Source organism: Phyllobates terribilis, unplaced genomic scaffold (assembly GCF_046119375.1).
Source record: "Phyllobates terribilis strain yellow unplaced genomic scaffold, ASM4611937v1 Scaffold_3__8_contigs__length_932513732, whole genome shotgun sequence".
Classification (NCBI taxonomy): domain Eukaryota; kingdom Metazoa; phylum Chordata; class Amphibia; order Anura; family Dendrobatidae; genus Phyllobates; species Phyllobates terribilis.
This window is the reverse complement of record NW_027362763.1, coordinates 462771828-462916006: the sequence shown is the minus strand read 5'-3', so window position 1 is coordinate 462916006 and position 144179 is coordinate 462771828. Positions and strand designations below refer to the sequence as shown.

Below are 144179 nucleotides of genomic sequence, written 5' to 3'. Positions count from 1 at the left end.
CACGTTTAGCTCCTACTTTCCAGAAACCCGTCATTCCCTCCATCTCTCCCCAGGTACACTCTCCTGAGCCTATGCAGGTCGACCAGACCAAGATGGTCAAAACCCGTCTGGACTCACGCCGTGCCGAGGGGAGCTGCTTCTACTGTGGCAGTAAGGAGCACCGGATCCGTGCCTGCCCGGAGAGGTCGGGAAACGCCTGTGTCTAGGTTCGCTCAGAGAGGTCCACCTAGACAAGAATAAATCCTCTCCATCCCTGCTGTTGTCAGTTTCGATCATCTACGGGGAGAACCGTTATTTCGAACTAGCCCAACTTGACTCTGGAGCAGCCGGGAACCTTATTTCACAGTCCCTGGTTGAGAAATACCGCATCCCTACCAAACCTCTGGCTGTACCCTTGTCTGTCGCTGCCGTGGATGGGGGCCTCTTACCTCGCCCCATTCAACTCATCACCGAATCCATTACCCTGCAGGTGGGAATGCTGCATTCTGAAAGTATCTCCTTTCATGTTCTGCCTGGACTCTCTCACGCCCTCTTGCTAGGTCTGCCCTGGCTCCAGAGACATGCACCCGTGCTAGACTGGCAAACCGGAGAGGTCCTTCGCTGGGGACAAGACTGTCATAAAACCTGCCTGGTTCCCGTCCATCCCGTCCGTCCCTCTCCTACCCCAGCTAATCTACCTGGACTTCCGATTCCTTATTGGTCTTATGCAGATGTCTTTAATAAAAAGGAGGCAGAGACATTACCACCACATAGACCATACGACTGTCCCATCGATCTGCTACCCGGTACTACTCCTCCCCGTGGGCGTATCTATCCTTTATCCGCTGCTGAGACCCGGTCAATGTCCGAATATATTGAGGAGAATCTGGCCAGAGGATTCATCCGGAAATCTACCTCCCCGGCGGGAGCAGGCTTCTTTTTCGTCAAAAAGAAGGACGGCTCTCTCCGTCCCTGTATAGACTATAGAGGCCTAAACCTGATCACGGTGAAGAATAAGTACCCCCTTCCGCTCATTCCAGAATTATTTGATCGCCTGAGGGGGGCTAGGATCTTCACCAAACTGGACCTTCGTGGGGCGTACAACCTGGTTCGTATTCGTCAGGGGGATGAATGGAAGACGGCATTCAACACCCGGGACGGCCACTATGAATACCTGGTAATGCCCTTTGGTCTCTGTAACGCTCCTGCCGTCTTTCAAGAGTTGGTCAATGACATCTTCCGGGACCTTCTCTACTCCTGCGTAGTGGTGTACCTGGACGACATCTTGGTCTTCTCTCCGGATCTCCAGACTCACCGGAGGGACGTTCGTCAGGTCCTGCTCAGGCTAAGGCAGAACCATCTCTACGCTAAATTTGAGAAGTGCCTCTTTGAGCAGACCTCGCTTCCGTTTCTGGGCTACATTATCTCTCAGACCGGCCTACAAATGGATCCTGAGAAACTGTCTGCCATCGAGAAATGGCCCCGACCGGAGGGGTTGAAGGCCATTCAGCGATTCCTGGGCTTCGCCAACTACTACCGCCTCTTCATACCACACTTCTCTTCCCGGACGGCCCCAATTTCTGCGCTCACCCGTAAAGGTACTAATCCCAAAGAGTGGCCACCCGAAGCAGAGGAGGCCTTTCTTTCCCTTAAACAGGCCTTCTCTTCCGCCCCGGTGCTGCATCGCCCAGATGGCAACAAACAGTTCTTCCTGGAAGTTGACGCCTCCTCCTCTGGAGCCGGAGCGGTACTTACTCAAAAATCATCTTCCGGGAGGATGGTAACTTGTGGCTTCTTCTCTAAACTCTTCTCCTCCTCTGAGCGCAACTATTCCATAGGAGACCGAGAGTTATTGGCCATCAAACTGGCATTGGAGGAGTGGCGTTACCTGCTCGAGGGGGCTCTTCACCCGGTAATAATTTACACTGACCACAAGAACTTGGCTTACCTCCAGCATGCCCAGAGACTTAACCCGCGCCAAGCCCGGTGGTCCTTGTTTTTTGCTCGTTTTGATTTTGTCCTTCATTTTCGCCCGGCTGACAAAAACGTCAAGGCGGACGCCTTGTCTCGGTCCTTTCTGGTGTCTGATCTCGAGGAGGATCCGAAACATATCATCGATCCCGCCAGAGTAATGCAGGTGGCTCCCGTGAGTCTAAATCGTCTTCCTCCTGGTAAGACGTTCGTACCAGTACCTGATCGGGAGAAGATCCTACACTGGGGTCATTCGTCTAAACTAGCTGGCCACGCCGGTCAGAAAAAGACCCTCCAGCTTATTACCCGGCACTACTGGTGGCCTAACCTGCACAAGGATGTAATAGACTTTGTTTCTGCCTGTGTGTCCTGCGCCCGCAACAAAGTTCCGAGACACCTGCCGGCCGGCCGCCTCCTACCTCTGCCAGTACCTGCTGCCCCCTGGCAGCATATAGCGATGGACTTCATTACTGATCTACCCGTCTCTGCCGGTTGTACGGTCATTTGGGTGGTCGCTGACCGCTTCTCCAAGATGGCTCACTTCATTCCACTGCCAGGTCTTCCGTCTGCACCCGAGCTGGCTAAAGACTTTATCCACCACATCTTCCGTCTTCATGGCCTGCCCCGTCACATCGTGTCGGATCGTGGGGTACAGTTCACTTCCCGTTTCTGGAGAGCCACTTGTAAATTGCTGGACGTCACCCTGGACTTCTCCTCCGCTTACCACCCACAGTCTAATGGTCAAGTGGAGCGGATCAATCAGAACCTGACCAGTTACCTTCGGCACTTCGTTAATGCCCACCATTCTGACTGGGTGGATCTCCTGCCATGGGCCGAATTCTCGTACAACAATCACGAGAGCGAGTCTTCCTCCAAATCCCCGTTTTTTATAGTCTACGGTCAGCATCCTCGGATCCCGTTTCCCGTCTCCACCTCGGCGGACAATCCGGCTGCGGAATCTCTTGTTAACAAATTTTCCTCCATATGGGAGAGTACCCGGTCCGCACTCCTTCTGTCATCCGAGCGTATGAAAAGACACGCTGACAAAAAACGTCTGGACCCTCCTCAATTCCGCCCTGGGGATAAAGTCTGGCTCTCGTCCAAATATGTCCGGCTCAAGATCCCTTCCTATAAGTTAGGGCCTCGGTTCATCGGCCCACTGGAGGTCATCAGTCAGATCAACCCGGTGGCCTATAAATTGAAACTCCCGGCCAACTTACGGATCCCTAACTCCTTCCATGTGTCTCTCCTCAAACCTGTAGTGCTTAACTCTTTTTCCAAGTCTACAGGTACGCCTCCTGCTCCGGTTTCTGCTGAGGACGAGTTTGAGGTAGAGAACATTCTTGCCACCAAAAGGGTAAGAGGAAAGACCTTTTTTCTGGTAGATTGGAAGGGGTTTGGTCCTGAGGAGAGAACGTGGGAGCCCCGGGAGAACATCCATGCCCCTCTCATCCTAGCTAAATTTCTGTCTGGCCTAAAAAAAGGGGGGCCTAAAGGGGGGGGTACTGTAGCGCTGGCGTCCCTGCCCTCTGCTAGGCAGGGACGCTGCTCCCCTCACCGCTCTGCTCCGTGCCCGGCGTCCTCTCCCCGCTCTGCTGTCAGCGCGCGCTCCGTCCCGGCGTCCTCCTCCTGCTCTGCTGTCAGCGCGCGCTCCTTCCCGGCGTCCTCCTCCCGCTCTGCTCTCAGCGCGCGCTCCTTCCCGGCCCCTGTGCTTAGGGCGCGCGCGCGCGCGCTCCCCTCCTCTTAAAGGGACCGCGCGCGCCGTCCTAAGGAGTCCCCGGCCAATGGCCGGAGGACTTCATCATATATAAGGCACCTCCTCCAAGATGGAGGTGCCCGAGCAATGTTGTTTGCACCTGTGTCTCACCTGTGCTTCAGCCCTCAGGTCCCGTTGCCAGTTACCTGCCAGTTACCTGCCAGTTTCCTGCCAGTTTCCTGCTAGTTACCTGCCTGATTCCTGCCTGAATACTTGTTACCTGTCTGCCAGTCTGAGGTCCGACGGTCTGCCTTACTACTCCTGTCAGTCTGTCTAAAGGACCAGCCTGCCCGCTCACCTGGGAGCGCATATCAGCTACCTGCCTGCTTGCCTGAGGTCCGACGGTCTGCCTTACTACTCCGGTCAGTCTGTCTATGGACCAGCTTGCCCGCTCACCTGGGAGCGCTTCTCCGTTATCTGCCTGCTTGCCAGCCCGGAGGCTCCGTTGTCACGTGCTGTGACCACCAGCTATCTCAGAGACTCTTGCCCGCTCACCTGGGAGCGCATCTCCGTTACCTGCCTACTTGCCAGCCCGGAGGTCCCGTTGTCACGTGCGGTGACCACCAGCTATTCCAGAGACTCTTGCCCGCTCACCTGGGAGCGCTTCTCCGTTACCTACCTGCCTGCCAGCCCGGAGGTTCCGCCGTCACGTGCCGTGACCACCTGCTATTCCAGAGACTCTCGCTTGCTCACCTGGGAGCACACATCTACCATCTGCCTGCTAGCCTACCCGGAGGCTCTGCCATCACAGGTCGTACCTACCCCTTACCCAGAGACTGCCCTGATCACTTGCCGTAACTCCCTGTCCGTTCACCCAGAGACTGCCACCCGCTCCCTTACAAGGGCCGCCCCCTTGTATAATAGCTCAGAGGTTCCGCCTCCCGGACCCGTTACACAAGAGATGAGTGTCAAACCGGCTAAGCCCAGAGCTGCCACGAGATTTTACACATTATCACACACCACCAGGTTTGAGGTTTAACGGTACCATCCGCACCTGTCTGTTCTTTGATCCCCATCCACAACTCCTGCACGGTGTGGGATTTTTCCCACAAACAGATGAGCTTCAGAACAGCCTGCTGTAGTTTACTCCTGGCTGTGTTGAAGTTGGTCGCGCAGGAGTTACCCTGAGCGGATGAGGAAGCCGAGTAGGAGGAGGAGTAGGCACCATGGACAGGGAAATATACAAAAACATCAAACAATCCTCTGTTGTGGTAGGACATGCACCAAAACGCTTTGTGCCTCAACCCCAGCTGCCACAACATTTACCCAGTGGGCAGTTAGAGATATATAATGTCCCTGCCCCTGCTTACTGGTACATGTATCGGTGAGGTGGTTATGTAGACCTTTACACTGATGGCTTTGCACAATGCACACTGGATTTTGGCCGCATCATGTTCGTGCAGGGCAAGGATGGCCCGCCTGAAAAAGTAGTGGTGGCTGGGGACCACGTACTGTGGTTCTCATGATCCCAACGTATTGTTAGCCATTTAGAAATAACTTGTGCGGCCACATGTAGAATATGGGATCCAGTGTTTTTGGGATGTACAGCTAAACGCTTTAATGGTATCGTGTGGAGATGCTCGGTGACACTGCTGGTGGTGGTGCTGTCACATCCTCTCTTTGCGGGGAGCCAGGTGGTCCTGTTGCTTGGGAGGGGGAGGAAGAGGCCGAGACCACAGCAAATGAGGGAGCAGGAGGAGGCTCAGATCTTTCCTGGTATTTCAGATGTGTACTCCATTGCAGCTCGTGCTTTGAATTCAGATGCTTCGTTATGCAGGAGCTGCACAGGTTAAGAACATTTATGCCTCTCTTCAGTCTGAATCAAGTCACCCGTGTATTCTCAGGGAGCTCCTTTGAGCAGGCTTTGGTGTGGTCAGTTTGTCAGTGCGGTGGCCAGAAGCAGCTGACGTACTGGCTTTTGCACCCTGCTCTCTCTTTTGCTGTGCAGCTGGGGCATCATTACCACCACCTCTTCGTCCGAACTGCCCATGTCACTCGGAATGGCCATGTCTCCATATGGGGTCCAGGACCTCATCATCCCTCATCAAATCATTGCACCTCTGCAGTATGCTCCTAATTCTGCTGCCCTACTCATCCACTTCTGTTCTCGCTACCCCTCCGCTTCTACCCTCTGCAAATCCTTTCATTGTCTCCTAATTCCACAACATATCCACTTCAAGCTACTAACACTGCCGACTAACAAAGCCGACTAACACTGCCGACTAACAAAGCCGACCATGATCTGTCTCCCCCATACATCTCTGAACTAATCTTCCTCATCCTCCTCTTCCTCCTATACCCCCACCTGACCCATCATCGCCTGAAGTGTTTTTTCAATGAAGCATAGAAGTGAGATAATAATGCTGATGATGGTGTCATCAGTGCTGGCCATGTTCGTGGAGTACTCGAAGCAGCTCAACATGGCACACACGTCCTGCATTGAGGCCCAGTCATTGGTCAGGAAGTGGTGTTCCGCAAAGTGGCTCACCCATGCGTGCTACAGCTGAAACTCCACTATCGTGTGCTGCTTGCACAGTGTCTCCGGCATATGCAAAATGGAGTTCCACCTTGTGGGTACGTCGCATATGAGGTGGGGAGCAGGAAGGCAGAAGTGACGCTGCACCAAAGACAGGCAAGCAGTAGGCTGAGAACGGCAAAAGTGTGCACAGACGACCTGCACTTTCTGACTGGATCAGACGACGGTTGAGGAAGCAGAGTAGGAGCAACATGGACAGAGAAAAGACTAGGGGCTGGCCGTGGTGTGCAGTAACAGCCAACTTAATGACTAGGGGTCTGCCTCGGCGCTTTTACACTGTGCTCCCTCTTTTGCTCACTGAGATGGCCTTGACTCCATATGGGGTCTATGACCTCATCACCCCACATCGCATCATCACACCTCTCCAGTCTGTTCGTAACTCTGCTGTCCTACAAATCCACTTCTGTCCTTGCTACTCCTCTGCTTCTCCCCTCCGCAAATCCCTTCATTGTCTCCCAATTCCACAACGTATCCACTTCAATCTCCTAACACTGACCTACAAAATCGTCCATAATCTGTCTCCCTCATATATCTCTGAACTAATCTCTCGATATCTCCCACCACGTAATCTCTGGTCCTCCCAAGACCTCCTTTTCTCCTCCACAATCGTAACTTCCTCATCCAATTGCCTGCAAGAATACTCCCAAGTATCCCCCATCCTATAGAATTTTGTGGCCCAACACATCCAATTATCCACTACATTCGGAACTTTCAAGCAGAACTTGAAAAGCATATCTTCAGAACAGCTTACAGCCTGCAATAACCCCGCTGCAACCTCACAAATGCCAGAGCTGCTGCAACACCTGAACCGACTGTCTCCTTCTCCATCATCCTGTAGAATGTAAGGCCTGTAGGGTCCTCTCCCCTCTGTACCAGCTTGTCACTATTAGTTTGTTCATTGTAATTTCTTTGTTTTGTATGTAACCCCTCCTCATGTACAGCACCATTGAATGAATGGTGCTCTAAAAAAAAATAAATAATACTAATAATCCTCTGCATGATGTTCCACCCAGTCCTCACCCCTGCCCGCCTTGCTGGACTATACTCAACAGAATGCTGCAGCAGTAGGCTTCTGTGTTTCACCAACATCAGAGCTGTGTTGTGGTAGTCCACTGACCGTTTGCATTACCCCTGCCATGTACTCCTCCTCAAACAGAACAAGTGGTTGGGCATGAGTGCATTCAATCTCTACTTCTGGGCCAGGGCCAAAAGGATGGCCCACGAAACCACAGCCAGCAGAGTCATGAAAAAACAGAAGTGACTGCTGCATGATTTGGGGCTTAGACTGCTTGCCTAATTTGCAAGGGGGTGACATGGAAGACAGATGACTATGGTCCGCAGGTGCAAAATCTGCGCTTTCAGCAGGGACCGGGTGGAAGACAAAGCAAAGGAACTGAAGGCACTCTCAGCCTCCAATCTAAAACTGCCTCTACTTGTTCTGGCCTCACCATGCCTGCATGCACCAGAGGAAGGTGTTTCATTTAGATGCGTAGCAGACACAGATCGACCACAGCCTCTATACAGAGAGAGGGTTATAGGAAGGTTCACCCCCAGCAATTTGCCCCCATCTGTTCGCCCCCAGGTACATTTCGCCCCTATCATTTCGACCCCAGGAAGATTTTCCCCCAGTGTTTCAACCCCAGCGTTTCACCCCCGCACGTTTCACACCCGCACTTTTCGCCCCTGGATGTTTCGCCCCCGTATGTTTCCCTCCCGCACGTTTCACCCTGTACTTTTCGCCCCGGATGTTTCGCCCCCTGGCATTTCGTCCCCACACGTTTCGGATGTTTCGCCCCCGGATGTTTCACCTACAGCATTTTGTCCCTGGATGCGTCGCCATCTGATGTTTCGCCCCTAGCATTTTGACCCCAGATGTTTCACCCTAAGCTTTTGGGGTCAACATGCATGGAACAAAACATCTAGGGCTGAACATACCTGGGGGCAAAATATACAGGACCACAATTGCTGGGTAAGAAACTTTCTAAAACCTGGGCTCGGTGAATAGCAGTGGCAGGCTGTAGAATTGTGCTCCAGTGGAACCTGTGGCTGCCTTTTCAGCAGCTCACCCAGTGTCTCTTCTGGCTGGCCTTAAAGGAGTATTATCACCCTAGAAGACAAAAAAACTGACATACTTACCTGTCGCAGCTGCAGCTCCTTGGGTCCCGGAGTGTGGTTCCCCGTGACGTCTTCTCCTGCTTCCGGCTGTCTTTTCATCTTGCCTGGATCACTGATCCATGAAGCATGATGAATGCCGCGGCAGTAAGGCCGAATGTCTCCCGGCCGCTCACTGACATGACGTCACTCCTGCCCCATTTATTAGTCAATCCCGGGGGCAGGATGCCTCTCCTCTCACCAAGACACTGCTGCGCATGCGCAATGCCGCGATGACATCTGGTGTTACATTTAATGGCTTCTTTTTGTCATCCATTACATATCATACTGTATCTAGTGATGAGCAAACCCGATCTGGAAAGTTCAGGTTTCGTATCAAACATTGTCTGCTCGGGTTGAACCACACCGACCCCAAACAGGCAATGTTCGGAGTTTGCTCATCAGAAAATAAAAATCTCTTCTCTCCCCTTCGCTGAGGTCCCGACCTGCGTGGAGAGTTTTCTTGACCAAGGGGATCCCTAGCTAGGAATCCTGAAAGGGATTCCCTCGGGTACGATGACATATTCACACAATGTGGAAGTGCATGGAAGAGGACCCTCTGCGTCTGCCGATACCTCAGCAAAGGGATAAGTAGCAATATATATATATTCTTTTTACTATCTGGTCAGTGATGAGGATGTGGTGGACAGATCCTCCACTCCTCTGAGTCTCCATATCCATTGAGTTCAATGGAGATGATAGTTTGGGGGTGCTGAACCCAAACCCGGATTTTCTTGTGTGTTTGGGACGGAACTGCCCGAACTGAACTTTAGCAGGTTCACTTCTCACTAATCATATTTTGGGTCTAAGATGTATAAATGTGGTCAAGTTACGTTTTTTTTTTAATTCCAAAACTTTAAATTTTCTAGATAAGTAACTTTACAGACAGAAAAATATTAACAATTGGTTAAACCAACCAACATTGCAGAACAATATATTTAAAGCGTAACTCCAAAAAATAACAAAAAAAAATTTTGATATGTTATAGTACCTGTGGCACTGATCTTTTCCAATGGAGATCCATTCCAGCTGCTTTTTTTTTAAATATAATTTTTTTCTAAATTTTATTTAGTTTTGTGTGAAAAGTCCCATCCAAGTTACAGCAGCAGGCTCTATGTGCTGCAGGATTTCAGTGGTTACTAAGGAAGTTGGGCCCCCTTGGTAGCAAGAATTGTGGATGGATTCAGGCTTTCTGTGATACATTCAGGGCTGCTCATTCACAGCCCTCTGGAAAGTTCCCCTCCCCCCTCCCCTCATGTGCTTCTTCATGGACAAGAGGAGGGCTCCCCCCCCTGTGTAAAGCCAGTAAAGGACTGAGGACATGGGGAGTTGGGGAGCTTTGCAGGGGGCTGTGAACCAGCAGCCTTGTATACATCATTGGGAGCACGTTGATGCCTCGTTCAGACTTGCTGTTTTCCTGGCGATTACCGCGACAGTTTAAAACCGCAGCGGTAATCGCCAGGAAGATAGAACATGTTTTAAAATGTAAAACTGCGCAGCTTTCTGCTGCACAGTTTTCCCGCGATTTGAGCCCATTGACTTGCATTGGGCAAATCAAGTCCTATCTAGTGGTTTTGCCGGCAATTACCGCTGCGGTTTTTAAACTGCTGCGATAATCGCCAGCAAAACTGTTAGTCTGAAAGAGGCCTGACAGCTGCACGCCCTGTGTAGCCACGCCCCCTAGAGTCCGTCCACAAGTTCTGCTACTAAGGCGAAACGACCTCCTTAGTAGCCACTGAAATCCTGCATCACATGGAGCCTGCTGCTGGAACTTGGATGCGACTTTTCTCACAGAAGTGAAGTTGCTGGAAGGGGGTCTCCATTGGAAAAGAAGATCAGTGCCGCAGGTACTATAACATAGCAAATTTTTTTTTTTTTTTTTTTTTTTAGAGTTACGCTTTATCTGTATAAATTAAAACTGTTAATCAAGAAACATAAAGGGTATAGAGGGGGAAGGGTTAGAGAAAAAGAGGAAAGAAAAGAAAAATTGCAGGTGTTAGTGTTTGAATTATTTTACAGCTAAATATGTGACCATGAACTAAAATTCAAAGCTGTAGGCAATGCCTCCCAGATAATCTATCAAGCTTCTATTGTTTAAATCTTGCACAATACATTTAACCCTTGCTGAAATTGCAGCATATTTTTTGTTTCTTGCAGTGGTGGGATTTCCTCCTATTATCTGAATAATTTCTAAACTGTGGAGCTCTTGCTGATGTTTCAGACAGTTAATGAACCGGTATATATTTGGCAAAAGAGTACCACATGTTTCTTGAAAGCTACGGTGCCATCCTTCAACATCATTATTTGTTCGTTGTTGATCATTCAATGTTCGATCATACATATTCCAAAGTTGAACTGGAAACAAAGGTGCCTGACGTCCTCTGCGAGTAATTCGACCAATATAAGTATCTTCAAAATAGTTGGCAATGGGTATTGCTTCTTGTGGAAAGTCAGGATTTTCCACTAACTCTTCAAATGAAGGCACAACATTCTGTGGTGGTAGAAAGGCAAGAGCAGGTATCATGCGTATCCAACGAGCAAATTCATGGTCACCTTGATATTGAACCTTGAGTCCTTCATTTTGAACTTTAAGCCAAACTGACTGTGATAGGTGGAAGAAGCAACCAGTCTTCTCAAGGTTGGGGAATTCACTCTCAAATGCCTGAATTGCAGCTAGTTCAAAATCCAACATCAGGTTGTGTGGCTGCAATCCAGGTTGCATGTTCTTCAGCTCTTTTAGCAACCTCTGGTACGTTGAACGGCTCTTGTCCGTCAGCAAGGCGTACACTACAGGAACAACAAGGCCGCTGTGGACTACATGGATTGTATAAAGTTGCTTGAACAGGGCTGGTGTACTGAAAAACATGGCATCAGCAAACCACTCTTTACTTTGTGCCAGTAGATAAAGATTGTCTCTTGTTCCAAATATCAAGATACGGCTGTATCCACTTCCTAATTAAAAGTGAAAGTATTAGTACAGGAAATAATGAGAGACAAAATAGAAAGTAACAAGTAGCAGACAGAGATTTCGGGATGAATTCACAAAAAAATTTCCTTATCAGAAGCATCTGTTGTTCATATCTCACATTAAAAACTCACATTTTGCTTCAGATTTTCTGATTTTATAACAAACTTAAAAAACTGAAGCAAAATCTGGTGTGAAGGGGCTAAACAATAGTTTTTTCTACGACATGTATTGTCCCAGTGGAAAATGATATATTCCTGTTCAAAAATGCTTCCAAGCTTCAAAAATGTCACATTTTCAAAGTTGTGAAAGAATTAACGGCACCAGAAACTAGCAAAATGCAGAATTCCATGATAATAAAAGGTTTACATCAGGAAAAACGAGCAAACATGTAAGAAGTATTTGTGAAAAAAAAGCATACTAATTCAATGGTTCATTAGCTCGGGGTCATATGCAGCGTAAATGTCTAAATCCCATCCACATGCTGATGAAAAAATGCACAGTTAAAAAAAATGACATACAGTGCAGCAGTGGCGTACCTACCATGTAGGCAGGGGACGCCACTGACCCCGCCAAGGGGTGTAATGCGCCCATGAACACCGGGCCCCCTGGATCTACCATGCTCTGGTAGGTGCCTGTCACCTACTGGAGCATGGCAAAGATAAATTAATACTCACCGCCTGCTACTGCGCTGCTTTCCTCACTCTGCTTTGAAGCAGATCCTGAGACGTGAGCGATCACATGATTGCATACATCATTCCAGGTCCTGTATCAAAGCAGAGGAACGGAGCGTGTAGCAGCAGGTGGTGAATATTAATTAACCCCCTGCCATGTTCCGGTAGGTGACAGGCACCTACCGGAGCATGGTGTACCCTCTTCCCAGCACTAATTCAGCATTGGAACTTCATTTCAGGCTGTTGGCAGGGGGTGTGGCTAAAGGGGGCAGGGCATCGCAGAGGAAGGGGGGCCCAGGACCCTTCAAAACTTTGCTATGGGGTTAGGACCAAGCTACTTATGACCCTGCATGTGAATGTATGCTGCCATTATGCAAAGAAGATTCCAGCCATTCAGACAAGGGGCTAAAATTCTGCACTAAAACCTGCACCTAAATCCATAGAGCTAAATGGAGATTTTAGTGTAGAATTATCTACACCAGAATAGCTGTATATCTACAGTTGTGGATAATCCACAGAGGTTAGGAGTCATGTTAATGAATCCTTAAGGTACATTCATATGCACTAAGTAGTTGCAGCAGACAATCTGTAGCTATTTTATAGCAGAAAATTCTACACTAAAATTGATATCTAGTGATGCGGGTTTGATGCGACAACCTTGTCCTCTGGCTGTGATTGACAATGGCTGGATACCTGCAAATCATGGTTGGTGGACAAGTGTGGCGCCCCTGAGGGTTCGGTCGCCACAGAGGTATTGCATCTCACCCAGAGGTGTGGTATCTCACTCTCAGGTATGGAAGGAGTATGGCTCAGGATCCTAACATCTGCATTCACTACACCACATTTCCGGGGGACAGGGCGACAATGCTCCTAAGGGAGAGCACAACTGTCCCTGATCCCTGTCTGGAGTGGAGGGAACCACCTAGAGAGGGGGAACCATGTAGTGGAAGGGTGGAGGAAGTAGTTAAGGGGAGCCCATAGTGAGAGATATAAAACAGAGTAACCATCTTAAGTCAGTCAGTCAGTTCCAGTCAGACAGACTGAGGAGGAGTCAGGGAGCAGAGGCTCTGTATGAGCTCAGCTCCAGAGGCGGGCCTAGTCAGGAGGCCTGAGCCTGGAAGGAGAAGAGAGGAGTGGGAGCAGGACGGCTCCAGGAAAAGGCGAGAAGGGACCCTAGGGGTGCGGGCCGTGCAGCAGGCCACCCATACGCCCGCCGCTGCCAGGAGGTAGGGGGGTCAGGCCAGAAGAGGGGAACCGGGTCCCCCAGCCAGCAGAGACTACAGGGCTCAACTGGGAACCGGAGGCTGCAGCACTTCAAGTATAGCAAGCCGTCCACACCAGCCACTAGAAAGGTAGCCACATAGGGCCAGGGGACGGAACACACGTCACACGCCAAGGCCCGAGGACACTGGACAGGGGTGCCGCTAGGTGTGAGGTACAAGGAGAGAGGCCAGAGAGGACACACAGAAGGGGGTCCTGCTAAATGCTCTGGAGATACCTGAGGGTGGACCGAGCCCCTCACTGAGTACGCACAGCACGACTTGAGAAGTTATGATCTGCAGTATAACTTGGAAATTGACAACCGTGAGTAAAGACCCTGGGACTGCACCATCTTGTCTCCGTGTTTCTTACCGCGCCAGCACTAACTGTACTGGGACACCCTGCACAACCACCATCATTCACACGCGCTGCCCTGAAGCTACACTCTTCCTGTGGGGAGTCATATTACACTTGCTGCACATTCCACCAGCTTCAGCGGACTGCTCCGCAGCGGCGGTTAACAATAACCGCAATCCACAGGTGGCGTAGTTGGACATTAACACTTATCTATATAAATTACGCCTTGGATTGACCGCCCTGGGTCACGGACCGGGTCACCGCCACGGTGACTACAACCCCCCAGCATCCACAAGGCCCGGCTCCGGGTATCCCCACGGCCCAGGGGGCGCGTCACAAGGTTACCACTCTGCTTATGAATATGGCAGACCACTGTATCTCAAAGGCAGGACTTCTACTTTGAAGCTGAGCAGAGAATCAGACAGCAACTAAACAAGTGAGGCATAGTTGGAATCAGTAGGCCTCACCCTACATTATACTATCCTCAAAGTTTCCCTTTAAGGCAAAAAAATCACATAGTATTCTATATCAGCACTTTGTAATATAGAATTTTTCACATTTGTGCAACATAAACTTTGCAATAATTCTGCATAATGGAAATGTTAAATGCTTACCAGAGTCATGCAGAAGGAACTGCTGCTGGATACCATCAATATTGATCTCCTGGAGCTCCTGGGGAATAACAAGTAGATCAAGGGTTTGGGGCAACCTTGGAATATTGACAAGTTGCCTTGATAATCGTATTGTTCTCTTCAGTTATGCTTTCCTTGGAAGAAGTGCTACAACATTAGAATGGGCTCCTGAAATTACTTCTGTGAGAATCTGTTGTGGTGTCTCCTGTGTTGTCCTTGCCCTGGTGACCGCCTCATTGACAAGTCGGATTGCTTCAGGTCTTGCTGCTTGTGCTGCGTGGTTGTGGGGATTGGTTACTTTCACCACTTCACCAGATGCTTCATTGGTCCAAACACGTCCCTTGCAAGTCGACTGTTTTTCACACACCCAGATGGAATGGACATCGTCAGATGTTAGTTTGGAAAATACGTAAATGTGATTCTCGTAGACCAACTTCTTCCTACGTTTGGATAGAACTGAATTCATACTTGTAGACAGTGAATTGCTGTGAAAGCTGACTGATTTTTTTGTGCTCGTACACCTCTCTCTTTGTAGAGATTTTAGACACTGCTATATTCTGATGTAAAGATGGAATAAAAGTTAGTCTAATGCAACTTGCAGGACACCTGACATGCAAATTGTTACACCTGCAACAAAACTTGCAAAAAAGCAGGTCAGTGCTGGGTCAGGTAAAAGTTCACAAAATGTTTAGATTTTAGAGTGGTTTACATTCCCCACATAAATCAGGCCTCATTCACACTACATTTTTTGAATCCGTTTATTTTTTTTACATTCCCCACCTAAATCAGGCCTCACTCACACTACATTTTTTGAATACGTTTATTTGTTTCGTGTTATGTTTTTGTAACACAAAAGAGTTTTAGAAACGTTTTGGAAAATGTCTTGTTAAAATTGCAGGCAAAATGCTCTGACACTATAATGCAATCAGTTGTGAGGTTTACAGATGGAAACAGTTGATTTAACATGTCACAAAAGTGCAGCACTCTGTACAGTACTTTGGTGACATGTGGATTAATGACGGACAGGAATTTATGAACCACAAGGACAAACTGGCGAAACATCCAAACACAAAATTCTGGGGGCAAAACAGGGTGCGAACTGCTGGGGGCGAATCATCAGGGGTCGAACTGCTGGGGGCAAAATATCCGGGGGTGAACTGGGGGCGATATGTGCGGGGGTGAGATGTGCGGGGGCAAAACATCCTGGGGGCCAAATGCTGGGGACGAAATGTACCTGGGGGCGAAATGTACCCGGGGGCGAATTGCTGGGGGCGAAACATCCAATTCCCCAGAGAGAAAGACAAGCAGATAATTACACTACCTGTTTTCTGAGCCCCTCCCCAAAAAAAAATCTATAAAAAACAAAACACAAAAAGAGTGTTGGATACCTCCTTCTCCTATGCCTCTTCAATCTACACCACCACCTCCACCTCCTCCTTAACTTCCTCCTCCACTTGGACCTCTGCCTCCTGGTTCAAGATTATAATTTTTTCTTTTTTTTTTATTCTATGAACTTTAAAGTCATTTCCCTATCCACATTTGTTTGCAGGGCAATTGTCCTGCTAATACCCCCATTTAGCTTCTTTTTTGCAGCCCCCTAGCCCTTACTATGACCATTTTAGAGCCATTGCAAAGCACAGAAGTTTGGGTTGCAATTGTCTTCTATCAGGTTCGGGGTCAAGTTCGGATACCAAACCGAACTTTGAACTACAGTTCAGCCTTATCCGACAAACCTGATCATCCATAGTAGGATTTCAGGCATGAATATAGATATTTGTCAGTGGTATTGTGTAAACAGTCTACAAACTGAGTAATTCCTATATCTAACTGTAAAATTGTACCGCCTATTAAGCCACACCCCTAAAGTACACCCATTTTTACTCTGGCTGGTATTTTTTGGTGAAAAATTCGACAATCCTAGTGGAAGTGGTCTTCAGAGCTTGTTAACTGGCCATTTGGGGTAATGCAATAGAGGTCCTATTACCTTACTCACTGACTCTTAATTTACTGGGTGGAGAAGGGGGTGTCATTGGCATCATCTGCTTAGGACATGAAAATATCTTTTCCTGGCCCTGACGATTTCAATTGCAGATTTCACACTTCGTGATAAAAAGGGTAAAAAAACATGACAAATTACTAACATGATCTAGATTCTTGATTATCATTGACTAAACAAGGTCATGGAAAAGATTATTACTATTCTTGATCTCAAAATTGTTTGAGCACATCAAAGAATCCATTGGCTCTGCATGAAGTCTATAATTTGATGCAGATCAAGGAGGTTTATCAGTGGAAAGGCTCCTTCAATATACGTAATGGGCAGTATGAATATTTGAGGATGCAATACTATGTTTTTAATGTACTAAATATACACAAAGTGTTAGATTTGTGATAAATATGCAATAAAAATGTCTTGTGAAAACCAAGTGTAAGGCTGGATTCAGACGAAGCTTTTCATCCAGAAAACTCAGATAATTTTCATATGTATTGACATTCATATTCCATCTGTGTGACATCTGTATTTCTATATCAAAAGCTTAAAATGGACATGATGAAATACAGTTTCCTTTGTTAATAATCATGATCTATCTGTAAAAATTGGATGCAATACTGTAGAATAGAATAGTGCATGTTACAATTTTTTTTTTACAAGGACACTTGGACCATGATATAAAACTGACATTTCAGCATTCCTATTGGATAACATTGGTCAGCACGGTATCCGTGTGCTATCCGATTTTAACTCGGACATCGCACTTCCATATAATATGCTCGTCTGAATGAGCCCTTAGGCTGATGGATGATATAAAACTAGTCTGCTTCATCAGTAAAGAATAGACGACTTACCCTCCAAGTTGTATCAGTTCTTTGTCCAGGGCCTTTCCCTTTTTCATGGACCCTTTGAGGGAGACTTGTCTGAGAATAAGACCAAAGAAGTGCTTAACCTACAATTTTTTTTGTCAATCTTTGCAGAAAATTACAAGTGAATTGGCCCATTGACATTAATAGATGTGTGCTTAGGCCATGTGCCATCTGATCTAGACTTAGTCAGCAATAACAGGTGAACATCGTCCATGAGCACCGGCCCTAAGCCATCGCTGAACTGGAGCAACAGCACAGGGGTGAGCGACGAAGACAGAACAACACAGAAAAAGGTGTATAAAAAAATCACCTCATCTCCCCAAATGAAGCAAAAAAAGTGGTAAAGTTGTATGCACTGCAAAAAAACTACAACTACAACGCCCTCACACAGCTCTATTGACGGAAAACGAAAAAAAAAAATGTACGGGTCTGGGAACATGCCCATCCAAACCAATATTTTTTTAAGTATTTTTATTTTGTAAAAGTAATAGTAACAGTATTTTTATAATCATACTGATCTGCACAATAAAGATAGCGTCATTTTTACTACACAGTGAAAGCTGTAAAAATGAAATCTCCATTCCACACCACAAAGATTTTTTTTGTTTAATAGCACATTATGCAAGAATGACCATAGCCTACATATTCCTCAAAGTAACATACATTTTAAATAATACTGTAGTACCCATGTAGCTACAGTGCCATGGTCTTAGTATAGTGAGTGATAAGGTGATATGTGAGAGTCAATCTTGGAAGAGAATAGTGCATGTCGCGATTTTTTTTTACATGGACACTCGGTTCATGTGAAAAAAACTGTCATCTGAACAGCCCTGAATTACATTGGCCACTGCGCTGTCTGATTTTTACTCGGATGGCACACGTCCATAAAACACGCTCCTCTAAAAGAACCCTTAAAGAGATTGTCCACTACTATTAACAATGCCCCTTCGATTTAAATTGTGCAAACAACTATTTTTGTAAATACCTTGTGTGGTCTTTATTGCCTGTGAGCGGCGCTATTGCTGACCACTCACCAGGCATCATGTGACCCCGGCTGCACCCGGCTCTGACATCCGTTGATGTCACGTTAAGTTCCAGCTGCAGCTGGGCATGACCCAGTGTTGCGCACCCCCCTGATTGATGGGCTGTGGACGAGGTTTCCCAATGTGTCACAGCCCAGCATCCACCGCACGCTGTCCCAACGAAATCAGAGAGGGAAAGTGAGCGGTGGATGCTGGGCCGTCACATGCGGTGAAACCCCACCCACAGCCCATCAATCGGGGGGGGGGGCGCATCACTGGGTCATGCCCAGCTGCAGTCGGGAATTGATGTGACATCAGCGGATGTCGGGTCATGTGATGCCTTGTCAGCGGTCAGCAATAGTGCAGCTCACAGGCAATAATGACCACACAAGGTATTTACAAAAATAGTTGTTTCCACAACTTAAATCGATGGGGGCATTATTAATAGTAGTGGACAACCTCTTTAACTTGTGAGTGTCGGACACAGCATCAGCCAATAAACATCCTAAGACAAAGTTCACATAAATGTACAAAAAAAATCGCCCAATTTTCATCCAGAATAAAATACATGATTTGTCATTTGTATTGTCATCTGTGTTTCATCTATATGCTATCTGTATGTCTGTCGTTTACATCTCTATGGCATCATATTTTTATACATCAGCAGTGAATAAAGTTTACAAGACCAAATACAGTTTCCTAGGTTAATAATGGCAACGTAGCCATAAAAATCGTATTCTTTACGGATGATCTGTATTGGATCCAATTTTGGTTTTGCGCAGCCATAGATTTGAATAGGTGAGTCTTATCCAAAGTATGGAAGAGACTAGTGCAGGCTATGATTTTTTTTTACACGAACATTTGGTCCATGTCCTGTCCGTGTGAGGTCAGTTTTTTTCACGTACAGCACTTGGACCGAAAATACAGTCATGTGAACTTACCCTAACAGCAAGAAGAAGACATTGAAGACATGAACATAAAAAGAGTGCAGTAAGAGAATGCGGATGCCATCACTATAGGCCAAGTTCACCCAACTGAATTTTTTTGGTTCGAATGCTATCTGTGAAAAAACAGATAGATAAAAGACAACACTCAGACCAACGTTATTCAATGGGGAAGGTAAATAAGCAATTTTTTACCAATGAACCGAATCTGCATGTGAAACAAAAAAAATAAAAAGCAGCATGCACTAGTTTCTTCCATGTGTCGGATGTGACTTGCCAATTCAAGTCTATGAGTGCGCAAAAACAAAAAAATCAGATTCCATACGGAACAACCTTATACAATGTCATGTTTATGGATACATTGCAATTCTTTAACATGGGAAACTTATTTGGTTTTGTAAATTGTTAATAGCTGAAATACAAAAAAATAATCGCATACGGATGACGAGAAAAAATCATCTAAATTTTTTGGATGAAACTCGGACGATTTTTATACATCACCATCTTGTACCTCCTAGTTGTCAATGTGTTTGTACATTTCCATTAGGAATAACATAGGAACAGTATAACACAGAATACTAAAAAATGATGTTCCACAATTGTTATATTATAGGTATGGAACCTTAAAAACTTAAGTCACGACCTCCAGATAATAGATAAAAATAGCTCAACCGAGATGATGCCCAGGCAAAATATGCTTTGGGGCAGAGAGGTGTACATTCCTGCCATTGGTAAGGTGGCCTTTTTACATAATGTAACATATTGTCATGGTTATTATATAGTGCTATTGTTCTTGACATTTTTTAATTTTAGTGCTACTCCACACTTGTGGAATCTACATTTTTTTTGAACACATGCATTTTTCACCATTGGTTAATTGATTAATTCACCACAGTTAATTGATCATTAACTGTGTAGTGGTACACCTATTTACTGTTGATATCCATTTGTCCAGGTCTGTTCATCAATAAAGAGTATATTTGTATCTATTATCTGGAGGTTGTGACTTCTTAAGCCTTATAGGTTCTATATTTATTCTGGAGTCTTCTCCTTTTTTCTAATAATTCTAAATTATTATGCAAAGTATCAGAGCGGTAGTTGTGACCAGGCTGCTGTCCTGTTGCGCTCTCGCCCTTTACAAACAAGGGGCATCCCAGTCCCAGTGTACTGTAGGGTGCATCACACTCACCTGTAGGCCACAGGCCTCCGCTGCCTCCCGGCTTCCGACCTCAGGAGCCGCCGCACACAATGTATGGGACACCAAGTTCTTTGTAATAGTCAAACTTTTACTAAACAGTCCAAGTTCATCAGGTAGGCACAAGTGAAATAGGGCAGAGCAATTTGCACTTCCATCCTCCTTAGTGCAACTCCTCTTCTGTCTTGACAACCTGTTCGTTCTGTATTACCCCAAGCCCACTGATTCCACCAGTCTCGGAGATTTCTCATTGTCCACTCTGGCAGTGCAATCGGGACCAGCCACCTGTCCCCAGTGTAATTCAATGTCCACTGATGTCCTCATGATATCAGAAGGTCAAGATGGCTCCTTGCTACCTGGCCAGAGCCCTAGGCTCCAGACGCTGTGGGAATGTCCATCAGGGAACTCCATTTGGCCTCCTACTGCCTCGAACGATTGGCCCATGCTGTCCCTCACAACCCACCTCCCTACCGGAACTTGAACTCCACTATACACTTCACTAGCTGACACTGAACTGCTTCTAACCAGGAAGTGCCCCCCTTGGTATCAGCACTAGTGGCCACCCGCTGGGCTAATCCTATTCTTAGCCAATTCCTATCTTTCATGCTAAACCTACTTATCCCTATTCTATATCATATGCTGTCCTAAGCTTATCCTTCTGCTATATTCACATTATGCATTACCACCTTATATACTGTATATCACCATAATACATTACATTAGACACACGTTATTTTTACATATAAAACCACACAACGGTATTCACATGGCGCATCTGTTGTCTTCAGGGGCAGGAACAGGGTAAGACAGACCACATCCTAACAATTATTTGGATCCAGAATAGCTTGTTCTCTTATATTATAGGTAAAACAAGTAATTAGTAAAACATAGCTGTCAGTAATGGCAGGTCTTTAAACACTCCCCATATAAAGTACTCTTTCCAACATTGTTCGACTGGTTAGTAAAAGTGGATCTTGAGCAGGGGTTCTTTTTTATGATGTCTAGGGCATAGAAAATGAGTTGTCCTTGTCTTTGTGGGCATTTTGAGTTATTAGGAATTGAAAGGGGTTTTGAAATTTATATCATATTGGAAGTGACTTTGAGGGGTCTATATGACAAAATACTCAAAAGTGACACCATTCTAAAAACTGCACCCCTCAAGGTGCTAAAAACCACATTCAAGAAGTTTACTAACCCTTCAGATGTTTCACAGGAATTAATGGAATGTGGAAGGAAAAAATTAACATTTTACTTTTTAGTCACAAAAATGATCTTTTAGCCCTAAATTTTTTATGTTCACAAGGATAACGGGAGAAAATGGACCCCAAAAGTTGTTGTGCAATTTGTCTTGAGTACACTGATACCCCATTTGTGGGGCAAAACCACTGTTTGGGCGCACGGTAAGGCTTGGAAGGGAAAGAGCACTGTTTGACTATTTGAATGCAAAATTGGCTGGAATTGATAGTTGACGCCATGTCGTGTGGAGAACCCCTGATGTGCCTAAACAGTGGAAACCCCCCACAATTGACCCCATTTTGGAAACTAGACCCCCCCAAGGAATTTAACTAAATGTGTGGTGAGCACATTGAACCCCCAGGTGCTTCACAGAAAATTATAACGTAGAGCCGTGAAAATAAAAAAATCAAATTTTTTCCACAAAAATGATCTTTCTGCCCCAATTTTTTTTATTTTCACAAGGGTAACAAGAAAAAATGAACCACAAAGGTTGTTGTGCAATTTCTCCTGAGTACACTGATACCCCATATGTAAAAGAAAACTACTGTGTAGTGCCGGCGTCCCTGCCCTCTGCTAGGCAGGGACGCTGCTCCCCTCACCGCTCTGCTCCGTGCCCGGCATCCTCCCCCCGCTCTGCTGTCAGCGCGCGCTCCGTCCCGGCGTCCTCCTCCTGCTCTGCTCTCAGCGCGCGCTCCTTCCCGGCCCCCGTGTTTAGGGCGCGCGCGCGCGCGCTCCCCTCCTCTTAAAGGGGCCGCGCACGTCGCCCTAAAGAGTCCCCGGCCAATGGCCGGAGGACTTCATCATATATAAGGCACCTCCTCCAAAATGGAGGTGCCCGAGCAATGTTGTTTGCACCTGTGTCTCACCTGTGCTTCAGCCCTCAGGTCCCGTTGCCAGTTTCCTGCCAGTTTCCTGCCAGTTACCTGCCAGTTACCTGCCAGTTACCTGCCTGATTCCTGCCTGAATACTTGTTACCTGTCTGCCAGTCTGAGGTCCGACGGTCTGCCTTACTACTCCTGTCAGTCTGTCTATGGACCAGCTTGCCCGCTCACCTGGGAGCGCTTCTCCGTTATCTGCCTGCTTGCCAGCCCGGAGGCTCCGTTGTCACGTGCTGTGACCACCAGCTATCTCAGAGACTCTTGCCCGCTCACCTGGGAGCGCATCTCCGTTACCTGCCTGCTTGCCAGCCCGGAGGTCCCGTTGTCACGTGCGGTGACCACCAGCTATTCCAGAGACTCTTGCCCGCTCACCTGGGAGCGCTTCTCCGTTACCTACCTGCCTGCCAGCCCGGAGGTTCCGCCGTCACGTGCCGTGACCACCTGCTATTCCAGAGACTCTCGCTTGCTCACCTGGGAGCACACATCTACCATCTGCCTGCTAGCCTACCCGGAGGCTCTGCCATCACAGGTCGTACCTACCCCTTACCCAGAGACTGCCCTGATCACTTGCCGTAACTCCCTGTCCGTTCACCCAGAGACTGCCACCCGCTCCCTTACAAGGGCCGCCCCCTTGTATAGTAGCTCAGAGGTTCCGCCTCCCGGACCCGTTACAGTTTGCTCGGGCCATGGAACCCGGTGGCACCCAAGCTCCCTCGCTCACGGACCTGTGTCATGAACTGTCCCGTCAAAGGTCCCAACAGGAGTCCATCCTGGGTCACCTGCGGAATGTCAATACTCGCCTGGACACTCTGACTGCACCACCTGCAGCCACTGCCAGTACCATGACTCGCAACCCGGCAGCTCCGCTACCCACTAATACCATGGTAACCTATCCCGGTCCCCGGCTGTCTGCACCTCCTCGCTTCGGAGGCGACTCCGTCCAGGCTCGGGGCTTCATAAATCAGTGCACCCTGCACTTTGAACTTTTGTCCCATCAGTTTAATTCCGACCGGGCCAAAATTGCCTTTATCATGTCCCATCTCACCGGGGAGGCCCTGGCCTGGCTAAATCCTCTATGGGAGAGAGGAGACCCCCTGGTGTCCAACTTGCCTGCTTTTCTCTCGGCTTTCCGGAAAGTCTTCGACGAACCCGGACGGAAGACCTCATCCGCATCCTCTCTGCTACGCCTCCGTCAGGAGGGTCTCACCGTGGGCCAATATGCCATACGGTTCCGCACCCTTGCCTCGGAGCTGGCCTGGGATAACGACGCTCTGGTATCCGTCTTCTGGGAGGGTCTGTCCGGTCGTATTAAAGATGAACTTGCTGGTCGGGACATTCCTACCTCTCTCGATGATCTAATAACCCTTGCCACCCGGATTGACCTACGGTTCCAGGAGCGTGCCAAAGAGGTCACCCGTGAGAGAAGGATTCCACGTTTAGCTCCTACTTTCCAGAAACCCGTCATTCCCTCCATCTCTCCCCAGGTACACTCTCCTGAGCCTATGCAGGTCGACCAGACCAAGATGGTCAAAAACCGTCAGGACTCACGCCGTGCCGAGGGGAGCTGCTTCTACTGTGGCAGTAAGGAGCACCGGATCCGTGCCTGCCCGGAGAGGTCGGGAAACGCCTGTGTCTAGGTTCGCTCAGAGAGGTCCACCTAGACAAGAATAAATCCTCTCCATCCCTGCTGTTGTCAGTTTCGATCATCTACGGGGAGAACCGTTATTTCGAACTAGCCCAACTTGACTCTGGAGCAGCCGGGAACCTTATTTCACAGTCCCTGGTTGAGAAATACCGCATCCCCACCAAACCTCTGGCTGTACCCTTGTCTGTCGCTGCCGTGGATGGGGGCCTCTTACCTCGCCCCATTCAACTCATCACCGAATCCATTACCCTGCAGGTGGGAATGCTGCATTCTGAAAGTATCTCCTTTCATGTTCTGCCTGGACTCTCTCACGCCCTCTTGCTAGGTCTGCCCTGGCTCCAGAGACATGCACCCGTGCTAGACTGGCAAACCGGAGAGGTCCTTCGCTGGGGACAAGACTGTCATAAAACCTGCCTGGTTCCCGTCCATCCCGTCCGTCCCTCTCCTACCCCAGCTAATCTACCTGGACTTCCGATTCCTTATTGGTCTTATGCAGATGTCTTTAATAAAAAGGAGGCAGAGACATTACCACCACATAGACCATACGACTGTCCCATCGATCTGCTACCCGGTACTACTCCTCCCCGTGGGTGTATCTATCCTTTATCCGCTGCTGAGACCCGGTCAATGTCCGAATATATTGAGGAGAATCTGGCCAGAGGATTCATCCGGAAATCTACCTCCCCGGCGGGAGCAGGCTTCTTTTTCGTCAAAAAGAAGGACGGCTCTCTCCGTCCCTGTATAGACTATAGAGGCCTAAACCTGATCACGGTGAAGAATAAGTACCCCCTTCCGCTCATTCCAGAATTATTTGATCGTCTGAGGGGGGCTAGGATCTTCACCAAACTGGACCTTCGTGGGGCGTACAACCTGGTTCGTATTCGTCAGGGGGATGAATGGAAGACGGCATTCAACACCCGGGACGGCCACTATGAATACCTGGTAATGCCCTTTGGTCTCTGTAACGCTCCTGCCGTCTTTCAAGAGTTGGTCAATGACATCTTCCGGGACCTTCTCTACTCCTGCGTAGTGGTGTACCTGGACGACATCTTGGTCTTCTCTCCGGATCTCCAGACTCACCGGAGGGACGTTCGTCAGGTCCTGCTCAGGCTAAGGCAGAACCATCTCTACGCTAAATTTGAGAAGTGCCTCTTTGAGCAGACCTCGCTTCCGTTTCTGGGCTACATTATCTCTCAGACCGGCCTACAAATGGATCCTGAGAAACTGTCTGCCATCGAGAAATGGCCCCGACCGGAGGGGTTGAAGGCCATTCAGCGATTCCTGGGCTTCGCCAACTACTACCGCCTCTTCATACCACACTTCTCTTCCCGGACGGCCCCAATTTCTGCGCTCACCCGTAAAGGTACTAATCCCAAAGAGTGGCCACCCGAAGCAGAGGAGGCCTTTCTTTCCCTTAAACAGGCCTTCTCTTCCGCCCCGGTGCTGCATCGCCCAGATGGCAACAAGCAGTTCTTCCTGGAAGTTGACGCCTCCTCCTCTGGAGCCGGAGCGGTACTTACTCAAAAATCATCTTCCGGGAGGATGGTAACTTGTGGCTTCTTCTCTAAACTCTTCTCCTCCTCTGAGCGCAACTATTCCATAGGAGACCGAGAGTTATTGGCCATCAAACTGGCATTGGAGGAGTGGCGTTACCTGCTCGAGGGGGCTCTTCACCCGGTAATAATTTACACTGACCACAAGAACTTGGCTTACCTCCAGCATGCCCAGAGACTTAACCCGCGCCAAGCCCGGTGGTCCTTGTTTTTTGCTCGTTTTGATTTTGTCCTTCATTTTCGCCCGGCTGACAAAAACGTCAAGGCGGACGCCTTGTCTCGATCCTTTCTGGTGTCTGATCTCGAGGAGGATCCGAAACATATCATCGATCCCGCCAGAGTAATGCAGGTGGCTCCCGTGAGTCTAAATCGTCTTCCTCCTGGTAAGACGTTCGTACCAGTACCTGATCGGGAGAAGATCCTACACTGGGGTCATTCGTCTAAACTAGCTGGCCACGCCGGTCAGAAAAAGACCCTCCAGCTTATTACCCGGCACTACTGGTGGCCTAACCTGCACAAGGATGTAATAGACTTTGTTTCTGCCTGTGTGTCCTGCGCCCGCAACAAAGTTCCGAGACACCTGCCGGCCGGCCGCCTCCTACCTCTGCCAGTACCTGCTGCCCCCTGGCAGCATATAGCGATGGACTTCATTACTGATCTGCCCGTCTCTGCCGGTTGTACGGTCATTTGGGTGGTCGCTGACCGCTTCTCCAAGATGGCTCACTTCATTCCACTGCCAGGTCTTCCGTCTGCACCCGAGCTGGCTAAAGACTTTATCCGCCACATCTTCCGTCTTCATGGCCTGCCCCGTCACATCGTGTCGGATCGTGGGGTACAGTTCACTTCCCGTTTCTGGAGAGCCACTTGTAAATTGCTGGACGTCACCCTGGACTTCTCCTCCGCTTACCACCCACAGTCTAATGGTCAAGTGGAGCGGATCAATCAGAACCTGACCAGTTACCTTCGGCACTTCGTTAATGCCCACCATTCTGACTGGGTGGATCTCCTGCCATGGGCCGAATTCTCGTACAACAATCACGAGAGCGAGTCTTCCTCCAAATCCCCGTTTTTTGTAGTCTACGGTCAGCATCCTCGGATCCCGTTTCCCGTCTCCACCTCGGCGGACAATCCGGCTGCGGAATCTCTTGTTAACAAATTTTCCTCCATATGGGAGAGTACCCGGTCCGCACTCCTTCTGTCATCCGAGCGTATGAAAAGACACGCTGACAAAAAACGTCTGGACCCTCCTCAATTCCGCCCTGGGGATAAAGTCTGGCTCTCGTCCAAATATGTCCGGCTCAAGATACCTTCCTATAAGTTAGGGCCTCGGTTCATCGGCCCACTGGAGGTCATCAGTCAGATCAACCCGGTGGCCTATAAATTGAAACTCCCGGCCAACTTACGGATCCCTAACTCCTTCCATGTGTCTCTCCTCAAACCTGTGGTGCTTAACTCTTTTTCCAAGTCTACAGGTACGCCTCCTGCTCCGGTTTCTGCTGAGGACGAGTTTGAGGTAGAGAACATTCTTGCCACCAAAAGGGTAAGAGGAAAGACCTTTTTCCTGGTAGATTGGAAGGGGTTTGGTCCTGAGGAGAGAACGTGGGAGCCCCGGGAGAACATCCATGCCCCTCTCATCCTAGCTAAATTTCTGTCTGGCCTAAAAAAGGGGGGGCCTAAAGGGGGGGGTACTGTAGTGCCGGCGTCCCTGCCCTCTGCTAGGCAGGGACGCTGCTCCCCTCACCGCTCTGCTCCGTGCCCGGCATCCTCCCCCCGCTCTGCTGTCAGCGCGCGCTCCGTCCCGGCGTCCTCCTCCTGCTCTGCTCTCAGCGCGCGCTCCTTCCCGGCCCCCGTGCTTAGGGCGCGCGCGCGCGCGCTCCCCTCCTCTTAAAGGGGCCGCGCACGTCGCCCTAAAGAGTCCCCGGCCAATGGCCGGAGGACTTCATCATATATAAGGCACCTCCTCCAAAATGGAGGTGCCCGAGCAATGTTGTTTGCACCTGTGTCTCACCTGTGCTTCAGCCCTCAGGTCCCGTTGCCAGTTTCCTGCCAGTTTCCTGCCAGTTACCTGCCAGTTACCTGCCAGTTACCTGCCTGATTCCTGCCTGAATACTTGTTACCTGTCTGCCAGTCTGAGGTCCGACGGTCTGCCTTACTACTCCTGTCAGTCTGTCTATGGACCAGCTTGCCCGCTCACCTGGGAGCGCTTCTCCGTTATCTGCCTGCTTGCCAGCCCGGAGGCTCCGTTGTCACGTGCTGTGACCACCAGCTATCTCAGAGACTCTTGCCCGCTCACCTGGGAGCGCATCTCCGTTACCTGCCTGCTTGCCAGCCCGGAGGTCCCGTTGTCACGTGCGGTGACCACCAGCTATTCCAGAGACTCTTGCCCGCTCACCTGGGAGCGCTTCTCCGTTACCTACCTGCCTGCCAGCCCGGAGGTTCCGCCGTCACGTGCCGTGACCACCTGCTATTCCAGAGACTCTCGCTTGCTCACCTGGGAGCACACATCTACCATCTGCCTGCTAGCCTACCCGGAGGCTCTGCCATCACAGGTCGTACCTACCCCTTACCCAGAGACTGCCCTGATCACTTGCCGTAACTCCCTGTCCGTTCACCCAGAGACTGCCACCCGCTCCCTTACAAGGGCCGCCCCCTTGTATAGTAGCTCAGAGGTTCCGCCTCCCGGACCCGTTACATACTGTTTGGGCGGACGGCAGGGCTCGGAAGGGAAGGAGTGACGTTTTGGAATGCAGACTTTGACGGAATGGTCTGCGGGCGTCATGTCACGTTTGGAGAGCCCATGATGTGCCTAAACAGTGGAAATCCTCCTCATGTGATCATATTTTGGAAACTACACCCTTCAAGGAATTTATCTAGTGGCATAGTTTTATAGTAAGTATGTTGTGTCAACAGGGTAAAAACAAATGTTATTAATTTGTAGGCGTGTGGTACACTTTGAAGTAATTCTTAATTCAAAGGCCAGGTCTCTCAGGGCAGGCTTCACAATGGTAAATTGTGTATTTTCGTATTCCTCTCTTAGAGCATTTTCAGCACCGTTTTTGTGATTTTTTTCCGTTCTTCGCTGTTTGGGGAACCTCTCCTGGAAAACGTTGACCTGGGACAATATGGGCACTATCAGTTTCAGAAGTACTGGGATCCTCACCTTCCTGAGTGCCAAACATTAGGGCCTTGATGACTACCTCCTGAAACTGAAGGAAGGTGCCATCTGTACAATGTGCATGGCCAATTTTTTGTACCATACTTTAGCTTTTCGAATGGCACTGTATGGTTTAAGGACCTGATCTGAGAGATCTACACCCCCATGTGCTTATTATAATCCAAGACACAATCTGGCTTTGGAACTTGTGTTGTGGTACATCGGACAGTGAAAAGGGAGCTGTTGTCATGGTGTATGGTGGTCAAGATAAGGACATCCCTCTTGTCCTTATACTTGATGACCAGCATGTTGTCGCTGCATTGGGCTCTGCTTTCATCCTTTCTCAGCAGTTGCCTAATTAGTGGCTTAGGGAGGCCTCTATGATTTTTTCGCACAGTGCCGCATGCAACTGTACCTCTGACAGAGAGGGTCTTGAAGAGCGGGATGCTGGTGTAAAAGTTAGCAATGTAGAGAAGAACTCTTATCCAGCAGTGGGTGTAGCAATACCCACACAATTTTCCCACACACCCCCAGGACAGGAGGCCATTCAGGGGGGTCAAGCTGGGTGTCCTTCACTTCGTGGACCCTAAATCTGTGGGTGTACGCACAGCTTGTACAGTTTAATTCCGTACCTTGCCCTCCTACTGGGCAAGTATTTTTGGAATTTTAGCCTCACTTTGAAATGAACCAGAGAGTCATGTATAGTGATGTCCTTTGGGGGTTGTATGCCTCAGCAAATTTTCTGCTGAAGTGTTCAACTACTGCACAAATTTTGTATAAACGATCAAAGTTAGGATCGTCTGGAGGAGGACAATTTTTGCATTGCTTCAAATCGTGTCCTTTGCATGGCCATGCGGAATACCAGTGTGCTATAGAGAACATCAGTACTCCAGTATTGCCAAATCTCTGGTTTTCTTACTATGCCCATGTGGTGGGAAACTGTGGAGGCGCCAGATGTTGCAGAAGGGCCAGCTGGCGTGTGTAGTCTCACTGGCAGTAGATAATAATGTCACAGTAGCTGAAGTGGGTCACTGGACCCCTCAACACTTCCCTCGTGTCCACAACAATTTCAAAAGCGGGAGGTGGCACTTGTAGATGGTATAGGACCCCCCGGGGACACTCCTGTAGCGGTGGTGTCTGGGTGCAGGTTTTGGGAGTGCCCGTGATGTTTATGCAATCTCAAGCAGCCAGACACGCAGGTGAACTTGTAAACATAACAATTTTACTGAAGGAGGTAACGGGGTACAGGCAAAGTTCACAGTATATTGTGCATATGAAAGTAATGGTTCTCTCCTCATGAGACAAGCATTGTTATGGCCTCTCAGGGCAGATGGAGAAGAGTTCTCTTCACTTGCTAGTACAGGAAATGCTATGCACAGTCCAAGAAATATTAAACTGATGGAGGGACCTTCACAGATTGGCTCTCTGTGGAAACACACTAAAGTGTGGACGTACTCAGTTTTTATCCCACCGTTCCCTCTTGCAGGGGGTAGGTTTAAGCAAAGTCTGTGGCGTGGCAGCCACGTGGATCTGGTCCTGGCTAGAAGCGATCAGGATAACCAGAGAGCAGGAGGGCACATGAACAGCGTTCTCTCCTGACTGGAAGACACTTCACTCTTTTTGTGAAGGAGATTATGTGAGGAAAAATGTCCCCTCAGCATAGACTGGCATTGAAAACTCTTCTCTGAGAGAATAAAGTCTCTCCTCTATCTTCCTTAGGCAGCAGGAGCTGTCCACAACTGGTTTGTACCAGAGTTCAGAGTGTGCCCTGAGCTTAGAGGCTCCTCCCAGCCGTTGTTATGGCAGATTGTTGTGTGGAGAGTAATCATTACTTCATATACACACATTGGCCAGCAGATGGCAAGAAAGTACAATTTACAATGCAAGAAAGTACAATTTACAATGCAATGTATTATATCCCCTAACTCAGTACACACAATGGAACAAATCTACTACCACACTACAACTGTCTCATTTAACAGAAGTAGAACTGGTACCGGGATGCCACACCCATATTCAGCACAATGCCCCAAAATGTCATAATCTCTGCTGCATTTACAGGGGTCCATCTGGCATATGATGACCTGGGATTTTGGGTGAAAAATTGATGGGTATACAAGCTTGTCTGGGCCACTATAACATTTATTATTTCCTCGTGGAAAAAGAATTTGAAGAAGTCAATATCAGTGAGGCCTGTAACATCAAATTGGATTTCTGAGCTGCAGATGAAATCTATAATAACAGGCTGATAATTTTTGGGGGGTGCAGTCCATATGGGATAAATTGCTTTAGGGGTTGCCTGGATCCTAGGGCACCTTGCTAGGGGGTCCTTCCTCACTAGATGAGGAGGAGGAATAGAGAAATGTGGGATCTTCCTCACTGTCTGAATCTGTCGGAGGCAAGGAAAGCGTATGCTTCCTCTGGTGAATAACGTCTTCTTGACAAATGGGCCATTTTCATTTTATTTCTCAAAACGGGGCTATGCAAGTGGTGCTTTTACATGTGTATTGTGTGGGGCTTGTGTAAGGATTACCATTTATTGGTTGTAGGAAGTTTCGCCCCCAGCAATTTGCCCCTATCATTTCGCCCCCAGGAAGATTCGCCCCTGCATGTTTCGCCCCCGGACCGGGGCGAACTGGGGGCGATATGTGCGGGGGCAAAACCTCCTGGGGGCCAAATCCTGGGGACGAAATGTACCCGAGGGCGAAATGTACCCGGGGGGCAAATTGCTGGGGGCGAAACATCCAATTCCCCTATTTATTATACAAAGTAGAGAGAAAAAGGAGAGAAAAAAAGTAAAATGTAAAAATTTAGAAGTAACACTTAGAAGAATTAAACAAAAAAAAAAAAAATAGATGTAAAAAAAGTTTGCATAAAAAAATTACAGTGACGTTCACTACACTAATGCCTTACCTATAAATTTACCCCCGCTAACAATTCTTTTTGCAAAGAACAAAGGACATCACCAACACTGCAACGTATACGCCCCTAATGCACTCTCAAAAAAATTACTTGGCGCAAACAATTATTTTTTTGCCAAAAAAAACGAACGTCACTAACAATGCGATGTGCCCTCCCCTAATGCACTAGTTAAGAAATTACCCGGCGATAACAATTTTTTTTTATGCAGAAAGAAAGACTCAACCTCTCTACCTGCAAAGCTGCTCTGTACTATTTTTTTTTTTCTCTAAAACAAAATCGGACGTCACCAAACACTGTGACGTGTGCTACTCTAATATGCTACCTTGCTACCTATAAAACTACTCTGTACGATTTTTTTTTCTCTAAAACAAAATAAGACTTCACCAAACACTGTGACGTCCACTACTTTAATATGTTACCTGGCTACCTATAAAACTACTCTGTATGATTATTTTTTTTCCTCTAGAACAAAATCGGATGTCACCAAACACTGTGATATCTGCTACTTTAATGCGCTACCTTGCTACCTATAAAACTACACTATACTAACTACTATTTTTATACTAGTCTAACTAAAAAAGTCCCTTGGCTCAGATTCTGATCAGCAGCAATACTGATCAGAGCGCTGCGGAAAACGGGAAGAGCATGAATGCTCAACGCAGGACACCACGCACACGAAAAAAGCGGAAAAAAAGAGTGTCAAAACTTCTAATGGGAGTGGGAAGAGGAGAGTCGGGGACGAGAACAGGGATTAAGGAACTGCTGTTTCAATCACAGATTAGTCACACAGCAGCCAGCTGCACAGGAGGCAGATTTCAGCACAGATCTCAGCACAGGAGATCACAGCACAGGAGATGCAGCAGCAGAAGGCACGACACGAACAGCACTGGACTGCAAGGGGGATTGCACTGGCCACCAATTATTTTCTCTCTCAGGTAACACAGAGGGGGTTTACAACCACTTTGCATGCCAACTCTGGGGTAAAGATGGCATGCAGAGCGATGATCACTATTTTAGATTAACTCCTTTTGCGATGCGGTGCAGTGACTGGAAATCGCGGCTCCACATACAGTACAGACCAAAAGTTTGGACACACCTTCTCATTTAAAGATTTTTCTGTATTTTCATGACTATGAAAATTGTACATTCACACTGAAGGCATCAAAACTATGAATTAACACATGTGGAATTATATACTTAAAAAAGTGTGAAACAACTGAAAATATGTCTTATATTCTAGGTTCTTCAAAGTAGCCACCTTTTGCTTTGATGACTGCTTTGCACACTCTTGGCATTCTCTTGATGAGCTTCAAGAGGTAGTCACTGGAAATGGTCTTCCAACAATCTTGAAGGAGTTCCCAGAGATGCTTAGCACTTGTTGGCCCTTTTGCCTTCACTCTGCGGTCCAGCTCACCCCAAATCATCTCGATTGGGTTCAGGTCTAGTGACTGTGGAGGCCAGGTCATCTGGCGTAGCACTCCATCACTCTCCTTCTTGGTCAAATAGCCCTTACACAGCATGGAGGTGTGTTTGGGGTCATTGTCCTGTTGAAAAATAAATGATGGTCCAACTAAACGCAAACCTCCTCCTCCATGCTTCACGGTGGGAACCAGGCATGTAGAGTCCATCCGTTCACCTTTTCTGCGTCGCACAAAGACACGGTGGTTGGAACCAAAGATCTCAAATTTGGACTCATCAGACCAAAACACAGATTTCCACTGGTCTAATGTCCATTCCTTGTGTTCTTTAGCCCAAACAAGTCTCTTCTGCTTGTTGCCTGTCCTTAGCAGCGGTTTCCTAGCAGCTATTTTACCATGAAGGCCTGCTGCACAAAGTCTCCTCTTAACAGTTGTTGAAGAGATGTGTCTGCTGCTAGAACTCTGTGTGGTATTGACCTGGTCTCTAATCTGAGCTGCTGTTAACCTGCGATTTCTGAGGCTGGTGACTCTGATAAACTTATCCTCAGAAGCAGAGGTGACTCTTGGTCTTCCTTTCCTGGGGTGGTCCTCATGTGAGCCAGTTTCTTTGTAGCGCTTGATGGTTTTTGCAACTGCACTTGGGGACACTTTCAAAGTTTTCCCAATTTTTCGCACTGACTGACCTTCATTTCTTAAAGTAATGATGGCCACTCGTTTTTCTTTACTTAGCTGCATTTTTATTGCCATAATGCAAATTCTAACAGTCTATTCAGTAGGACTATCAGCTGTGTATCCACCAGACTTCTGCACAACACAACTGATGGTCCCAACCCCATTTATAAGGCAAGAAATCCCACTTATTAAACCGGACAGGGCACACCTGTGAAGTGAAAACCATTTCCGGTGACTACCTCTTGAAGCTCATCAAGAGAATGCCAAGAGTGTGCAAAGCAGTCATCAAAGCAAAAGGTGGCTACTTTGAAGAACCTAGAATATAAGACATATTTTCAGTTGTTTCACACTTTTTTTGTTAAGTATATAATTCCACATGTGTTAATTCATAGTTTTGATGCCTTCAGTGTGAATGTACAATTTTCATAGTCATAAAAATACAAAAAAATCTTTAAAAGAGATGGTTCTACTCTTTCATTGGAGTCCAGCTGTGTTTAATTAAACTGATAGGACTTGATTTGGAAAGGCACACACCTGTCTGTATAAGACCTCACAGTGCATATCAAACCAAATGAGAATCATGAGCTCAAAAGAACTGCCCAAGGAGATCAGAGACAGAATTGTGGCAAGGCATAGATCTGGCCAAGGTTACAAAAGAATTTCTGCATTACTCAAGGTTCCTAAGAGCACAGTGGCCTCCATAATCCTTAAATGGAAGAAGTTTGGGACCACCAGAAGTCTTCCCAGATCTGGTCGTCCAGCCAAACAGAGCAATCGTGGGAGAAGAGCCTTGGTGAGAGAGGTAAAGAAGAACCCCGAGATCACTGTGGCTGAGCTCCAGAGATGCAGTAGGGAGATGGGAAAAAGTTCCACAAAGTCAACTATCACTACAGCCCTCACCAGTTGGGCCTTTATGGCATAGTGGCCCGACAGAAGCCTCTCCTCGGTGCAAGACATATGAAAGCCCACATATAGTTTGCTCAAAAACACATGAAGGACTCCCAGACTATGAGAAATAAGATTCTCTGGTCTGATGAGACGAAGATAGAAATTTTTGGTGATAATTCTATGCGGTATGTGTGGAGAAAACCAGGCACTGCTCATCACCTGCCCAATACAATCCCAACAGTGAAACATGGTGGTGGCAGCATCATGCTATGGGGGTGTTTTTCAGCTGCAGGGACAGGACGACTGGTTGCAATTGAAGGAAACCTGAATGCGGCCAAGTACAGAGATATATCCTGGATGAAAACCTCTTTCAGAGTGCTCTGGCCCTCAGGTTTGGCAGCAGGTTCACCATCCAACAAGACAATGACCCTAAGCACACAGCTAAAATAACAACAAAGGAGTGGCTTCAGAACAACTCTGTGACCATTCTTGACTGGCCCAGCCAGAACCCTGACCTAAACTCAATTGAGCATCTCTGGAGAGACCTGAAAATGGCTGTCCACCAATGTTCACCATCCAACCTGACGGAACTGGAAAGGATCTGCAAGGAAGAATGGCAGAGGATCCCCAAATCCAGGTGTGAAAAACTTGTTGCATCATTCCCAAGAAGACTCATGGCTGTACTAGCTCAAAAGAGTGCTTCTACTCAATGCAGAGCAAAGGGTCTGAATACTTATGACCATGTGATATTTCAGTTTTTTTTTTTAATAAATTTGCAAAAATTTCTACATTTCTGTTTTTTTTCAGTCAAGATGGGGTGCAGAGTGTACTTTAATGAGAAAAAAAATGAACTTTTTAGAATTTACCAAATGTCTGCAATGAAACAAAGAGTGAAAATTTTAAAGGGGTCTGAATACTTTCCATACCCACTGTAAATCTCATTTTTGCTGCTTGAAGCGTCTTAAGTTCTCTCAAGGGGATCTTTACGGGAAGAGTTTCACAACAGTATATTAATTTGAGTAAAAGGGACATCTTCACTGCTGCTAATTACCCAGCAACAAAATAGAATGTGACATCCATTTAATTAGTGTGATTTTCAGATCCCTGAATAATGAGGGGAAATTACCAGAATACAAAGTTAACCCCCAAACACTTAATTGAGTCAGTTTTCCAACAAAATTTATAGTTTATTTTAAGATACTCCAACTTCTCGGGGGAACATCTAAGGGTAGGGCTTCTGTTTTTGAGGCATTAATCTTCTACCCAGATAGGTGTCTGAATTCTCTCAGAACTTCTTTAAGATTGGGTAACGTAATGTGAAGCCTAGAAAGGGTTAGCAGAACATCATCTGCAAACAAAGAAACTTTAAAGGTTTTCCCTTTTACATCATCTCCTGAAATATTAGTATTCTGACATATTTTAGCCGCCAATGGTTCTAAACATGCAAATATTAGGGGAGACAGCAGGCACCACTGCCTTGTCCCATTCGATATCTGAAAGCTAGAGGAGATATGGTATGGAAATTTAATAGAGGCCAAAGGAGCTCTATAGAGAGCTTTCATAGCCATAAGAAAGGGACCTGAGATTCCAAAAGCCTAGATCGTCTCAAACACAAAGTACCAGTTAAGGCGATCAAAGGCCTTCTATGCGTCTAGATTTAAGAGGAGAGCTTGCTTATTATCTCTATTAACTACATCAATCCAGTCGACTATCCTCCTGGTATTGTCCCCACCCTGACAGAACGGGACAAATCCGACCTGGTCCTTATTAGCTGCAGGAGCAAAAGACTAAGTCTACTGGCCAAGAGGCGAGTGAATATCTTCATGTCTGCATTAAGGAGGATTTGTAATTAGAACAATCCAAAAGATCTCTCCGTGGTTTAGGGATTAAAATAAAATAGGAATGGGATACAGTGTCCGGTATGGGAGAACCATTTAAAAAGGAGTTAAACAACTTGGTCATATGGGAAGTATTTATTAAGTAGTAACAATCGTTGTGACATATTTGACGGTAAGGAATCCTGAAGGTTATAGAGCTTTCTATAAAAGTCAAGAAAAATGTTTGAAATGGCCTAAGCATTATATTGTAGTGTACCCTCTTTATCTCTAAGAGCCTGGGGGACTGAAGCGACAGATCTATTTTTAAATTGGTGAGTATTGAATGAGCTTTATTACCCTTTTCGTAATTATGCTTAGTGTATAAAAACAGTTTTTCGACTTTGCGCATAGCCAGGTCCTTTAGCTTATCTCTAGTTGCATTAACCTTCCTCAGGATATTCACAGACTGTGAAGAGGCCAATTTCTCCCCCACTAATTTAAGCTGATTAGTTAGTAAGTTTAGAATGTAAAAAAATAGCATCTCTTTAACCTAGTCCCCTCAGCTATGCAACACCCCCTCATCACCGCCTTATGAGCCTCCCACAAAACAGCTGGTGAAGAAACAGAGCCAGTGTTGAGCTGGAAGAACTCTTCTAGATGGTCAAGCAACAAACTCCTAATAATAGGGTCTTTAAATAGAAATTCATTCAGTCGCCAATGACAAGGCCGTGACGAGGGGAGACTTAAAATATTTGCAAGAAATAAATCTATTCTTGTATGTGTATGGTAAGGGGGGGGGGGAGTGAGTAAAAGGAGTATGTATTTTCTTTAGGGTGGTCTATTCTCCACATGTCTAAAAGAGAATTAGACCTAATTTACTTTCTAAACTCAGCTGACAATCTTTTTAAATCTGCTGCTTGAGGGTTCCCTTCCACTGACAATCTGTCCGAGAAAGGAACATTAAAATCTTCTCCCACTAACAAGGCTGTAGGAGGTAATTTTTGCAAGAGAGAGAATACTTTATGTATAAAATTTAAGTTGCCTGTATCTGTCAAATAAAGATCACATAAGATAATAGGGTTAACCCCCAATTAGGCCCTCCAATATAATGAAAATGAATATACCCTCAGGATCTATATGAGATTTAATCACCTGAATTGGGCAATTTAAAGAAATTAAAATAGCAACCCCACCTCTTTTTTATAATCACTATACGCAGAGTATGTAAATGGAAAATGATTAGCAGCAAATTGAAAGGTTCCGTTTTATCATAATAGGTCTCCTGTAGGATGGCAACATCTGCCTTTTGGGTCCTCAATTCCCTCAAAACTAGTCTTCGTTTTCTAGGGTAATTCAGGCCACTAAACATTAAAAGATAGCACACGCACCATAATAACAACCTATTAACAAAATAATCCTCATGCTTATGACCATACTCACAGACCCGAGCTTGCATATACCTGTAGTCTCCAGACCACTTATATAAGGACACTGCTTAACCACTTCGCGCCAGAGCCTGTTTTTGCCTTGGTGACCGGGCCAATTTTTTCAATTCTGACCACTGTCACTTTATGAAGTAATTACTCTGGAACGCTTCAACGGATTCCCCTGATTCTGAGAATGTTTTTTCGTGACATATTGTACTTCATGAAAGTGGCAAAATTTCTTCGATATCACTTGCGTTTATTTGTGAAAAAAATTGGAAATTTGGCGAAAATTTTGAAAATTTTGCAATTTTCAAACTTTGAATTTTCATGCCCTTAATTCAGAGAGATATGTCACACAAAATAGTTAATAAATAACATTTCCCACATGTCTACTTTACATCAGCACAATTTTGGAACCAAAATTTTTTTTTTGTTAGGAAGCTATAAGGGTTAAAAGTTGACCAGCGATTTCTCATTTTTACAACAAAATTTACAAAACCATTTTTTTAGGGACCACATCTTATTTGAAGTGACTTTGAGGGGCATTTATGACAGAAAATACCCAAAAGTGACACCAATCGAAAAACTGCACCCCTCAAGGTGCTCAAAACCACATTCAAGAAATTTATTAACCCTTCAGGTGCTTCACGGGAATTTTTGGAATGTGGAAGAAAACAATGAACTTTTAACTTTTTTTCACAAAAATTTACCTTAGACCCAATATTTTTTAATTTTCGCAAGGGTAACAGGATAAAATGGACCCCAAAATGTGTTGTGCAATTTCTCCTGAGCACGCTGATACCCCATATGTGGTGCAAAACCACTGTTTGGGAGCACGGCATGGCTCGGAAAGTAAGGAATGCCATTTGACTTTTGGAATGGAAAATTGGCTGGAATCAATAGCGGACGCGATGTTGCATTTGGAGAGCCCCTGAGGTGCCTAAACAGAGGAAACTCCCAACAAGTGACCGAATTTTACAATCTACTCCTCTGTATAAATTAATCTAGTGGTAGGAAAATAAGTAGATAGGTAAATGGTCACTAAACCCATAGATGAATTCCCAGAGAGGTGTCATTTCCAAAATGGGGTCACTTCAGGGGGGATTCTGCTGTTCTGGCACTTTTCAGAGCCGCTAAGTACCAGAACTGCAGAATCCCCCCTGAAGTGACTCCATTTTGGAAATGACACCCCTCTGGGAATTCATCTATGAGTTTAGTGACCATTTTAACTCAATGGATGATTTCCAGAAACAAGCGCGCAATGGAAGGTTTAGATTCTGGAGAAACCCACCCCCTCCCACCCCTGGAAATTAAGTGAGCTCTACTCGAATGCGTCATTCACTAAATGAACCAAATGTTTGAATTACAAAATGGGATACATTTTTACAGTTTAAAAACGTGGTTCGGTGTGGAAGATTTTAAAGCAGTCAGTGACGCTTAAGGCTGGCAATGATGGGCATTGTGGGCAATAGTAGCGGGTATCACGCCTTATTCCTCTCTTAGTACATACACGACACCTTTTCTGGGGGTTCCTTCTCGTTTCTGTTGCTGGAATAAGTGCAATAAAATGTCGCTCAGTGAGTCTTTTCACATCCTCAGATTTTAATGGATGAGCGGGGCTAAAACTTTCAAAAACAAGATTTCAATGACCTTTTCTTGATAATCAAGAAAAGTGTCTGAATTTCCTGCTTTTTTGTACAACACAAAAGAATTGTATGTGGCCACCTGAAACAAATAAATAATCAACTTTTATACCAGGTATAGGACTTTCTTGATACCATGTATGGCTGTAGAACCTGGTCTGCAAGGTCCACATCCCCTATGTGTTTGTTGTAGTCAATGACTGACACAGGTTTTTGCTTCGGAGTAGTGGATCCTAGTTCTACAGTGGCCCTTGTGGCATCTGTGTGGATCGAGCTGAGGACAAAAATATCCCTCTTATCCCTATACTTCAGGGCAAGCAGCTCTCCGTTGCGTACAGCCCCTGACTGCCCCTTTTGGAACTTTTGGTTGACCAATGGTTGTGGAACCCCTGACTGTTTTTACGAATGGTCCCACAAGTTCCGATGTTGTGTTCAACCAGACTTTTAATTAAGGGTATACTGGTGTAATAATTGTCCACATATACATTGTAGCCTTTTTGAAAAAATGGACTTATCAGCTCCCAAACAAATTTTCCAGATGTCCCCAGATAAGTAAGGCATCCTGGTGGGTTTAGTTGGCTATCTTTCCCCTCACATATGCGAAAAGCGGATGTGTATCGGTTGAACTTTTGCACATTTTATAGAGCTTTATTCCAAACCTTGCCCTTTTAGATGGGATAAATTGCTTGAGGTGCAGTCTTCCTTGGAATTTTACAGGGGACTCATCTATAGAAATATTTTGTGTTGGGGTGTAGAGCCTTAAGAATTTTTCTGACAAATTTTCAATGATGGGTCTGATTTTATATAACCTGTCATGTTCTGGGGCATTTCTGGGCAGGCATTGACTATTGTCGTTAAAATGCCAAAACCTCATGAGCATTTCATAACGGGTCCAAGGAAGAACGACTGAAAACATATGGGTGGCTTGAACAGGGTGGTTGGACCAGTAGGATCGAATGCTCTGTTTTTTAACAAGCCCCATGGCAAATGTAAGTCCTAAATTTTTTTTTATTTCCGGGACATTAGTTGGTGTCTATAAATTTGTCCTAGCATAGTAAGATCGAGGATTCTGGCTTATGAATTGGGACGCGTATAAATTTGTTTGCACGACAATATGCTCTAGCAAGCTGTCCGTAAAAAACAAATAAAAAAAAATGAATTGGTCCAAAATCTTCCACCTCCACATTTATACCAGGAATGGCGTTGAAATCAGGGCTGAATGGAGCAGCCGAATCCGAAGCCTCCTATCTGGGAAATGCTATATCAAGTGGCAAAGCCCTTTGCACACTGGCGTGCACCAATTCACTAGTAGCAGGGACAGCGATTGTACTGGGCAGTGTTCCCTGATTTGGAGACGTTTCTCCAGTAGCTCTATTTGCCCCTATTGTTGTACTGGTACTTGGACTTGAGGATGGACCAGAATCACTGCTCATTTCTGAGCTCTCAGTGTCGCCGCTACTAAAGCCCTCAAAATCCACATCTCCATCTGAGATTGCACTGTCGTCACTGTCAGAACATAGCAGGGCATATGCCTCCTCTGACGGGCCATTTTATTTGTTTTTATATTTTTTGACTGGACTGACCGGACGGGACTGACCGGACGGGACTGACCTGATGGGACTGACTAACCGGACTGACTGACTAACCCTAAGGCTAACCCTAACTTTAGCCTAACTCTTACTTTCTTTTTTTTTTTTTTTTTTTTTACTGTTTCACAGTGGCAAGACTGACACAGCTCTTGTCACACTGTTTCTCCTCTGCTCTCTCACTGAGGAGAAACAGTGTATTTATCAGGCAGATCGCCCGGGAAAGTTTGTTGCTACAACAAACTTCCCCAGTGATTTCTCTGATTGGCTGGTTTGATGCTGACATCATAGAGACCTGAGCCAATCAGGTCTCGATGAGGTCAGAGGTCACAGCATCGGGATCCCCTCGCTGTTAAGGTATGTGGGGGTCCCGATCACCGACCACCAGCTGTCACTATCTTTTAAATGCCGCGATCGCTATGGATCGCGGCATCTAGAAGATAGGAACGGGTTAACATCATGGAGACCTGATCCAATCAGGTCCCCATGATGTCACATGTCAGAGCTATCGCTCTGCACCGGAACCGCAGCGCTTGCAGAACCCTGGGGGTCCTGAGTGCTGCGGGACCACCCACCGTTTTTAAAAGTCGGCGCTGCACAGAGCCCAGGCAGCGCCGACGTTTATGTACAGTGGGCGGTCCTGAACCGGTTAAAGAAATTGTCCAGTACTTTTTTTTAAATTGCCCAATGTATTCAGCATGTGGGCAATTTAACCATGGAGCTATCAATGCATCCCACCAAACGTTTAATACTAACGCGAATGAGAACGGCTTATTAGAAAAAAAGAAAAAGGAGAAAAGAAAGGGAAGTGCGAAAAACCCGCACACCTCTCAACAGCTAATTATTAACTGTACTCATTTGTTTTAGCACCGGCCAGTACTAATTAAACAGCCCTCGATGAAGAGAGAAATGGAGCAGAAACCAGGGAAACCCCTCTCAAACCGCAACCCAGTCAAGTATTATACTTGCTATCTTTTGAGGTGCCTGGTCTTCCAAATGCCCCATTCTCCTTTGGATGTCTCCATCCCCCACCCCACCCCCCCAACTCGGCGCCACACCAGAGGAGGGGCATCAGGATGTGACGAGACATCCCAGTCCTGGATTTTTGGTAATGGCAAGTTCAGTCTCTCATAGAACGAGGGTAGGTTATCTAGAGAACACAGAGTCACCGACATCCCGTCTCTACGTGCCGTTAGAGGGAAAATAAATCCCATCTGTAGAGAATTTTCTGGTCTTGCATAGACTTTAGTAGAGGTCTAAAATGTCTTATTCCTCAGATGTGTCAAGGACTTTAAAAATCTAGCTCTTGTCGTCATTCTCTCCTTAGTTTCAAAATCGTGTAAGCAACAAATTATGTCCCAAGGGTGAGGTGTGGATCCTTTTGGTTTTAGAGCCCTGTGGGCCCTATCAAACCTAATAGATGAAGAAGGTTCTTAAGATCTTCCTGGGTATCAGCTTCTGGCACCCTCACACCCCTATATTGCACCTCCTTCCCCTATTATCTAGGTCTTTAATATGAGAGTGAAGGCAATTTACCACATTCTTTTGAGATATTATTAATTGATGCAGATCTGACACTTGAGACCTAGTAACATCATGGTCCTCTTCAAGAGTGTCTAGTCTTCCTAAGAGGTGCTGTAGGTCCTGATGAACACAGGCAATTTAGGATCTACAAGTTTCTTTGACCTTTGTAATCAGATTCTTAAAGTCCTCTTTAGAAGGCAGATGCCTGAAGGGGTTAAGGTGAAGTCCTGATCCTGCCAGTCCTCTTACTCATCATGGGATGTGCTTCTCCCATAGCTCCCAACCATCCCAGTTTCCGCGAGACTGTCCTGCTTTGAGGGCTCAGTCCAGCGTCTCATCACGGCTCAGCTGTTTTCCTGGCTTCTATACTTACCTCTGTTCGATGTTCTCATCGCTCTGTAGGTTCCTCCTCCGATCATCTCTTCCTAGTGCATAAATTAAAATATATATTCACCTTCTCTCACTCCTGTTATCAGGTCTCTCCCGGGACTCAAACTTACTAACAGTCTGTGTGCTCTAACCACTGAGCTACAGCCCATAATAAAAATAGGAGATTTTGGTTATGTTGATTCTACAGGGTAGGCCATTTATATGGATACACCTAAATAAAATAAGAATGGTTGGTGATATCAGCTTCCCATATACTAATGTGCCACAAACAGGAGGGGGAAAACTTTTCCAGATGAGTGGTGACCATGATGGCCATTTTGAATACTCCCATTTTGGATCCAACTTTATTTTTTTTTCAATGGGAAGAGGGTCATGTGACATGTGAATTTCATAAGAAAAACAATGGTGTGCTTGGTTTTAACGTAACTTTATTCTTTCATGAGTTATTTACAAGTTTATGACCACTTATAAAATGTGTTCAAAGTGCTGCCCATTGTGTTGGATTTTCAAAGCAACCATCTTCTCCCACTCTTGACACACTGATATCAACACCACAGAAGAAATGCTAGCACAGGCTTCCAGTATCCGTTGTTTTAGATCCTGCACATCTCGTATCTTCACAGCATAGACAATTGCCTTCAGATGACCCCAAAGATAAAAGTCTAAGTGGTCAGATCGGGAGACCTTGGTGGCCATTCAACTGGCCCACGACGACCAATCCACTTTCCAGGAAACTGTTCATGTAGGAATGCTCGGACCTGACACCCATAATGTGGTGGTGCACCATCTTGTTGGAAAAACTCAGGGAACGTGCCATCTTCAGTGCATAAAGAGGGCAACACATCATCATGTAGCAATTTCAGATATCCAGTAGCATTGTGGTTTCCATTGATGAAGAATGGCCCCACTATCTTTGTACCCCATATACCACACCATACCATCAATTTTTGTGTTCCAGCAGTCTTGGAGGGATCTATCCACTGTGGGTTAGTGTCAGACCAATAGCGGTGGTTTTGCTTGTTAACTTCACCATTTACAAAAAAGTTTGCCTCATCACTGAGCATAATGTTCTGTGTAAACTGAGGTCCTGTTCCCATTTTTATTGTGCCCATTCTGCAAATTCAGTGCGCCGATCTGGGTCATCCTCGATGAGATGCTGCAGCAGCTGGATTTTCTAAGGGTGCCATTTGTGAGTAGCTAATATCCGCCGAAGGGATGTTCGACTGATACCACTCTCCAGTGACATGCGGCGAGTGCTACACTGTGGGCTCTTGCTGAATGAAGCTAGGACAGCCACTGATGTTTCTTCATTAGTGACAGTTTTCTTGCGTCCACATTTTGGCAAATCCAACACTGAACCTGTTTCACGAAATTTGGTAAACAGTTAGCTAACTGTAGCATGGGAGATGGGTGGTCTCGTATGGTGTCTTGCATTTAAATCTGCTGCAATGACCCGGTACTGCGTTCACCAGACATCAACACAATTTCTATCCGCTCCTCACGTGTTAACCTCTGCGACATGTCAATGGCTGTAAACAAAGAGAAACTTGTAAATAACTCATGAAAGAATAAAGTTACGTTAAAACCAAGCACACCATTGTTTTTCTTAAGAAATTCTCAATAAGTTTGATGTGTCACATGACCCTCTTCCCATTGAAAAAAATAAAGTTGGATCCAAAATGGCCAACTTCAAAATGGCCGCCATGGTCACCACCCATCTGGAAAAGTTTTCCCCCTCCCATATACTAATGTGCCACAAACAGGAAGTTGATATCATCAATCAGTCCCATTTTATTTAGGTGTATCCTTATAAATGGCTCACCCTGTACATTGCAATGAATCCAGAAGCAGAGTATACAGCTCTATATAAATACATTGTATATATAACAATGTATTTTTATGGTGGCTGTATACTGAGGTGAAGAAAAATATTTATCTTGTTCCTATGAGTCTATAAGACCACGCTCCGTAATGGAAGCATTTTGGAAGCAGCTCACCTGCGCTGCATCCAAAACGCTGCGTTCTACATTAGAAGCACAGTGGATGGATTTATAGAAATCCAATGCCCACTGTGCTTCTATTTGAAATTGCATAAACTCGCCAGCGGCACGGATTTACAAGCCGCAGCATGTCAATTTCTGTTGCGGAGACGTTGGTCTCCACTATGAAATTTCCACACTAGAATGTCATTAGATGCGGTAACTCCACATGGTTCAGTGAACACATGCGAATTTACCTGCGTGATTATAACGCAGTGAGAATATGCTGTGTCCATAGCGCTGCTGTTCCTAATCATGGTAATGTAGTCTAAAAGTATTAAAAATAATAAGCAATTAAAATTTTTTTTTTTTAGTGTCTACTCAGGTCTTGAATTCTCAACCTTCATATTACAGATAGATGGGAGCTTTACTGTGCTGAGCCACAAGCTCTTGTGGGGTAATGAGCAGAATTCTATGTACTTGATCTGTACTGCAGACTCTGACTATAGGCTCATAGAGTCTGTTTGAATAGATTGTGGGTGCCATTAGCTGAGCTGCCAGATAAGCAGAAATCCCCCACAGGTGACCCCATATTGGAAACTTCACTGCTTAAGGATTTCATCTAAGGGTGTTGAGTATTTTAAACCCACAGGTGCATCACAGAATTTCATAACATTCGGATGTGGAAATATGACATTTTAGTGGTAAAAAATATTTTTTTTTTATCTGCTGCAAATTTGTCAATTACACGAGGGTTAAGGTGCAGGTGGCAGAACAGCAGAAAAACCCCTAAACGTGACCCCACTGTAGAATTTGCTCCTCTCAATTAGTTAATTTACGGCTGCAGTGACTATTTTGTGACATCCACGCCGTGCTTTGAATTCTGGAGAATTGCAAATATGCCAGTTTACTGCCCATACATTGTGCCCCCCATACAGTGTAGAGCCCCCATATATTGCAGCGCCCCCATACATTGTGCCCAGCTAATGCTTCTGGTGACATGCACCCCGTAAATTATTAATTGGACTCTCCCTGATACAGTATTGCCAAACATGTGGCTACTTACTGTGGTTTAGGCACACCGGGGATTTTGGATTTGGGACTCAGAGCGCAGATTTCACTGGATTTTATTTGAGGGGGAGGGAGCCATGTCACTTTTTCAGAGTCTTTGTTCTAACAGTAACGGGGGAACTCCAGTGACACAAGACTGACCTGAGTGGGGGCTGTTTTTTTGTGCAGGATAAATCTGGGTTTTTATTGGTAACACTTTGGGGTACATATTTTTTAATCGCTTTCAGTATAAGGTTGGGATCACATTCTTGTGTTCTATGCTGAGCACTTACGTTGGGGTTTCCATGTAAATCCAACAAAAATGCGATTCAGATGAAACCCTCAACAGAACCACCCTTCGGACTCAGTTTTGTATCTGTGGCAGTGGTATCCATCTTTTTAGGTGTGCACAGATCTGTAGTCGACCACACTTGTGCGCTAAAAAGACACCTAAAATGATGGGCATCACTGGAACAGAGACCAGACAAAATCCAAAGTGACCACACGTGCCTCATAAGTGAGTGGTTCCATCGGGGGATTTGTCAGAATCGCGGTTTTGGGGATTTAAAGAGAAACCCTGATGTAACCGCTCAGTGGAGAGCGCAGGATAAATGTGACTCGAGCCTTATTTAGATTTTTGGGAGGCAGAATGAACAAATAGATAGCAGTACAAGAATAATTCTTTTATTTTTGTGCAGTTCACCGTGCGGTATAAGTGATAAGGCGGCTTTATTCTCTGGCTCGGTGCGATTCCATGAGATACCAGATTTATATAGTTTTTTTTTGTTTTGCTGCTATCACACAGTAAAATGCTTTTTGTATAAAAAATTGTTATTTCATCGCCATGTTCTGAGAGCTGTAACTTTTTTATTTTATGGTGAATAAAGCTGTTTAATGACTTCTTTTTTGCGTGCTTTTTTTAGTACCATTTGGGGCACATAACATTTTTGCTCGCTTGTTATTCAGATTTTTCAGACACAGAATGAACAAAAACTGGAGAAACTGTGGACATAATGGTGACCTTTTCCATGTTTATTGGAAATGTCCAGTATTAGAAAATTATTGAGTCAAGCCTCTGAACCTATTAACAAAATGATCAAAAATTTAAAAATCACCCCACAAATGGCTCTTCTCTCGCTTAACATGAAAAATTTGGACTCCCGTTAGATCCATCCTGATTCATACATTTCTATTGGTAAAAACTGCATTCTTCTGGAAAAAAACAAACCCTCCTAAACTCTCAGATATAATTGAAAAAATAACTGCACATAAGTCATATGAATTCAGATTTGCTATTGCAAATAATTCAGTTAGGAAGTTCCAAAAGAAATGGGAACTCTGGGATTTTCCTTCACCTAATGCTGTATAGCAATTGTAGAATTTGTAAACATCGTTTCACTTTGTTCTGCTCAAAATACTGTGAACGAATCGATTATACATAATTATCTTGTATGTTTTTATTGCTAAATGTATTATTTTTTGTTTATGTACCAGTTTCGCTATTGCTTTAAGTATAACTTAATCTAGGGTAAGTTTAACGATTTTCCCTTTTCCTCATTATTTCCCAGTCCCCCCCCCCACACCCTTTTCCATTTAAATGATCTTTAAAATCCAATAAAAACTAATGAAACACAGAATGAACAAAAACCAGCAATTCAGTTATTGTTTTTATCTATTTTTTTTGCGCCGTTAACTGTGCGGTAAAAGTGATAAGACCGATTTGTTCGTCGGGTCGGAACAATTACACCGATACCAGATTTATATTTTTTTTATGCTTTGCTGCTTTTATTTTATTATTAATTTGTTTTTTCATCATCATATTCTGAAAGCTGTATTTTTTTTCCCGAATAAGCCATATTAGGGCTTGTTTTTTTGTGGGATGGTTTGGTGTTTTTATTTATACCATTTTTTTTTTAACATGTGACTTTTTGATTGCTTTTTATTCAAGTTTTTGTGTGTTGGTATGATGAAAAAGTGACATTTCTGGTGTGTTTTTTATTATTTTTTTATGGTATTCGCAGTACAGAATAAATGTGCCCGTTTTATAGATCAGGTCATTCCAACATGACGATACCAATTATGTGTACTTTTTTGTTTATTTTTGTTTTATCACAAAGCTGCGTTTTTAGCTTTTTTAAGTTGTTTCAAGGCACCTAATACTCTGAAAAAAAACACCATACTTAGAGAATGGCGCATTTATCAGATTTTAGATCAGAACCATAAAAGCCTATTCAGACTAAAAAAAAAAATTTATCAGTCTCTAGATCAGACCGAGAAGAGTTATCTATCAGACCCCCGCACAAACAATATACGGGTGCAGCTCACAAAATTAGAATAGCATCAAAAAGTTAATTTATTTCAGTTCTTCAATACAAAAAGCAAAACTTATATATTATATAGCGTCATTACAAACAGAGTTATCTATTTTAAGTTTTAATTTCTGTTAATGTTGATGATTATGGCTTGCAGCCAATGAAAACACTAAAGTCATTATCTCAGTAAATTAGAACACTTTATAACAACAGCTTGAAAAATGTTTTTAAAATCAGAAATGTTAGCCTACTGAAATGTATGTTCAGTAAATGAACTCAATACTTGGTCGGGGCTCCTTTTGCATCAATTACTGCATCATGCGGCGTGGCATGGAGGCGATCAGCCTGTGGCACTGCTGAGGTGTCATGGAAGCCCAGGTTGCTTTGATAGCAGCCTTCAGCTCGTCTGCTTTGTTGGGTCTGGTGTCTCTCATCTTCCTCTTGACAAAACACCATAGAGTAACGTTACGGTCAGGCGAGTTTGCTGGCCAATTAAGCACAGTGATACTGTTGTTTATAAACCAGGTATTGGTACATTTGGCAGTGTGGACAGGTGCCAAGTCCTGCTGGAGAATGAAATTTCCATCTACAAAAAGCTTGTCAGCAGAGGGAAGAGTGAAGTGCTTGATAAAACACAGTGGACCTACACCAGCAGATGACATGGCTCCCCAAACCATCACTGATTGTGGAAACTTTATACTAGTCCTCAAGCAGCTTGGATTGTGGCCTCTCCACTCTTCCTCCAGACTCTGGGACCTTGATTTCCAAATGAAATGCAAAATTTACTTTTGTCTGAAAACACCTTGGACCACTGAGCAACAGTCCAGTTCTTTTTTTCCTTGGCCCAGGTAAGACGCTTCTGGCGTTGTCTATTGGTCATGAGTGGCTTGACACAAGGAATGCGATACTTGTTGCCCATGTCCTGGATACGTCTGTGTGTGGTAGCTCTTGAAGCAATGACTCCAGCAGCAGTCCACTCCTTGTGAATCTCCCCCAAATTTTTGAATGGCATTTTCTTCACAATCCTTTCAAGGCTGCGGTTATCCCGGTTGCTTGTGCACCTCTTTATACCACACTTTTTCCTTCCACTCAACTTTCCATTAATATGCTTGGATACAGCTCCATGCTTCAGAACCCCCCTACATGTGCTCCCTTGTCTCAGTCTACCACCCTACACGTGCCCTCCATTCTGCCAATGACTTAAAACTAAAATCCTCCATAATCCAAACTTCCCACTCCTGTCTCCAAGATTTCTTGCATGGTGCGCCAATTCTTTGGAATGCACTACCCAGGACAGTTCGATTAATTCCCAATACCCACAGTTTCAAGCGGACCCTAAAAACCCATTTCTTTAGACTGGCATATCGCCTCCACACACTATCTGTCCGTCCCAGTTTTCCCCCATATTAAAATCTTCTTCAATTTCAGGTTCATACCAACCATGCACTTAATAGCCTCGGTCAGGACTGTACACATACTGGCAGACGACCAGTCCATGTATTTTTATTTATCCTATTTAGTATATCAAGGCTGCATTATACAATATATGTACATTCTACCTTTTGTGTCTCCCCCATTTCCTCATAGACTGTAAGCTTGCGAGCAGGGCCCTCACTCCTTTCGATGTGAGATATGCTTATTCTGTATTGTCTGTATACGCCCCCCCTAAAATTTGTAAAGTGCTGCGAAATATGTTGGCGCTATAAAAATAAAAATTATTATTATTATTATTATACAGCACTCTGAACAGCCAGCTTCTTTAGCAATGACCTTTTGTGGCTTACCCTCCTTGTGGAGTGTGTCAATGACTGCCTTCTGGACATCTGTAAATTCAGTAGTCTTCCCCATGATTGTGTAGCCTACTGAAACAGACTAAGGGACCTTTTTAAATGCTTAGGAAGTCTTTGCAGGTGTTTTTGTTAATTATTCTAATTTACTGAGATAATGACTTTTGTGTTTTCATTGGCTGTAAGCCATAATCATCAACATTAACAGAAATAAACACTTGAAATAGATCACTCTGTTTATAATGACTCTATATAATATAAGAGTTTCACTTTTTGGATTGAAGAACTGAAGCGCATACTAACTCCCGTCCACTTCAATGACGCTACCCGCATCACTTCCACTTCCTGCGTTCCACGGTGACACGCACGCCGACACCTACCTTCTCCGGATGTCCTGTGCTCTCCGGAGTCGCAGCTCACCACGGGGAGGCGGCGTTCGGCTCATTTAACATGGCGCCATGCTCAAACACATGAGATCCATCAGGTATTTACTATACACATCTGTGATTGGCCTGTTTCTTGTTAAATATCATCTGTCCACTCTCTAACATCATATCCTCGTCAAAGCCCCTGGAGAAACGCGCGTTGGATGTGGTCACCTGGGTCCGTATAGGCTATATTATTACTTGCTTCATACTTTCATATGCTATAATCACCTTTTCAATGACTGTGTAACTATGTCTCTATCTCTATAGACTTTACAACCAGCACTTTGCACTTTATTCTATAATTTATTTAGGGACTCTGTTGCACATCCATGTCCAGCTTTGGCTTATGATTGATTTATTTTTGTATGGAAATAATGTAATAGCTACTACCCTTCTGTGACCATTCTGTTGTGTTAGTCTTTCCCATACACATATTTATTTATATATATATATATATATATATATATAATTTTATTATATTCATCCATCAATAAATGTTATATTTTATATTATTCTAGTTTCTGTGCCACATATGTAGGTTATTATGCTTGCAGACACATGAATGTCTGATTATTTCTCTATATAGATTCTGAGTAATTATCTGCAACTCCTGTATTAAAGGGAATCTGTCATGAGAAAAACTCTTATTAATCTGCAGATATGGGGTTAAATTGCAGGTAAATAGCTTTGTGAAGATTCCCAACGCCCACAATGAGAGCCCCGATTCCGGGAGGAAATTAACTTTATCCTCCAGGCAGCCTCGGGCTTTCAGTCATAGGGGTGGGCCAGTGCGGCTTCATCACCACTCAGTGCATAGTGAGCGGCAGCTGTAACCTCACCCCGGCGCTGACTGACAACTGGCTCTGCATTAGAGGTTACGTTCACATGATTGTAATTTTGGTGAGATGAATAAAATTGGTTCCAGTGCTGTCAATTTTCTCAATAGGGCTTTTCATGCTTTCTCGATTGGACCCAGGGGTGGGATTCAGCTAGTTCTCACTGGTTCAGCGGAACCGGTTGATACAATTGAATCCGGCTCACCAAACCGGCAAGAAGCAGTGCCTCGATCCCGTCCTGAAGACCGGTGGCCCGCCAGTTTACACGGAATGTGCGTCGCATATGTAGCAGAAAGAAGAAGCTGCATGAACGTCGGCAGGGGCAGGTAAAAATAATCTTTTTTTTGTGTGTGTTTAAGTTACAGAAGAGCAGCATTATGGGGAACACAGGTGCTTAGAATGGAGGACATAAAGGCCCAGGATGGGAGAAATAGGAGACCAGGATGGGAGACATAGTGGTCCAGGATGGGTGACATTATTAAATTAAGAGGGCCAGGATGGGGGACATTACTGGAAGGGCCCAGGATAAAGGGACATTATTACAGGAAGGAGCCTGGGATAGGGGACATTATTACAGGAAGGAGCCTGGGATAGGGGACATTATTACAGGAAGGGGCCAGGGTGGGGGATAATATTACAGGAAGGGGCCAGGATGGGGGACATTATTACAGGAAGGGGGCAGGATGGGGGACATTATTACTGTATGGGGGACAGAATGGGAGACAGAATGAGGAACATAGAGTATTTATTGTGGCAAGTGGGGGACGTAATTACTGTACGGGCCATTATTACTGCTGTAATATATTTTACTTTTGTGGATACTGTTTTCCATAGGAGGAACAAAAGGGAGATCCTGTTACTGTGCAGGGTGGCACTATGTCGTTTTTTTTCTTCATCTGGCGCAGTGTAGAAGTGAGGAATGTGCTCTACAAGCGCGCTATAAATGACTGTGTGTTACTTTCTGCAGAGACAAGTCCTGGCTGGAAGAAGTGATATCGGCCTGCGGGTGATGAAGAAAAGTGATGAAGGACTTCACCAAGAGATCTCACTAGTAAGTAACTCTATTACCTTTACACTGACACTATATACAGAGCTCCTGTGTATGTCACTGGTGATGACTGTATTACCTGTACACTATACACAGAGCTCCTGTATATAATGACAACGATAATCACTATATTACCTGTACACTATATACAGAGCTCTTGTGTATAATGTCACCAGAGGTAATATTAGTGTTATTAGTATTGTGGTTTTTATTACTGAACAGTATTATATTATTCGGTCACTATGTGGTGGTAATACGTGGTCTGGTCATGGTGTGGTGATATTTCGCACATATTTGGCCTGTGACTGCTGAGGACAGATTAGTTGCAGCAGACATCTGAGGTGACAAATGGATAGGAGGTCATCCTTTCCAAATTGAGCAGGGTTCCTTTAGTGCTAATTTTCAAAACTTGTAGAAATCCCTTTAGTACTAAACACCATATTAGACGTGACTGACAGTCTGACTGGAACAACATGTACTTGACAGGAAGCAAGGAGACAACTATACATGAAGGTATAAGAAGGGAAAAGAGCTTTTACTCTTAGCAGACATTACTTGTATTTTGTGGTAGAGGAAAGCATGCATGAAAATGGGTGTGGTATTTAAATTGACGCGGCTTTTAAAATGTGCGTGGTTCCCTAATACAAACAGGGAACCTGTTAAAGATCTGAATCCCACCCCTGCAATGACCAATGGTCCATGTGAAAAAATTGCAGTGTGCACAAGTCTCTCCCGTATTTCGGATAAGATTCGTCCATTCAAGTTTATGGGTGCTCAAAAAAACAGTTCCCGGACAGATCAACCGTACAGCACCCGATATTTACAGAAACGCGGCCATTATTAACAGGAAACTGTATCTGGTCTTGGAAATGTTATTTATTGCTGATATAAAACGGACGTTATAGGGGTGACAAGACAGGTGACATATTGTCTGTTTTTCTGAATGACACCTAACGATATTGTAGTTATTTGTGTGGGAAGCATGGCAGTGTGCACAGGCAGGGGTGGATTAAGAGTAGCAAGGGCCCCGGGCAGTTTAGAAGGCACGGGCCCCCCACCCCACACACACACACACACACCTGATGTATCACGTGACATGTCACATGATCCCCTGTGATAGATCATGTGATAGTTCACGTTAAATTAATTTGGCACAATATTAATTCTAATAATTTTTTTTAGGCTGTGTACCCACTACGCGTTTTTTAAGCGTTTCCGCAGCGGAAATTCCGCTGCAGAAACGCTTAAAAAACGCTTGCTAGAAGGTCTGCCATGTTCCCCAATGATAATCCGCATGTGCTGTGCACATGCTGCGGAAATTTCCGCTGCGGATTATCATTGCGGAAAAATCCGCAGCACTAACAATTATTTTGCGGAAGAGCGGCACTTTCGCCGCCATTGACTTGCATTGGAACGCATGTAATCCGCATCACTGCATCTGTACATGCAGAATCCATGCGTTTCAATGTGCGGATGGTACCCGGGTTTGGAGAAGAGGAGACTCTCCTCTGGACCCGGGTACCATAGAACCTGTAAAGAATAAAATAAATATTATACTTACCTTCTGATGGCCCCCGGTGTCTTTATCCGATGCGTCCTGGCTTGCAGGCAGCTCGCGATGGTCTGAAAAGGACCTGCCATGACGTCATTTAGTCATGTGACGGGTCACGTGACCGCCGACGTTGGCAGGGCATCAGAAGGTGGTTGCATGGATTTATATAGTGTGACTAAGTTGTCAAGCACTTTCCAAGTGATGCTAAAATTGCTTATAAAGCGCTTGTCAACCCGCATGCGGAAATGCATGTGAAGAACGCTTCACATCCGAATGTCCCTGGCAGGAAAAACGCATGTACAATCCGCATGTACAATCCGCATGCGTTTTTTCTGCCAGGGAGATGCAGAAACTCTCAAAAAAAATCCGGAGCATTTCTGCATCGTGGGCACATAGCCTTACATTAATTGTATGACTCAATATTGAGCGCACGGAGCCATCTAGACACAGCGGGAGGCCGCACGGAGCCATCTAGACACAGCGGGAGGCCGCACGGAGCCATCTAGACACAGCGGGAGGCTGCACGGCGCCATCTATACTCAGCAGGAGGCCGCACGCAGTCACGCACGCAAACATATACATACACGCATAAACACATTTGAAACACAAAAATACATATAAACAGACATCACACAATGATATCTGCCTATGCATACATACACACACACACACACTCTCTCTCTCACACACTCACCATCCCCCGGCTCGGCTCCAGTCCTCCTGGCTCCTGCTTCTCTCCGGTGGTAAGTAGCAGTGCAGGCCGGGAGCGCACGGCGTGACGTCACAGCTAGGAGACACGGCCGCGCACAGAGCCGTGTCTCCTAGCAGTGACGCGGCGGGGCCAGCACAGGGAAGTTAACTGCTGCAGTGCTGGCCCGGCCGAAGAAGTAGCGGCCGTGCACCGCTGCTGGGGGAGTGGTCCGGGGCCCCCCCTGCCACTGTCTGCCGGTATGTGCCGCGCTGCCACACATATAATGAGGACAATCCGGCCATAGCCCCCCCGGAGCCCCGGGCCCCCTGGAGACCTGAGGCTCCGGGCGGTAGCCCGGATTGCCCTCATTATAATCTGCCTATGTGCACAGGGCCTCGGGGAATCTTCATGTAGTACATTTAATTTGGTGTAACAATTACATTACAGAAAAAAAGTAAAAAATAAAAAAAAACAAGGGTTATCTTCCCCCAGGGTTGTTTATTTTATTTTTTTTCCATAAAAACTCGCTCCTCCTGACGACCCCTCCCAGTAATAATAGATGTGCTCGGACACTGTATTATGTATAACTCCTCACACACGAGGTAATGGAGGCTTCACCTCATGCCGTGCTCCGCTGGCACACACCGGCCTCCTCCCTCCTCCTCCTCCCGCTGTCCCTGTCCGTCTCTCCTTCTCCTCCTCCCCAGCAGTGAGGGAGCTGCCGCTGCTATGAAGGGGAGTGTGCGCGGCTCAGGCTGCAGCCTCCCCTCTTCATGCCTATTTTAGTCACGTCTTCCCGGCTGCTCGTCAGCTCTTCAGTGACAAACTTTCCCGGGACGGCGCTGTCCAGAGCCAGGTAAGAGGCGGGCGGCCGGGCGGGAGCGGCGCTAAACTTCCCTCAGACCGTGCAGGCGGCGCTAATACTGGAGCCGGAGTGTGTGTGCGGACAGTGCATGGAAGCAGCAGGGCTAGAGAGATGGCAGTGCGGTGTGTGTGCAGATTGCAGTGCAGGCGGCGCTGTGATTGCAGGGCGGTGTGTGTGCAGATTGCAGTGCAGGCGGCGCTGTGATGGCAGGGCGGTGTGTGTGCAGATTGCAGTGCAGGCGGCGCTGTGATGGCAGGGCGGTGTGTGTGCAGATTGCAGTGCAGGTGGCGCTGTGATGGCAGGGCGGTGTGTGTGCAGATTGCAGTGCAGGCGGCGCTGTGATTGCAGGGCGGTGTGTGTGCAGATTGCAGTGCAGGTGGCGCTGTGATGGCAGGGCGGTGTGTGTGCAGATTGCAGTGCAGGCGGCGCTGTGATGGCAGGGCGGTGTGTGTGCAGATTGCAGTGCGGTGTGTGCAGATGGCAGTGCGGTGTGTGTGCAGATTGCAGTGCGGTGTGTCCAGATTGCAGTGCAGGCGGCGCTGTGATGGCAGGGCGGTGTGTGTGCAGATTGCAGTGCAGGCGGCGCTGTGATGGCAGGGCGGTGTGTGTGCAGATTGCAGTGCGGTGTGTGCAGATTGCAGTGCAGGTGGCGCTGTGATGGCAGTGCGGTGTGTCCAGATTGCAGTGCAGGCGGCGCTGTGATGGCAGGGCGGTGTGTGTGCAGATTGCAGTGCAGGTGGCGCTGTGATGGCAGGGCGGTGTGTGTGCAGATTGCAGTGCAGGCGGCGCTGTGATGGTAGGGCGGTGTGTGTGCAGATTGCAGTGCAGGCGGCGCTGTGATGGCAGTGCGGTGTGTGTGCAGATTGCAGTGCAGGTGGCGCTGTGATGGCAGTGCGGTGTGTCCAGATTGCAGTGCAGGCGGCGCTGTGATGGCAGGGCGGTGTGTGTGCAGATTGCAGTGCAGGTGGCGCTGTGATGGCAGGGCGGTGTGTGTGCAGATTGCAGTGCAGGCGGCGCTGTGATGGCAGGGCGGTGTGTGTGCAGATTGCAGTGCAGGCGGCGCTGTGATGGCAGGGCGGTGTGTGTGCAGATTGCAGTGCAGGCGGCGCTGTGATGGCAGGGCGGTGTGTGTGCAGATTGCAGTGCAGGCGGCGCTGTGATGGCAGGGCGGTGTGTGTGCAGATTGCAGTGCAGGCGGCGCTGTGATGGCAGGGCGGTGTGTGTGCAGATTGCAGTGCGGTGTGTGCAGATTGCAGTGCAGGTGGCGCTGTGATGGCAGTGCGGTGTGTCCAGATTGCAGTGCGGTGTGTCCAGATTGCAGTGCAGGCGGCGCTGTGATGGCAGGGCGGTGTGTGTGCAGATTGCAGTGCAGGCGGCGCTGTGATGGCAGGGCGGTGTGTGTGCAGATTGCAGTGCAGGCGGCGCTGTGATGGCAGGGCGGTGTGTGTGCAGATTGCAGTGCAGGCGGCGCTGTGATGGCAGGGCGGTGTGTGTGCAGATTGCAGTGCAGGCGGCGCTGTGATGGCAGGGCGGTGTGTGTGCAGATTGCAGTGCAGGCGGCGCTGTGATGGCAGGGCGGTGTGTGTGCAGATTGCAGTGCAGGCGGCGCTGTGATGGCAGGGCGGTGTGTGTGCAGATTGCAGTGCAGGCGGCGCTGTGATGGCAGGGCGGTGTGTGTGCAGATTGCAGTGCAGGCGGCGCTGTGATGGCAGGGCGGTGTGTGTGCAGATTGCAGTGCAGGCGGCGCTGTGATGGCTGGGCGGTGTGTGTGCAGATTGCAGTGCAGGCGGCGCTGTGATGGCTGGGCGGTGTGTGTGCAGATTGCAGTGCAGGCGGCGCTGTGATGGCAGGGCGGTGTGTGTGCAGATTGCAGTGCAGGCGGCGCTGTGATGGCAGGGCGGTGTGTGTGCAGATTGCAGTGCAGGCGGCGCTGTGATGGCAGGGCGGTGTGTGTGTGCAGATTGCAGGGCGGTGTGTGCAGATTGCAGTGCAGGTGGCGCTGTGATGGCAGTGCGGTGTGTCCAGATTGCAGTGCGGTGTGTCCAGATTGCAGTGCAGGCGGCGCTGTGATGGCAGGGCGGTGTGTGTCCAGATTGCAGTGCAGGCGGCGCTGTGATGGCAGGGCGGTGTGTGTGCAGATTGCAGTGCAGGCGGCGCTGTGATGGTAGGGCGGTGTGTGTGCAGATTGCAGTGCAGGCAGCGCTGTGATGGCAGGGCGGTGTGTGTGCAGATTGCAGTGCAGGCGGCGCTGTGATGGCAGGGCGGTGTGTGTGCAGATTGCAGTGCAGGCGGCGCTGTGATGGCAGGGCGGTGTGTGTGCAGATTGCAGTGCAGGCGGCGCTGTGATGGCAGGGCGGTGTGTGTGCAGATTGCAGTGCAGGCGGCGCTGTGATGGCTGTGCAGTTGGCGCTGTGATGGCAGTGTGGTGTGTGCAGGTGGCGCTGTTATTGCAGTGCAGGTGGCGCTATGATTGCAGTGCAGGTGGCGCTGTGATTGCAGTGCGGTGTGTGCAGATGGCCGTGCAGGTGGCGCTGTGATTGCAGTACTGCCTCCTCTTTGCTGGTACACGCGGTGCGGGACTGTGCAGGGATTGTACACGCGGTGCGGGACTGTGCAGGGATTGTACACTTCATTACTCAGACATTGTTCATACTGTTTCAGAATCGCAGATGATCTTAGTAATTGCTTCTGAGGATGGATTCCTATATGCTTAGTTAGCTAGGAGGAAGCCGAACACCAGTACACTCTACTGTCAGCAATCACTGTGCTCCTAACAACTTCTGAGTAACAAAGATGTCACAATCTGATGAGACCTAGCAGTGCTAGAGGGGCTTCCCTGACTCATACGTGTTCGTAACCCAAGGAAAGTATGGTAAATGTAGGAAACTTCTCCCGACTGATAGCAGCTGATCATTCAGGTTCCACAGCGAAAAAAGCACTATAACCACCATCATTGTGAGTAGTGGCAGGAAACAAATTCCTGTCTGAGCCGTTCCTGGGCTGTGTTGCTCATTCTGCTAGTCAGAGAATCTACACAATAGGTACGGATGCAGCCGAGGTGAATGTAATGCCCTACATCAGTGGTCCCCAACCTTTTTTGCACCAGGGACCGGCTTGAAGCAAGATCATTTTTCCATGGCCCAGCAAGGAGGGGGTGGGGTGGGCGGGGCTTTGGTCATATGGGGGCGGGGTAATGGAGGGATTTGGAGTTTAGTGCATACTTATCATATAGTGTAGACCAGGTCCCCGCCAGGAGCTATGCCAGGAGCCCCACATAATGTGCTGTGCCAGGAGCCGCATCACTGAGGCCCCATCACGCCCTGCAGCAGGACAGGGCAGCTGTCCTGACAGCTGCTGTTCAGCTGCATTTACTTCATCCCAGGGGCGGACACAGACTGTAGTGGGCCCCTGTGCAAGAAATTTTTGGGGGCCCCCCCCGCCCTTCATAAGGCAACAAAGTTATGTAAACATAACCCCCCCATGTGCATCTCTCACCCCCCCATGTGCAGCTCACCCCCGTGCATCTCTCATCCCCCTCCGTGCATCTCTCATCCCCCTCCGTGCATCTCTCATCCCCCTCCGTGCATCTCTCATCCACCCCCCCGTGCATCTCTCATCCACCCCCCCGTGCATCTCTCATCCACCCCCCCGTGCATCTCTCATCCACCCCCCCGTGCATCTCTCATCCACCCCCCCGTGCATCTCTCATCCACCCCCCCGTGCATCTCTCATCCACCCCCCCGTGCATCTCTCATCCACCCCCCCGTGCATCTCTCATCCACCCCCCCGTGCATCTCTCATCCACCCCCCCGTGCATCTCTCATCCACCCCCCCGTGCATCTCTCATCCACCCCCCCGTGCATCTCTCATCCACCCCCCCGTGCATCTCTCATCCACCCCCCCGTGCATCTCTCATCCACCCCCCCGTGCATCTCTCATCCACCCCCCCGTGCATCTCTCATCCACCCCCCCGTGCATCTCTCATCCACCCCCCCGTGCATCTCTCATCCACCCCCCCGTGCATCTCTCATCCACCCCCCCGTGCATCTCTCATCCACCCCCCCGTGCATCTCTCATCCACCCCCCCGTGCATCTCTCATCCACCCCCCCGTGCATCTCTCATCCACCCCCCCGTGCATCTCTCATCCACCCCCCCGTGCATCTCTCATCCACCCCCCCGTGCATCTCTCATCCACCCCCCCGTGCATCTCTCATCCACCCCCCCGTGCATCTCTCATCCACCCCCCCGTGCATCTCTCATCCACCCCCCCGTGCATCTCTCATCCACCCCCCCGTGCATCTCTCATCCACCCCCCCGTGCATCTCTCATCCACCCCCCCGTGCATCTCTCATCCACCCCCCCGTGCATCTCTCATCCACCCCCCCGTGCATCTCTCATCCACCCCCCCGTGCATCTCTCATCCACCCCCCCGTGCATCTCTCATCCACCCCCCCGTGCATCTCTCATCCACCCCCCCGTGCATCTCTCATCCACCCCCCCGTGCATCTCTCATCCACCCCCCCGTGCATCTCTCATCCACCCCCCCGTGCATCTCTCATCCACCCCCCCGTGCATCTCTCATCCACCCCCCCGTGCATCTCTCATCCACCCCCCCGTGCATCTCTCATCCACCCCCCCGTGCATCTCTCATCCACCCCCCCGTGCATCTCTCATCCACCCCCCCGTGCATCTCTCATCCACCCCCCCGTGCATCTCTCATCCACCCCCCCGTGCATCTCTCATCCACCCCCCCGTGCATCTCTCATCCACCCCCCCGTGCATCTCTCATCCACCCCCCCGTGCATCTCTCATCCACCCCCCCGTGCATCTCTCATCCACCCCCCCGTGCATCTCTCATCCACCCCCCCGTGCATCTCTCATCCACCCCCCCGTGCATCTCTCATCCACCCCCCCGTGCATCTCTCATCCACCCCCCCGTGCATCTCTCATCCACCCCCCCGTGCATCTCTCATCCACCCCCCCGTGCATCTCTCATCCACCCCCCCGTGCATCTCTCATCCACCCCCCCGTGCATCTCTCATCCACCCCCCCGTGCATCTCTCATCCACCCCCCCGTGCATCTCTCATCCACCCCCCCGTGCATCTCTCATCCACCCCCCCGTGCATCTCTCATCCACCCCCCCGTGCATCTCTCATCCACCCCCCCGTGCATCTCTCATCCACCCCCCCGTGCATCTCTCATCCACCCCCCCGTGCATCTCTCATCCACCCCCCCGTGCATCTCTCATCCACCCCCCCGTGCATCTCTCATCCACCCCCCCGTGCATCTCTCATCCACCCCCCCGTGCATCTCTCATCCACCCCCCCGTGCATCTCTCATCCACCCCCCCGTGCATCTCTCATCCACCCCCCCGTGCATCTCTCATCCACCCCCCCGTGCATCTCTCATCCACCCCCCCGTGCATCTCTCATCCACCCCCCCGTGCATCTCTCATCCACCCCCCCGTGCATCTCTCATCCACCCCCCCGTGCATCTCTCATCCACCCCCCCGTGCATCTCTCATCCACCCCCCCGTGCATCTCTCATCCACCCCCCCGTGCATCTCTCATCCACCCCCCCGTGCATCTCTCATCCACCCCCCCGTGCATCTCTCATCCACCCCCCCGTGCATCTCTCATCCACCCCCCCGTGCATCTCTCATCCACCCCCCCGTGCATCTCTCATCCACCCCCCCGTGCATCTCTCATCCACCCCCCCGTGCATCTCTCATCCACCCCCCCGTGCATCTCTCATCCACCCCCCCGTGCATCTCTCATCCACCCCCCCGTGCATCTCTCATCCACCCCCCCGTGCATCTCTCATCCACCCCCCCGTGCATCTCTCATCCACCCCCCCGTGCATCTCTCATCCACCCCCCCGTGCATCTCTCATCCACCCCCCCGTGCATCTCTCATCCACCCCCCCGTGCATCTCTCATCCACCCCCCCGTGCATCTCTCATCCACCCCCCGTGCATCTCTCATCCACCCCCCCGTGCATCTCTCATCCACCCCCCCGTGCATCTCTCATCCACCCCCCCGTGCATCTCTCATCCACCCCCCCGTGCATCTCTCATCCACCCCCCCGTGCATCTCTCATCCACCCCCCCGTGCATCTCTCATCCACCCCCCCGTGCATCTCTCATCCACCCCCCCGTGCATCTCTCATCCACCCCCCCGTGCATCTCTCATCCACCCCCCCGTGCATCTCTCATCCACCCCCCCGTGCATCTCTCATCCACCCCCCCGTGCATCTCTCATCCACCCCCCCGTGCATCTCTCATCCACCCCCCCGTGCATCTCTCATCCACCCCCCCGTGCATCTCTCATCCACCCCCCCGTGCATCTCTCATCCACCCCCCCGTGCATCTCTCATCCACCCCCCCGTGCATCTCTCATCCACCCCCCCGTGCATCTCTCACCTCTCCCCTCCCCCCATGTGCATCTCTCATCTCTCCCCTCCCCCCCATGTGCATCTCTCATCTCTCCCCTCCCCCCCATGTGCATCTCTCATCTCTCCCCTCCCCCCCCATGTCCATCTCTCATCTCTCCCCTCCCCCCCATGTCCATCTCTCATCTCTCCCCTCCCCCCCATGTGCATCTCTCATCTCTCCCCTCCCCCCCATGTGCATCTCTCATCTCTCCCCTCCCCCCCATGTGCATCTCTCCCCTGCCCCCCTCCCCCCCCATGTGCATCTCTCATCTCTCCCCTCCCCCCCCATGTGAATCTCTCATCTCTCCCCTCCCCCATGTGCATCTATCATCTCTCCCCTCCCCCCATGTGCATCTCCCATTCCCCCCACTCCTAGTTAATTGTATTTAAAAAAAAATAAAACTTGTTATACTTACCCCCATGCGATCCCTGCAGAATCCTGGCGCTCGTCCAAATCGCTGACACCAGGTTCTCCTGACTTCCGGCCATGTGACGGCGCCGTCACATGACCGGAAGTCAGGGGAATCATGAAGGTGCTGCCGCAGCAGCGCAGCGCTAAGATGTCCCGGACCCGGCGCTTAGCATGCAGCCGGGGGCCCCATGAGGAGAGAGACGCACAAGAGGGGGGCTCCGAGGGGGCTCCTACCGGCCGGGCCCCATACTGGAGTCAGGGCAGTCATGCCCTGATGGCGGCCCTGCTGGAGGCTGGAGGGGCCCCCTCTCCCCGCGGACCGGCTGAAAAACCCCAACGGCCCGGTCCTAGTCCGCGGACCGGCGGTTGGGGACCTCTGCCCTACATGATAAATGTGAGGGTGGAGCCAAAACAGATAAATCTAGGTTTATACTTATGTTTTTTTGTGTTCTTTAAAAAAAAAATAGTGTGACGCATCTTTTGTTCTTATGGCTCTGTTCACATTAATGTTGCATATTCTGTTATTCTTAATAGTAAACAGTAGCATGCTGCAATATATATTTTTTTCTATTAAAATGACAGCATGTCAAACTATAATGGATGGGGTCCATCAGGCGCTGCTTGTTTCTTCTTACAGATCCGTCATGTGCAGGAATGATGTGTTTCTGTTTCTACAATCATACAGAAAAAAACCGCTTCTTAAGGATATGTTCCCACGAGTATATTTTCAGTCTGATTGCTGTCTGTGGGGAAAAACTGACCTCAAACAGCTAGCCCTCGGACCAATGGTATTCAGTTGGGGTGTTCAGATGAAAGTTTTTTTTTCACATGGACCATGTCAGTGTGTGAAAAATCTCAGCCTATTATTTATTTTACTCACTTATATAGCGCCATTAATTCCCAGCGCTTTACAGATATTGTCATCACTGTCCCCATCGGCACTCACAATCTAAATTCTCTATCAGTATGTCTTTGGAGTGTGGGGGGAACCGGGGGAGAACATACAAACTCTTTGGTGAGATTTGAACCTTGGACCCAGCGCTGCAGAGCAGCAGTGCTAATAACTGAGTAGTCTCTTCCGTATTTCGCCTGAGATATGCTTCTTCAAGTCTGAGTGCACTGAAAAATTGGATCCCATGGGGATCATCCATACAGAAACCAATTTTTAGATGTGTTGCAATTCTTAACATAGAAACTGATTGTGGTCTTGTAAATTTTATTCACTCCTGCTGTAAAACAGATGGCATACAGGTGAAAAACAGTCTTTCAGGATGAAAATTGATGATTTTTTAATATGGTTATGTGAACTTGGCCTAAGAACAAATAGTCATCCCTTGCTGTTCTTCTGCAAACCAGTCTCCTGTAATGATGACTTGTCCCAGGTGATCATGTAGCCTGTTGGTTACAGGGGTCACAGCGAATGAGGCATCATCACAGATGGCATGGTTATACAGACTGGCAAAGGACCAGGCATCAGGTTAGGTGAGTATAGTGTTATTTTTTATTTTTATTTTAACCTTTGCAAATATTCAATAGGCAGAATCTGCAACAAATTGACACTGTAAATTTAAAATCGGTATATCTGTTTCTTTCCGAATTCCGCTCAGATCTTCTTCTTTTTTTTTTTTTTTTCCCCTGCTTTGATAAAATCTCATCCATATTGCTGCTGCTGTAATATGATAGTTTTTTTTTTTCTCCGAAAATCTGCAGCATGTCTGATCAGCAATCAGTTTCTGCACACTTGAAGTAGTTTTTATGACTCTTCTACTGAGCTGGAATAGTGAGGATCATCCTCATACTTTTTACATATTTTATTTGCACATAGGATTATTACTTGTCCTGTACCCTTCTGGTTAGAATTGATCATGCGTTGAGGTGGTGGCAGAGAGCAATGTGTGACATATCGCACCTGTCCTCAAGGACATTGTGTGGTTTACCGAATGGAATAAAAGAGACATTGTGTGTGTGTATATATATATATATATATATATATATATATATATATATATATATATATATATATATATATATATATATATATATATATATATATATATATATATATATATATATATATATATATATATATATATATATATATATATATATATATAAAAAAAAGTACATGGCCGTCAGTATTCCTGCAGTTGCGATTTTTTTTTCTGGATGTGAGACATATGACAAGGTTTCTGGCATATGGACCACTATGAACTTTCTTTTGGATAATTTTATTAGAGTAATGCTCTGGGTTATATACTTATACCCAACTTATAGAGATGGCGTAGGATATGTCATGGTGGTAGTGTGCTGCACAACTAATTACTGTGTGGGAAAACCATGAATACTGCGAATTTCCACGGTTTTACAATATACTTATTGACCTCACAGTTTTCAGAGGTGGATAAAGGTTATGTATAAGCAAGCATAATAAGCATTAGACACCAAAACATGGCCAAAAAGACCAATACTCATAAAGGGGGTAGATCACTGTATAGACTTGGTCAGCACATGCCCCCCCCCCCCCCCTACAAAAACCATAAACTGTCAATAAAGCATAGAAAAAATAGGAGAACTAGACAGACAACCTGGTATGCAATATAAAAATTCATTTTATTGAGTAACAATGTTAAAAAGTGAAGACAGTACACAAGGTGGAAGCAAAGCAGGAGAATGCGCCCTTCTTTTTCTCACCTGCCTTTTAATCCTTGGTAAGCATACTGGATATCACAGTGCTCCATGTGGCTTCTTTTCCCTACCGTTTAGACTGTTGTCTTGATTTCTCCTGCGCATCTGCGCCCCCATTATACATGATGGGCTATTGAGCCCTTATGTGTATTTTTCATTAGCCACCCAGGCTTTTGTAAATTACTTGAGGCTATTGGGGCATAGTGCAATAATGGGAGACTATGACTTTATTTGTTTGCAGTAGGATATTTTTCTATATCCACCTGGAGCTAGTACAATAAAATCTGTCTTTATAATTGCCCATATTTAGGGCTTTAATCTGTTATATGTTTCCAGTTTTGCTTCCACCTTGTGTACTGTCTTCACTAACCCTTTTTAACATTGTTACTCAATAAAATGAATTTTTATATTGCATACCAGGTTGTCTGTCTAGTTCTCCTATTTTTTTCTAAGCATAATAAGCATGTTGTACATGTAAAATGCATTGCTAAACTAAAACAATTTATGGTTAAAATGTGTGCAGTTTTGCCATTCATTGTGACACTCCAAACTACTTCTGATTCCTATGATCGGCGGGGGTCTAGCCTATTGGGACTTCACTGAAAGGGTCACAATGTTGTCTTAATGCTGCAACTTCTTTACGGCGCCTGGCCACTTACTCTGCAGCACAACTTTAAACAAGCTAATGGGGCCTGTTGGGTCCCAAAAGTTGGACCCCACCATGGCACAATTTAGCTATGACATCATTTATGAGATGGCAATAGCTCTATAACTGAAAAGTGTACTGCATGACTGTGAATTATGCTGCTTTCACTTATGTAATATTACCTCCTGCTTATAGGTTCACCCCACTTTAGACAGCATACGGCAGTGCCTTGTCATCACTCCATATACTTCTGTGTAAATTGATCTGTTGTATGCAGAAATGGCAATCTACAGCGGTTTCTTGTTTACAGGCAAGATGGATATTGCAGGACAGCTGATAACATGACTTGGACCTGGTGGCCTAAGTTTTAAAGCAGTGGCATGGGTCATTTAGGTGACACATCTTGAGTCACAACAGATGGTCCGCAGAAAAAACTCCTGACAATGCTTTTTTACCCCGGGCAATCTCCATATAATGAAAAAACAAAACTAACCAACACATCCCAGCAAAATAAAATCTATCTACAAGGGCAAGCTGCTGTGACTGCAATAGCCTCGCATCCTGTGATTCAGCATATACATCTATTATAGCACAACACTATTACTGTTTTTCTACAGTGTTATATACAATATGAAACCTTTCATAAAGTTACATTAATTCCTGTTACATTGAAAACATTAGCTTAGAACAGAAAGATGATGGAAAAAGTACTGTGGACAGTCATTAAAAAACCATAAGCTATATAAAATGCTTTGACTATGCTTTTCTTTCACTATCCTACACTGCAGCTTCCTGAATTTTATATGTGTCTTTACAAAATAGCTACCCTGACTAGCTAGCCTATTTTAGGCCCTCTTAAAGGGAACGTGTCTCCAAAAAAATGTAGTCCACTCTGCATGCACCATGTTATTGAGCAGTGGGGAACGGAGTAGATTGATCTATAGGTTTGTGAGAAAAGATTCACACATTCAGTTTTTTAACCTCAGGAGAGGAACAATCAGAGGAAAAGTATAATAGAAACACGTCACCACTTCTGTATTTATCACCCACTCCTGGTTTTGGCTTACAAATACTGACCAAATTCTGAACATTTAAATGTGACCTAATCTGTGTTTTCATCATTTAATCCTCTACTCCTTCTGCGATCTTCGGTCCAGTGGGCGGCCCCATCAGTGACCTCTATCTCTGTATGTACACTTATACAAGGGAAACTGTCAATCACTGATAGGACCGCCCACTGGACCGAAGATCCCAGAAAGCGTAGAGGATTAAATGATGAAAACACAGATTATATTGAATCTTTTCTCACAATAATATACACTGCTCAAAAAAATAAAGGGAACACTCTAACAACACATCCTAGATCTGAATGAAATATTCTCATTGAATATTTTGTTCTGTACAAAGTTGAATGTACTGACAACAAAATCACACAAAAATCATCAATGGAAATCAAATTTATTAACCAATGGAGGCCTGGATTTGGAGTCACCCCCAAAATTAAAGTGGAAAAACACACTATAGGCTGATCCAACTTTGATGTAATGTTCTTAAAACAAGTCAAAATGAGGCTCCGTATTGTGTGTGGCCTCCACGTGCCTGTATGACCTCCCTACAACGCCTGGGCATGCTCCTGACGAGGTTACGGATGGTCTCCTGTGGGATCTCCTCCCAGACCTGGACTAAAGCATCCGCCAACTCCTGGACAATCTGTGGTGACGTTGGTGGATTGAGCGAGACATGATGTCCCAGATGTGCTCAATCAGATTCAGGTCTGGGGAACGGGCGGGCCAGTCCATAGCTTCAATGCCTTCATCTTGCAGGAACTGCTGACACACTCCAGCCACATGAGGTCTGGCATTGTCCTGCATTAGGAGGAACCCAGGGCCAACCGAACCAGCATATGGTCTCACAAGGGGTCTGAGGATCTCATCTCAGTACCTAATGGCAGTCAGGCTACCTCTGGCGAGCACATGGAGGGCTGTGCTCCAACACCCTCCAGTTCAGGGTACAATGCCGAAAAGAATAATCCCTTCTGCAAAATCGGTGAAGGAAGCTCCAGGACAAAGCATCAGCCTTGATGTTTTTGACCCCCTGGACGGAAAGTGGCAACAAAATTGAACCTAGTAAAAAAAACAGGGAAGATCTAGCTTGCCTAGGGTTGAAACATTTAGCCGATTGAAGATATGACAGGTTCTTATGGTCTGTGATAACGGTAATAGGATGGACAGCCCCCTCCAATCAATGTCACAATTCTTCGAGAGGCAATTTAGTCGCAAAAAGTTCCCTATTACCAACGTCATAATTTCTTTCAGCCGAAGATAATTTCTTAGAAAAGCACATGGATGCCATTTACCAGGGGATGGACCCTGAGACCACACAGCCCCAACCCCCACATCGAATGCATCAACTTCCACAATAAAGGATTGGGAAACATCTGACTGAGTATAGGTGCATTGGCAAAGCAACTCTTCAGGGAGGAAAAAGCCTGCAGGGCACCATCCGACCACTTAGAAAGATTAGACCCCCTTCCTTGTCATGTCAGTGAGGGGTTTTACAATTACTGAATAATTCTGGATAAATTTCCAGTAAAAATTAGTAAAACCCAGAAAACGCTGTAGAGCCTTCAGGTTCTCTGGACGGTCCCAATCAAGGACAGCACGGCTCTTCTCTGGATCCATCCGAAAACACAAAGATGACAACAGGTACCCCAAAAACTGCACGTCCTGGATGGCAAAAACACACTTATTTCTAATTTGGCATATAGTTTATCCCTTTAATATCTGAATCACACGGGTCCCAAGCGTACCTTGCTTCATAGTAACATAGTAACATAGTTTGTAAAGCCGGATAAAGACTTGCGTCCATCAAGTTCGACCTGTTAGTTCTGTAATTGCTAAAGTTGATCCAGAGGAGGGCAAAAACCCCAAATGATTTAGCCAATCTTCACCTGAGGAAAAATTCCCTCCCGACTCTGAAACCAGCAGTCAGAATAAATCCCTGTATCAACCTACTATTTTATTTTATTTTTAAGTATACGCTGAAATCTGCCTGGTATCTAGAAATGCATCCAGTCCCCGCTTGAACTGGTGTAGTGAATCTGACATTACCGTCTCCTCACTCAGTGAATTCCATATTCTCACTGCTGTTACCGTAAAGAACCCCTTCCTATGCTGGTGCTGAAACCTTTTCTCTTCCAGTCTTAGTGAATGCCCTCTTGTTACCGTAATATCCCTCCTTTTGAACAAATCCCGGGCAAGATCTCTATACTGTCCCCTAACATATTTGTACACATTTATTATGTCCCCCCTCAACCTTCTCTTTTCCAGGCTGAATAGTCCTAGTTTTGCCAACCTCTCTGGGTATTGCAGTCCCTCCATTCCCCTTATTAATTTTGTTGCCCTCCTTTGTACCTTTTCAAGCTCATTTATATCCTTTCTATATATTGGGGCCCATAACTGAGCACAGTATTCCAAGTGTGGTTTGACCAGTGCTTTGTACAGTGGAAGAACAATGTTCTCATCCTTTGCAGCTATACCTCTTCTGATACATCCCATTACCCTGTTTGCCCTTACAGCAGTGGCCTGACTTTGGGCACTCCAATTTAGTTTGCTATCAATCAAGATGCCCAAGTCCTTCTCCATCTCTGAATTCCCCAATGATTTCCCATTCAGTGAGTACTGGTGACTTCCATTTTTCCTTCCCATATGTATGACCTTACATTTCTCCTCGTTAAACCTCATTTGCCATTTAATGCTCCACCTACCCAGCTTATCCAAATCCCTCTGTAGGTCTGCACTGTCCTCTTTTGTATTAATTGTTTTACATAACTTTGTGTCATCTGCAAATATTGGTATTTTACTATTTATCCCGTTGACTATGTCGTTAATAAAGATATTAAATAACATTGGGCCTAGTACAGACCCCTGTGGTACCCCACTAGTGACGCTTACCCAATCTGAGAATATTCCATATATAACCACCCTCTGCCTTCTATCCTTTAGCCAGTTAGCTACCCACTTGCAGACATTTTCCCCCAGCCCCATCATTCTCATTTTGTATACCAACCTATTATGTGGCACGCTATCGAACGCTTTTGAGAAGTCGAGATACACGACATCCACTGGTTCCCCCTGATCTAATCGACAGCTAACCTCCTCGTAGAAGTCAATCAGGTTTGTTTGGCAGGAGCGATTCCTCATGAATCCATGTTGGTTCGGGATTAAAAGATTATTAGCATCAAGATGCTCCGTAATTGCCTCTTTAATGAAGCTTTCAAAAATTTTGCCCACAACGGACGTCAGACTCACCGGCCGATAGTTTCCGGCGTCACTTTTCGCTCCCTTTTTGAATATTGGCACTACATTCGCCTGTCGCCAATCAAGTGGTACAGACCCAGTCTCAACAGAGACATTATGTCACAAGGTAATTTCTATCCTCCATTCTTCTAAGACTTTGACTAAGGATATAAGTAGGACCAGGTTGCACTTTACGGTGATCAAAGATAGGTATGTTGCTAGCAATTAAATATATATTCGTGCATTCCATGATCCAGTATAATTATTAGGATACTTCACCTATTTGGCTGGGACCCAGTGTCTCTCTCCCCTTTTGCCACTATGGTAGATATCCCATAATCCCTTCCATAGTGCGGCTGCAGTACTTCTCACCTTATTTTATATGACCTTTTCTTGTTCTTAAATTTTATTTAGAATAATATAAATATAATCATTCTTTCATAAAACTGATTCCCCAGTTTTTTTGAATTCCTGTTTGCCTTTAATGAAATGTTATGATGATTTATTATCAGTCAAGATATATATATTAGGAAATTCTTTGCTTGTTGGTGCTTTATCTGAATCACCTGTTTAACATGCCCCCGATGTGTCTCAGGTGAGTAAACCAAAATATCGTCCAGATAGACCACCAAATGATGGAAAATATCATTAATGAAATGTTGGAACACCTTAGGTGCGTTGGTTAAACCGAAAGGCATAACCAGACTCTCGAAATGCCCTTCCAGGGTATTGAACGCTGTTTTCCATTCATCCCGCTTCTCTAATTCTAACTAGATTGTAGGCTCCCCTTAAATTCAACTTGGAGAACACCTTAGCTCCCACAACCTTGCTGAACAAATCTGGAATCAGAGGACGAGGGTATGGATCTCGGATGGTAATTTGATTTAATACACGGAAATCTTAACAGGGACGTAGACCACCATCTTTTTCCTTCATGAAGAAGAACCCTGCCGCCACGGGCGAATAGTAGGGTCAGATATGTCCCTCCTGCAGATTTTCCGCAATGAAATCCTTCATGGCTTCTCTCAGGGCCAGAAAAATTCTCTGGACTTCGGTAGTTTAGCTCCAGGGGTTAGATTAATGGGACAGTCATATGCACGATGAGGAGGCAAATCCTGACACCCCCTCTCAGAAAAATCGTCCTCAAAACCAGACCAAAATGCAGGTAAGGTCTCTGTAGAGACTGTAGAAAGGGAAATATTTAAGCAGTTCTCGTGGCAGTAATCTCTCCACTCAATGATCTCCCTGGATTGCCAATCCACCAATGGATTATTTCACCAACCAGGCGGCTGGACATATACAAGTGCGCCTGCGCCCCACAATATCAGCGCTTACTGAGAGCAGGATTCAAATACATGGGTTGCATCGGTGCCGGCAGTGAGTGAATGCTGCACCCGCCCATGACTGAATATGACAAGCACGCCCTTATGACTGAAAACACACGTAGGATCTAAGTATATTACATAGTAACATAGTTTTTAAGGTTGAAGGAAGACTAAGTCCATCTAGTTCAACCCATAGCCTAACATGTTGATCCAGAGGAAGGCAAAAAACCCCATGTGGCAAACGCTAAGCTCCACATTGGGGAAAAAAATTCCTTCCCGACTCCATACGACAATCAAACTAGTTCCCTGGATCAACGCCCTATCAAGGAATCTAGTATATATAACCTGTAATATTATACTTTTCAAGAAAGGCATCCATGCCCTTCTTACATTTTAACAGTGAATCACTCATTACAACATCATGCAGCAGAGAGTTCAATAGTCTTACTGCTCTTACAGTAAAGAATCCGCGTCTGTGATTATGATTAAACCTTCTTTCCTCCAGACGTAGAAGATCCCCCCCCCCCCCCCCCTTGTCCCGTCTCAGGCCACAGAGTAAAAAGATCACTAGAAAGGTCTTTGTACTGTCTCCTCATATACTTGTACATAGTAATAAGATCACCCCTAAGCCTTCGTTTTTCCAAACTAAATGACCCGAAGTGTAATAACCTGTCTTGGTATTGCAGACCCCCCAGTCCTCTAATAACCTTAGTCGCTCTTCTCTGCACCCTCTCTAGTTCAGCTATGTCTTTCTTATACACCGGAGACCAAAACTGTACACAGTATTCTCAGTGTGGTCACACTAATGACTTGTATAGAGGTAAAATTATGTTCTCCTCATGAGCATCTATGCCTCTTTTAATGCATCCCATTATTTTATTTGCCTTTGCAGCAGCTGCCTGACACTGGCCACTAAATGTGATCTTGTCGTCCACCAATACACCCAGGTCTTTTTCAGTTACAGTTTTGCCCAGTGGTTTACAATTAAGCATATAATTATACATTTTATTTCCTCTGCCCAAGTGCATTACCTTACATTTATCCCCATTAAAGCTCATTTGCCATTTATCAGTCCAAGCTTCTAGTTTACATAGATTCTCTTGTAATATAAAATTGTCCTCCTCTGTATTGATTACCCTGCAGAGTTTAGTGTCATCTGCAAATATTGAAATATTACTCTGTATGCCCCCTACAAGATCATTAATAAATATGTTAAAAAGAAGCGGGCTCAATACTGACCCCTGTGGTACCCCACTGTTAACTGTGACCCAGTCTGAGTTCATTCCATTAATAACCACCCTTTGTTTCCTATCACTGAGCCAATTCTTAACCCACATACATATATTTTCCCCTATCCCCATTGTTCACATTTTATGTATCAACCTTTTTGTGTGGAACCGTATCAAAAGCTTTTGAAAAGTCCAGAACTTGCCTCCTCATAAAAACTGATCAGATTAGTTTGACAGGAACGGTCCCTCGTAAACCCTTGTTGATATTGGGCCATGAGGTTATTCTTCTTCAGATACTCTATTATAGCATCTCTTAGGAAACCCTCCAGGATTTTACGTTATAAAATCATAGCTGCACCAATTTTCATGAAAACAGCTTGTTAGTGATGCACATTGCATCACTAACAACGCTATGGGGGCAGTCTAGAGGGCAGCTAGGACGTGACAGGTTCCCTTTAAGTTATTTGTATATCATCCCTGAAACTGCTGGCTATCATTAAAGCGGACGGTGCAGTGGGCTGTAACACTCACCGCTCATTGCACCTTGAACGTGCTCCGGTAAGGTAACAGGGCATGAGGTAAATGCAATTTACCTTCCTTTTTCCCTTATATCTGTAGGTATACAGTGTTTTTAGGGGTCAAAGTTTCCCTTTTAAAGGGTGTCATCCAACTATAAAAATAAAATACTACTTATGTCTTCTATGCCATTCCAATTTGGAATTCATTAGTGGTTCTTCTGATGTTTTCTTTTTGCATATAGTGTGTGTGTATGTGTATATCAGTACAGACCAAAAGTTTGAACACGCCTTCTCATTTAAAGTCTTTTCTGTATTTTCATGACTATGAAAATTGTACATTCACACTGAAGGCATCAAAACTATGAATTAACACATGTGGAATTATATACTTAACAAAAAAGTGTGAAACAACTGAAAATATGTCTTATATTCTAGGTTCTTCAAAGTAGCCACCTTTTGCTTTGATGACTGCTTTGCACACTCTTGGCATTCTCTTGATAAGATTCAAGAGGTAGTCACCGGAAATGGTCTTCCAACAATCTTGAGGGAGTTCCCAGAGATGCTTAGCACTTGTTGGCCCTTTTGCCTTCACTCTGCGGTCCAGCTCAACCCAAACCATCTCGATTGGGTTCAGGTCTGGTGACTGTGGAGGCCAGGTCATCTGGCGTAGCACCCCATCACTCTCCCTCTTGGTCAAATAGCCCTTACACAGCCTGGAGTTGTGTTTGGGGTCATTGTCCTGTTGAAAAATAAATGATGGTCCAACTAAACGCAAACCGGATGGAATAGCATGCCGCTGCAAGATCCTGTGGTAGCCATGCTGGCTCAGTATGCCTTCAATTTTGAATAAATCCCCAACAGTGTCACCAGCAAAGCATCCCCACACAATCACACCTCCTCCTCCATGCTTCACGGTGGGAACCAGGCATGTAGAGTCCATCCGTTCACCTTTTCTGCGTCGCACAAAGACACAATGGTTGGAACCAAAGATCTCAAATTTGGACTTATCAGACCAAAGCACAGATTTCCACTGGTCTAATTTCCATTCCTTGTGTTCTTCAGCCCAAACAAGTCTCTTCTGCTTGTTGCCTGTACTTAACAGTGGGTTCCTAGCAGCTATTTTACCATGAAGGCCTGCTGCACAAAGTCTCCTCTTAACAGTTGTTGTAGAGATGTGTCTGCTGCTAGAACTCTGTGTGGCATTGACCTGGTCTCTAATCTGAGCTGCTGTTAACCTGCGATTTCTGAGGCTGGTGACTCGGATAAACTTATCCTCAGAAGCAGAGGTGACTCTTGGTCTTCCTTTCCTGGGGCGGTCCTCATGTGAGCCACTTTCTTTGTAGCGCTTGATGGTTTTTGCAACTGCACTTGGGGACACTTTCAAAGTTTGCCCAATTTTTTGGACTGACTGACCTTCATTTTTAAAAGTAATGATGGCCACTCGTTTTTCTTTACTTAGCTGCTTTTTTGTTGCCATAATACAAATTCTAACAGTCTATTCAGTAGGACTATCAGCTGTGTATCCATCTGACTTCTGCACAACACAACTGATGGTCCCAACCCCATTTATAAGGCAAGAAATCCCACTTATTAAACCTGACAGGGCACACCTGTGAAGTGAAAACCATTTCCGGTGACTACCTCTTGAAGCTCATCAAGAGAATGCCAAGAGTGTGCAAAGCAGTCATCAAAGCAAAAGGTGGCTACTTTGAAGAACCTAGAATATGACATATTTCCAGTTGTTTCACACTTTTTTGTTAAGTATATAATTCCACATGTGTTAATTCATAGTTTTGATGCCTTCAGTGTGAATGTACAATTTTCATAGTCATGAAAAATACAAAAATCTCTTTTAAATGAGAAGGTGTGTCCAAACTTTTGGTCTGTACTGTATATGTTATATTATAATTTATTTATTTTACCCCTTAAGAACCTGAACTATTGGGCTTTTAAATACCAATCTTTTTTTCTTTCTTTTTTTCCTCACTGTAGTCACAAGAGAACCTGAATTTTGTTTGGTACCAGTTTGGGGTACATATAACTTACTGACTATTATTAAAGCACCACTCCAGCGGTTTCTTTTTTTTTTTTTTACACCGCTGGAGTGGCGCTTTTAAATGTAAGCCCCTGGTCTTATACTTACTCTCCACCATCTTCACAGTTTTTCGGGACCAATCCCGTCCAGCGGTGCCATCTTGTGAGCACAGCTTCTGACTGGCCGAACGTCAGAAGCTTCATCACAAGCTCTTAATGTAAGTCTGAGAGCTAGAACGATTCGAGTACGAGACTCTCATAGACTTGTATTGAAAAGTGACCTCCGCTCCATGAAACACTGGAGCTGCAGGCAGGTCACTTTTCACAGGAGGACGGATAAGAGTGGTGGGGAAACCGATGAAGATGGCAGAAGTTGAGTATTTTACAGGGGCAGGGGACTTGCATTTAACCCCTTTACGACCTTGTGCAAATGAGTAAGTCAAAGGTCTCATCCCTCTGTTTGGCGTGGGCTCCGGTGATGAGCCTGCAAGTTTCTGGGGACATGACAGCTGATCTGATCAGCTGTCATGTGCCCCTAACAGCCGTGGGTGGAATCACCCTGTGGTTGTCATAGCCGATCTGCGATGCTGAAGCCGAAGCCCTGCTATGTGTAACACAGGTGATCAGAAGATCGCAGCTTGCAGTCTCCCATGGAAACTATTGAAGCAAGTGAAAAGTAAAAAAAAAAACTAAATAAAAAAATAAATATAAAAGTTCAAATCGCCTCCCTTTCGCCCCATTCAAAATAAACAATGAAAAAACAATCAAAAATACACTTTTGGTATCGCCGCTTACAGAATCGCCTGATCTATTAATATAAAAAAAGAATTTATTAGATCTGTAAATGGCGTAACGCGAAAAAAAAAAAAGAAGCCAGAATTACGTTTTTTGGTTGCTGCAATGTTGCATTAAAATGCAATAACGGGCAATCAAAACATCGTATCTTCCCCAAAATGGTATCAATGAAAACGTCTGCTTAACACGCAAAACATAAGCCATCACCCAGACCCAGATCACAAAAAATGGAGACGCTATGGGTCTCAGAAAATGGCACTTTCCAGGACGTCCCTCCTGGCAGCATCATCAGGAGTTCGTCCTTCATATTCTTGATAGGGACAGGAAACACATAAGAGGTTAAAAGGCCCCTCACTCCAGTGTTTTCCCTGTCCCTATAAGGGACGGGCACAGAAGAGGTTACGTACCGGGAGCAGGAGTTCTTGAAGCCGGATGCAGGAGGATCGGGCCGGGGTCCTCGCACTCCTCTCCTCCCTCCTGCCAGGGTCCGGAGGCCGACACCCCTCTGAATCCAGGGGTCCCTCAGCCTTTTTTTCCAGTGGGAGTGGAACCATCTTCCCCGCAAAGGAGGCTCTTGGTTCCGGCTGCTGCAGCCCTGCATACTCCAGCGTGCGCAAGATGGCGGAGATGGCACTTCGGTTACAGAGGGAGCGATATGTGAACCTCTAGTAACCAGTGTGCGTTCCACGGTGGAACGCACTTCCGGAAAATTTGAAAAAAATGGCGCCAAACTAAAAATTAAAGGAGAAACGCCCTTTTTTCTGACGATTCAGATGGAAGACAGGTGAGATCTATTTAAGGGGGGGTGGGACTAAGGTCATCAGTCAACCAGCATACCAGCAATGGCAGATCAAACCACTGGTCGTTCTGACACTCTGACTGAACCTCCAGCCCAAGTAAGTTTACTGGGTACTTCCCCTCTTCTCACCTCATTCCCATTGGTATATGGTAGTAAAAGTCTTGTGCTACTTGTCTTTTTAGGACAAGGAGACACCTAAAAAAGACTCGATGACATCAGCTCCTAAGAAAGGGAGATGCGCCACCGGTAACAAGAAACTACCGGACACATGCGGAAAACAGTTATGCTCTACCTGTATTGCAAAAATTGTCAAAGAAGAACATTCCTCCTTCATGTCAGACTTAAGAGCCATAGTAAGAGAGGAAGTGCAGAGTACTGTCACAGACTTGGTCGTTCCACAAGCTCCTCAGAGTGCGCCCCGTCTCAAGAGGCCACGTCAGGAGCTAGAGTCCAGTTCTGGGGATGAAGAGTTGTCGGATTTTTCTGCCCCCGATCAGGACAGGGAAGACTCTATCATTAACCCTCCAGAAGAGAGGGAATTTACCGATACACTGTTAACTGCAGTAAGAAACACTATGCAGATAGAAGACACTTACCAACTATAATCAGTGCAGGATGAGATGTTTGGGGGGTTGAGAACCCACAGGAATAAGGTTTTTCCCGTGAATAATCACATTAAGGCAATGATCCTGGAAGAGTGGGAGGACACAGAGAAGAAGCTAATAATTCGCAGAAGCTTCAGAACTCGCCTACCATTCGAACCAGAAGATATAAAATTATGGGAGGAAACCCCAAAAATTGATATCCCGATTGCCAGGGTAGCGAAAAAAACATCCATCCCGTTTGAGGATTCATCATCTCTAAAGGATGCAATTGATAGGAGAGCAGACAGTCTCCTTAAAAAGACCTGGGAAACATCTGCAGCAATAATAAAAGCCAATATTGCATCCACTTCAGTTGCAAGATCCATGAGTATATGGCTGGAACAACTGGAAGACCACCTGAGGAGGAAGACATCCAGAGAGGAGATCCTCGACTCTATTCCACTACTTAAGATGGCAACAGGGTTCATCGCCGATGCCTCGGCAGAATCAATAAGATTTGCTGCTCGGAATGGGGCCCTTTCTACTGCATCCAGAAGAGCAATATGGCTAAACCTGGTCAGGTGACAGTCATTCTAAAAGTAAATTATATGCCATTCCCTTTTCAGGCCTCCGGGTGTTTGGTCCAGTATTGGATGAAATACTGGAGAAGGCCTCAGATGAGAAAAAGGGTTTTCCAGAGGAGAAACCTAAGGTGTCCTCCTTTCGGAAACCTCGTTACCAGCAAAAGCCAGAATATTCCGGGAAAGGGAAGTCAGGTAGATGGAGCTACCAGAAGGGAGGTATCTCGAGGAATCCCCTTCCCTCCTACAAGTGCTAACACACGTAGAAGATGATGCCAGGAAAGTGGGAGGAAGACTCCAACTTTTCCACGGAGCTTGGATGAAGATTACCAACAGCCCATGGATTCTCCAGTCTATCGCAGAGGGCTACAAGATAGAATTCAGACAGATCCTGCAGGGAAGGTTTCACCTGACAACAACCCATTCTGCCCAGGTCTCCAAAAGGCTGCTAACAGACGTGAGTAAACTAATAAAATCAGGAGCAGTAATACCAGTACCAAAAGCAGAACAGTTCCTGGGTTTTTACTCGGGTCTTTTTTCAATAAAGAAACCCGGGGGCGATTATCGCACCATAATAAATCTGAAATCTCTAAACAAATCAGTCATTTACAAAAAATTCAAAATGGAATCAATCAGGTCGACAATTCCCTTAATCGGGCTCAACACGGTGATGTGTACAATAGATCTCAAAGAGGCCTATTATCATGTCCCAATTCACCGTCAGTCAAAAATTCCTACGGTTTGCTCTAAAAGAAGGAGACACCATTCTACATTACTAGTTTACTTGTCTTGGCCTATCTTCAGCTCCACGTATCTTTACCAAACCGATGGCCGAAGTTATGGCGTTCCTCAGGGAACAAGGAATATTAATTATTCAGTATCTAGATGACTTCCTGGTATTGGCAGACTCTCCACAGCAGCTAAAGACCAACCTAACATCAACCATCCTGACCCTGAAAAATTTAGGATGGATTATAAACTGGGAGAAATCACATCTTGTACCCGAAAGAAGAGAGATTTTTTGGCAGAATCCTCCTAGACTCAGAACAACAAATGTCTTTTCTGCCGGAAAACAAACAGACAGAGCTCAGAGTCAGGATCGAGAAATTCATGAGGAACACGAAAGTTACCATTCGGGAATGTATGAAAATCCTGGGTCTCGTGACGGCTTCCATACCGGGAGTCAGGTGGAGCCAATTCCATTTAAGAAAGTTGCAACAACAAATTCTATCAACCTGGAATCGGAAAATGGTCGATCTGGACAAAAAGGTTTCCTTATGAAAGGTAACCAAAAGATCATTGACTTGGTGGACCTCCAAAGCCAACCTACAGGAAGGAGTCATGTGGAGGTTGACCCCATTCGTGACTCTCACTACCGATGCGAGCAGCAGAGGCTGGGGGGCTCACATAAACGGTCAATATCTACAAGGTACCTGGCGAATGCAGGATCATCCCAAATCATCAAATCTAAGAGAGGGTCAAAAACATCTAAAAGGTCAACATGTCAGAGTATTAACAGACAACATGACATCAGTAGCCTTCCTCAAACATCAGGGGCGCCATTGGGCAGGATGTATGACGCGCTTCCTGCTGGTGGTTGTTAAATCTCACTGTCAGTGATTGACAGCAGGATTTAACTGTTTAACAGCCATAGGCGGAGCATCGCTCCACCCGCTGCTGTTAGTCACATGATGACTGATTAAATCAGCCATCGTGTGGGTAAAGATGTTTGCTCCGCAAGGGCACAACAAATGCAGGGGGGCACGACCTTTGACATAAATATACGTCAAAGGTCGTGAAGGGGTTAAACATTTGATTTAAAATGTAACTCATATCAAAAGGGCAATAGGTATAATGTAGTAAGAAGAACACAAATATTTCTGCACTGAATGGGATTTAAAAAAAAAATTAGGACATACTGCTGATTTGCAAACATGGCAACCTAGCCTCAGGCCAGGACATACACGGTGACTGCAATGATTTCCGCTATGGTTACAATTTTTTCTGCATCCAGAAATTATTGCAGTTGTCCTGCTAATCTGTTAAGGAGGTGGCCAATGTGTCACCAGCATTACTGCCAGCTTATTAGCGGAGCCATGCTATGCATAGACTTTGTTGTCTTACAGCTCTTCAACCGAAATGGAAGGTTCATATTCAAATGATTTGCCTTTGACAAAAATTGATATGCTTACTTTTTATATAGTTGGATTAAATATTGATTCATTTTTACCATCATTAATTTAGTGAAATAATCACTGATTTCCGTGGTCTTCTTAGTTATTTTCCTTTTTCTGCAGCAGTTTTCTTTTCCAAACTCATTTGGAATCTGTTTATAAAACTAAGGAAGATTACGGTACTTTCCTGAAGTATTCTGAGAAAGTGTAAGCATTTGTAAGACTCATAACATTTTGCTATAAACTTACAGAAAAATAACTATGCAAGATGTTTATCACACGTGTATTCCTTGTTGGGGTCATAATAATTTTTTTGTAACTTTCTGTTAAAGATGCTTACCAACGCTCAATTTCAGCTCTTTATTATTTTAATAAGGACGCGTTAGCTTTTCTGATATGTCTAGTTTGCGCTGCAGGGATTCGCCGGTTTCAGGCCCAGGACTGGAGGGTATTTAGGAGTTGTACAAACCCTGGCTGGTGGGCGCGGCCTCGCTCCATACAAGTGTATGGAGAGCGAAGCCGTGGCCACTGGTTGGGAGTATAACTCCTACATACCCTCCGGTCTCGGGGGCTGAAACCGGCGAATCCCTGCAGCGCACAGTGTATGCACACACAGAGTGACTGCAGACTTATTAGTTTTGTCCGAACAGCCTCTTTAATACTTGTATCCGGGCTATGCAGTCCGTCTGTATAAAATGTACAGTAGTACAATGCAGGATGTGCTGTAAATGTTTTCATAAGAATTTGGGAAAGTTATGAAATGTCCTATAAATGTCTGTTCTATTCCCGATCTAAGGATCTAGCCTTTTAGTTGAGATGAATCTGTGCTGCACTTTATGTACATGCTCAGTAGTGAGGCAGTGCTGTGGAGTCGGAGGTTTGGCTTACCAACTCCACTGCCCTGCTTGTATTGTAGAACATAACAATCCTGGAGCATCTTTACATAAAGCTGTGCATTGTGGTAGGCTATGTTCACACATTGCATTTTTTTATGCAAATTTTCTGCTGCTTTTTACAGTACCAGCAAAGTCTATGAGATTCCAGAAATCTCATGCACACACCTTGTTTTTTGTTTCATCAGTATTTTGTGCGTTGCATGATTTTTTGAAAGATGGAGCATGTCACTTTTTTCAGCATTTTTTTCAACATTTTTTCACCCATTGGAAGTAAAGGGTGCTGAAAAATTGCACCAAAACCACATGTCAGTTTTTTCAGCATTTTTTGGGCCAAAACCTGATGAAATAGAATGAGATTTTTTTTTTTCACTTTAACTTTATGTACATGCATAAAGAGACAAAAGGACAGTGAAAAAACGCACCAAAAAACAAGCAGAAAACAAACAGTCCTCGCAAGAGATAAGGTTTTGCTGCAGAAAAAAAAAACGCTGAGAAAGCACTATGTGTGAACATAGCCTTATTCTTCTATTATTCCTTCTAGAAATTTACCAATAAATTTACAACTGGGTGTCAATATTTTCCTTATCAAAAGGCTGGGTTCCTTAGGCTAGTGCGTTTTTTGTGCTTTTTTTTTTTTTTTTTCCAACCAGAATTGCACCAAAAATGCATTGCTTACCTTATCCCATGACTTCCTATGACATTTTGCAAGTTTTGTGTGCATCTCACAAAATTAGAATATCATCAAAAAGTTAATATATTTCAGTTCTTCAATACAAAAAGTGAAACTCATATTATATAGAGTCATTACAAACAGAGTGATCTCGTTCAAGTGTTTATTTCTGTTAATGAGCCAATGAAAACACAAGTCATTATCTCAGTAAATTAGAATAATTAACAAAAAACACCTGCAAAGGCTTCATAAGCATTTAAAAAGGTCTCTTAGTCTGTTTCAGTAGACTCCACAATCATGGGGTAGACTGCTGACTTGACAGATGTCCAGAAGGCAGTCATTGACACACTCCACAAGGTCCCAGAGTTCCAATTTTCATTTGGAAATCAAGGTCCCAGAGTCTGGAGGAAGCGTGGAGAGGCCACAATCCAAGCTGCTTGAGGTCTAGTGTGAAGTTTTCACAATCAGTGATGGTTTGGGGAGCCATGTCATCTGCTGGTGTAGGTCCACTGTGTTTTATCAAGGCCAAAGTCAGCGCAGCCATCTTTCAGGAAATTTTAGAGCACTTCATGCTTCGCTCTGCCGACAAGCTTTTTGGAGATGGGAATTTCATTCTCCAGCAGAACTTGGCACCTGTCCACACTGCCAAAAGTACCAATACCTGGTTTAAAAACAACAGTATCACTTCGGATCAACATTTCGGATTTTAAAAACATTTTTCAAGCTGTTATAAAGTATTCTAATTTACTGAGATAATGACTTGTGTTTTCATTGGCTCATTAACAGAAATAAACACTTGAACGAGATCACTCTGTTTGTAATGACTCTATATAATATGAGTTTCACTTTTTGTATTGAAGAACTGAAATTAACTTTTTGATATTCTAATTTTGTGAGATGCACTTGTACATGCTGTCATTATTTGGCAGTCTGGCATCACACAGAGTGAGTGCAGACATTGATCCCAAGCCTGAACAACCACTTTAATAGGAATCTGTCAGTTTAAGGCGGCTGACCCTTCTATCTACATGGTCAAGCACATCATAGAAAGTTGAATAAAATGGGTAGCATGGTGGCTCAGTGGTTATTTTATATGAAAGGTGGGCATTACCAATGTGAGACCTGTACAGCTAGACTGCCCTCTCCCATAGAATTAAAAAAGAAAGCTGAAAAAGTGTAATCTGAAACATCTCTTCAGCAGAGCTGACCGCACTATAAGAGCTGCAGATGTGTTTGTAATGATACAAAGCTCAGCTCTGCTGTACTGTTCATCACACCACACAGGCTGCCGGTGAGATAAAAGCAAAATAAGTGTTAGTTATAATCACACACAGCTCTGCAGTGAGATCAGGAGAGCAGACTGTCAGTCATTACACATCACACTGGTAATGCGCCCTTTCATTTAAGAAAAGTCCTGGAGGCAGATTCCTAGGGAGATCCATTTCCATACCAATGATCTTAATAGCTCATTTACTTATTAAGAAAAACATGAATTTCTGTTGAATAATACATCAAATAACAGAAATCAAAGTATAATTTTATTAAACTTTCTATGACCTGCATGCCCATATAGATGGGTTAGGAGGGTTGATCCTTATGACAAATTTCCTTTTAAGCACTACTCTTTAGATTGGGTGTTCTTTGGATTCTTCCTTCAGGTATGAGATCTTACAAGTGGTGTAGCCCTATTCGAGTGTGTTCAACTGAAATCCTCTCTGGGTTGCTGTCATGTTTGCATGGGTGATGCGGAAACCTAACAATTACACTTGCTAGTAATTCAGTTTTTATTCCCACACTCTGGCTTATAATTAAAAAGAAAAAAGCTGAAAATCTTAACCAGTCAGTGTGAAGAATGAATTTGGATGAGTACATAGATAATGATGATGATGACATTAAACTTAGACAGCTCCTACTTAACCACCCTGTAAATCGCTGAAGGGGGAAGTGGGAGATATCTATTTATTTTGCTTTGGGCATCCTCTCCAGTGATAGATCGAGGCCATCTCTTTATCGTATGCTATCATGGATATCTGGAATACCAATAAGTTTAATTATATTTATTCTTCTTTCTAGTAATCACCAGATCTAAAAACTGAATTAGTCAGAATAATTCAATCATTAGTATTTACGGACTCTACAAACTTAAGAACTTGGCTAAATCCTACTAATATTATAAATGCGAAAGTTTGTGAGTATGTATGTTTGTTACTCTTTCACGAAAAAACTACTGGACGGATTTGCATGAAACTTTACAGTAATATAGATTATACATCGGAATAACATATAGACTACAATTTGTAATGATTTTATGCAATTTTGGTCGTAATATAACGATACATGTAAATTAAGTCGGAAAAAAATCTGGCCTCTGAGAGCTATCTTGGCGTACGCTGCCTAAACCGTTGGAGTTACACAAAGATGATGTACCGTAGAATTGTTTGTCTTGAATAGTTCTAAATAAAAGTCCGCGACAGCATATATCTACCTTTTATGTGGAAGCCACTATGACCAAAATTGTGAACCATAAATTTAATTAAATTGGATACTATTTTACAATGCACATTTTAGTATATTTATCAAACTTTTTAGTATATTTATCAAACTCTTATATACACACATACACAGGTGATATTTAAATGGCTGATTTACAGCAGTCAGAAGAGATTGATAATACAATAATTTGCCCATAGTGGATCATTGTATAGTGAGGTCACAGTTGCCGCCTGTCCACAGTCAGAATACAAGGGTGATCATATACCGTGGCCAGGTACAAGTGTGGCACAGGGGGTTCACACACGACCCCCAGGGACAGACATTTCCTAGAAACTTGGGCAGCTGTCAGTCATGAGCTCACCCTGATACATTACACTCTGGAAACAGATGAAGGGAGAAGGATAATTTATGACATTTTCTCAGACTTTAAAAAAAAAAAAAAAAAAACCCACAGAAAACAGCCCATATGTCAGGAACAGGTTACTAGTGAACTACACGTCCCAGCACGGCCTGCCCGCGCCCACAGCCCGGGGGGGGGGGGGGGGGAGTGTGAGGCTTCCTCCTGCAGGTTGCCCGGGGGCACTGGGCCGTCATTGTCCTCACACAGGGGGTCCCCGCCGCCATTGTCCCTCCACATAACACCGTATAATAAAACATGCGCTCACCTGCGCCAGCTGCTGCAGCCGGGAAAGTTCCGAGCGCCTCACCTGGGCGGAGGGGAAGTGACTCACACACGGGGAGGGGCAGTAACCTGAGCGCGGCTCCATGGAGGATGCACACACTGCAACCTGACAGCACCGGCAGCAGCGCTACACAAATGGCGTCTCCCCTCCTGTGTGCAGCACAGCCCTGTGTGTGTGCAGCGCAGCATGTCACCCACAGCACCAGCAGGCTGCTCTCAGCTCCCACAGAGCACTGGGAATGGTTGCTATGGGTAACCGCGCCACAGCGGCTCCTCATAGACCAGTCATATACAACTGATATCGTCTGTACAGCGATCGTAATATAACTAATTAGATTGTTTTAGTATTTTGTTTGAACTTTACTAAGTACCTATTTTGTAATTAGTACTTATAAAAATGCCGCAAAAGCGTAAGTCTAACATTTCGCAAAGCTCTAATAAAGCCCGAGCTATGAAAATAATTAGACGTGATGAGACGTCTCAACAAGCCGAGCAACAAAGGCTTGAGCAGGCGGTGCGTTGTGCGGCACATAGAGCTGCAGAGACTCCAGAACAATCCCAAGCCCGACGTGAACGGAATGCGGAGTATCTGGCGTCTCAACGGGCTGCTGAAACTCCAGAACAGTCCCAAGCTCGACGTGAACAGCATGCGGAGTATCTGGCGTCTCAACAGGCTGCTGAAACTCCAGAACAGTCCCAAGCTCGACGTCAGCAGCAAGCGACTTACATGGCGTCCCAAAGAGCCACTGAAACTTATGAAATGGCCGAATCTCGCAGACTCACTGTTGCTGAAAGGGCAGCACAGCAAAGTCAAACATTTACAAGAAATACATGGATATTGTTTAATAAAGCTGCATTTGAGTATGACGAGACTCTTGATTATGAAACTCACAAGCTTATAAAAATAGAAGCAATGACCATAGATTGCAAATATTGCGGAGCTCTTAAGTGGAAAGAGGAAGCAGCAGGTATGTGTAGTTTGAGCGGGAAAGTAGCTCTTCCTTATATAGACGAGCCAGTTCAACCTTTAAAAGAGCTTTTCTCTAATGAAACTGATGAATCTCTCCTTTTTCTAAATAATATAAGAAAATACAACATGTGCTTTCATATGACGTCTTTTGGAGCAGATCAAATTGTCTCAATGCCACGGTTTTGCCCGACCTTTACAATACAAGGACAAGTATACCACCGTATCGGTTCTTTAATTCCTACGTCCATTTCGCAACCACAATTTTTACAAGTTTATTTCATAGGTGACGAACAAATCAACAGGCGTACTGAGTGCGTGCAAAGCGTAGATAGAAACATAGTTAAAAAATTACAACGAGTACTTCACGACCACAACATTTTGGTGCATGAATTTAAAACTGCTAGAGACAGAATGATCAATGACTATCATTTCAAAGTAGTGATTCACCCAGACCGTGTACCACGTGGTCAACATGAGAGACGATTCAATGCCCCTACTACAAATGAAATAGCTGCTGTAATAGTTAGTAGCGAACAAACTATGTCTCGGGACATCGTTGTGCAGCCGCGCGATGGCATGCTCACTAGGGTTCCCGATACACATAGATTCTATGACGCTCTCGAGTACCCAATAATTTTTTGGAAAGGACAAGAGGGGTACAGCATTGATATTCCTCAGATAAATCCAATTACCAAACAAGCAATGCCAAGCAAAAAGGTGTCCTGCAAAGATTTTTATGCCTTTCACTTGATGGTCCGTCGCAGCGATTTTAATTTGATGCTTAAGTGTAGGCTCCTACTTCATCAGTTTCTGGTCGACATGTATGTAAAGATGGAAAGTGAGCGCTTAAGGTTCATTTCTTTAAATAAAAAAAAACTGCGCGCAGAAAATTATATTCACTTGCAAGATGCAATAAGAAATGATGCAGATTTGGATCCAAATAACTTAGGTCAGATGGTGATTCTCCCGTCATCATTTGTAAATAGCCCGAGATACCTACACGAATACAGACAAGATGCGTTCACATACGTACGTAATTATGGGAGGCCTGATTTATTTATTACAATGACTTGCAACCCCGCTTGGCCAGAAATCACCAAAGAGCTTATGGCTGGTCAAAATTCAACGGACAGACATGACTAAACAGCTCGAGTATTTAGAATAAAAGTACAGAAGTTGGTAGCTCTAGTTACAAAAGGTAACATATTTGGTGATATGCAATGCTTCATGTACTCGATCGAGTGGCAAAAGCGAGGTTTGCCTCATGTGCACTTACTGCTATGGTTAAAGGAAAAATTGCATCCGAACCAAAGTGACGAAATCATATGTGCTGAGATACCAAACCCAGAAACCGATCAAAAGCTCTATGATACAGTGACAAAGAATATGATTCACGGGCCATGTGGTACATTCAATTCTTCATCGCCATGCATGAAGGAAGGAAAATGTACCAAAAAATATCCGAGGAAGCTTTTAAAAGATACTCAAACCAATGACAAAGGTTATCCTTTGTACAGGCGCAGAGCACCAGGGAATGGTGGACGCACGACGATTATAAAAACCCGTAGAGGAACACAGGAAATATTGGTGGACAATAGCTGGGTGGTCCCATATTCTCCACTCTTATCAAAAATTTTTAATTCTCATTTAAATGTAGAGTTCTGTAATACGGTACAGGCGATAAAATATATTTGTAAATATATTAATAAGGGTAGCGACCAGGCTATTTTTAACATCCGCCAGCAAGGGAATGTTAACATTGACCCAAGAGATGAGGTGCAGACCTTTAGAACCAGCCGATATGTTAGTAGTAATGAAGCAGCGTGGTGGATCTTAGGTCTGCCTCTGCACGAGAGACACCCAACCGTCACTCATCTCGCGATTCATTTACCCAATGGCGAGAGGGTTTACTTTACGGAAAATAATTTTAGAGAGAGATTAGAAGCACCACCTAAAACTACACTAACTGCATTTTTCCTGTTGTGCCAAAGTGATACGTTTGCAAAAACATTACTTTACATTGACGTGCCTCGCTACTATACTTGGAATGTGGCACGGAAGCAATGGAAACGTCGTTTACAAGGAACACCTGTCGATGGCTGGCCAGGTGTGAAGGCAGGAGACGCCATAGGTCGCATTTACACGGTGCACGTTAGCAATTTTTAATGTTATTGCTTGCGTATGCTGCTGAATGTAATAAGGGGTCCAACCAACTTCTCGGATTTAAAAACATTTGAAGGTCAAGAACTTGCAACTTTTCGGCAGGTGTGTGAGAAGAAGGGGTTGTTGGAAGATGATAACCACTGGGATACCACCTTAGAAGAGGCCGTGCTATGTCGCTCCCCGGCGCAAATAAGAGAGCTGTTTGCCATATTGATATGCACTTGCGGTTTATCCAATCCTCTACAACTCTGGAACAAGTATAAAACTGCGTTATCAGAGGATATCATGCACAGATTTGAAAGAATGGATCACGTTAACGATGATCTCTGTTTCAATGAGGCGTTGGGGCTTATCGAGGACAAAATATTAATAATTTCTGGAAAGAAATTGTCCGATTTTGGTCTACCCTCACCGCGGCGTAGAGGAGAGCTGTCGAACGAGTTGATAAAAGAGCTAAGCTATGATACCAACCAGTTAGACGCTCACGTTTGCGAAACTGAGCCACGTTTGCTACCTGATCAAAGAGAGATTTATCACAAAATAGTAGGACGAGTTGAGAATGGTGAAGGCGGAATTTTTTTCCTTGATGCCCCGGGTGGTACAGGAAAAACTTTCTTGCTTAATTTACTTTTAGTAAAAATTCGTAGCAGTCATAACGTTGCATTAACTGTGGCTTCCTCTGGAATTGCTGCAACATTGCTAAGCGGTGGACGGACGGCACATTCAGTCTTTAAATTACCTCTTAATCTGGTGAACGAAGAAACCCCATCGTGTAATATCAGCAAGAGCAGCGCTCGTGGCCTCCTGTTGCAACAGTGCAAACTAATCGTGTGGGACGAGTGCACAATGTCACACAAACGCGCCATCGTAGCTCTTGATCGTTGTCTACAAGACTTACACAGTAAACAAACAATAATGGGTGGTGTGGTTGTTTTATTGGCTGGGGACTTTAGGCAAACTTTGCCTGTCATCGAGCGAGGCACTGCAGCAGACGAAATTAACGCATGTCTGAAATCCTCATATTTATGGACCAAATTTGAAAAGCTGCACCTCACCACCAACATGCGTGTCCAGTTATTCAGTGATCTAGAGTCGGGCGCGTACGCTGAGAAACTGCTCGAGATCGGTGAAGGTCGAATCGAAACTGACGAAGAAGGTATGGTTCTATTCACTAACCAATTTTGTCATGTTGTGGATTCGGAAGACGCACTTATTGCTCAAGTTTTTCCAAATTTGCAACAAAACATCCACGATGAAAATTGGCTATGTGAAAGAACTATACTAGCACCAAGAAATGAAACAGTTGCAAAAATCAATAAAATTATCTTGGACCAAGTAACCAGCGATGCAACAACCTACAACTCCATCGACACATGTCATGTCATCTGAAGACTGTACAAGCTACCCCGTGGAGTTTCTTAACTCTTTGGAGCCATCCGGGGTCCCATCTCATAAGCTCGAATTAAAGGTCGGTATACCCGTTTTGTTAATGCGCAACTTGGACGCCCCGAGATTATGTAATGGCACTAGATTGCGAGTCACTGAACTAGGGTGGCACATTGTAAAGGCCACAATTTTAACTGGAGAAGCTAAGGGTGAAAATATTCTTATACCACGCATCCCAATAATACCCAATAACTTACCCTTTAATTTCAAACGTTTGCAGTTCCCACTTAAAGTTGCATTTTCAATGACCATCAATAAATCGCAAGGGCAAACTTTGAAGGTAGCGGGGATACATTTAGGCACGCCCTGTTTTTCCCACGGTCAGCTATACGTAGCTTGCTCACGTGTTTCTAAATCGCAAAATCTACATATTTTCGCTGAACGAAAGAAATCAAATAACATAGTTTACAGGAGTATATTGCAGTAAAAACACATAGATAAATTACCTGCAGATGTCCATTATTCCAATTACATACTAATTCTTTACTAACACGAACAATATTAAACGCAAGTAACTTCAGTCCGTCCTGTTTATTAATCAGTGTTTAGTAATCCGTTTGTGATGAAATTTGATATGGATAATTTCAAGCCTGGGGAAGGACATAGGGCTACTTTTTATAAACACACCATACAGGCGAAGATTATATAAAACTGTAAACCTGATTGACTGACACACCTAGCGGTCAACGCACAGCCGAAACCACTGAACTTAGCATCTTGAAATTTGCAGATAGTGCTCATTTAAGCTATAATAGAACCTAAGAAAGGAATTTTGATAATTCCACCCTCAAGAGTTTCCCTCTTCATATTATAGGGGTTCAAAGATTGTATGGAATCCGTCAGTTTTGAAGTTAGACATCTGAAATTTTGGATGTACGAGTAACTAAATAAGATTATTTTTTTTACTATTAAGATTATTTTTTTTTACTATTAAAATGATCTGTCACGAAACGTAATGTGGCAGACCAAATTCCACGCGAGCGAAGCCGCGGGTAAAAGCTAGTAAAAAATAAATATTATATGAATTGCTTCTATTAAATGATGTGGCTTACTGCCAGTGGGTGGGAGGCAATAAAAAGGGACTTGAATTCCCAATAAGTAAATTTGTATAACTGTGCGAAACAAGTCACAATCACACAACCACTTACATGGGTTATTAGTAGTGTTGAGCGAGTATGTTCTTTTCCGAGTATGCTCGGGCGAGCTCCGAGTATTTATAGCTGTTCGGTGATATGTTTGAATCGCTCCCGTGTGCATGATTTGCAACTGTTTGACAGTTTTAATACATGTGAGGAATTTGTAAGAAATAGACATTCCTCACATGTAATAAAACTGTCAAACAGTCGCAAATCATGCACACGGGAGCGATTCAAACACCGAGCAGAGCAGCTATAAATACTCGGTGCTCGCCCGAGCATACTCGGCGAAAGGGTTAACATAACATACTCGCTCATCACTAGTTATTAGTTTAGTAAACCACACTATTGAAAAAAAAAGTTCTAATGAAGTATATGTTCAATACTTTTCAAGAAAAAATTAATTTGACAAAAAGCCAATTGGGTAATAATCCAGTGGATACTGAGTATTGGAATAAAAAGCATTAACATCTAAGGTAAGAAAGATTAAAATTGGATAATAATGCTAGAAAACCCAGCTCATGAATTAACTGTGATAAATAACGTAAGTATGGAATTTAGCAAGGCCTCATTCACACGTCTGTGTTTTAAACAAGGTAGGACTGGGTAATTCTTAGCACTGCAAGTCTTACTTTGTGCACATGGCTAGCTATGTCTAGAAGGCCAGGCTGGGTGTTCACTTGTCAGGTAGGGAGCTGAGCAGTCTGGTGCAAGAGGGGAAAAAAGACAGTATAAAGGGAATCTATCACCACATTTGACCTACCTAAACTATTAATATGGGCATACAGGTTATAGACTGCTGAAAAAAGTCATCCCTGTATGTCTCATATCAGATGCCTTGTTGTTGAGAAATAATCTTTTATCACTTTACATAAATGACCTCTTCCAGGCTATGGGGAGGACATTGCCTGGAATATAACTCTGCATACAGAGCTTAGTATACATGAAGGAGGAGCTACCAGTGTGATAAATTTTATATATATCTTTATCCGCTCTCCTGATCTCACTGCAGAGCTGTGTGTGATTATACCTGACACATCTGCAGCTTCCTCTCAGCTTCCATCTCACAGACAGACAGGGTTGTAATATTGTTACAATACAGCAGAGCTCAGAGAGAAGCTAAAAATGTGTTTTCAAGAAGACAAAATTTTCTCCTGTTCTGTGTTAGTTGCATATCTCTCACTGGTAGCTCCCCGTTTTATTTAAAATAAGCTCTGGAGTCAGATTTTTCTTCCAGGCAACATCCTCCCCATAGCCTGGAAGAGGTCATTTACATAAAGTGACAAAAGATGATTTATCCACAACAAGGCATCTGAGGCATGCAGGTATCACTCTTTTCAGCAGTCTATATAACCTGTATGCCTATATTAAAAGTTTAGTTAGGTCAAACAAACATAGTGACAGATTCCCTTTTAATGGATAGTGTACCAGAGCCTGAGAGGTGTTGGAGCTGGTGAGTAACCATAGAATGTGAAGCACACTAAGCTTGATGTGGAACCTGAACTGCTGTCTGGGAGAGACTGGCATTGTTTAGCCTGCAGTGAGAGAAGGACTGCATCCTGAAAGGGTAAGCCCTCTCTGGAAGTCATTACCTGCTTATTTTGCTGTTATACCTTTGTGCACAGAAGAGGCTGTTTTGTTTTGAAACCTTTGGAATTTTATAAGAGCACGTTTGTACAAGACCGTGTTCCCTGTGTGAATACTACCTACTGCTGTGTGTGAATCTCTACAATACATGCGTGAAAAAAATGGTATTGTTGTCATCGGTGTTTTGGCTCACACTGTCCATGTATCCGTTTTTTACCATCAGTGTGTCCTTAGTGTTTTTCACGGCTGAATACATTTTAAAGTGTCTCACGAAGAAAAATTCTGCCTCCATTTATCAGGAGAATTATGCAATTGACTGACGATCGATGGACAAGGCCATGGCTGCTTTCGTTATTAGGCAGGTCATTGGGCCCTTCATAGTGGGCAGAGTGTGTGTGTGTGTGTGTGTGTGTGTATGTGTGTATGTGTATATATACAGTTATATGAAAAAGTTTGGGCACCCCTATTAATCTTAAGCTTAATGTTTTATAAAAATTGGTGTTTTTGCAACAGCTATTTCAGTTTGATATATGTAATAACTGTTGGACACAGTAATGTTTCTGCCTTGAAATGAGGTTTATTGTACTAACAGAAAATGTGCAATCTGCATTCAAACAAAATTTGACAGGTGCATAAGTATGGGCACCCTTATCATTTTTTTGTTTTAAATACTCCTACCTACTTTTTACTGACTTACTAAAGCACTTTTTTTGGTTTTGTAACCTCATTGAGCTTTGAACTTCATAGCCAGGTGTATGCAATCATGAGAAAAGCTACTTAAAGTGGCCACTTGCAAGTTGTTCTCCTGTTTGAATCTCCTCTGAAGAGTGGCATCATGGGCTCCTCAAAACAACTGTCAAATGATCTGAAAACAAAGATTATTCAACATAGTTGTTCAGGGGAAGGATACAAAAAGCTGTCTCAGAGATTTAACCTGTCAGTTTCCACTGTGAGGAACATAGTAAGGAAATGGAAGAACACAGGGACAGTTCTTGTTAAGGACAGAGTCGGCTGAGGTATGCAAAAGCACATTTGGAGAAGCCAATTTCTTTTTGGAAGAAGGTGCTGTGGACTGATGAAACCAAGATTGAGTTGTTTGGTCATACAAAAAGGCGTTATGCATGGCGGCAAAAAAACACAGCATTCCAAAAAAAACACTTGCTACCCACAGTAAAATTTGGTGGAGGTTCCATCATGCTTTGGGGCTGTGTGGCCAATGCCGGCACCGGGAATCTTGTTAAAGTTGAGGGACGCATGGATTCCACTCAGTATCAGCAGATTCTTGACAATAATGTTTAAGAATCAGTGATAAAGTTGAAGTTACGCAGGGGATGGATCTTTCAGCAAGACAATGATCCAAAACACTGCTCCAAATCTACTCGGGCATTCATGCAGAGGAACAATTGCAATGTTCTGGAATGGCCATCCCAGTCCCCAGACCTGAATATCATTGAACATCTGTGGGATCATTTGAGGAGGGCTGTCCATGCTCGGCGACCATCAAACTTAACTGAACTGGAATTGTTTTGTAAAGAGGAATGGTCAAAAATACCTTCATCCAGGAAATCATTAAAAGCTACAGGAAGCGACTAGAGGCTGTTATTTTTGCAAAAGGAGGATCTACTAAATATTAATGTCACTTTTCTGGTGGGGTGCCCATACTTATGCACCGGTCAAATTTTGTTTGAATGCAGAGTGCACATTTTCTGGTAGTACAATAAACCTCATTTCAAGACAGAAACATGACTGTGTCCAACAGTTATTACACATATAAAACTGAAATAGCTGTTGCAAAAACACCAATTTTTATAAAACATTAAGCTTAAAATTAATAGGGGTGCCCAAACTTTTTCATATAACTGTATATGATGATGTCCCAGAGGAATGCGGTTTATACAGCAAGAGGAACAAAGCATTACATTTTATTTATTTAATCCAAAAAGTAGACCGTGTTTGTAAAAATATAAAAAGATACTACAAAAGGGGACAAAATAATACAGTATATGCAAACACCTAAGATAAAAGAGAATAACAAAAGAAAATTACTAGAATGTCACAGAAATGGCGCTGGATCTTTATGGAGGGGAGCTCTCCGATTGGAATATATTACAGTCTTACAGCAAGCTATATTCCCAGCACTGAACAATTATAATAACTCAGACTCTGCTTTTATCAGATAAGAGTCATGCCCATATACCTTCCCTTGGTGACCTCAGCTGGAGGCAGGTAAAAGGGATGCGGCAAGGTCCCAAAATATTAGGAGATCCTCAACCATCATGATATCTATCCCCCTCGAGGTCACAGGCGGGAGATATTAATGCCATAATTTCGATCATGATTTTAGCTTTCGACAGATAGGAAACATGGCATATATAATGTTATCCTTCTCACCGATAATAATTTGGGGCTGATACGCAGACCGACCCAGCGAGCGGGCATTTGACCCCTAGTGCTCCTGGTGGACCTACGTAACACCCTATCTGGTGGTGTCCTTTCTGGGTCCCCTGTTTCTACCCCTTGTGTAGTGGGCTCACTAGTGTCTGCACTACAGGTATTTGGAGATGTTTTGGGTAGGCTGGGCAGTTTTCTGCGTACTCTTTGGCTCACTACGGGCACGGCAGGCTCACTACTAGCAGAGGGTTGATTCTCCTGGGCTGCTGGTATGGAATCTTCTGCCTCCAGGGCCGGTTGCTCTCCCAACTCTACTTGCTCTTCTGTAGGCCCTTGAGGGGCTGGCTGGAGAAAGGTAATAATAGCGTTGTTAATTTGTGTCCAGGACCGGGGAAATTCTCCGAGTACTGTACTGACCATTTCTTCCCTTTCCTCTGCGGGTTGAGGGCTATCTTGGTCTTCATCAGCGCTTTGCAGCTGTTCGGGACACTTCTTCAGGTGGTCTCTGGAGACAGTGGCTGTGGTCTCTCCTCCATCCTTACTGATAATACATACTTTCGGATTGTCATGACTTGAGGGCAGTACTGTGTACGGGTCTTTCTCCAACTGGTCATTCAACTTATGGAGCCGCCTTTTCCTCTTCAAGACCTGCTCTCCAGGTGCCCGGGGAACAGCGGGAGCATGCTGGTTGTAAGTCCTCTCTTGCCTTTCTCTTGCTTGAGACTGACTTTTCTCAACACTCTCCTGCACTTTCCGGTACTGCTGCTGCCGTTCTGTATCCCAGTCTGCCTCTGGCGAGGTGTCCTCTGGTGTCAGGACTCCCATGTCCAGGTCAATAGGCAGCTTACCAGGTTCTGCTCTCATTAGGTAAGCCGGGGTGCAGTTGGTGGAATTTACTGGGATGTGGTTATACAAGTCCACCAGATCAGGCAGTTTTTCAGGCCACAGACTGCTCTCTTCCAGGGGCAACGTTTTCAGCAAGTCTATCACCACCTGGTTCATCTTCTCGCGCAATCCGTTGGTTTGGGGGTGATAGGGCGTTGTCCTTATCTTCTTGCAGCCATACAGGTTGCAGAACTCCTGGAAGACCTCCGCTTCGAAGGCTGGACCTTGGTCAGTCAACACTTGCTCCGGATACCCGTGTGGACGGCAGAAGTGCTGCTGGAAGGCTCTGGCTGCTGTCTGAGCTGTTAAGTCTTTAACAGGGACCACCACCAGGAACCGGGAGTAGTGGTCTACGATAGTGAGGGCGTAGACGTACCCGGACCTACTTGGAGCCAGCTTCACATGGTCCAGGGCTACCAGTTCTAGTGGCTGCTTGGTGATGATGGACTGCAGGGGAGTCTTCTGGCTGGCACGGTCCTTTCTTCTCAGGTTGCACGGGCCGCAGTCTCTGCACCATCTCTCAATGGCCCCTCTCATGCCTACCCAGAAGAACCGTTCATGCAACAGGAACTCCAACTTCTTCCATCCAAAGTGCCCTGCTCCGTCGTGGTATGCCTCCAGGACCATAGCCGCGTCTCGTCTCGGGACCACTACCTGCCAGGTCTGCTCATGTGTCCGGGAGTTGACAATTCTCCGGCACAGCTTCCCCTTGTAGAGAAACAGTTTACTCTTCTCCTTCCACAGCTGTTTAGTTTCTTCCGGAGCGTCTGGGTCAAAGCGGGCATCAGCCTGTGTCAGCATCTCTTTTACCAGGTGGACGGCTGGGTCACTGTCTTGCGTCTCCGCCCAGCTGTAGTGGGGTAAGAGATTGAATGTGGCAGAGTGCCTGTCCCTTACACGGTGGGAACACTCGGTAATCCCACGACGGTGGAACGCAGGGAGTTCAATCTCTTCCAGTTCTTCTGGATCTTCCCCTCCGTCCGGCAAGTTCGGCATCCTAGACAGGGCGTCTGCATTGGCATTTGTGCGTCCCGCCCGGTATTTGATGGTGAACTCATAGTTGGATAGGCGGGCCATCCATCTCTGCTCCAGGGCACCAAGTTTTGCAGTGTCCAGGTGTGTCAACGGGTTGTTGTCCATGTACACGGTGAACTTGGAAGAGGCAAGGTAATGTTTAAAGCACTCTGTCACTGCCCATACCACTGCGAGGAACTCTAGCTTGAAGGAGCTGTAATTTTCAGGATTCCTTTCTGTGGGCCGGAGCTTCCTGCTGGCATAAGCGATTACCTGTTGTCTACCCTGTTGGATCTGGGACAGCACCGCCCCTAGCCCGATGTTGCTCGCGTCTGTGTGGAGAATAAAAGGCTGGCCGTAATCAGGGTACGCCAGGATTTCATCCCCCGTGAGGGCCATCTTCAGCTGGCGGAAGGACTCATCCTCCAGCTTGTCCCATTTGAAGGGCGGCTTCTGTTTTTTGGCCTTCCTGGACTGGCCTATCAGGAGGACCTGCATAGGAGCTGCCATTTTGGTGAAACCGGGGATGAATCTTCGGTAGTAGCCTACCAACCCGAGGAACTGCCGCACTTCCTTTATACTGGAGGGTCTTGGCCAGTCCTTAATCACTGCGATCTTATCAGGGTCTGGAGCTACTCCGTCAGCACTCACCACGTGTCCCAGGTACTGTACCTTTTGGTTTCAGTAGATGACACTTGGAGGGTTTCACCTTTTAGGCCGTAGCCTGCCAGGGCGTCTAACACCTCTGCCAGGTATTTCAGATGGTCTGCATATGTTTTGGAATACACGATGACATCGTCCAGGTATAGCAGGACCGTCTCGAAATTCCTGTGCCCCAGGCAGCACTCCATCAACCGCTGGAAGGTTCCTGGTGCGTTGCAGAGCCTGAACGGCATACAGTTGAATTCGCTGAGACCCATCGGGGTGGTGAATGCAGTCTTCTCCTTGTCTGCCTCTGCTACAGGAACCTGCCAGTACCCGTTAGTAAGGTCCAAAGTGAAAAAGAAGTTAGCAGTTTTTAATGCAGCTAAGGACTCTTCTATTCTGGGTAACGGGTACGCATCTTTGTGTGTTATAAGGTTGACCTTTCTGTAATCTACACACATTCTCATGGTGCCATCTTTCTTTTTCACAAGAACTAGTGGCCCAGGGGCTACAGCTGTCCCTGATTACCCCAGCCTCCTTCATTTCTCGCAACATTCCCTTGGCATTCTGATAGTGTGCAGGGGGTACAGGTCAGTATCTTTCCTTTATGGGTGGGTGGTCTCCTGTGGGGATGTGGTGTTCTACCCCCTTTACTTGCCCAAAGTCTAGCGGGTGTTTGCTAAAGACTCTTTCGTACTCCTGCACCACCCGGTAGACTCCCTGTTTTTGGTGTGAGGGAGTGGAGTCGGTGCCCACTTGCAGTTTCTGACGCCAGTCCTCCATTTGTTTCTTGGAGCAGTTACCCTCCTCTGGTTGAGATGGAGGCAAGGGTTCCACGGCCTTTACAGAGTTCTGGTTAACGGTGAACAATTTGGCTAGAGTAGCATACCGAGGCAAGTATACTTCTTTCCCCAATGTTTAGGATGCGGACGGGTACCCTCCCATGGCGTACATCGACCACCCCCCGTGCTGTCAAAATAGTGGGCCTACTGTCTGAGTAGACGGGTTCTACCATTGCTTGGTAGTCCCTTCCTCTTAACCCGATTGCAGTCCGGCACCAGATCATCATCTCGCTTTTTGGGGGCATGGCGATAGGGAACGGGTCACTCATCCTAACGCTACCAATCTCACCACCAGGCAGTTCTACCTGTTGCCTTTTCATCAGGGCTCTGATCTCTTTTTGTAGGACACGTTGCTGGCTGGAGATGGCATTCACCGCAACCTGTTGTAATATGACAATTATCTCTGCAAGACAATTTTCAATAACATTAGTACCCAAGGTTATCTTAGGTTGGCTTTCACGACGGTCAATGTCCACAATAATCAGTCCTTGCGCTGGCAGTTCAACTTTACCAATTTTGATGGTCACCTCCTTGAATTCCACCTGCGGTACGGGCTGACCATTGCTGGCTATGATGCTCAAATCGTCATCTGGGTAGCGGGTAATATCCGAGTCATTCCAGTACCGCTTAAAAAACACATAGGGGATGGTGGTTACCTGTGACCCGGTGTCCAGTAGTGCACTCATAGGAATGCCATCCAGCACCACAAGCAAGACCGGTCGTCCCCCTATGTACTTATCACGGCAGCTCGATGGGCCTGATGATCTTAGGGCCGACCCCCAGGCATCTGCCCCAGGTTGGGCCCGTTTAAATGACAGTACCTTGCCATATGTCCTGGTTGATTGCAGCAGCTGCAGATGGGTTGTCCGTCCTGGTTGTAGCGGTCGCTGGGCCTTCCTCTGGACGATGGGATCCTCCTCTGTCGACTGCAAGGGACGTCCTCCGGACTGGAAGCCAGCTGGATCTTTCCTGGCGAAGACACCTATAAAGACTGCACAGTTCTGATTAGCGCGGCAACTCTTTTGGTCAGTTCTTGGACCTGATGGTGCAGGTCTGCAGCCGGGTCTTTGTCAAGCCTGTGCATCAGCTCCCACAGGCTCTGCAGACAAGGGCGCCTCCTCCTGGTGATAGGTGATAGCAGGGCGCCTATGGGTTACAGCGCTACCTGGTGCTGGTTCTCGGAGCACCCAGATGGCCCTGTCTTTGAACTGCGCAAAGTCCACATCAGGGTTCTGCAGGGCCATTACACGCAACTGGGTTCGGTGGACGCTGGACTGTACATCCTCAATGAACTGTTCAGTCAACAGCTTATCCTCATTCCGCATTCTGTCAGGGTCTGCCTGCTTAATGGCTCTCAGGGCCTCCTGCAAATTCAAAGCATAGTCCCGTATACTGTCTTGTGCCCGCTGTTTGCACCCATAAAATTTTAGCTTAATCTCTGCTGAGGTGCTTGTATCAAAAGTGTCCTTTAGATGGGCCAGTATTTCCTTTACAGTCCCCTTTTCCCTGGCTGACCAGGACTTCACTTCTCTTTGGGCTTCCCCGATTAACTGGCCTGTCACGATGCTCACTTTTTGTTCCTTGGACAGGGGGTATACTTTGAATAGGCTATACAGTCTTTCTTTAAAGTCGCTCAGGGTATGCGACTCCCCTGAGTACTGGGGTAACCATGCCGCTCCGGGGATATACGGCATCGTGAACGGCATCACTGCGGCAGCTGGCGGTGGGAGCTCCCTCCATTCCTGGTGTCTTCCTCCCCCCTAGTTAACCGTGGCCTACCTTCCGTTGCTTCTTCTCCGTAGGCCGCGGCTCCGCAGGCGATCGTCGGGGTCGAGGACCTTGCGTCGCACGCTGGTGAAGTTGGCGTCCGCTCAGCTCCATCCAGGACCTTGCGCAACGTCAGTGCGTAAGGCGGGGCTTCAGCTCTCACGTGCCTTTGGCGTCCACGCCCCTCTTCTTCCCACGCGGCGTCCCAGAAATGGCGCCCAATGGCGGGAAATTGGTGGCGGATGGCGGGAAACTTCACCACGGTAAATATCATCAGTCTTTCTTTCGGGCACGCAGTACCCGGTGGTTGCGGGCATGAAATCCTGCCGACTACGCCAAAGTTGATGCGCCCCCTGAGCCGTGTGTGTAGGGAAATACCCGGAGCCAGGTCTCTGTGTGATACTGGGGGTTGTAGTCTCCGTGGCGGCGACCTGGTACCGTGGCTCAGAGTGGTCAAACCAGTGGCGGATCTGTTTCTTTGGTTTTGTAATATTTAAATGTCCGACTACGCCACCCGTGGATTGCGGTCACTGAGAACCGCCGCTGCGGGGCAGACCGCTGAGGCTGATATTGTGTGCGCAGCAGAGGGTAGTATAACTCCCCACGGGAGGAGTATAGCCTCAGGGCAGCGTCTGTAGATGGTGAGGGTTGTGGTGCGTGGGCGCAGCAGAAATGACTCAGAGTCCGTGCAGTGCAGTTCAGGGTCTTTACTGTTGGTAATGAAGAAGGCCCTGCCGGGAACACTGGCTAACGTTAGAGGCCTGGTCAGTCTGTGAGCGAACAAGAGTCCCCCTGGCCAGGTGGAGGTATAGGCCTTCCCGTCTGACTGTACTCTTCCTGGCTACCCTGCTGTAGTCGTGTAGTAGCCCACGTCCCTGAGTGTACCGGCTGGTGACTTGGGGCCTTTGGTGCCTTCCGCTCCTCGATGGTGGTGCCGGTCCCTTGTGTGTGACTGAGCCGCCAGGCTTCCTATGGCCAGAGAACCTGAAATCCCCTGCCAGGTGGTTTCTGCTGCTGGATGTAGATATCCCCACAGCCTCAGACCCCGGTGTCCGGTTCTCTGCGTCTTCTGCCAGGACGAGCCCTGCTCCAGTCCCTTGTCTTCAGCTCCTGGCTCCTACAGAGCTCCTTGCTGCTGCTCTGTCCCTTCTCTGGAACTAGACTCGACTCGACTCTCTAACCCCACCCCAGATCCAGTTTATAAAGGGCAGGTTCCTCCCCTCCCTGGACTGGGGCAGGAGGTGTGGCATGCAATATTGCTCCTGACCATGAAAACCTTGCTCGCTCTCAGACATGGTATTTCTACCACTGTGGCAACCAGACCCCTGGGGTGCCACATATTTGTCTGTTCATACGTATTTTTGTGAATTTGTCTTCATAATGTATATGTACATCTTTACACAGCACATGTTCTTGATTCACCGTCCATCCGTCCGTTTCAAGCTTTCCTTTTCTTTGCTGGCCGCTTTGACCCTTGAGACACTTGCTGCTTTGTGTGTCCCGCACAACCTTCTCTGGACTAATCCCCATCTGACTATTCCCGTAGCCTGGGGAGGTTTTAGAGGAAGCCTTACTGCTACCTCTTGTGGACCGTATGTCCAGAACTCTATGGGACAACCTGTGTGTTTACAGGCAGACTGTTCTCTGCTGCTCGAACGACCATGCTCCTACTGTTCACCTGGTCCTGCAACAACTGCCCTCAAACAGGAACTCCCCCCCCCCCCCCCCCCCCCCCCAGTCTCCACTAACCTGCTCCTCCCACACTGAGCAGCTCCAAATTGTTTAACTATTTCCTAGCTTAACTTTTCTCCTAGCTTAACTCTCTCCTATCTTAAAGTGCCCGCCTCTGCACTACCCCAATCTACCTATCTAAGCCTACACTAACCCTGCAGTTAACGCGTCCGACAACTGTCACATGCATGTTCATATACATATAATAAACAGAGTATATTACAATGTGCACAAGGAGGGAAGAGGCGCATGACCGTTCCGGTCACCCCCTTACACATGTTTGCATATGTGAAAAAATGAGGGGACAGGCTGGGCCCTGTGTTGTATACCTATATTTCTCCGCCTTATCTTTGCATCATGAATCGTGGTATGTTTGTTAAAGGGGCCCACTGAGACTTTCGCCCGGGGCCCATGATACCCTGGAGCCGGCTCTGCTGCCACGTATTGGCAATTTTCATCCGTGATACTGGAAAAAAACGGACATATCATCTGTATTTTTTCACAGACGTGTATAGCACTATAGATTATAATGGGCACATGTTCTATCCATGAAAAAACTGATAAAAACACGTATTTTCAACACGGACGTCTGAATGAGGCCTAAGATTGTAAAAATTTATGTATGGAGATAAGTGACATGTAGTCGAATTTACCCCAGAAATTAGGGTGGCCCAAAGGTTGTCTTAGACTTTTTGGCAAAGAATAAAAACTAGGTATTTGATGGCTCTTGATATTAAAAAACAAAACAAAAAACTTCATATTTCTGACTCAATTAAACTCAAATTTTAATCCTGAAAATATATATCTGAAGGATAAGATTGCATTTTCTGGTAATATTGTGAATCACCCAAAATACACCTCACTTTCTCGGAGTAATAGGAGTAGTCTAGATCCACAGTCCTACCGCACTTATCTGCAGCTCGTATAACTACTTGCTCATTTTTACTCAAAGAATACATAGTCTGACTTTCATGCTTTAATAAATTATCATGAGTAATTTCAGAAGCAGATTGTGTCATTCTCATATTCTTCAAAAATAATGTTTGAAAAGTCTCAATGAAATATCCCATATGTTGCAAGGGATAAAACAGCAGACTCGCATCTATTTGTACTGGTAGTATATAATTGGACTGAGTGAGAGTTTTTAAATGATACACCCCAAAATTTTATGTTCAACAAATGTGATTAAAATATTTAAAAAAAAATTCCTAATTGGAAAAGCGGTTCGAACTTGTTGGGGTTTTTACTTAATATTTTAAGAATTTTTTTTTCCTTCTTTTTTTTAGCCCCCGTAGGGGGGTCTAAAAAGGACCTGCCATGACGTCATTTAGTCATGTGACTGGTCACACGACCGCTGACGTCGGCGGTGGCGTGACCCATCACATGACTAAATTACGTCATGGCAGGTCCTTTTAATCCACCGCGAGCTGCCGGCAAGCCAAGACGCATCGGATAAGGACACTGGGGGCCATCAGAAGGTAAGTATAATGTATATTTTTTTATTTTATTCTTTTTTTTACAGGTACTATGGTACCCGGGTCCGGAGGAGAGTCTCCTCTTCTCCACAACACAGCTGACATCAACCCCAAAAAACATTACCCCTATTTGCCTTTGCACCAGAATTGCCGCATCTAATGTGATGCGCCAGTTCTGGGGTGGCTGCCGGCTGGTGTATTTAGGCTTGAAAGGGGCCAATGTCCATGGACCTTCCCAAGCTGTCTGCTTTACCTTGGCCGGATATCAAAAATAGGGGGGACCCCACGTCGTTTTTTTCATTTATTTATTAACTTGTTAATAAATTAAAAAAGTGTCGTCCGCCCTAAAGCAGACAGCTGGGGGCTAATTACCCGAAAGCATGGAAACTCGAGCATTGCGCTTGAGCACCCACAATACTCAATCTAGTAACAAGCGTACCCGAGCACCCCGATGCTCAATCGAGTATCGAGCATGCTCGCTCATCACTAGAAGGAAGCCAATACTGTCGAACAAACATTGTGACCCATCTCCAGTTTGCCTGTGACTATCTGTTGTTCCATGATGCTTTTAGAAAATCATTTATGAAGAAATGAGACAAAAGTAGAACCATTTAGCGCAAATGTTATGCGAACACTGCACACAAACACCAAAACTCCATCCCAACTTTGAGGCATGGTGGAGGGAGCTTCATGATTTTGAATTGTTGACTTGTTTTACTGCTTCGGGGCCTGGTGCCATGTGATCATTGAGGAAAAAATAAGTCCAAAAGTGTATTAAAACATTTTATAGTAGAACGTAATTGCAATAGTCTATGACCTCAAGCTAAAGAGACATTAGTACATAAATTAAGCCAAAGAATCCTGACCACTGTTGAGATTCTGTGACATGATCTAAAGAGTTCAGTGCATACAAGGCAACCAAGAAATATTGATGACTGAAAGCACAATCACGAGGAATGATGGAAAATTCCTCTTCAAATCGTTGTGGATCTTCTGGTTAATAACTTCAAGGGTTCACTTACTTTTTCTTTATCTGCACTGGATGTTTACCCAGTGTGCCTAATAAAATACACAAATTGTACAACTGTCCATTTCTTATTAGTTTGGTTATATTGTGTTTGTCTAGGATTGTCACTTTGCTAACAATCAGACCTCATTTTGTTAGTCATTAATGCAGAAATATGGGTACTTCCAAAGGGTTTTCGCAGCAACTAGTACAGACAATATAGTAAATTACATAAAGCCGAGTAAAATTACCCCCAAACCCAAATACATGTATTATATAACAAAAAAAGCCATGCGTTTCTATGAATGATAACAGCAAAGATAAGTGTGGAATTACACTAGGAATTAGATGTAATAGATAAACATGCTCATGGGAAGCCAAATAAATGTAAAATGAAGTGGTGTCAGCAGTAAGTAGGAGCTAAGCATGCCTTTGCATAACATGAGCGTCCTCAGCAAATTCAGCTTAATTTATTGGCTAATACATTCTCATGGTGCTCTTTCTGATCGTCGTACAATAGGAGTTTACCTGCATGCATATAATTAAGTGTTTGATTTCTTTTCAGACAGGCAACGCTTTCTACACTTGGATACCACAGGCTTGCACAGATCTGAATACTACTGAGGATAAGGATGCTGCTGTGGCGGTGAAAGACCGCTCTAATGCTAAATCTGCTCATTCCCTAATGACAAGAGCCGTATTTTAAATACATAATCTAATATGGATGAACACAAACCTCATTCTGAGCTGTCATGACCATCCAGTTATTTTTGGAGTGGATGTTACATTTCAGGAAACAAAAGATATGGGAAAACAACATGAGTGGTTACTTGAAAGAAAGAAGCACTGCAGTTCAGATGTAGAAGCCAACATGAGAACAGAAAGCATGGAGGGAAACTTGAGTTTTTGGGAGAGCCTTGTGATTGGACATCCTGTGTGCACCAGCTGGAAGCAAGAGGCTGAGGGATCTGTATACCACCTGGCCAGTATTCTCTTTGTATTGGGTTGCATGGGAGGAAGTGGTTTTTCTGGACTTTTATATGTCTACATTTTTTTTGCCTTGAGTTTTCTCTGTACTTGTATTTGGGCCTGGCTGAATGTCTGTGCCGCTGATGTCTTTTCCTGGAACTTCATCCTCCTGGTAATCTGTATTGTGCAAATTATTCACTTGGCCTATCAGCTGAGGAGTGTCACCTTTGAGAAAGAATTTCAAGATGTCTATACTGCAGTCTTTCAACCACTGGGGATCTCACTAACTGTTTTCCGAAAGATCATCTCTTACTGTAATGCAGAGGTGATAACGCTGGAAAGGGAACATTGCTATGCAATTCAAGGGAAAACTCCAATTGATAAACTTTCTTTACTTGTGTCTGGAAGGTTAGTGGATTTTCTATAACTTCTATGTGAAATATAAATTATTTGTATTGCCTTGTAAATGTGTTTCAAAATTATATGCTACTGAGTCATTTGCTAAAGCAGATTTGAGTTGTATGGTACAGTAAGCACTGCTGATTTTGTTTTCTTAACCATAGCCTTGTTTGTAAGATTGTTAATTATTATTTATTTTAGAAACTTTATTCAGACAATTTTCACAGGAATTTAACCTCAAGTTAACTAACTTGAGCAGTTGTGTGCAGCATTTGGCAATATTTTTTTTTATCTTGTAATACAATCCTTGTCTATAAAAATAATTAATATATGTGAGACTTCTGATAAGAACACTAGGAATACAGTTGTGCTCAAAAGTTTTCAAACCCCCGTAGAATTTTTCCTTTCTTGGCCTTGTTTCAGAGAATATGAATGATGACAAAAAAAACTTTTCTCCACTCATGGTTATTGGTTGGGTGAAGCCATTTCTTGTCAGACTACTGTGTTTTCTCTTTTTAAATGTTAATGACAACCAAAAAAAGAAAGTAACCAGAAATAAAAGGGGAAAAAAGTCTCTAGACCTCACTTTCAAAAAATAGATTGACAACTGAATTTATGACTATAGTACAGAATATTCACATGTCATCTGAGTATTGGATCCAAGGAGACCAAATCCTTTTTTTGAACAAGGGAATTCGATCTAAGGAGAAAGTTTCTCGTTAACTATTATCCATGAAAGTTTAAATTTTGCTCTATCAAGGCTAACTGAGGGAGATTTCTATTGAACCTGCATTGGTTATCCTAGCTGCAAGAAACATGAATAATGACTTTCTGAATGTCTAGCATAGTCTCCCAAGGTGACTGAATCAAAGAAATATGAGTAGCTGATTGTATAAAGTGATAGTAATGGATCCAAAATCTTTACCTTAGGACAGGACCACGATATATGAAATAATGGTCTTTCACATCCACAACCTATAAAGCCACAGGGGAAGATTCCGGGAAATTCCACACTAGAGAAGCTTATAGCCAGAAATGGTCTCTTGCTAGTAATGTGCATTTGAGTTTACTGAAAGAACAAGAAGTAGGCGGCGGCTGGAGCATCTCGGCGTCCTCAGGGCTTGCGCAGGCGCGTGCTTCCGGCCTCCTGTGAGTCGCGGCTTGATGATGTCACCGCGCCTCGGGCGATCACGTGACCGGGACCTGGAAGTTCTGGTCACGTGCATCTCAATCGCAAGTATAAGTGCGGTACTAACCGCAGCGGCATCCCTTGTCTCCAAAAAAAAAAATAATAAAAATGTATATAATAAAATATAAACAGGTGATTGAGATTAATGTAAGGGGGGGAACAGGTGCAGCTATTTAACTGGCCCAAGCACCTCTGTTCCGGGCTTCCCAGCTTCACTTCTACCTATCATGGAGACTGAAAGTGAGCAGCAGCAAGTTCAGCAGCCGCCATCTTCACCATCTCAGCGGCTGTTTGTGGAGCTTCAAAAGTTGCATCGCCCTCGAGCTACTGGTAATGCCCGGTCCTCAGGAAAGCGAGGTTCGGTATCTAGGTCCAGTCATCATGGCTCCAGCAGGATGGATGAATCTGCAGCCTCCAGGGAAGATCCCCCGGCTGAGAAAGGTCCTTCCTGCAAACCGGTACCAGCCCTTTGAGCCGCCTGGGTAAGTGATCTTCGAGAAAGTTCAATTAGAAGAGGAGAAGGGATACTCCATTACTATCTTTTAACAGGGGAAGAAGTGTGCCTCCAAGACCAAGCATTTTCAATGTGCATTGTGTAACATCGTCCTTCCAGACTCGTATCCCAAAAAATTGTGTCAATCCTGTATCAATCAGACGCTAGCAGATGAAACCCCTAGTTTTGCCTCGGGATTGAAAACCTTAGTCAAGTCTGAAATTAGTAAAATCCTCTCTAAAAAGGCTAAGAGAAAGGTGGATACAGAGTGTGCGATCTCCCCAGCCCCTGATGATTTTGTCGTCTCCTTATGAGCTGGACTCCGACAACTCAGCCTCTTCATCATCCAGTTCCTCAGACAGTGGTGCCGGTCAGCATTGTTTTCCACTTAATGAGATTTATGGTTTGGTTAAAGCGGTTCGCTTAACCATGGGCATTACAGATGCCAGACCAGAGAAATCAGTCCAGGACTTAATGTTCAGGGGGCTGGGGCAAAGGAAAAGAAGTTTTCCTTTTAATGATGAACTTCAGGATTTGATTCGTAGAGAATGGGAAAGACCAGAGAGAAAGGGTGTTCTCCCTCCTTTCTTTAAGAGAAAATACCCCTTTGAAGACTCGGCTTCTTCCTCCTGGGTGAAAGTCCCAAAAATAGATGTGGCCATAGCTAAGGCATCTACATGATCGTCTCTTCCCTTTTGACGATATGGGGGCACTTAAGGACCCTTTGGACAGGAAAGCTGACACCTTTCTCAAAGGGACCTGGGAAACGACTGCTGGGGCTTTAAAGCCAGTGGTTGCCGATACTTGTACAGCCAGGTCCCTAATGATATGGCTGGACCAGCTTGAATCCCATCTGAAGAATAACACACCCAGGAAAGAGATTTTTATCAGATATGTCACTTTTACAGGGGGCAGCCGCCTTCTTGGCGGATGCCTCTGCAGATTCAGACTGGTGGCAAGGTCGGCCGCCATATCTAACGCAGCCCATAGAGCCCTGTGGCTTAAATGTTGGCCAGGTAATATTCAGGCAAGAACGAGACTCTGTGCTATACCGTGTGAAGGGGAGCATCTTTTTGGGCCTGTAATGGACGAGATTCTGGATAAAGCTAGTGACAAAAAGAAAGGGTTCCCTAGCTTGCCTGTTCCCGCTTATAAACGTCCTTTCCATAAAAGAAGATTTCTACGAAAAAGACTGCAAAAGGGTCAGGAGAAATGGGAAGACCGCAGGCCGAAAGGCTCCTATTCGGCTCTTCTAATCGAGGGCCCGGAAACCGAGTCAATGACTCGTAGCCCAGGTAGGGAAGAGCCTGTTGGGCTTCTTGCCTGCCTGGACAAAAATTTCTGCCAGTAAATGGATCCTTGATCTTGTAGTTTCGGGTCTGAGGTTCGAGTTTTGGCAGATTCCTCGTGGGAGATTCATCTTGACCCCAGTCCGTTCCTCAGTATTGGAGCAGACGGCCCTACAAGTGGAAGTCCTGGACTTGGTTCATAAAGTGGTCCTGGTGGAAGTCCCGGCAGCAGAAAAGGGGCTAGGATTCTACTCGGCTCTTTCTGGTTTCTAAGCCTGACTGTTCATTTAGGTGTATCATTAACTTGAAAACCCTTAATAAGTTTTTGATAGTCCCCACCTTTAAAGATGGAATCTGTAAAATCAACAATAAAGTTGCTTTTTTTCAGGCTGTTACATGGTAGCATTAGATTTAAAAGACGCCTATTACCATGTACCTATACATAAGGATTTCCAGAAATAGCTTAGGGTAGCTTTGATCATAGATGGAAAAATTAAACATTTTCCAGTTTAGAGCACTGCCGTTCGGTCTTGCCATAGCTCCCCGGGTATTTACTAAGGTTATAGCAGAGGTCATGGCTCATGTTAGGGAACATGATATTTTAATTATCCCTTACCTGGATGATTTTTTGATAGTTGGAGACTTGGCCTCCCAATGTATTAAACACCTAAAATTAGTAACCTCCATCTTAGAAAGTCTGGGCAGTATCCTGAATCTAGCAAAATCTACAGTAGTGCCTTCAAAAATTCAGCAGTTTTTGGGTATTATGCTGGATTCAGACCTTCAAGTATGTTACCTCCCAGAAGCCAAAAAACAAAAGGTTAAAATTCTGGTAGGAAAAGCGTTCTAAAACCCGGTCATGTCCCTTAGAGCTGCAATGTCCTTGTTGGGTACCCTGTCATCTCGCCTTCCCGGGGTTCTGTGGGCACAATACCACTCCAGTGTGACGTTCTACATAATGAAGTTTTGTTAAATGGGCACCTAGAAGGACGAATATTCTTGTCAGCCCGGTCAGTTGAGTCCTTACAGTAGTAGGTTCGACTCTTTCACCCATCTCGAGGGGTTCCCTGGGTGTTTTAGTTCACTAAGATAAATACCACCGATGCAAGCTCCCGTGGGTCGGGTGCCCATCTGGGGGATATGGTAGCCCAGGGGTCTTGGTCAGATACTGAAAAAGGTCTTTCCTCCAACACTAAAGAACTGTTACCAGTGGATAAAGCGCTTAATCATTTCTTGCCTTTCCTTCATTATAAAAACGTTAAGATCCTTTCAGATAATAGGATTGCGGTAGCTTACGTGAACCATCAAGGGGGTACACGTTCAAGATCACTGATAGTGACGGATCATCTTTTTCAGATTTCGGAATGCCATCTCCTTAACGGCCCTCCACATCAAAGGAAAAGAAAACATAAAAGCAGACTACTTAAGCCGCTATTCTCTGAGGCAGGGAGAATAGGAACTAAAACAAGACATTTTTTCCCAAATAGTCCGAAGATGGGGGCTTCCTGTGGTAGATCTCCTTGCCACAAGACTAAACTGAAAGACTGAGCTCTTTTGTTCCCTAAATCCCAGAGAAAAACCCCTGGCCGTGGATGCCCTCCAGGTAACTTGGGATTTCAGCCTGGCCTATGCCTTTCCCCCATTGAATCTTCTTCCCATGGTCCTAAGAAAGATCAGAGAGGACAAGGCGAGGATTCTTCTGGTCGCACCCTTTTGGCCCAGGAGGCCCTGGTTCTCATGCCTGAGAAACATGTCCATCTCGGATCCTTGGGTCCTGCCCGAGATTCCGGATCTCCTCGTCCAGGGTCCAATAGTCCATCCTCAAGCTCCTGGCCTCCACTTGACGGTGTGGAACTTGAGAGGTCTCTGTTAGAACGCAAAGGATTCTCTCGGGACCTTGTGGCTACACTAATGCGTAGTAGAAAACCTATCACTACTAGAATTTATGCTAGAACTTGGAAGAAATTTTTATCTTTTTCTGTTTCTACCGTTGGTGACGGGGCGCCAATTGGTAAAATTTTAGAGTATTTACAGAGGGGCCACGAGTTGGGGTTGGCGACAAGTACCCTAAAAATCCAAGTCTCTGCCTTGGGTGCCCTATATAACTGTGACTTGGCAGGCAATTATTGGGTTTCTCGCTTTATCAAAGCCATGTTTAGATCCAGGCCTGTTATCAAAAGCAATTTAGTACCCTGGGATCTAAATTTAGTTCTAAAAGCACTAACTAGTTCACTCTTTGAACCAATAGATTGAGCAACCCTTAAGTCCATCTCCTTTAAAACAGCGCTTCTAATAGCTCTAACATCAGCTAGGAGGATCAGCGACATCCAGGCTCTGTCTTCAGCTTCACCTTTCACTCAGATCCTGGACGATAGAATAATTCTTAGAACTGACCCAGCGTATCTCCCTAAAGTAGCTTCCCGTTTCCATAAACTCCAAGAAATAATCATACCCTCGTTCTGTCCTAATCCAAGCAACCAAAAAGAGGCCGAATTCCATACTTTAGATGTAAGAAGATGTGTGATTAGGTACCTTTTGGTCACCCAGGCTTTCAGGAAAGATAGTTCTTTGTTTATCTCCTACCAAGGGGTTAGAAAGGGGCTTAAGGTTGCTAAGTCCACCATAGCTAGGTGGCTATTACTCTAACTTATGCTTCCATCGGTGAGTAAGCGCCACAGGGGTTGAAGGCTCACTTTACCTGGGCAGTGGCGACCTCGTGGGCGGCGAAGACGGGTGTCTCGATTGAAGACATATGTAAGGCTGATACCTGGTCTTCTCCATCTACCTTCTATAGGCACTATAGACTGGATTTGGGTGTTTCGTCTGACCAGGCTGTGGTCCCTCCCTAGACTTCTTTATCTCTGCAATTCTCTCGTGGTGCTGTCATGGTCAACCGATAGTCATAAGTTACTTACCGATAACAGGATTTTTCGGAGACCATGACAGCACCCTTACATTCCCTCCCTTCATATTATGGGAGCACTCCTTATTTATTAAAGATTTCACACTGAGTTGGTGTTGTATAAAAATATTATTTTTACGGTTGTTTGCTGTGTCTACTAACCTGGTGGTCCTCTCAATGCTCTGTAATCCAAACTGAGGCGAGGGAGAGGGCTGCTTCTTTTAAGCCTGTAGGTTTCCTGTCCTTGGTGGGCGGATCCCCTCTCTCGTGGTGCTGTCATGGTCTCCGAAAAATCCCATTACCGGTAACTAACTTATGACTTTTTTACTCTACACTGGAGGATAATTGAAGTAACTTTAAAGGCTGACTTCATACCTGCATTTAGAATTTACTGTTCCTGCTATTTTATAGGAAAAGAACAATGGCATTCATGCAGGAAACCGATCAATTGACAAATCGCACTAGATGGGCCCTGTTGCCTATAATGGGATCCATTTAGTGTGCCTTCACTTTTTCTTTTGATCAAAATGACAAAACCTAAAATGGCGTCTCCTCATGGGGGTCAGATACAGATGAGAACTAAGCCTAACCTCAATTAAAGCTGTTTACTGTCCTGCTGAATAAGTGGCAGTGTTACTTCATTGTATAAACACCAAGGGGAGAATTACTAGAAGGTTTGAGTAGGCAAGTGGTAAGAAAGATTTTCAATGTCCAAATGAGCATTAAACGAAACACACTGTATCCAAGTGTTCCCTTGTACTTATTCTGCATAGTTTGTTTACTGCAGGAGAAACAATCAAAAGACTGTTTGTTTGTTTTTCTTGACATATTGTACTTCATGTTAATTCTAAATTTTGGTCGACATGATTTGCGTTTATTTATAAACAAAAAGAGACAAAAAAAAAAGAAAATTTTGCAATTTTCAAACTTTGAATTTTTATGCCCTTAAACCAGATAGATATATCACACAAAATGGATAGTAAATAACATTTATCACATGTCTACTTCACATCATCATTTTTGAAACATTTTTTTTTTTTTTTGCTAGGGAGTTAAAAGGGTTAAAAGTTCATCAGCAATTTCTCATTTTTTAAACAAATTCACAAAACCAAATTTTTTAGGGACCACATCACATTTGAAGTGACTTTTGAGGGGCCTATGTGACAAAAAAATTCCCAAAAGTGACACCATTCTAAAAACTGCACTCCTCAAAGTGCTCAAAACCAGATTAAAGAAGTTTATTAACCCTTTAGGGGCTTCACCGGGATTAAAGCGAACATGTCAGCAGGATTTTGCTAAGTAAACTACAGGCAGTGTCATGTTGAGGCTGCTGCACTGATTTAATATGATACCTGAGGTAAAGAAATCCGTGGGCAGGTCTTTTGTTGCTGATCTGGCCTAGAGCACCAGGATAAGACCCTGCCTACAGTCCCGCCCGGAGCACGAGCATCTCATTAACTCAAAACTGCAAACACTGATTAAACAAGAACCACAAGACGGATTTCTTCACCTCGGGTATCATTTTAATCAGTGCAGCAGCCCCAACATGACACTGCATGTAGTTTACTTAAAATCCTGCTGACAGGTTTGCTTTAAAGCAAAGTGGCACAAAAAATTTAAATATTTATTTTTCCCACAAGAATATTGCTTTATTCCAAAATTTTGCGTTTTCAAAAGGGTAACAAGAGAAAATGGGCCATACAATTTGTTGTGCAGTTTCTCCTGAGTACACTGATACCCCATATGTGCTGGAAAACTACTGCTTGAGCGCATGGCACTGCTCGGATGGGAAGGAGCACTATTCATCTTTTGAAGTGCAAAATTGGCTAAAATAGATAGCAGACGCCATGTCGCATTTGCAGAGCCTCTGATATGCCTAACCCAGTGGAGACTTCCCAGAAATTACCCCATTTTTTGGAAACTACACCCCTCAAGGATTTTATCTAAAGGTTTGGTGAGCACCTTGAACTCGCAGGTGCTTCACAGAATTTTATAATGTTGAGCTGCGAAAATAAAAATCACATTTTCCCACAAAAAATGTTGCTTTAGCCCCACATTTTTCATTTTCATAAGGGTAAAATGAGAAATTGGACTGTACAATTTGTAGTGCAATTTTTCCTGAGTATGCCGATTTCCCCATATGTGGTAGAAAATTACTGTTTAGGCACATGGCAGGGCTAGTTAGAGAAGGAGCGCCAATTGAATTCTGGAGCGCAATTTTGGCTCGAATAGATTGCGGATGTCATGTCACATTTGAAGAGCCCCTGACATGCTAATACAGCAGAAACCCCCACAAGTGACCTCATTTTGAAAACTACAAATCTTGAGGAATTCATCTAGGGGTGTAGTGAGCATTTGTAACCCTCAGGCGATTCACAGAATTGTATAACATTGGGCTGAGTCACTGGAAAATTCCCTATTTATAAAAAAAAATAAAAAAAAAATGTTGCTTTGGCCCCATGTTCTCAATTTTCAAAACTGATAATGGGAGAACATGAACCATACAACTTGTTAAGCAATTTTTCCTGAGTACGGCAATACCCCATATATGGTCAAAAACTACTTTTGAGGCACAATGCAAAGCGCAGAGGGGAAGAAGCACAATATTGGAGTTCAGATTTTGCTGGAATGGTTTAAGGCTGCTGACGCGCCCCTGGGCCTGCTGTGTCGCGCAGCGTCTCGCGCACGGGGGCTTACCCGGAACCGGATCAGATGAGGGTTGTAGTCTCCGAGTGGCGGGGACCCGGTCCGTGCCCAGGGAGTCAAACTCCGTGTGTGGCAGTCTTGATAGATGTTATTTGAGTGTCGACTACGCCACCCGTTGATTTGCAGCTATGGAGCTGCCGCTGCAGGGCAGACCGCTGAGGCCGGTGTAGAATTGTGCAGCGTGATAGTATAACCCCCAACGGGAGGGGTATGGCCTCAGGGCAGCCGACGTGGAAGATGGGGGTAGCAGGAACCACTCAGAGACGGTGCGGTGTATTTCAGGGTCTTTACTGGTAACAACGATAGACCCTCCCGGAGTACTTGCTAGCGAACGGGGCCTGGTCAGTCCTTGAGCAGATGGGATCTCCCCTGGCCAGGCGGAGTTGTAGGCCTCCCAAACTGACTGTACTCTTCTGGCTACCTTGCTAGAAGCGGATATAAGTAGCCCACGTCCCTGAGTGTACCGTGTGGTGCTCACCCGTATGGCCGGTGACTCGGGGCCTTCTAATGGCTTCCGCTCCACGATGGCGGTGCTGGTCCCACGCGTGTGACCGTGCCTTCGGGTTTCTGGGCCTGAGGACCTGAAATCCCCTGCCGGTCGGCTTCTGCTGCTGGGTAAGAGTTAGTCCCCACAGCCTCGGACGCCGGGTCCGGTAAGAAAGCTTCTCAGTCAGGGCGAGCTCTGCAGCTGCCAGCCCCTGACTCGTAGTAGTATTGCTCCCACTGAGCTTCTGCTGTTTCTTCCTATGACTGTTTCTCGTCTCTACTTCTTCTCTACTCACTAACCCTGCCTCAGCCCTAGGTTTTTATAGGGGAAGTTCTTCCCCTCCCAAGACTGGGCAGGAGGTGTGGCATGCACAGGATCCCTGACCAAAGGACCTCCCACCTGCTCTCAGACATAACACTACATTACTGTGGAAACCAGACCCCTGGGGTGCCACACTGCCATGTAACATTGGTAGAACCCCTGAGGTGCCAGAACAGCAGAACCACCCCCCCCTCCATAAATGACTCCATTTTACAAACTACATTACAGACCAAAAGTTTGGACACACCTACTCATTTAAAGATTTTTCTGTATTTTCATGACTTTGAAAATTGTACATTCACACTGAAGGCATCTAAACTATGAATTAACACATGTGGAATTATATACTTAGCAAAAAAGTGTGAAACAACTGAAAAAATGTCTTATTCTAGGTTCTTCAAAGTAGCCACCTTTTGCTTTGATGACTGCTTTGCACACTCTTGGCATTCTCTTGATAAGATTCAAGAGGTAGTCACCGGAAATGGTCTTCCAACAATCTTGAGGGAGTTCCCAGAGATGCTTAGCACTTGTTGGCCCTTTTGCCTTCACTCTGCGGTCCAGTTCACCCCAAACCATCTCGATTGGGTTCAGGTCTGGTGAATGTGGAGGCCAGGTCATCTGGTGTAGCACCCCATCACTCTCCTTCTTGGTCAAATAGCCCTTACACAGCCTGGAGGTGTGTTTGAGGTCATTGTCCTGTTGAAAAATAAATGATGGTCCAACTAAACGCAAACCGGATGGAATAGCATGCCGCTACAAGATGCTGTGGTAGCCATGCTGGTTCAGTATGCCTTCAATTTTGAATAAATCCCCAACAGTGTCACCAGCAAAGCACCCCCACACCATCACACCTCCTCCTCCATGCTTCACGGTGGGAACCCGGTATGTAGAGTCCATCCGTTCACCTTTTCTGCGTCGCACAAAGACACGGTGGTTGAAACCAAAGATCTCAAATTTGGACTCATCAGACCAAAGCACAGATTTCCACTGGTCTAATGTCCATTCCTTGTGTTCTTTAGCCCAAACAAGTCTCTTCTGCTTGTTGCCTGTCCTTAGCAGTGGTTTCCTAGCAGCTATTTTACCATGAAGGCCTGCTGCACAAAGTCTCCTCTTAACAGTTGTTGAAGAGCTGTGTCTGCTGCTAGAACTCTGTGTGGCATTGACCTGGTCTCTAATCTGAGCTGCTGTTAACCTGCAATTTCTGAGGCTGGTGACTCGGATAAACTTATCCTCAGAAGCAGAGGTGACTCTTGGTCTTCCTTTCCTGGGGCGTTCCTCATGTGAGCCAGATTCCTTGTAGCGCTTGATGGTTTTTGCAACTGCACTTGGGGACACTTTCAAAGTTTGCCCAATTTTTCGGACTGACTGACCTTCATTTCTTAAAGTAATGATGGCCACTCGTTTTTCTTTACTTAGCTGCTTTTTTCTTGCCATAATACAAATTCTAACAGTCTATTCAGTAGGACTATCAGCTGTGTATCCACCTGACTTCTGCACAACACAACTGATGGTCCCAACCCCATTTATAAGGCAAGAAATCCCACTTATTAAACCTGACAGGGCACACCTGTGAAGTGAAAACCATTTCCGGTGACTACCTCTTGAAGCTCATCAAGAGAATGCCAAGAGTGTGCAAAGCAGTCATCAAAGCAAAAGGTGGCTACTTTGAAGAACCTAGCATATAAGACATATTTTCGATTGTTTCACACTTTTTTGTTAAGTATACAATTCCACATGTGTTAATTCATAGTTTTGATGTCTTCAGTGTGAATGTACAATTTTCATAGTCATGAAAATACAGAAAAATCTTTAAAGGAGTAGGTGTCCAAACTTTTGGTGTCCAAACATCAAGGGTTGCAGTGATCTAGGGGTGCAGTGATCTTATTGACAAGACAGGTGTGTCACAGAATTTTATACCATTAGGCAGTGAAGAATAAATAATTACATTTACATCATCGTAGAGCACAGGATAGATGTGAGCCAAGCCTTACTGCGATCTTTGAGAGGCAGAATGAACAAATGAACAACAGATCGAGAATTTATTTTATTTATTTTTTACAACGATTCTAGTGCAGTATAAGTGATCAGACAGCTTTATTCTTTGGGTCAGTGTGATTACCTTTTAGCTCCTCCCTTCTCCCATCTATATAGGAGATGGCAGCTGCTTCTGATTGTTTGTTACATTACTGAGATAAGATTCTAACAATCAGAAGCAGCTGCCATCTTCTATATAGATGGGAGAAGGGAGGGGCTAAAAGGTAGAGCCTCCTCCCCATTCCATCTACATAGAATCTTACCAGTAATAACTGCCATCTCCTATCTCCGTAAGGGTAACAATCTGTTTTTACTGAATACTGATTTTACACCTGAATGGAGAATTTTGCACATGATCAATCAGTTTTGGCAGAGAAAGAAGCACTTTTTTCTGATAAGATATATTACATAGTTCCTTATTTTCATGTATACTATTTAATTTTTATATTTATAAATCAAACGATGGTTACTCTTTAACTCCTTCACGACAGGCGTCGTACATGTACGTTGCATGTCATGTCTTCCCGTTTTATGCGGGCTCCAGTGATGAGCCTGCACCTTTCTGGGGACATGACAGCTGATCTGATCAGCTGTCATGTGCCCCTAACAGCCGTGGGTGGAATCGCGATCTCTGACAGCGGCATTTAACAGACTCTCGTCATAAGACCTGCTTATGATGTGTCACATAAGATCATGTCACATGACCGCGGGTCGCCGATGGGTTGACATGACAACCTGGGGTCTGCAGGAGACCCCTGCGGTTGTCATTGCTGGAATGCTATGAGTGCCGCCAAGTGGTTGGCGCTCATAGCAAATTAGCTTTTCTGCTACACACAGCAGGGCTGAAGCTCTGCTGTGTGTAGCAAAGACGATCGGATGATCGCAGCTTCTAGCCCTCTCAAGATAATTAAAGCATATAAAAAAAAAAAAAGTTTTTAAAAAATGTAAATGTTCAAATCACCTCCCTTTCGTCCCATTCAAAATAAAACAATAAAAAAAATCAAATATACACATTTGGTATCGTCGCTTTCAGAATATAAAAAGAATTAATCCGATAGGTAAACTGCGTAACGAGAAAATCTAAACTCCAGAATTACGTGTTTTGGTCACCACAACATTGCAATAGTGGGCGATCAAAACATTGTATCTACCCCAAAATGGTATCAATAAAAACATCAGTTTAGCGTGCAAAAAATAAGCCCTCACCCGGCCGCAGATCCTGAAAAATGGAGTCTCGGAAAACGACTTTTTTTAAATTTTTTTTTACAAACTTTGGATTTTTTTTTTCACAACTAAAATAAAAAAGAACCTATACATGTTTTGGTATCTACGAACTCGTAATGACCTGAATAATCATATTGGCAGGTCAGTTTAAGCATTTAATGAACATGGTTAAAAAAAAACAAAACTGTGAAATTGCACTTTTTTTGCAATTTCACCGCGCTTGGAATTTTTTTTCCTGTTTCCAGTACAATATAGGGTAAAACCTGTAATGTCGTTCAAAAGTACAACTTGTTCCACAAAAAACAATCCCTTACAAGGCCATATTGACTGACAATTAAAAAATGTATGGCTCTGGGAAGAAGAGCAAAAAATGGAAAAGGGCTGTGGTGAGAAGGGGTTACATTTTTTATGGATACTAAACAAAAAATGAGATTGAGTGATCTCAGTTTTTCATGAAGTGTACAATAAATTATCTACACTGATTTATCATCTATTATAGAACACAGTTATATGAGGTGTATGGGCAACATAGACAGGAGGGGAATACTCCTTGTAATACTGCCATGTGATATTACATTTCCCTGCTGCAAGGAAATACCTGCTTGACTGCAGCTTAGCATGGTGAAATCGGCTGTTTATATGAGAGCCAAGACCAGGACCTGGGGGAGTTGCTCTTCATGGTAAATGGTGTTAAAGAAAACAAAAAACGTTAAATAAATAATTGTATGTAGTTTAAAACTGTGGCAATACAACATACACATTGTCCCATAATAAAAATGCAATACACTTATGTAAGCAGGAAAAAAAGTTATGGATCTCTGAATGGGATGATAAAAAGTAGAAAAAAACTGTCCGAAGGCCACAAGAAAAATCTTAATGTTTCATCATCTTAGAAAGGGCCGTTTAAACCCTTTGACGGCCTTGGGCCTCATTCAGACATCAGTGATTTTTTTTTTCTCTCGTGCACAAAAAAGGTGTTATTAGCATCAGTATTTTGGAACAAATTTTCCTCCGTGTTTGTTCACGATTTTAGCTTTTTCCATCCGTGTATCATCAGTGATATTCTTGTATGCAAAAAAAAAAATTGTAAAGCTTCTCCTACCCATTGCAATGTAAAAAGCAGACCCTCAAACGTGAATGGGTGGTTTTGCTCCATGACCCAGATGAAAATTGGACATGTCTCTGTGATTTTTTTTTTTCTCACAGAGCATGCCATAGACAGTGGGTCATGATCTTCTGCAGTCTACAGGCTCCTACCGCCCATGTGGCAGCTGTAAAGCATATTTCTGTATGTTGTTTTACAATTTAGACAAGATGACAGCTTTAATAATTACTGTATGTTCAAAAAATGAATACGGTAAATATAATCTAGAATACATATTTAACAGCATAGACAGGTGATTCATTCCTTTTAAGCATTCTGACTGCAGTGTTGTGACTTTGATCTTTACGTGGGTTCAGACCTCATCTTCAGTCACCTCTTTCTACACTGCCTAAGTAGGGCACCGTATTATGTAAGCAATCAAAAGATTTCAAGTTCCCTTGTTGGATTAATGAATATTGTAAAAAATACTTATTTGAACTGTAAAAGAAAGTGTAAGTATAGAAACAGAAATCCTAATTTAACCTCTTCACGACATATGACTTAAACTGCCTTTTATGCGGACTCACATGCTGAGCAGTGCTCCGCCCGGAGATTATAATCTGTTAAATCCCGCTGTCAATCTGACAGCGGCATTTAAGACGCACCAACAGGGGCGCACATTGTTTTTTCGCTTCCATCGACGCGCCAGTGATTGCGGGGCACTGATGCATTGTCATGACAGCCGAGGGTCTGCTGAAGACCCCTGTGCCTGTCATTACTATACTCTTGTGAACGCCGAGCCGTGGCCGGCGTTCATAGGAGATCGTGATTTGTGCTATACATATGTCACCGTATTGCTGCAAGATTTCTCGGGGAAAGGGGCTCCTTCCCTATCCCTCACACTAGGGGGCACCCTAGTCTATCCATGTCCCCCGGATTACCCCAGAAGGTGGAGACGCCTGGGTCACGTGCCTTGCTATGCTCCTGACTTACCCTTATCTGTTCCCTCCCCACCCAGAACGGTGTGAGGCCAAAGTGTATAGGATTATGGTAACCAGACAGCCAAGGGAAGATAAACCGAGATAATTGAAAACTGCAGTCATATAAAATACACTCCCCAAACAGAGTGGAACACAGGGGAGGGTAAGGTAGATGAAACCAAATAGGAGAGGATGAGGATGAAACACACTAACAAACTCCACAAAGCAATCTCCAGAACAGCTCTCCAATTACCAACTCCAAACACCGAACAACTCCAAACCAGGCAGAATGAACTATCACTGGCAATCCCCAAATGCCAGTGGCAAGCATATATACCAGAGGAAAGTGTCGGACACATAACAGTTAAGGCAATCCATGATGGAGAGCTTCCAGGTGATCAGTTGAATTGAATAACCCTAGCAATGACAGAACAAAGAAAACATGCACTGTTTAGTATGATGCTGAAGCAGTTCTAACCAGTGCAGGAGTTTCGGAAACCAGATGCCGCGATTTTCTGTCCCCCTCTGTTGCGGTATCCCATAAACATTCAATTCCGCGCCACTTTTGCTAATTAAAAAATATATATATATAATGTGTGTATGTATGTGTGTGTGCATTATATAATATATTAATATTATAAATATGGATATTTGGTATTGCTGCATTCTAAAAGTCCGATCTATTAATTGTAAGGTTGCAGTCGGACTGGTCGTGGACGGGAGGTATGTGTCCCCAAGGTACTAGGCCTTGGTGATGTAGGACTCGGAAAAGCAGGCTCCATCACACATAGTGCTGAGGCGTTTAATGAGCCTGGATTATAGGGCCGGGCTGTACGAGCAGCTGAAAGAGCTGGGTGGGATCAGCTGCTCACTTACCTCCAATCCAGGTCTTGAAATTGATTTGACAGCTGCGCCTGTCTGTGTGTTTTGCAAGGTGAGCAAGCCTTGCATGGGCTGCTCAGACCTGCTAAAGTGCAGGAAAAGCACTTCATTTAAACGGCTGAGGCCGTGCGGTATATAGACTTGTTATTTTGAGTTTGGTTCTGTTCTATCTTTTTGTGCCGGAAAAGGCTGTTTTTTGCTTGCTTTATGAGTGGTTTATGCTGCCAAAATAAACCACCTTGGATTCTCTGACGAAAAGGCTTTGTGCGCCTACCTCAACCGCAGCCGAGTACAAAACCCTACACAATATATAAAATAAGTTAATCCGGTAGGTAAACGGCGTAATGAAAAAAAATCGAAACCATAGAATTACGTGTGTTTGGTCCCAGCAACATTGCAATAAGAGGCGATCAAAACATAGTATCTACCCCAAAATGGTTTCAGTAAAAATGTTAGCTCTGGGTGCAAAAAAGAAGCCATCACCCACCCCCAGATTCCTAAAAATGAAAACGTTACGGGTCTCGGAAAATGGTGACAAAAGCAGCATTTTTTTTCTTCTTACAAATTTCCTAATTTTTTTTTTTACCACTTAAATAAAAAAAAGTACAACTATACATGTTTGGTATCTGCATACTGAGCTGGATCATTCTATTGCTAGGTTAGTTTTAGCATTCATGAAATTGCATTTTTTTGTAATTTCAACACCCTTTTCTCCGCTTTCTAGTGCATCACATGATAAATTGAATGATGTCATTCAAAAGTACAACTTGTCCTACAGCAAAATGAAGGAAAAAATAAAAACTGAAAATTGGCCATGGCGTGAAGGAGGTTAAACAATAAAAGATGGTTTATTAGGGTGGGAGGGTGGAAGGAATATGCAGACTTGGTAAGATCGTGTACATTCGTAACGACCTGTACTTTAAATACTATACTATACCCTGTTCAGCCACACCCTGAGGGGAGGTATGGGGAATGACTTCCCTCCCATCTCTACGTTATTCCCATAAAACCACACCATTTTAAAGAGAGAACCCCAGCATATAATATGCGGGCAGAAAATCTATTGGTTTCAATTCACACAGGCCAGCAACCTGCGTGACATACGTCCCCTCACATATAATACCTGTGACTCTGTCATATATATATGTGCATGTGTCTGCACAAACGGTTAGAAACCGACTCCATGAGGGTGGTATAAGGGCCCGACATCCACAGATGGGGGTTGTGCTCACAGCCCAACATCGTGCAGGACGCTTGGCATTTGCCACAGAACACCAGGATTGGCAAAGTCGCCACTGGCGCCCTGTGCTCTTCACAGATGAAAGCAGGTTAACACTGAGCACATGTGACAGACGTGACAGAGTCTGGAGACGCTGTGGAGAGTGATCTGCCCTCCATGTGCTCGCCTGACTGCCATTAGGTACTGAGATGAGATCCTCAGACCCCTTGTGAGACCATATGCTGGTGCGGTTGGCCCTGGGTTCCTCTTAATGCAGGACAATGCCAAACCTCATGTGGCTGGCGTGTATCAGCAGTTCCTGCAAGATGAAGGCATTGAAGCTATGGACTGGCCCGCCCGTTCCCCAGACCTGAATCCGATTGAGCACATCTGGGACATCATGTCTCGCTCCATCCACCAACACCACACCACACCACTGACTGTCCAGGAGTTGGCTGATGCTTTAGTCCAGGTTTGGGGGGAGATCCCACAGGAGACCATCCGCATCCTCATCAGCAGCATGCCCAGGTGTTGTAGGGAGGTCATACAGGCACTTGTACCTCTTGAAGCTCATCAAGAGAATGCCAAGAGTGTGCAAAGCAGTCATCAAAGCAAAAGACGGCTACTTTGAAGAACCTAGAATATAAGACATATTTTCAGTTGTTTCACACTTTTTTGTTAAGTATATAATTCCACATGTGTTAATTCATAGTTTTGATGCCTTCAGTGTGAATGCACAATTTTCAAAGTCATGAAAATACAGAAAAATCTTAAAAGAAGTTGAAAATTTAAACAATTTTTCCACTTTATTTGAGAAATTAACTTCTTTAGATTTTTTTTACAACCATCTATAAATGTCTGGGAAGTGAGGATACCAATTGATGCAGTTTTGGGAGAGGAATGTTGTCCCATTTTTGTATGATTCTAGCTGTTCAATAGTCTTGGATCTTTTTTGACAGATTTTTTGTTTTAAAAGGTGCTAAATATTTTCAATGGGTGAAAGTTCTGGACTGCAGGCAAACAGTTTGTCATCTGAACTCTTCTTCTGGGAAGCCGTGCTGTCGTGATAGAGGCAGTATGTAGTTTAGTATTGTCTTGCTGAAAGATGCTGAAGGCCTGAATATGCAAGGCCTTCCCTGAAATAAATGTCTGGATGGGAGCATATGTTCTAAAACCTCCATACAATGCTCAGGATTGATAGTCTCTTTCAAAATGCTTAAGCTGCCCATTCTTTGTTATGTTGGGAATTAAATATGGTTATAGCAACTTTCCTAATTATTGCATTCTAGTTTACTAGGCATCCCAGCTTTTTTGGAATTGGGTTGTAATATAACAGAACTTGTCACAAGTGTATTGTCCTACTAAAAAAGTTATCATATCAACCCGTGCAGTAAATATTCATCACTGTAAAACTAGTTATATAAAGGCTAAGTGCCCACAATGCAGAAATGCTGCAGATTTTTTCCGCATCTCCCTGGAAGGAAAAACGCATGCGGATTTTACATGCGTTTTCCTGCCATGTAGAAGTGTTTGTCAAGCGTTTTTGCATGCATTTCTGCATGCGGGTTATCAAGCGATTTTACTATCACTTGGTTCTTCAAAGTAGCCACCTTTTGCTTTGATTACTGCTTTGCACACTCTTGGCATTCTCTTGATGTCACCGGAAATGGTTTTCACTTCACAGGTGTGCCCTGTCAGGTTTAATAAGTGGGGTTTCTTGCCTTTAATAAGTGGGGTTGGGACCATCAGTTGTGTTGTGCAGAAGTCTGGTGGATACTGAATAGACTGTTAGTTGCTTTTTTCTTGCCATAATACAAATTCTAAGTAAAGAAAAATGAGTGGCCATCATTACTTTAAGAAATGAAGGTCAGTCAGTCCGAAAAATTGGGCAAACTTTGAAAGTGTCCTCAAGTGCAGTTGCAAAAACCATCAAGCGCTACAAAGAAACTGGCTCACATGAGGACCGCCCCAGGAAAGGAAGACCAAGAGTCACCTCGGCTTCTGAGGATAAGTTTATCCGAGTCACCAGCCTCAGAAATCACAGGTTAACAGCAGCTCAGATTAGAGACCAGGTCAATGCCACACAGAGTTCTAGCAGCAGACCCATCTCTACAACAACTGTTAAGAGGAGACTTTGTGCAGCAGGCCTTCATGGTAAAATAGCTGCTAGGAAACCACTGCTAAGGACAGGCAACAAGCAGAAGAAACTTGTTTGGGCTAAAGAACACAAGGAATGGACATTAGACCAGTGGAAATCTGTGCTTTGGTCTGATGAGTCCAAATTTGAGATCTTTGGTTCCAACCACCGTGTTTTTGTGCGACGCAGAAAAGGTGAACGGATGGACTCTACATGCCTGGTTCCCACCGTGAAGCAAGGAGGAGGAGGTGTGATGGTATGGGGGTGCTTTGCTGGTGACACTGTTGGGGATTTATTCAAAATTGAAGGCATACTGAACCAGCATGGCTACCACAGCATCTTGCAGCGGCATGCTATTCCATCCGGTTTGTGTTTAGTTGGACCATCATTTATTTTTCAACAGGACAATGACCCCAAACACACCTCCAGGCTGTGTAAGGGCTATTTGACCAAGAAGGAGAGTGATGGGGTGCTATGCCAGATGGCCTGGCCTCCACAGTCACCAGACCTGAACCCAATCGAGATGGTTTGGGGTGAGCTAGACCGCAGAGTGAAGGCAAAAGGGCCAACAAGTGCTAAGCATCTCTGGGAACTCCTTCAAGATTGTTCGAAGACCATTTCCGGTGACTACCTCTTGAAGCTCATCAAGAGAATGCCAAGAGTGTGCAAAGCAGTCATCAAAGCAAAAGGTGGCTACTTTGAAGAACCTAGAATATAAGACATATTTTCAGTTGTTTCACACTTTTTTGTTAAGTATATAATTCCACGTGTTAATTCATAGTTTTGATGCCTTCAGTGTGAATGTACAATTTTCATAGTCATGAAAATACAGAAAAATCTTTAAATGAGAAGGTGTGTCCAAACTTTTGGTCTGTACTGTATGTGCACAAAATGTATCTCCCATATTGTCCCTCTCATGGCACATTGGCTCCGCACTGTCCTGTCCCATAAAATATTGCCCTCACACTGTTCTTCCTTATGATCTACAACCCACACTTGCTCCCTTATGAACTATAACTGCTGCCCCCCTTCTGAACTATGATCGCCACACTGTACCCTCAAATGAATAGTGGTCTCCACGCCATTGGCTCTTATGAACTATGTCCTCCACGCCGTCTGCTCTTATGAAATATGGCCTCCACGCTGTTGGCTCTTATGAACTATGGCCTCCACACAATCTGTTCTTATGAATTATGGCTTCCAATCCGTCTGCTCTAATGAATTATGGCCTCCATGCCGTTGGCTCTTATGAACAATGACCTTCATGCCATCCGCCCTTTTGAACTATGGCCTCCACGCTGTCCTTGTCTGCACACTGCCCCCATGCTCTACACTCTGTCAATTTTGACACTGTTCCCTCTCCATACTGTGTTCCCCTTATGCTGTTTCTATCTGCATACAGCTGCTCCAACACGTTGACTCTTTCATCAGAGACCCCCAACCATGAAGCCCCCTCTTCACTGAATGCCTTTGAACTGTACGCTGCCCACGCCTGTATACATATTTTTTTTTGCTCCCTCTCACACTTTTTTTCAACTTTGCATACTGTCCCTTCCATAATATGGCCTCAGACTAACACCCCCCTCCCCCTAATCCCCACCCATCTACAATTGCCCATGTCCCTCTGGTACAGCAGTGACATCAGCTTTGTGTTAAGGTGACCTTATTACACCGCTGCACGTTACCTATGACCCTGCAGCACTGGCTCTCATATCTGCAATTACATACACATCTCAAAGATGCGAATACTATTAAATGCAGAAAGCAAGGAACTGGCATTTTACTGGATCTCTCAACAGGCTGTAAGTTTATTAACTGGCTGAGAGAACTGCCAAGAACTGGAAAAATTACACTCCTGGGGGTGGTGGTTGGAAATGCTGCTCCCTGAAAGACCTCGCAGAATGCCGTTGTGGCCGAAGCAGGCATGGCTAGGGCAAATGGCTAGCTGGCTTTAGCGATCCTTGACAAAATCAGCTGTTTTCAAGGGGGAAGTGAGCGACTTTGAAAGGTGTTAACAATCCTTTAAATGTGCCGATTCCAAATAACATACACTTTTGTCTAGGATAACCATTTGTGTAATAATCTACTCCATTTGTTTTCTAATCCGGGTGTGTTACCTTATTTGGTCACCAGTACTACCACTCTTCTCTGTGACATTTACAAGACCTTCATCCATATGACTGTAAATATATAGAAGCCTCTTTTCCTGGCATCGATTTGTCACCAAACCTTCAAACCTTATCGCTTTTTGTACACTTGTTACTTGTCATAACAAGAGGCTGTCCTGCTCTGTTTGTTTTCCAAAGAGCACATTCCCAAATAGGAGAATACGATCTCTAACCGCCATTGTATGTGTGCCAGAAATAGAAAGATGACCTGCAGATACAGAGGGATCCTAGGAAACAAATTGTGACTGGGACCTACATGTGCTCGTGACACTCGGCAGGGTTATAGATTGTATGACAAGCACAGGAGCACATTGAAAGACCTTGTCAGAAATGCACAGGCATTGCAGCAGATAGGGATGTATTGGAATATGATTAATTGCTTTGATAATAATTTTGCCTAAGTTTTGCATAGAGTGTTTTGAAGCCGTTACTTTTTGTTCTATTGATTGTGTTAACTATTTACATGACAGTGTTTTGCTTTGTTTGTCACAGACTTGCTCTTGCTGTTAACAGGATTGATTGGTAGTATATTGTTATACTTACAAATGAGAAACTATCTGAAAACTGTCAAGTCTTAATGAAATCTTTCTCAAGGCTACTAAATGCAAACTAAAAAATATTTAATTAGGGAAAATCAAAAGTTTAATAGGTTAAAGCGACCATCCACCCAAAAACCTTACTTGGTTCTCTACATTTGACTCCTTTGATCAATCAGCATTCTGTTCCTCCTGCTTTTAAAGTGGCCGCCGCACTTGCATGTTGAGTGTAGATCCCCCTGCCACTTGTAGACAGTCTATCAAAAGTGTCTACCAGAGGTGGCCGTCTGTTGTCTGTTATACAGCTGGCAACTGCAGCTGTAAAGCTGACGGGATCACCCCAGTCAGCTCCAGTGCCTCTGCGCTCTTCTGATTCTGCTGAAGCAAAACTTCCTCTGCTTGTAGCGTTGCTGAGGGCACAGTTCAGACCAGCGATACAAACACACAGCTGGTCTGAACTTTTAATCTTCAGGAGTGCACCACTCACCCCTGACAAGCAGGAAAGTGGAGCGGTGTGCTCCTGAACAAATAGACAGGATTTTGTATAGAAATGTGGTGTTTTTGCTTTTTTTTTTTTTGGTCTTTTTTTGTAACTCACGATCTGTATTAAAGTTCGCCTGTCAGCAGGATTGTGTTCAGAAAACTACATACACTTGTCAGGTGGGCGACATTACACTAATTAATATGATACCTTGGTTGATGAAATCCGTCTTGTGGTTCTTGTGTAATCTTTACTTTCAGTTTGGAGATAATGATATGCTCGTACTTTGGGGCGGCCTGTGGGGGGCTCTGTCTGGTGCTCTGCTTATGTATTCCACTGTATACTCTTATGACAGGTCACTGATCCTTCAGTGACCTACCTCCTGTTTTACCTAGCCCTGCACTACTACAGTAGATGCATTATGTAAAATAGGAGGCAGGTCAGTGAAGGCACAGTGAGCGGTCATAAGAGCATACAGATGAATATGTAAGCAGAGCACCAGCTAGAGCCCCCCCCAGTCTGCCCCAGATCACGAGCATATCATTATCTCCAAACTGAAAGTAAAGATTACACGATGAAATCCGTCTTGTGGTTCTTGTGTAATCTTTACTTTCAGTTTGGAGATAATGATATGCTCGTACTTTGGGGCGGCCTGTGGGGGGCTCTATCTGGTGCTCTGCTTATGTATTCCACTGTATACTCTTATGACAGGTCACTGATCCTTCAGTGACCTACCTCCTGTTTTACCTAGCCCTGCACTACTACAGTAGATGCATTATGTAAAATAGGAGGCAGGTCAGTGAAGGCACAGTGAGCGGTCATAAGAGCATACAGATGAATATGTAAGCAGAGCACCAGCTAGAGCCCCCCCCAGTCTGCCCCAGATCACGAGCATATCATTATCTCCAAACTGAAAGTAAAGATTACACAAGAACCACAGGACGGATTTCATCAACCAAGGTATCATATTAATCAGTGTAATGTCGCCCACCTGACAGTGTATGTAGTTTATTGAGCACAATCCTGCTGACGGCTGCACTTTAAAAAACAAAATAAGCACTCTTGCAATTCTCAGACTGGCCACTGGGGTTATTTAAGACTTGTGCTTCTTGTACTTTTAGGAAGAGTTTCCAACTGGCTTCATATCAGAGGTAGGATTACAATGGCTGGTAACAACTCTATATACAAGTATTAAAGTGAACCTGTCACAAATTTTTGAGTCTCTGAACAAATGCCACTACCTTTAGCTGCTTCTGCATTACATTCCACAAACATGTTTATCATCTCCTAACTCCCCCTGTATACCCACAAAATACCATTTTAATTGCTCCCGCACTGTATTTAAATGAGGATAGTCCTGTCCAATGGGCTTCCTCTCTGCGGCTCCTGTACCTTCTCTCTGCTCCTATATGCCGTCCTCCGACTTCGATTGATGTGGATGACTTGTCCTGTGTCGAGATTGCACACGTGCACAGTAGCCTCGCAGGCCCACACAGTCTCACTTTGCTCTCTCTACTGCGGGCAGAGCATAAAACATCACTGTGCAAGCACCGACCAAAGTCATTTCCGGTAGCAAGTTATGTTGGAGCTGGAATAATATCACTTGGCGCTTGCGCAGTGATGTTTTATTAATGAATAATTAAAATGGTATTTTTGGGTGTGTACAGGGGGAGTCAGGAGGTGATGCACTTTTGTGACATGCAGCACAGAAGCAGATAAAGGTGGTGGCCTTTGTTCATAGACAGAAAAACTGGTGACTGGTTCCCTTTGACACATGGTGAGCTAATTTCATACTTCACCCTGCTCCTCTTCCCATCATTGACCTAAAATGACACGTAAACATTATTGTTGTTCAGGTCAGTCAGATTACGGCAATACCAAAAATGCATTTGTTTTTCTTGTTTGTTTTTTTATTTGAAAAAAAATTCTGAATATTGTAAAGAAGAAAAAAATGTTTGCTTTTGTCTTCATTTTCTGAGACCTGTAACATTTTCATTCTTCTGTAGATTGGGCCGAGTGAGGTCTTGTTTTCTATTAATACCTATTTGATACCAGTTTTATGTACAGTTATATGAAAAAGTTTGGGCACCCCTATTAATCTTAAGCTTAATGTTTTATAAAAATTGGTGTTTTTGCAACAGCTATTTCAGTTTGATATATGTAATACCTGTTGGACACAGTAATGTTTCTGCCTTGAAATGAGGTTTATTGTACTAACAGAAAATGTGCAATCTGCATTCAAACAAAATTTGACAGGTGCATAAGTATGGGCACCTCACCAGAAAAGTGACATTAATATTTAGTAGATCCTCCTTTTGCAAAAATAACAGCCTCTAGTCGCTTCCTGTAGCTTTTAATGATTTCCTGGATCCTGGATGAAGGTATTTTTGACCATTCCTCTTTACAAAACATTTCCAGTTCAGTTAAGTTTGATGGTCGCCGAGCATGGACAGGCCTCTTCAAATGATCCCACAGATGTTCAATGATATTCAGGTCTGGGGACTGGGATGGCCATTCCAGAACATTGTAATTGTTCCTCTGCATGAATGCCTGAGTAGATTTGGAGCGGTGTTTTGGATCATTGTCTTGCTGAAAGATCCATCCCCTGCGTAACTTCAACTTTGTCACTGATTCTTGAACATTATTGTCAAGAATCTGCTGATACTGAGTGGAATCCATGCGTCCCTCAACTTTAACAAGATTCCCGGTGCCGGCATTGGCCACACAGCCCCAAAGCATGATGGAACCTCCACCAAATTTTACTGTGGGTAGCAAGTGTTTTTCTTGGAATGCTGTGTTTTTTTGCCGCCATGCATAACGCCTTTTTGTATGACCAAACAACTCAATCTTGGTTTCATCAGTCCACAGGACCTTCTTCCAAAAAGAAATTGGCTTCTCCAAATGTGCTTTTGCATACCTCAGCCGACTCTGTTTGTGGCGTGCTTGCAGAAACGGCTTCTTTCGCATCAATCTCCCATACAGCTTCTCCTTGTGCAAAGTGCGTTGTATAGTTGACTGATGCACAGTGACACCATCTGCAGCAAGTTGATGCTGCAGCTCTCTGGAGGTGGTCTGAGGATTGTCCTTGACTGATCTCACCATTCTTCTTCTCTGCCTTTCTGATGTTTTTCTTGGCCTGCCACTTCTGGCCTTAACAAGATCTGTCCCTGTGTTCTTCCATTTCCTTACTATGTTCCTCACAGTGGAAACTGACAGGTTAAATCTCTGAGACAGCTTTTTGTATCCTTCCCCTGAACAACTATGTTGAATAATCTTTGTTTTCAGATCATTTGACAGTTGTTTTGAGGAGCCCATGATGCCACTCTTCAGAGGAGATTCAAACAGGAGAACAACTTGCAAGTGGCCACTTTAAGTAGCTTTTCTCATGATTGCATACACCTGGCTATGAAGTTCAAAGCTCAATGAGGTTACAAAACCAAAAAAAGTGCTTTAGTATGTCATTAAAAAGTAGGTAGGAGTATTTAAAACAAGAAAATGATAAGGGTGCCCATACTTATGCACCTATCAAATTTTTTTGAATGCAGATTGCACATTTTCTGTTAGTACAATAAACCTCATTTCAAGGCAGAAACATTACTGTGTCCAACAGTTATTACACATAAATCAAACTGAAATAGCTGTTGCAAAAACACCAATTTTTATAAAACAATAAGCTTAAGATTAATAGGGGTGCCCAAACTTTTTCATATAATTGTATATATGATGCTTTGATTGTTTATTACATTTTTTAGGAAGGTGAGGTGATGAATAAAAAAAAATGCAATTCTGGCGTTTTTATTTTCTTTTATGGTGTTTATTTATCATAGGGGTTAATTAATTTCGTATTTTGGTAGAACGGATATCTGTGTCTATGAAAGTTGCAATACCAAATATGTTCATGTGTTCATGGTCTGCAATCTGTGTGTTTGTATATGTGTGTATGTATGTGTAGTGTGTGTGTGTGTGTGTGTGTGTGTGTGTATGTATATATATGTGTGTGTATGTGTATGTATATGTATATGTATATATATATATAATATATTAGTACAGACCAAAAGTTTGGACACACCTTCTCATTTAAAGTTTTTTCAGTATTTTCATGACTTTGAAAATTGTACATTCACACTGAAGGCATCAAAACTATGAATTAACACATGTGGAATTATATACTTAACAAAAAAGTGTGAAACAACTGGAAATCTGTCTTATATTCTAGGTTCTTCAAAGTAGCCACCTTTTGCTTTGATTACTGCTTTCCACACTCTTGGCATTCTCTTGATGTGCTTCAAGAGGTAGTCACCGGAAATGGTCTTCCAACAATCTTGAAGGAGTTCCCAGAGATGCTTAGCACTTGTTGGCCCTTTTGCCATCACTCTGCGGTCCAGCTCACCCCCAAACCATCTTGATTGGGTTCAGGTCTGGTGACTGTGGAGGCCAGGTCATCTGGCGTAGCACCCCATCACTCTCCGTCTTGGTCAAATAGCCCTTACACAGCCTGGAGGTGTGTTTGGGGTCATTGTCCTGTTGAAAAATAAATGATGGTCCAACTAAACGCAAACCGGATGAAATAGCATGCTGCTGCAAGATGCTGTGGTAGCCATGCTGGTTCAGTATGTCTTCAATTTTGAATAAATCCCCAACAGTGTCACCAGCAAAGCACCCCCACACCATCACACCTCCTCCATGCTTCACGGTGGGAACCAGGCATGTAGAGTCCATCCGTTCACCTTTTCTGCATTGCACAAAGACACTGTGGTTGGAACCAAAGATCTCAAATTTCGACTCATCAGACCAAAGCACAGATTTCCACTGGTCTAATGTCCATTCCTTGTGTTATTTAGCCCAAACAAGTCTCTTCTGCTTGTTGCCTGTCCTTAGCAGTGGTTTCCTAGCAGCTATTTTACCATGAAGGCCTGCTGCACAAAGTCTCCTCTTAACAGTTGTTGTAGAGATGGGTCTGCTGCTAGAACTCTGTGTGGCATTGACCTGGTCTCTAATCTGAGCTGCTGTTAACCTGCGATTTCTGAGGCTGGTGACTCGGATAAACTTATCCTCAGAAGCCGAGGTGACTCTTGGTCTTCCTTTCCTGGGGCGGTCCTCATGTGAGCCAGTTTCTTTGTAGCGCTTGATGGTTTTTGCAACTGCACTTGGGGACACATTCAAAGTTTGCCCAATTTTTCGGACTGACTGACCTTCATTTCTTTAAGTAATGATGGCCACTCGTCTTTCTTTACTTAGCTGCTTTTTTCTTGCCATAATACAAATTCTAACAGTCTATTCAGTAGGACTATCAGCTGTGTATCCACCAGACCTCTGCAGAACACCAGCTGATGGTCCCAACCCCATTTATAAGGCAAGAAATCCCACTTAGTAAACCTGACAGGGCACACCTGTGAAGTGGAAACCATTTCCGGTGACTACCTCTTGAAGCTCATCAAGAGAATGCCAAGAGTGTGCAAAGCAGTCATCAAAGCAAAAGGTGGCTACTTTGAGGAACCTAGAATATAAGACATATTTTCAGTTGTTTCACACTTTTTTGTTAAGTATATAATTCCACGTGTTAATTAGTTTTGATGCCTTCAGTGTGAATGTACAATTTTCAAAGTCATGAAAATACAGAAAAATCTTTAAATGAGAAGGTGTGTCCAAACTTTTGGTCTGTACTGTATATGTATATGTATGTGTATATATGTGTGTATATATATATATGTATATATGTGTGTGTGTGTGTGTGTGTGTGTATATATATATATATATATATATATATATATATATATATATATATATATATATATATATATATATATATATATATATATATATATATATATATATATATATATATATATATACACACAGTGCCTACAAGTAGTATTCAACCCCCTGCAGATTTAGCTGGTTGACACATGCGGAATTAACACATGCAGGAAGGGGTTAAGCAGAGGTTGTCCAGAAGAGGAAAAACCCATGTAAACCACAAAGCTGATTTAAACAATAGGTGATTTTCTGACTACTCATTCCCTTTTAATGGGGTCCTTTTATGAGGAAGTCTTGATTAGAGGTCTCAAACACGACCCTCCGACTGCATGCAACCCATGAGGCTACCATCTGTGGCCCGCAGGGCACTAGGGCTCCTGAGACATCATTGGGACAGCCGAGAGTGGGAGGAGAGCGCCCGTGCCCCTTACCATCACTGCACTGGCTTTTAACTTCCTAATGGACCGTGCCACTTTCCATTACAACATGAAAAGACAGTGATTATTCACCCTGAGATTGTGATAGTGAAACAGTATCCCTAAAAACGTCTTCTCGTCTCTCATGTAATGCAGCTGTCAATTTCATATTTTTTTCTATGTGTAGTACCTGACTGGAGTGAAATTTCTTCCTATGTGCCTACGATGCAGAAATTTTCCGGAGCATTTCTGCATGTCCTTGGCAGAAAAAACACATGTGGATTTTACACACGTTTTTTAAGCGTTTTTACTTGCGGATTTGCCATGTGTTTTTCGAATGCATTGTATAGGCAAATCCGCATGCGGAAACGCACAAGAAATGGTCATGCTTCGTTTTTTTCCGCACCAAAAATTCGCGCAGAAAAAATCCTGACCATGTTCACATAACTTGCAAAATGTCATAGGAAGTCATGGGATAAGATGTGCAATGCGTTTCTGCTGCATTTCCGCACGGAAAAAAACGCACATAATACGCACCAAATCCGTATCGTGTGCAAATAGCCCTATTATACAGAGGCACACGCCCCTCGCCCAGACGCTCCAGATTCATGAAGAGGTGTGCACTCCAGCACGCTCCCCTCATCAAGACCGAACTGTGTGGGGGATAGAAAGTTCTGACAGATTCCCTTTTTAAAGTGGTAGTTTCACAGTGGATCTTTATCAACCACAGGAGAGGTGATTAAATATCTGATCACTGGGATCGTCTCCAATCAGTTGAACGGTTCCTGAGCCCACATGTCCCTTTTTCACTGCATGACTGCAAGTTTTAATGAAGTGAGATTGAACTTAAGATCCTCGTTCTAGGTATCCTTGGGGATCCCAGTAAAGGGACTCGCTATGATTAGACAATTTTCTCCTATCTTGTGGATGGGTGATAAATTTCCATTATAGCCAACTCTTTTAATGAAAATGTAGCAAACCAAGACATTCTGTTACTTTAGGGACTTAAATATCTGATTAGAATCTTTTGAACGTTTGGACCCCAAAATAAAGTAGTGTAGAATGTAAGTTAGTTAATTAAGGGGTAGGTGAATTGTTAAATTCTAAAGTGTTGCTAACTAATGTTCTTTAAAGGGAATCTGTCACCCCCTGGGACGTAACTAATCCATTAACATGGGCAGACAGGTGATAGAAATGTAAATCTATTCATACCTGCATGCCTCATATTAATAGTTTTGAAATCTTATATTATGATTTTATGGTAATGATTGCTCCAGGCCAATAAGGAATCCCCACCGCCTCTCTATTATTATAGCACCCCCCTCCTCTGCACGTCACTGTCCTGTAATCTCGCACCTGTGCGTTGATATCCCTCCATGATCCCCCCCCCCCCTCCCACAAGTCTCTGTGACCGGTGCCTGCGCAAAGGATCACAGACTAGTGTATTGCATGATCTTATACGCAGGTGCGTCACTGCCGGCGCCTGTGCAGATCATCACGGAATAGATTAGTCTGTGATCTTTTGCGCAGGTGCCGGTGAGTCACGGAAACTCGTTGGAGGGAGGATCGTGGAGGGATTACAGCGCCCAACAGGACACTGTGACGTGCAGGGGAGTTGGGTACTATGATGATAAAGAGAGGAGGTGGGGATTCCTTATGGGGTCTAGAGCAAGAATTACCATTAAGTCATAATCGAAGACTTCAAAACATCAAGGCTATTGTTAGAACCCTCCTGTTTGTTTTTTCCGGTCACGTGACCATCTGCCTTTATATTCCAGCTCCGCCCTTTTGGCTGTGCTGGACTTCAGTGTTGTTTGACTGTTTTGCTAGCCAGGTGCTTCTGTGCCTATCTCTGTCAGTTCGCTTGGTCCTTCTGGGACCTCTAGTACCTTTTTGTCAGTTTATCTTTTTGTGTTCTGCTACAACTTTCTCTGTTCAGGAGGTGTCCCATTTTTGTTCCAGTCCTTAGTTCTTTTAGGGACCCCTTCCCTTTATGCTATAGGTCTTCGTTCAGACTAGCCGAGGACTAAGGCTGGTCTGTTCGCAAGGAACAGGCAGCCCGCTACATCGTAGGGATTCAGCTTAGTCTTACTGTAGGGATAGCGTTTCCCTTTCTTTCCTTAGTACTTGTTGCAGATCATAACAGTAAGTCCAGCCCAAAAAAACTAAAAGGAAAGAAATTCGGGGATCAGTATGGCTTTCTTCCAGGATTTGGCTCAACGTTTGCAGGGATTTTCTCTGGAGGTGGCCGAGCTCCAGCAACACGTGAGTAGCTGTTTTGGAGCACATTTTGTGGAACCCAAGGCAGGAATGCCTGATGTTTTTTATGGTAAACAGCAAGATTTTTTTTCCTTTTAAAAATGCTTGTTTGTTATATTTTCATTTGAGACCAAGGTCCTCTGGAAATGAATCACAGCGCATTGGTTTTATTATGTCACTTTTGCGCAATGAACCACAAGGGTAGACCTTTTCTCTCCAACCTAATGATCCATGCTTAAGGTCGGTAGAAGAATTTTTTCTGCTATGGGTCTATTATATGACTATCCTGATCGAATCTCATCTGCTGAGGCAGAACTCAGGCGTTTGAATCAGGGGTCAGGTAATGTTGAAAATTATTGCACACACTTTAGAAGGTGGGCTTCAGAAGTCAAATGGAATGATCCTGCTCTGAAATGTCTATTTCTTGCTGGTTTGAGTGAAAGGGTTAAGGATTTGCTAATTGAATTCCCCGCACCTGAGACTCTGCAGAATGCCATGCAATTAGCTGTTTGTGTGGATAGGAGGCTGAGATCTAGGCAGAATGAGGTAAAGACTCCTGTAATGCCAGGTCCTAGTCCCCAGAAAATCTGCTCAGACGGCGGAGAACCGATGGAGGCTGGGGCGATGTCGCTCTGCTCTCAGGAAAGAGACTGGAGGTTCGCCGAGGGATTGTGTCTTTATTGTGGTAAAGCTAACCATTTGATTAAGTATTGTGAGCTTCATTTAAGTAAAGGAACAAAAAAAAAAAAAAGTCAGGTATGCCCGTATAGCTTGTTTACTCTCTGCGGGAGTATTTCTTTCAGGGAGTACTACTTTGCAGGAAAATTTGATTGAATTTCAGGTATTTGTGGATTGTGGTTCAACACTTAATGTGATTGATAAAGGGTTTTTGGAAAAACTTAAATTGAAATCCAAACCTTTGTCATCACCTATTTCTGTGATTGCAATTGATAACACTCCCTTGAAATGTATTACTCACAAGGTTGCTGAATTTCCCCTCACTATCAATAGAGTTCACCAAGAAATTTTGGACTTGGTTGTATTAAATAATTTACCCTCTCCGGTCGTTCTAGTATTGCCTTGGTTAAAACTGCACAATCCTTTGCTGGACTGGTCTACTAATGTGATTAAGTCTTGGAGTCCGAAGTGCTATGATAAATGTTGTAATGGTCGCATTGTCGCTGTGGAAAAAGGGGAATTACCCGTACCTATTCAAGATTTTTAGAGAGTTTTTTCGGAGGAGGAGTCGCAAGTTTTACCTCCTCCATAGGGATTATGATTGCGCTATTGAGTTTGTTCCGGGAGCTACTCTTCCCAAGAGTCGCTTGTTTAATCTGACTATTCCTGAAAGAAAGGCCTTGGAGGAGTACATACAGACTAGCCTGGCTGCTGGTCACATTAGACCTTCTAAGTCGCCTGTGGCAGTTGGATTTTTCTTTGTTAAAAAAAAAAAGGACGGGGGTTTACATCCATGTCTGGATTTTCGTGAAATTAATAAGATTACCGTACGCAATTCCTACCCATTGCCGTTAATTCCTGACTTGTTTAACCAGTAGGTGGGGGCCAAGTGGTTCTCTAAAATTGATCTCCGGGGGGCATACAATTTGTTATGAGTGAAGGAGGGTGATGAATGGAAAACTGCTTTTAACACTCCGGTAGGTCATTTTGAGAATCTGGTGATGCCTTTTGGTCTTACCAATGCACCTGCATTTTTTCAGAACCTTATTAATGACATCCTGAGACCTTTGATTGGTAAGAATGTGGTTGTGTATTTAGATGACATTTTGATTTATTCGCCAGATCTAGAGTCCCATTGGCAGAGTGTACGTGAAGTTTTGCAGTTATTGAGTGATAATTCACTCTTTGCTAAGCTGGAGAAATGTGAGTTCTCTATGCAGAAAATTAGTTTTTTGGGCTACATTGTCTCCAGCGAGGGCTTTGAGATGGACCCTGTGAAGGTTCAGGCTGTGCAGGAATGGCCTAGGCCTATTGGTTTGAAATCTATACAGAGATTTTTGGGTTTTGCCAATTATTACTGGAAATTCATTAAGAATTTTTCTGTAATTGTTAAGCCTCTAACCGATCTCCCCAGGAAAGGTGCGAATACGGTCCAGTGGACTACTGAGGCCATTGAAGCGTTTAAGTATCTCAAAGAGAAGTTCCGTTCTGCCCCTATCCTTATGCAGCCTGATGAGACCAAGCCTTTTTTGGTCGAGGTCGATGCTTCATCGGTGGGGATCGGAGCAGTTTTGTCTCAGGAGAACAGGGATGGAGTACATCACTTCTTTTCGAAAAAAAATTCGGAAACCGAACTGAATTATGATGTTGGAAATCGGGAGTTGCTGGCTATTAAACTCGCGTTTGGCATCATTTTTTGGAAGGCGCTAGATTTCCTATTCAGGTTTTCACAGATCATAAGAATTTGATCTATCTGGATGCTGCCAAGCGCTTGAATGCCCGTCAAGCTAGGTGGGCACTTTTTTTTTCTCGGTTTCATTTTTCTGTTACCTATATTCCTGGTACTAAGCATGTTTAAAGCCGATGCTTTATCTCGCAGCTTCTCTCCTACGGTCGGTGCTGAGGAGGAGGAGAGCATTTTACAGAAAGTGGTGGCGGCATTGGACTCCGTTTTGGAGAATGGGATTCTGAAAGCTCAAGATAATGCTCCATCTAACTCTCCCCATGGGAGGTTGTTCGTGCCTAGAACCTTTAGGAGAGATTTGTTTGTGGAGTGTCATGAGTCTCTGTTGGCAGGTCATCCAGGAATTTCTAAGACTAAGAGACTTATCAGTTGCAGTTTTTGGTGGCCTGGAAGGCAGAACGTCATCAAGTGGGTGCGTCAATGTACTGTGTGTGCTAGGTCAAAGGCTTCACATATTCCTGCTGCGGGGTTGCTTTGCCCTCTGGAGGTTCCTAGTGCACCTTTGACGCATCTCACAATGGATTTTATTACTGATCTTCCTGTGTCCGAGGGTTTTACTGTTATCTGGGTGGTCGTGGACCGTTTTAGTAAGATGTGTCATTTGTTTCCATTCATTAAGTTGCCCTGCGCCAAGACACTCGCTAAGGCGTTTGTTAAGGAGATTGTCAAGCTTCATAGCGTTCCCACGGATATTGTTTCTGATAGAGGACCTCAGTTTGTGACCCGCTTTTGGCGTACTTTTTTTGACAGGTTGGGAGTCCATTTGTCATTTTCGTCTGGGTATCATCCTGAGTCTAATGGACAGACTGAAAGAAAGAACCAGGATGTAGAACAGTTTTTGCGTTGTTTTGTGGCGGACAATCAAGAGGTGTGGTCTGAGTTTCTGCCTCTCGCAGAATTTGCTCTTAACAATCATACATCCTCCTCAGCTGGGTGTTCTCCTTTTTTTCTTGTACTGGGAGACATCCGTCTTTTGGTTCATTCTCCAAATTGGGGTCAGCGGTGCCGGAGGAGGAGAATTTTTCCGGTGATTTGGAGAAAGTTTGGACTAATGTACATTGCAACCTTCAAGAAGTCCAAGAAGTATTTTGACAGGAAACGTAAGGAGGTTTTGTTTACTGTGGGTGACATGGTTTGTTTGTCCTCAAGGAACTTGCGGTTGAGGATTCACTCTAAAAAACTGGGTCCTAAGTTTGTGGGTCCATTTAAAGTGCTTCAGGTGGTTGACCCGTCTGCTGTTAGGTTGGATGTCCCTACTTCCTGGAAGATTAATCCTGTGTTTCATGTTTCCTTGTTGAAAAAGGCTGATGTATCAGATAGGCACGTCACTGTCACAGTTCCTCCTGTGGTGGAAGACGGCGAATATGAAATTTCTCGTATCTTGAATTCTAGATGGCATAGAGGGAGATTACAGTATCTCATCTCCTGGAAAGGTTTCGGTCCCGAAGATCACTCCTGGGTAAGGGCGGATGATGTCTCTGATCCTAGGCTTGTTAGAGCTTTCCACAAGAGGTTTCCGGACAGGCCTGGGCCTGGAGGATCCGGAGGATCCTCATAAAAGAGGGGGTACTGTTAGAACCCTCCTGTTTAGTTTTTTCTATCTTGTGTTTTTCAGTCACGTGACCATCTGCCTTTATATTCCAGCTCCGCCCTTTTGGCTGTGCTGGACTTCAGTGTTGTTTGACTGTTTTGCTAGCCAGGTGCTTCTGTGCCTCTCTGTCAGTTCACTTGGTCCTTCTGGGACCTCTAGTACCTTTTTGCCAGTTTATCATTTTTGTTCCAGTCCTTAGTTCTTTTAGGGACCCCTTCCCTTTATGCTATAGGTCTTCGTTCAGACTAGCCGAGGACTAAGGCAGGTCTGTTCGCAAGGAACAGGCAGCCCGCTACATCGTAAGGATTCAGCTTAGTCTTACTGTAGGGATAGCTTTCCCCTTTCTTTCCTTAGTACTTGTTGCAGATCATAACACTATTAATATGAGGCATACAGGTAAAAATGTAAACCTATTCATATTACCTGTATGCCCATTTTAATAGGTTACTTACGTCCCGGGGGGGATGACAGATTCCCTTTAACCAATATATTCTGAAGGCTGACTCGCAACTCAATTTAATTTCAAAGGGAGCAAACTAGAGGAAAACTAATTGAATTATACAGCATGTAAATAAAGATATTTTTTACACCACTTGAATTTAAATTTAACACTTAATATTGAGAACTATACATTTTTATTGTGACTGAAAAAGAGACCTTAGCGAAGGTTTTAAACATTATAGAGTAACTGTCGTTTTCATTTCTATTTCATAACTCAATGGTATACATGAAAATAAGCAACTTTGTAATATCGGAGAAATCTGCTTCTTTCTCCTCCTGGATCGATCATTTACTCTCAAAGGGTAAAATCTGTATTCAGTGAAGATAAATTTTCCCATTATTGAGACCTAAGGAGATGTCGGCTGTGACTGAGAAGATTAGAGGGGAGGGGGAAGGAGGAGGGAAGAGCTAGAGGCAGACCTCCTCCTCCTTCCTCCTCCTCTACATACAGTATAATATAAACCTTACCATGTAAACTGGCTGTAGCATATTTGTTTCTGTAATTATAGCAAACACTATCACGATACTACACTACTTCAAGTGAAATTTTATGGAATTACAAGGGATTTTTTTTAAAAAAAAAATGTAATTCTTTTTGAACAACCTCAAAGCAGCAACAAACTTGCACTGTATTCATGTAATCTGAGGTTGTCAACGGCTATGTAATAATGGATATCTTATCAATTTTACAGAATACGCGTGACAGTCGATGGAGAGTTTCTTCATTATATTTTCCCACTTCAGTTTTTGGATTCTCCAGAATGGGACTCGCTGAGACCTTCTGAAGAGGGTGTTTTTCAGGTAAAAAGTATAAAGTATTACTTGTAGTAATTCATTGGCTGTAATATTTGGGTCACAACATGGCTGTTTATTAGGACTAGAGCGCCACTTTAAGTCTTGCATGATGTCGGGTACAAGGGCTCCTAAAGAAGCTCTCCCAACGGTTTTTCCCTAATCCTTTCCAAGTATGTATGTAGTGTAAGTGTATTAAAATACTACCAGATTGCTGTCTTCTCCGATTTCCAGCTTTATTCCCGTCCTCTTCTGGACTATGTAACCTCAAATCAGAGTAGTTGGCTTCCACAGGGTTTTGTGTGGACCAGAAGTCTCTATCTCAGTGTAAGTCTATAACAGCCTTGTTCTAAATCACATAGACTTAAATGAGGAAAGCAGCTAATGCTCAACAACATAGACCAGTGTTCCCCAACTCCAGTCCTCAAGGCCCACCAACAGATCATGTTTTCAGGATTTCCTTAGTATTACCCAGGTGATGGAATTATCACCTGTGCAATACTAAGGAAATCCTAAAAACATGACCTGTTGGTGGGCCTTGAGGACTGGAGTTGGGGAACCCTGACATAGACCTTCTGTGAGGCGGCAAAGCTGAAGAATTGTTATATTATCCAGAAGTGAACGGGGGAAGCTCTAGAAACCGGAGAATACAGCGATCAGTAAGTATTTTAGTACGCTTACACAACACTAAACACATGTTTTTGAAAGGATTAGGGGGGAAAATGCTGGGAGAGTTGCTTTAAGACCATCTCAAAATGTCTAATAAACTTTAAGTTCAGATTTTCTGGTAAAGCTAAGTATCTATACTTGGTTTTTGATATTTTTAATGCTATTTCTTTTAGGTAACACTTACTGCAGAAACAAGGTGCAAGTACATTACTTGGAGAAGGAAAAAGCTCTATTTATTATTTGCGAAACATCGCTTCATCTCAAGACTTTTTTCAATGTTGATTAGGGGAGATATTGCAAATAAACTCTATGCATTAAATGAAAAGGTGTATGTGGACAGTGGATTTCGATTTGACATCCGGCTCCCAAACTATTACCACATGGCCTTGCCAGAACAGTCACATTCGAGTGCTCCCACCATCCGTGTTCAGGACTTCTCCACGAGGAAAAAAAACAGGAAAGAGGCCATAACAAACCATTCTTCAACTTTCTAACTCTTATTTGGAATATTAGCTTCATAATAGTCAAAACTCATCAACTATTCAAAGCAAAGTGCCACTTGCTGCTTTCATCTCTAGCAGTAATTTATTAATAGTCACTGTTTTTATAGTGCTGATTGTCTACTGATTTCTTGACCATGCCTTCTAATAGTTGCCATTTTAATAAAGAAAATGTTAAAGGCATTGCAGGCACCCATGGTATTACCTTAAGGGTAAATGATGCATTTCGTAAGATAATCAAATGTAATCCTTGTAGTCATTATAAATATGTAGTAGACATGTGTTGCATCTTCTACTGAACGACTACCAATTAAATGTAATACGTTACGTGTAAGGCATAGGATATTCTTGTCATGCATCCTCTACCCTGGTTTTTGTGTAGTATGAGCTACAGAAATGAGTTACTTATGTCTGACAGTTCATGATTACTGGGAACTTCTCCAACATCCAGACTGTATATGCAATCAAGGAATTTTGTAAGCAATATATTCTGCCTGAAATTTCTAATATTAGTGAATCATAAGTCAAAACAAATGTAATCAGAGAAAAAATTCATTCAGTTATAACGTTTTTATTTTTTTTCCTTGTTTGTACGTCAGACATGGCCATGGTTTTCTTACTTATGCTAAACTAAATCTGAAATTGCACATTGCAGTTGCAAACTAATAGACACTCATTGACGGGAAAGAAATGTTATTAATAAAGCACATCTGTTTGCTCATATCACAGCACTTTGTACCTTATATTAGTGGGAACTGATGAATATTTATGAAAGAGTGTTCCTGGAGAGATAATGGTCCTGAATTACGACAAATTACCTGATCCCCCGCTGTGATCCTCAAGGCTGGCTTTCCCTCTTCTACAACTTTGTCAAAATATGACAATCCAGAATTATTCTGAAGCATGACAGGAGTTGTAAGATTTGAAGGGTCTACTAGAAGGGAACACAGCCATGTACAGATGAGGGATTTTTCAAGAACATTCAGCTTTAGGTCAAGTCATTTTCGTTCACAATTTTAACCTAGAAATGCTTTCAGTTTTTGAGATAAATGATCCTGTTATCGATACTGGAAGCAGGACTTCTACAATAACCTACTCACATGTTGGTTTTTAATTCAGTTTTCGTGATCCATTTGGGAACCCATTCATTTTAATGTTTTATTTTTTCTGAAATGTCATCAGTTTTATATTTGTTACATCTGCTTTCCATTTTACAGATAGACGAAATAGACATACTCTGTACAACTTCTTTTTCTCAGTTCCAAAAAAATGTATAGCTGGCAGAGCATGGTTTTTACATTTCCATTTTTCTCCTTCCCCATGACGGCACCATGGAGAGAGGGGATCCGCCCTTCAAGGACAGGAAACCTACAGATAAAAGGGCGGTGCCTCTCTCCCGCATCATCAGTTGGTTTCCTGTCCTTGACGGGACCCTACAGTCCGGAGGAGGCATACCTGCGGGGTGCCAGAAGATGGATGTCGTGGGATGCCAGGCCCAGCCAGTCCGATCCAGGCAGCGGGGGTCCCCCTGCCTCGGCTGGTGCGGTGTCCTGAAGCGCCACCGCTGAGGTCAGTGGGCCTTTAGGGTGTGCGGAGGGGGGTCTGGATGAAGAGGAGGCCACCAGGACTGTGCTAGACCCCCCCCTGGTTGCGGAGGTGAGAATGCGCGTGGCCCGGCAGCATGCATTTAAGCTTCCGGGTTCACCACGCATGCGCGGGCTCCCCCAGATGACGCGGCGCCGCAATGCATGACTGGGTATCCAGTCTGTGCAGGCGAGGGCGTCCCCCCGTGGGGGAGGAGGGGGGGCAGGTCACTACAGGCACTATGGGAGGGACTCCCAGTGCCTTAAAACAC

The 144179-nt window shown here is 44.9% G+C and overlaps 1 protein-coding gene across 2 annotated transcripts; it reads left to right on the top strand.

Annotated features, from left to right (window-relative positions):
• Positions 1 to 55402: 55402 nt before the first annotated feature.
• POPDC3 (popeye domain cAMP effector 3) lies at positions 55403 to 143587 on the top strand. Of its 2 annotated transcripts, none has more exons than XM_073675772.1 (4): positions 55403 to 55596; positions 104487 to 105294; positions 141056 to 141164; positions 141998 to 143587. In XM_073675772.1, the coding sequence occupies exons 2-4, from the start codon at positions 104642 to 104644 to the stop codon at positions 142316 to 142318; spliced, it is 1083 nt and encodes a 360-aa protein (XP_073531873.1). In that variant the 5' UTR covers positions 55403 to 55596; positions 104487 to 104641; the 3' UTR covers positions 142319 to 143587. The 2 variants fall into 2 exon arrangements, with proteins under 2 accessions (XP_073531873.1, XP_073531872.1); XM_073675771.1 differs by having other exon boundaries at positions 55404 to 55596; positions 104483 to 105294.
• The last annotated feature ends 592 nt before the right edge of the window (positions 143588 to 144179 follow it).

Bases quoted from the DNA above. Each gene is read 5' to 3' on its own strand.
- POPDC3 (XM_073675772.1), top strand. From the start codon at position 104,642: ATGAACACAAACCTCATTCTGAGCTGTCATGACCATCCAGTTATTTTT. The intron at 105,295-141,055 runs GTTAGTGGATTT...TCAATTTTACAG, and splicing joins TCTTTACTTGTGTCTGGAAG to AATACGCGTGACAGTCGATG. The intron at 141,165-141,997 runs GTAAAAAGTATA...TATTTCTTTTAG, and splicing joins CTGAAGAGGGTGTTTTTCAG to GTAACACTTACTGCAGAAAC.